Source organism: Pogona vitticeps, chromosome 2 (genome assembly GCF_051106095.1).
Source record: "Pogona vitticeps strain Pit_001003342236 chromosome 2, PviZW2.1, whole genome shotgun sequence".
NCBI classification, from domain to species: domain Eukaryota; kingdom Metazoa; phylum Chordata; class Lepidosauria; order Squamata; family Agamidae; genus Pogona; species Pogona vitticeps.
This window is the reverse complement of record NC_135784.1, coordinates 310,854,732-310,989,478: the sequence shown is the minus strand read 5'-3', so window position 1 is coordinate 310,989,478 and position 134,747 is coordinate 310,854,732. Positions and strand designations below refer to the sequence as shown.

The 134,747-nt window shown below is 49.8% G+C and overlaps 1 protein-coding gene across 1 annotated transcript; it reads right to left on the bottom strand.

The window, feature by feature from the left end:
- Window positions 1–30,238: 30,238 nt before the first annotated feature.
- On the bottom strand, window positions 30,239–134,536 carry ARID3C (AT-rich interaction domain 3C). The gene is made up of 8 exons (XM_072993027.2): window positions 134,353–134,536; window positions 133,293–133,964; window positions 56,094–56,166; window positions 38,666–38,849; window positions 37,375–37,619; window positions 34,486–34,758; window positions 33,749–33,838; window positions 30,239–31,715 (listed from the first exon to the last, which is right to left on the bottom strand). The coding sequence occupies exons 1-8, from the start codon at window positions 134,389–134,391 to the stop codon at window positions 31,579–31,581; spliced, it is 1,713 nt and encodes a 570-aa protein (XP_072849128.2). The 5' UTR covers window positions 134,392–134,536; the 3' UTR covers window positions 30,239–31,578.
- Window positions 134,537–134,747: the final 211 nt, after the last annotated feature.

Sequence of the window (134,747 nt, the reverse complement as noted above, 5' to 3'; positions counted from 1 at the left end):
TAAGGGAAATCCTGCGTGAAGAGAAAGGTCTTTACCTGCTTGTGGAAGGACGGCAGGCAAAGTGGGAGGGAGATTTCCAGAGGCTGGGAGCAGCCCCAAGGAAGGCCCTCTCCTGCGTCCCCACCAGACACACCTGGGAGGGTGGAGGGACTGAGAGAGATCCCCCCCCCTCCTCATGATCCTAAAGCCCAGGCAGGCTCATAGAGGGAGATGCGGTCTTTGAGATAGAAAGCTCGGACCCAAGCCGTTTCAGGCTTTAAAGGTTAAAACCAGCACTTTGAATTGTGCCCAGAAACAGATCAGCAGCCAGGGGAGCGGCTGTAATGGTGGTGTTACACGATTCCCAGTCACCAGCCCCAGTTAGCAAATCTGGCTGCGGCATTTGGGACCCTCTGAAGTTTCCGAACACTTTCCAAAGGCAGGCCCATGTAGCGTGTGTTACAGTAATCTAGCAGAGATGTAACTAAGGCATAGGTCACCATGGCTGAATCAAACCTATCAAGAAGCTGGTGCACTAGTTTTAACTGTGCAAAGGCACTCCTGGCCACCGGTGAAACCTGGTCATCCAGGCTTAGAGATGAATCCAGGAGCACACCGAAGCTTTCTTGGCACCTGTGACTTCAGAGGGAGCGTCACCCCATCCAGCACAGGCTGCAACCCTGTTCCTTGATCTGCCTTTCGACTGACCAGGAACACCTTTGTCTTGTCTGGATTACATTTCAGTTTATTTGCCCTCCTCCAGTACATTACTAACACTAGACTCTGCTCTAGAGCTGAAACAGCTTTCTCTGTTTTAGAGAGGTAGAGTTGGGTGTCGTCCGCATACAGGTGACACCGAACCCCAGAACTCTGGACAACCTCTCCCAGCCGTTTCATATAGATGTTGAATACTGTAGGAGACCAAACAGAAGCCTGAGGGGACTCCATAGGCCAGCAGCTAGGGTGTTAAAAAGGAATCCCCTAGCATTGCCTTCTGAGTTCTCTCCTGCAGAAAGGACTAGAGCCAGCGTAAGACCATGCCCCCAAGTCCCATCCCAAAGAGACAGGCCAGAAGGAGACCGTGGCGGATAGTACTGAAGGCAGCTGAGCAGAGCCAACAGGGACGCTCTTCCCCCCCTCCAGTTCCTGGTGTAGGTGGTCCACCAAAGTGACCAAAGCAATCTCCATCCTATCACCCTGCCTGAAGCCAGATTCAAATAGATCACGACCATCTGTCTCAACCAGGAACCCCCAGAGCTAAGAAGCCACCACCCTTTGCCCAAGAATGGGACGTTAGAATTGGACCACAAAGAGCAATCTTTGATGGTGAATGTGGAGGGTATCAAAGGGGTCGGGGAGTAGAGGCGTTCCCTCCAGCTCCCTTGGAGGTGTTTCAAATGCCTGTCTCCTCTCCCCTCCGTTATCAAGGTGAAACTGACTTATAGCATCCCTAATAGGGTTTTCAAGGGACGTGGTGGCACTGCGGGCTAAACCGCAGAAGCCTGTGCTGCAAGGTCAGAAGACCAAGCAGTCGTAAGATCGAATCCACATGACGGAGTGAGCACCCGTCGCTTTATCCCAGCTCCTGCCAACCTAGCGGTTCGAAAGCATGCAAATGCAAGTAGATAAATAGGGACCACCTCGGTGGGAAGGTAACAGCGTTCCGTGTCTAAGTCGTACTGGCCATGTGACCCTGGAAGATTGTCTTCAGACAAAACGCTGGCTCTATGGCTTGGAAACGGGGATGAGCACCGCCCCCTAGAGTCGAACACGACTGGACAAAAATTGTCAAGGAGAACCTTTACCTTTTTTTAATAGGGTTTTCAAGGTTTTACCAGTTCTTCCCACCCACCCCCAGTGAGTTTCCGTGACAGAGTGAAGATTCGAATCCTGGATCCTAGTCTGTAACTCCTTCCACTACACCATACTGTGTGAAATATAACCCTCTCCTTATCTTTACACTCCAGCCTGACACCTCGTATTCTTGTGACGCTTGAAATGTGTTGACCTGCCATTGCTGAAGGACGGACCCTTTCTGGATGGCATACTCGCCAACTCCAGGTGATGCAGCGTCCCCCCCATCTTCCTGATACCTAAAGAAGACATTGCCGGGGTGCCACAACGCACCCAGGGCAAGGGAGCCTAGCCGGAGTTGGCCCTTCCCCCTTTCCCATTCTCAGGGCGAGACGCAAAAAGCCCCTCTCAAAGTGAAATTCTCAAAAGTTAAAGCAAATCAATGGTGATTTGCATTCCTGGGCAGACGCTTTCGCCCTGCCCGATAGATCGATAGGTTCTTCATTCCTTCAGCAAAGAGTTGCTCAAACATAGTTTAAAACAAAATAGATATAGCGATTGCCAGTAACTGGAAGCCGGAGCTTTTGAAATCTTATCACCGAGCCCGCTGGGAGCAACTCCCGAGGCCCCCGCAGGAGCCCCGATCTATCCTATTGATTGTAATAGGTGACACTAATTAATAAACGGAGAAGCTAATGAATGTGACAGCATTCACCAGCGCTTCCGACCAGTATCTCATAATTACAAAGTTTCTTTAGGTTAAGAAGACCTGGCTGGATTAATTTGAAACACTTTCGAAAAAGGCTTCTGAAACATTGAGGCCTTGGGCTTCCCCTAAAAGAGAGCAGAGCTCATTTCTCAAAAACACACTCAGCATTTCTGGGGTGAATGAGAAAGGGCCCATCGTGGCCAATCCACCTTCAGGCCTGGCTACAGGACTGAGACGGCTCGGGTCGCCTTGGTGGATGACCTGTGCCTGGAACCGGACAGGGGGAATTGCGTCCCTGTTGGTTCCACTGGACCTCTCCGTGGCTTCTGTAGAGCCATCGACCCTGGTATCCTTCTGGGTGGTCTCTCTGGGATGGGATTTGTTTTAGAGTGGCCTGGGTCCTTCCTGGAGGGGAGAATTCAGAAGGGTTGAGTCCAGGAGCACACCCAAGCTACAGACCTGTCACCTGTGTTGTTGGGTTTGTTTTTTGTTTTTTTGGTGGCGCAGTGTAACCCCATGTAGTACAGGCTGAACCCCTGTCCCTATTTGCCTTGTGATTGGTCAGGAGCCCTTCTGTTTTGCCTGGATTAAGTTTCAGTTTGTTAGCCTGCATCCAGTCCATCATTGACACCGGTCTAAGCTCAGAACAGCTTCCTTGGCATCCGAAGGGGAGGAGAGATTGAGTTGGGCATCATCAGCATACTCGTGGCACTGGATCCCCAAACTCCAAACAGCCTCTCCCAGCAGTTTCATGTATGCAGGGTAAAGGTTCCCCTTGACATTTAGGCCAGTCATGTCCGACTCTAGGGCGCGGTGGTCAGGCCCATTTCCAAGCTGTAGAGCCAGCATTTGTCCGTTTCCGTGGTCACGTGGCCAGCACGACTAGACACGGAACGCCGTGACCTTCCCACCAAGGTGGTACCTATTTATCCAGTTGCGTTTTTACATGCTTTCGAACTGCTAGGTTGGCAGGAGCTGGGACAAGCGATGGGTGCTCACTCCATCGTGTGGATTCGATCTTACGACTGCTGGTCTTCTGACCTTGTAGCCCAGAGGCTTCTGCGGTTTAACCCGCAGCGCCACCACGTCTTCATGTATGCAGATGTTGAATAAAATGGTCACCATTCCCTGCTGCTCAAAAAGTCCTGGGCCTTTGGCCCTCCCTTTGAGAAGGAAGCTGTGCCAGAACACCTAAAACCAGTGGGTAGTAGACATGAGATCATGATGGGTTGCTCTTCTGGAGGGGAAGGCGTCATGCATCTCCCTGGTGTTCTTGGCCCACAACTCCCAGCCACCCGAGGTGGCACAGCTAGTGTGGGAAGTCATGGAAGGTGCAGACCCAAACCATCTGGAAGGCCACAGCTGCTGACTCACCCACCTCTGGCACAACAGAGCATAGGAGAAGAAGAGGCAGGCCTGAACCGTTTGGCTCAGTCCATAGTTATGAATTCCTTCACAAAGCCTGGTGCATCCAAGGGATGGAAGGAAGCATGGCCCCTCCCAGACTCATAATTTACAAGGGGGGCGAAAGGGGAAGATCCACCAAGGCCCTTGCTAAGAGGGGTGAACGGGAAGGCTTTTGCCCACTTTATCAGCATGGCAGACCATGCCTCTTCCTTGGGTGAGGGAAGGGCACACTCAAAGAGCATGAATGAAGCAGGAGGCCAACCTTACCTTTAAAAAACAAACAAACTGAATTCTGCTCTCTTGGGAGGGAATTATTAATGATTTTCTGGATGCAATGGAATATTAGCTTGGATAGTGTTCGCAGCAGAATTTGTTCTACTCATGAGACAGAGACCCGTTAGCAGCTAACAGTTGTGATGGAACTCCATTGTTCGGATGTAGTGGGTCATGTATTAAGTAGGCATCCTTCAGTCTCGAGAGATTATGGTAACATGCTCTGTATGGAGGTCTTGGAACAGCATCTAGTGTGGCTGAGAAAGCCAATTCGAGAGTGACCATCCCTTCCACACTCAAGACAAATACAATCTATCCCCTGTCCAGTTCCCCGATCTTGCTGGTTTCAGGACTGCCTCTTTGCCTCGGCCTGCTGGACAACGATCTCTTCAAATTGGGAGAGGCCGTGATGCACCGCCTGCCTCCAGGCTGAATGCTCAGAGGTCAGTGTTTCCCATCTGGATTGGGAAACTTTGAGTTATGTAAATCAACCCAGAGTGCTCATGGGTAGGACAGATCCTGAAGCTGAGGCTCCAATACATTGGCCATCTCATGAGAAGAGAAAACTCCCTGGACAAGACCCTGATGTTGAGAAAGAGCGAAGGCAAGAGGAGAAGGGGACAACAGAGGACGAGATGGTTGGACAGGGTCACCAAGGCTACCAACATGAATTTGACCCAACTCAGGGAAGCAGAGGAAGACAGGAGGGCTTGGTGTGCTATGGTCCATGGGGTCACGAAGAGTCAGACACGACTAAATGACTAAGCAACAACAACAATCATCATCTTATTTTCTTGGTGATTCTGGTGACACCATTGCTTGATCTTTGGGGGGGGCAACACGAAATACCCCATATGTTTCATTCCTCTCCTTTCCTTGAGTTTCCACCCCTGTTCCCCTAGTACCCGGCCTGACCAGGACCATAGCCCAATGGCAGCTAGAGCCTTGTCCACCAAGTCCAGAAAGGAAAAGCCTTCCAAGTACTCTGGAGTCCGGAGCAGTGGGGAAAAAAAATTCTCTGCTGTAATTAGTGGGAAAGTTTCCATCCCCTTTGAGAGGGGAGGTGGGGGGGAAGTCTCCGATAGAGAAAGAGATAAAGGCCCATCGGGCGCGCAACGCCTTTGTTCCAGCCCAGTCGATAGTTTTATTGAAAGAGACGCCATCACAAAAAAAGGAAGGATAAATAAAACCTTTGTTCAACAAAGAGTGACAATTAAAAATGGCAAGGCCAGCAAAAGGAGAGGTGATATAAAGAGGGAATAACCTTGTGAGAATCAATGGCCACCGCTACGGAGCACCATAAAATGCAGCGCTGGCAGACCGGGTCCCCAGTGTAATATATTGGGTGCCAGAGTTGGTGCGTGTCGGTCTCTCAATGGGCAAGGGTGCTGTGTGGCACAATCTGGACCCCGGAGAGGGGAGGGTGGTGGTGCAATCAGGGAAGCAGCATCGTAGGGACAGAAGAAGGGGCCTTATTCCACACCCAGACCATTGGCCCATGGGGACCACCCCCCACTGCCCACTAGGACTGACACCTGCCTTCATGTCGGGGGGTTCTTCTCCTACCTCTCTCTGGAGAGCCTTGGTATTTGGTGGTAATTGCTCCCTTTGAAGTGCTAACTGGGCCCAACCCTACTTTGATTTCAAAATCAGGCAAACTCAGGGGCGTTCAGGTTCAGGACTCATCGCTTGGCCCACTTCCTAACACCCTGCACCCTTCCTTGGTTCTTTAAAAGCTAGGTTACATGCATGTGATCTCACATGAAGAATCACTCCCCCAACTCTTACAACCCATGTTGACAATAAGGAAAGCAAGTCAGCGGATGAATTCATCACACAGACAGATAAGAAATTGTGAAGTTTAAGATGGTGTCTAAGCTGGCACAACAGGCAGACTGGGGTTTGCTTCCCAGTCTCTCCGTGAACAGCAAAGATGTATTGGTCCATTGTATTCCATCGGTCTAAGAACAGGAGAGCTTTTCCTCCTATGTTGTATCACTGCTGAAGAAATCAGAAGTAGAGTTTTGTGCAAAAGGCCATAATGAGCTCAGTTCTGGTGCTGATGATAAATTTCTGGATTCTGTCTGTCTCTGGGGCCATGGATCGGAGGGTCCCAGTAAATCACGAAACAGAAACCGGAAATTTGCCTGCCTGCTCCCCGGAGAAAATAGTTCATGCTTTGTGTGGCAGAAGGCCTCCACCTCATTTTCAGACATTGTCCTCTTGAAAAGCCCAGAAAGGACCTCCATGTAATCCCACAGAAAACTTCTGCCATCCTAGAATAACAGAGTCGGAAGGGGCCTCTAAAGCCATCGAGCCCAACCCCATGCTCAAGGCAGGAATCCAAATCAAAGAGATAAACCGTCTCAGACTCTCCTGCACCGAATCCTCTCCTCAGGACTGTTTCAATGCTCACCAGCCCAGTGCCAGGCTCTTCACACTGCCGGCCCTGTTTGGTTCAGGATTTGGACATTTACCCTGCTGCAGCCAGCAAAAGTGAAGCTGAGCTGGCCACTGAAGTATCGACGCTCAAGAAGAAAAGAGCCAGGCCTTGGGGGATTAACTTGGGGGGCTGGGACCTCCAAAGCCTTGAGAGGAAGATTTAATGAGCAAAGAGAATCAATGGCACTTAATCTGTGCCTAATCAGTAGAGATGGTGGGCTGTGTGGGTTGCGGAGGGCTGGGAGGTGGGAAAGCTCTGTAGATGTGGAGCCACAGATAGACCCATGGAGGGGGAGAGCGCTGTGCCAGTGCTCACCCCCCCCCCCAGAGTAGACCATCATGCCATAATAGGGTCAGCTAAGGCGCCATGCAGTCAGCTCTGGAAAGCAGGAAGAGCCCTCCAGAACTGTGTCAGAGACAGCAGCGTTGAGTCCAGGGGGAACAGCTGAAAAGCACACGCACACACACACACACACACACACAAATGGATCCCTTCTTCTGGTGGAGACGTGACAGACGCCACCAGCAGGGACCCAGGTGGGTGCCGTCTCGCATGGGGCTTGTGGCAGAACGCACGGCAGCGAGAGGCGAAGTCAAATGTTGGTGGCAGCTGAAGAATGAGCAGGGGTTTGTGGTTATCCCTACAAAGGATGGCTGCTGGAACACCGTCAAATTTTGTGAATAAAATCCTTTTTAAAAGCGCATTAGCCTTGTTGGGAAAACCCAAGGGTGTCAACCAGTAGCACTGGCGCCACGCTGCAGAAACTGCTTTTCATTCAGAGTCCGCCAAGGGGTTTATAATCAGACCAGAGAAAAGCACGACAGAACATGACAGACAGCCGTCCCCTGGGAGAAATACCCTCGAGCTCAGAAGCCATAATGAAAGAAGCGGAGCCACCTCAGCAACCCCGGGGGACGTCCTCTCAAAGGGGCAAAATTTAAGCATGAGGGAAAACATCAAGAAGTCTAAGGCAGGAGGACTGGAGCAGGAGGACCGGACACAGTTTTCTTGAAGGCACCGCGCTCCGTCTTCACTGGTCTTACTTCTGGGAAGGAGAAACTCCCGCCTTCTAGGGAGAAAAGTTGCCTGGCCAGAGAGAGCCTGTTTTTCTGCACTGGGGCGAAGTCCAGGTCCGATGTTTTTATCTCAGACGGCAGAATTGACATGGAAGCCTCCCTACCGGTCCCAAACAGATCTGGGTTTTCCCAGCCATCCGTGTTGAGGCCCTTGTCTTATTAACCCTTCAGTCCCCCAGGAATAACTGAGAGCCCTTGGGAATTATTTGTTTATTAAAAATATTTTTTATCCCACTTCACTCCTTAAAAGAGAACCCGAAGGACCCGTTTTGAAACGCCGTTCCCAGAAATTAACCCAAATTTGTGTCTGGGAGGGTGGGAGGATCCTGGAGATGCCGTCTTTTAAAAAAGGAAATCTTTTTGACCTCTGGTCGATTTCCAAATGGACCCCCAGCTTATACAAAGCCCACCGTCGCTGGAGGGAAACACAAGCTGCCATGTTCACCTCAATGCACACAACAGCGGTTCGAGGACGTTCATGATAGGTAAAAGCAAAATAGAAATTTTAAAAACTTAAAAGTTTAAAGACAAAAACACGGTGACACCTTAAGGACTAACTTTTATAATTTTTTTTAAAATGTGAGATTTCATGGACAAGTCCACTTCGTCAGACATGACAAAAAGGCCGCGGTTCCTCCCCGTGAGGAGGTTATTATGTACGAGATCCCCATAAAACCAGAAATCCTTCTGCATCCATGAGAAATGGCTGATCACGGAGAGGCCTGTGTCCCCAGGTGGGCTCGACGGAGTGGCGATTCGGAAGCAACCCTGCTTCGTCGGGGGCGGTGGGACAACTCCAGGTATTCCTCCTTCAAGCTTGGTGGTTGACTCCAGCTGGCAGTGGCTCTCCTACACCCCAAGGAAGGAGACGTGTTCCTCCTCCTCCTCCTCTTCTTGGCCCTTGTCACTGGGGAGGCTGGCTGGCCGCTCTGGAGCCCTCAGGAAACCCTGGAAGCGGCATCCCCGGCTCACGCTCAGCCAGAACGATCAGGGAGATGTCACTGGATCTGTTTGACCAGCCATGAGCTGAGCCCCCTGCTCTCGTGCCCTGGGGGTGCCATCAGGAGGTGCCCCCATAACCTCAGCACTGCTGCCTAATGCGGTGAAAAAGGCTGGTTCCCATGGAGAAGTGGAGGGCCAATTAAGAGCCAGGCCAAGGAGGCAGGGGGTGGCGGATGGTATCGATCCCTGCGGGAGGCCAAGGCTGACCCAGAGGAAGCTCAAGGGGAAGAGCCTTGCGTGGCATAAAGACTGGTTCTGCAAACAGATGCCAGGAAACTCTAGCAGTTGCTTCTTTCGCTGAGTTCTCCCCCATGTGCCTGTGTGAGCACATCTGCGGGCAAGCGTCTTCCAGCCCTTTGACCCCAAGGATTCATTGCTAGTGCAATATCCAGATGTGGATAACACTGCTGTTGGTGGGATCACATTATCATCTTAGCAGTGCAGAGCTGGAAGGGACCCTCTGGATCATCGTGTCCAGCCCCCGCCGAAAAGGCCTGCTGGGGTATCGAACTCCCCACCTCTCTGGCTCCACAGCCAGAGACCTCAAGCACCCAGTGGTTCAACTCACACACCCCTACCTCTCTCCGTATCACTTTCCTTGTTGCCCTGCAGTGTTGTGGCAAGGGCGTCAGTCAACGTGCCCATTTTGCAGCTGGAAAAGTGAGACCGGGGGGGCCCATCTGTCCTGCACTGAAATATGGACTCCTGGCTAGGTCCAGATCTCCTGCCCACCGAGCCACACAGCATCTCGAGGAGTCAGTTCTGAAACAAAGACCAAAAGGGGAAAGAGATCGGCTGTCCTTCCCGGGGGGTGGGGGAGTAAAGGAGGGTGATCTCTTGAGCCCCCAAGGACTTTCCTTGCATCCGCTGCAGGTTCGGCCCACCCAGGAGAAAGTGACTGACTCCCAAGCACCCACCCACCCGCATTCGCTGCCTGCCACCCTCACACAGCTGACAATTACAACCTCGGCTGGGGACCCATAGATCAGCTTTGACGACTGCTCAGGAGCCAGCGGGGGGGCCCTCCCCATCCTGCCTCAATCCCCCCAGGGGGCCTGCCTGCCCCCAGCCTTCTAATGAATGCTCCGGAGGCTGAGTCTCACACGCACCCATGTGATGCTTCCCGGCTTTGCCTCCAGCCCTCGCTCACCAGTTCCCCCGCTGGGAGGTGATTGGCAGTCCGAGGCCCAGGTGAGACCCCAATTATCCCCCGGATCGATGCCGCTTCCTTCGCCCTCCTGCCGGTTGCTGGGCTGCCAGCGCCAGACATCACCGCTTGTTAGGCTGCCTTCGCGCCCAGTACTGGGGGGGTGGGGGTGGCTGAGGGAGAGAGGCGCTCTCGGTACCCCAAGAAGCGGAGGCCCAGAACCTTAGCATAAGGGGGCCGTTGCTTATTAAGCGGTTATTGATCCGAAGGTTTCCAGCGTGTGGCTCTCAGAGAGAAGGCCCAGGCGCTGCTAAAGGAGGCAGAGACATCTGGTTTTGGTTCACTGATGCTGGAGAGACCCATCTCCTGGGTTCACTGGGGCCTGAAGGACCCCTATTCTGTTAATATTTTGTACCCCAAGACAGAAGGACTGCCGTGTCATCAACATCTAACAGAGAGATCCAAAAATAAAAGAAGTGAAGTTGGAGTTAGGTAAAGGTAAAGGTTCCCCTTGACATTTAGTCCAGTCATGTCCGACTCTAGGGCACGGTGCTCATCCCCATTTCCAAGCCGTAGAGCCAGTGTTTGTCGTTGGACAGTTTCCATGGTCACGTGGCCAGCGCGACTAGACATGGAATGCCGTTTTGCCTTCCCACGGAGGTGGTACCTATTTATCTACTTGCATTTTGGCAGGAGCTGGGACAAACGACGGGAGCTCACTCCATCATGTGGATTCAATCTTACGACAGCTTGACTGCTGACTTTGCAGCACAGAGGCTTCTGCGGTTTAATCTGCAGTGCCACCATGTCCCTTAAAATGAGATTATTGGGGGTTTAATATTGTTTTTCCTGTATTTTGTAATAGAAGTGCTGGGAATAAATAAGAGATGTTTATAACAAAGTATGTGGCTCACCATCAGTGCTGTGGAGTGACTGTGGAGGACAAGAAGCTTCTGGTCCAAGCAGAAAGATGCCTTCTCTCGACACGTAATTTGGTCAGTTTTTGTCTTTGGGTTCTCCAGCAAGACAGGAGAAAGTACCTGATTAGCTCCCTCCATCGTGTGGATTTGATCTTGCGACGGCTGGTCTTCTGACCTTGCAGGACAGAGGCTTCTGCGGTTTAACCCACAGCGCCACCATGTCCCTCAGTGGTAACTCCAACACCAAGTTGGAGTTACCATGAGTTAAATGACTGGGTTGGCTAGGCTCCAGTTTTCCAGAAATTGGGAACATCTAGACTCTAGAGGATGTTTCAGCTTTTCCAGGGAGAGGGAATGAAACTTATAGGGAGCACATTTTGGTTCGACCCTGAATGATTCTGAAATGCTAAGGGAAGGAAAAACAGAGAGAAAAATTCTCATTATGTGCTGGAATATGATGAATCCGATGCAGGCTCCCTGGCCTTCTTGTCTGTATTTGAGCCAACAGTGTGATGTCACTGCAAAAAAAGGCCAATGCAGTTTTAAGATGCATTAACGGAAGTATAGTCTCCAAATCCTGCGAGGTGCTAGTCCCCCTCTATTCAGCACAGGTGAGGCTTCATCTTGAGTATTCTGGACACCCTACTTCAAGAAGGATACTGGCAAATTAGAACAAGTTCGGAGGAGAGCAGCAAGGATGATTAAGGGGCCGGAAACCAAGCTCTAGCTAGGAGGAAAGATTGGAAGAACTGGGCATCTTTTAGCCTTAAGAAAATAAGAATGCGTGAAGATATAATAACATCTTCAAATACTTAAAAGGTAGCCCTACAGAGGAGGGGCAGGATCTGTTCATGATCATCCCAGGGTGCAAAACACACAACAGGCTCAAGTTACAGGAAGCTAGATTTCAGTTGGCTATCAGGAAAAACGTCTTAACTGTTAGAACAGTACGACAGAGGAACCAGTGACCTCTGGAGGTGATGAGTTCTCCAGAGCAGGAGGCATTCAAGACAAAATTGGACTACCATCTGTCAGATCTGCTTTGATCTGGATTCCTGCCTTGAGCAGGGGTTTGCACTCAATAGCCTTACAAGCCCCTGCCAACTCCATGATTCTCTTATTCTATATTTGCACTGCATCTCCCCCTTAGCCTAGAGGAAACCAAGGTCATCTGCACCAAAAACAAACCAGCAGCTGCCTGCCATTTGCCCCCTGCACAGTCGGTCTCAGTCCTTCCATGTTCTTGTCCTTCAGCAGGCTTTGTGGGAGATGGGGTGACACTGGGACATGAGGTCTGGAGCACATCCTGCCTGAAGTCTCTGGTATTTCCACTCATGAGTCCATCTCTCAGCAATCGCCCCCTCCCCGCCCCCCTGAAAGCAAAGGCAGCAGAGAGCAAAGGGTGGTTTTCCTAATATTTCTGGACCACAGCTCCTGGTTTCCTCATCATGGGCACTGCTGGGCTGGCCAGATGGGAGTTACAGTCCAGCCACATCTGAGGGCTTGCCCTTGGAGAACCCCTGGTTGAAGAAGGGAAGGGCAGTGCGGTGCAGCAGCTACAGCAGAGCTTCCCCGTTGGGGAGTAATGCTTCCCATAGAGCCATTCTCATGGGAGGCAGGCGTCATTTGAAAAAGAAATTCAATGCAATTCTTTCTTTTTTTAAAACCCTCTTCTTTTGAATGTGGGATTATACTGCTTCTGAACCCATGATTCAAAAAGCCAGAACATGGCCCAAAAGTTTTGCACTACATCATGGAGTTATCCTGGAGTAACCTGTGGATGGTGCCACAAGGAAAATGCCTTGCAGTTTCACCGTTCCCCTATGGACTTAAAAAAAAAAAAACCCACAATTTTTCTAGTAGGCGTCTCAGGGAACCATGGGGACAGCAAACCATTTCTCCTTTTGCCTTTCCCAGTCCAAAACAAACGCTTGCCTCCCAAAGCAGCCTTGTAAAAACTGTATTTTCATTTATCAAAAGGGGGCATATAGTGTTTTTTTAAAAAATGTTGCCAAACACTTGCTTAAGGTGTCAGAGTGGAACTGGGGATGCCCTACCCTAAAATCCTCATCCACCCACAAAATTCACCAAGGGACCGTGTGCTGAATTCCCACAGCCTTTCCCATCCTCTGCCTGACCTACCTCACAGAATGAAGACTTGGATGAAACTGAATTGCATAAATACAAGGGCAAATAAGACGCTTTGGTCTAACCTACCAGAGGACTCTTACAGAGTGTTCCTTGTTTCCTGTCCTGTCAGTTTCCAAAATATGCATCAGCACGGTGAGAAATCATAACAAACAACTGGGTCCTAGATGAAATCAAGCCTGTACTATCTCTGGAGGCAAAAATATTAAAACTGAGACTGTCCTACTTTGGGCCCATCATGAGAAGGTGGAATTCTCTGGAAAAGACCATCATGCTGGGAAAGTTTTGAGGCAGTAGGAAAAGAGGAGGATCAGATACGAGATAGGCTGACTCCCTAAAGGAAGACACAGGCTTGAGTCTGCAAGAGAGTCAGAGGTGACCTGAAGGCACCAGCACAGCAGCTGCAGAAACTGGAGAAAGGCAACACATCGCTTAGTTGCCGTTTCAGCACTCTGGACAGCTCCCACGCAAGTGATAAGGGAGCCCCACATTCTGCTTTGATTCATGGAACAAGAGAAATCCCTCTGAGGGCATTTTTCCTTCCTGTTGTAAAGGAAAGGCCGAATAGTCCAAAACGTGTTTGGTGGTGGCAGGAGAGGTGGGCAAACTCCTCAGTGGGTGACTGCAGAATCTTAAAACGGAGCGGGTAAACCATTCAAACATCCCTGGTCTTATAAGATTTCCGCCTTCATGCGTGCGTGCAAGAACTTAATGCCATTTGTAGAATGCATACCTATAAATGTGAAAAGGCAGCCAGCTCCACCAACAGCATGCAGATTTTGGAATAACTGCTACCGTTCGTGGTTAGTGGTCATATAATTGTCCACCCCTCAAACAGCACTCACAGGCCTCAAGATTGCCTAGAGAAAACCATCCCCCCCCATGTACTGTTTGAGGGTTTGTAGGGATATCTGGTTCAGTGAGTCCTGGACCCTTCGTGCACGGCAGAAGAGGAAGCTGAACACCTTCCATAGGCGTTGCCTCCGACGCATTTTTGGTATCACCTGGCAGGACAAAGTTCCAAACAGAGTAGTCCTAGAACGAGCTGGAATATTCAGCATGTATACATTACTGAAACAGCGACGTCTACGTTGGCTCAGGCATGTCATGAGAATGTCTGACAGTCAGATTCCAAAAGATCTCCTGTATGAAGAATGAGTGCAGGGAAATCACCCCAGAGGGAGACCGCAGCTGCGATACATCTGCAAGTGGAATCTGAAGGCCTCAGGAATGGACCTCAACCAATGGGAAACCTTGACCTCTGAACGTTCAGCCTGGAGACAGGCATTGCATCACGGCCCCTCCCAATCTGAAGAGACCCTTGCCCAGCAGGCCAAGGCAAAGAGGCAGTCCAGAAACCAGCCAAATCAGGGAGCTGGACAGGGTTTGTATTCCATGTGGAAGGGATGGTCACTCTCGAATTGGCCTTCTCAGCCGCACCAGATGCTGTTCCAATGTAGACCTCCATACAGAACACATGACCATAGTCTCTTGAGACATAGGGAAGTCTGCTGATTCAGTCCTGTGGAGAATAAGGAAATAGGTCTGATCTAGCTTCAGGGTTTTTCTTACATTCTTTTTGTTCTGTTCTTTTAATTAATATAACAAAATATAACAACAAATAAATGGCAAATAAAATTACAAATCAAATATACAGCGTCACCCACCACCATTGAGAATATAAATGTATATATTCTCATCAATATATTTCATCTTAATTTCTATCATGTGCCCCATCTCTTTCCAAAAATATAATGATTCTTGTGTTGGGGTATCTTTATAAAGGTTCCAACACCCATTAAAACAATTTTCCTTCAATAATCTTTTCTTACATTCTCAATGTGCCTTTTTGCCCCTGGTTCAACTGCAGTCCTTTTCCTGAATTCCAGGTTTGATAAAGAAAAGTGGCAGAGTTGAATCCCACTGCAGATGAAGTCAGAGAACCAGCCATTTAGGAAATCTTAAGTCCCATGCCTCTACAAAATGATGCTGGCAATGGGTCATGACGCTTTGGCTTTCCACTTACAAGTGTACGAAAACCTCAGATCCTGCTCGGAGTAGGGCTTCAGGTGTCATTGGCAAAACCAATGAGGTCTGAACACTGTCTGGATGCCCCCCGATGACTATTTTGCTCTGGTCTTTGTCTGACACAAAAATTACAGCGTCAACACATTGTGGCAATTCTCTTGCATAACGAGAGTCCATAAAGGTCCTAATGAAAATGTGAGCTTGTGTGTGTATGGGTGTTCATGCAAACTGCTCGTTCAGAAATCAATAGCTCTGCTAATTTTCATCGCTTGATCTTCATTCCATGGTGGGAAAGTATGCTATCCAGACAGAGCAAAGCAAGCACAGTGCAGAGATCCAGAGATGAAGCCAGGGTTCCACGCTGTTACACCCAGACCACTGCGAGATCTGGTCTGATCCAGTAGGACAGGACTTAGCACGAGGCTTGGCCTCTGAACCTCAGCATCAGCATCTCAGCCTGTCAGGTTAAAAATCATGCATGCTGACTCCAGAGTCTCATTGCCAGCAGAGCCAGGGTTCAGATGGCTGCGTCCTGGCCAATATTACAGTCCCTGGTTCTCATAATGCTGCCACAGTCATGGGGAAGCCATCACTGCTCATCGGTTCTGCCTTTGTTTCCCCTTCGGACCACCTTCCTGTAGGAATAGTATCGGGATGAACCCTTGCCTAAGTAGGTCATCCGTTCAGTTCGACAGACCTGCGGTTCCCCTTGCCGAAGTGAACCCCACTCCTGTAAGATGTAACGGCCCAGCCTTATAGGAAGTGAATCTGGCTGGACAGCTCAGTGGGTGAGGTCTCTGGCCGGAAAAGGGCTGCCATATATCAGAACTGACTTGATGGCATCTGGTTCTTATTATATCCTAGGAAATGAAGACTGAGAGTTCACTCCGAGCTCGCAGTTTTCCTCTGGTCTGATGCCGTTCTGCTCCCCACATGCTTTCCAGGTGCCCAGAGAGCCACTATCGGTCACAGCCAGAAGTAAGGAGCTAGGCGGACCTTTGACCGAATGCCACGTAAGGCAGCTCCTCGTGTTTTAATTTAAACTATCAATTTGTTCAGATCCATGAGGACTAGAAACTTATCTGACTTTTAAGGTACTGAGGGGAGGAGCCTCTGCTTTGGAGAATCCCTCTCTGAACCTCTGGTGGTCTGCTGCTGACCAGCGTCAGTGGATGATGGACAGGCTTCCTAACTCAGGGGAAGGCTTTATCCTTTGAGTGGCTCTTGAATCTGATGCAACTTTCAAGCGTCAGTTTCAAAAGCAAAGGAAACCATAGCTTCTTGTGGAAAAGTTCATTATTTCTGTTTCGGCACCCATTCCATGCTTCTTGGGCTAAGCTCAGTCTGGGAACCTTTGTGCATCCCAGAAACTGGACTTGATAAGCCAGAAGTAGAGAAAGAAGCTGCTTGTAAGAGGAGAAGCCAGGCTGCTCGTTGGCTGTTGCCATGGAGCATTTAGAAAATCTTACTTCCTAGGGGAAAGAAGATCTGTGTTTAGCTATCTTCTCTGATGCTTTTCGGTTATATCGTTTCGTTTAGTCGTGTCCGACTCTTCGTGACCCCATGGACCAGAGCACGCCAGGCCCTCCTATCTTCTACTGCCTCCCGGAGTTGTGTTAAATTCATGTTGGTTGCTTCGCAGACACTGTCCAGCCATCTCATCCTTGGTCGTCCCCTTCTCCTCTTGCCATCACACTTTCCCAACATCAGGGTCTTTTCCAGGGAGTCTTTTCTTCTCATTAGATGGCCAAAGTACTGGAGCCTCAGCTTCAGGATCTGTCCTTCCAGTGAGCACTCAGGGTTGATTTCCTTTAGAATTGATAGGCTTGTTCTCCTTGCAGTCCAGGGGACTCTCAAGAGTCTCCTCCAGCACCACAATTCAAAGGCATCAATTCGTCGGCAGTCTGCTTTCTTTATGGTCCAGCTCTCACTTCCGTACATCACGACAGGAAAAACCATAGCTTTGACTATTCAGACTTTTGTTGGCAAGGTGATGTCTCTGCTTTTTAACATGCTGTCAAGATTTGTCATCGCTTTCCTCCCAAGAAGCAGGTGTCTTTTAATTTCGTGGCTGCTGTCTCCATCTGCAGTGATCATGGAGCCCAGGAGAATATATATATTTGGCCATATTCCCTAGGATTCTCTTCCTGGCCACTGAGTTTGGGAATCTGTATTTTTCTGTTACTCCTCCCAGATGAGGATTGTTCCAGATCTGAAAGGCAGACAGGAATGGGGGGGGGGGAATTCAGAGGCAAATGGCCTCTCTCTGTACTCCGAGTCCTCGCACCCAGACTAGGCAACAGCAATGCAGAAACTCCCGTTGGTATAATGGCAAGAAGCAACATCTGCAGGAGCAATGGTCTGGAGCCTGGGAGGTCAGATTTTGAGAAACGGTGGCTTCCCAATGTATTTTTTAGCCAACGTCGGTAGATGTTTTAGAAATGTTTTGTGAGCACTGATTTATTGTATGTCTTTAAGCCTGATCCTTAGGATGGACATCGGAAGCCCTGCCCTTTGGTTTGCCCATTCGTCAGAAATCCATGACAGGGTATTTTTTTGTGTTGGCACCATAGTTATGGATTTCTCTGTCGTTGGAGCTCTGGCAAGCTCCCTTCTTCCTCTCTCTCTCTCTCTCCCTCCCCCCCCCCTCTCGTTTTTTGAAGACTGAAAGTTTCGTTTTATTCCAGGAGACATTTTGCAACTATTTGTGCAGTTTTATAACGTGTTTGCAACAAGTTCAGTGTGGACAATGAAGAAATTGAAATCGAGATTTTGTGTGCCTTGGTCCCATCATCGATCCAAATGGAGACTCCAGTGAAGAAGCCAAGAGAAGACGGAGGCTTGCAAGAGAAGCCATGAAGGAATTAGAAAAGATCCTCAAGTGCCAGGATGTGTCACTAGAGACCAGGATCGTCCACGTTCTTGCATTTCTGATCACCACGTGTGGCTGCAAAAGCTGGACAGTGAAGAAAGCGGACGGGGGGGGGGGGAGAAAGATTTGTTTGAGCTTCATGGATACCTGGGAGTTCCAGAAAGATGAGCAAGTGGGTCCTAGATCAGATCAGTTCCTAAACTCTCTCTCTCTCTCTCTCTCTCTCTCTCTGGAGGCAAAAAAATGTTGAAACTGAGGCCATCCTACTTTGGGCACACCATGAGAAGGCAGGATTCTCTGGAAAAGACCCTAATGCTGGGAAAGCCATCTTTCAGCAGGAAAAGAGGATGACCAAATAATGTGAGATAGATTGACTCATTACAGGAAGCCACAGGCGTGAGTCTGCAAGATCTGAGCAGGGCAGTGGAGGACAGGAGATTTTGGAGATTTCCCATTCATGGGGTCGCCCAAAGCCAGAGGTTGACTTGACAGCACAGAATAACAACAAATAGTGTGCCTGTTTGTTTACTCTTTTCATCTTGTATTTGTTCATTTAAAAAAAAGAATCACTGTCCTATTGTAGTCTGGGCTGCAGCATTGAGAGCCGATGCCCGGGGCTGGAGGTCCCTGGCCATTTTCTCTTAAAAGGTAACTTCTCCAAGCTCTGGCACGTTGTCAGCCCACTGCAGAGGCGACAGGGTTTCTTTTGTGGCTGGCGCAGCCGTACGTGTCCCCAGTCTTACTCCAGCCAGCTTTCACTGTCTGAGGCGGTGAGGTGTAAAAATCATTGTCCCAGCAAGAAGCTCGGTTCCCTTTCCCAACACCAACACCCCCGTCCGGACTGGCCCATCTCAAGGGTGTTTATCCATCAGAAGCCGACAGGCCTGCGCCAAGACAAAATGGTGGCTGCTAATTCGTTTGTGTTTATTCTGGGCGTTAATGAGTCTTCTCCTCCAACCCAATAATAAGTCCATTAGCTGCAAATTGTGGCAGGAGAGCCCCCTCCCGCATTTATCGCCAAGACTACAAATCTCTGTTAGTCCTAATTAAAACAACTGCTCAGCCTTTAATTAAGTCATCTTTTTTCCTTCCTCCTTCCCTCAAACAAAATCATTGAGCATGAGGCGCAATCAGCAGAGTTTCCCCCCCCCCCCCGGCGTCGGCCAGCACCCATCCCTGGGGCGTCTTCCGAAAGAGAAGAGCTTCGGCCCTCGGAAAGCGGGAGCTGCGGTAAACTTGAGCCTCTTTCTGTGCCCGAGTGCTTTGCTTGCCCACCGCAAGGGGCCCCTTGCAAGCAGAGGGAGTCAAACATGCAGGTCTGATGGGGGGGGTATTTCTCTAAGGCCATGGGGGACTCACCCACCTCTGCCCCAGGTCCACCGTCTGTGCCCTCAAATGAGCAAATGGCCATGCGTCACCCCTTGACCCCCATCCTGCCAACCTAGACATTCGAAAGCATGTAAAAATGCGAGTAGATAAATAGGTACCACCTCAGTGGGAAGGTCACGGCGTTCCGTGTCTAGTGGTGCTGGCCATGTGACCACGGAAACTGTCTACGGACAAACGCTGACTTGGAAACGGGGATGAGCACTACACCCTAGAGTCAGACATGACTGGACTAAACGTCAAAAGGGAACCTTTAACCCCTTGACCAACATGACTTTGACTCAACTCGGGGGAGGCAGTGGAAGATAGGAGGGCCTGGCATGCTCTCTGGTCCATGGGGTCACCAAGAGTCGGACACGACTTAACGGCTAAACAACAGTGATCAAGCCCTTGACTCATGCGTGGGGACTCAAGACAAGGGGGCCCATGGGGAGCCTGAGGTGTATGGACATGTGAACACCAGAATTTCGGAAATTTGCCCTTTTTTTGGAACACAGTGGCCCGGCCACTTCAGTCCAGAAAAGTAATTTTTCCAGACGGACTTTAACTGAGGGACGTTAGCTATGGAACTTAGGCTATGAAAGTCACTTGTATTATGAAATAATAATAAAAAACTGACTCTGGATTAACAGATTGAGTTGCTACAGAAGTGAAGAGACACACAGATTCCTGGAGGACTGCAAAGCTCAGCCTTCAGCCCTGCTCCTGGGAAGGGCAGCCTCTCAGGGATATGACCCCAAGAAAAGCCGGGACTAGGCCATCATCCCACCCACCCCTTTAGGTCTCCCTGCTTCCACTGAGCTTATCGGCATTCCTCACCAAAGCTGGGGGGAAATGGGTTTTCCCAGGAAGTGTATTGCTACAAACTATCCCCACTGCAGGGCAAAGTATTTGAAGGTTGCATGCCTTGGAATGGGCAATCAAGAGCCATTGACTTTACAAAAGCCCTGTTTCTCATTTTAAAAAAAAGATATGGAACAGTGTAACAAGTGACAACTTGCATTTTGAGCTCACCTTACGGTCTTGGGATGGTGTGGAGGCTCTCATGGCAAGAGCCTGCATTTCCCAATTGAGAGCGACACCCCCGCCCCACCCAGAAGGTCATGTGACTCCTTCTGACTCTGCGTCTTGAGATGGATGAGGAACCATTTGGGATCATGGAGGCTCCACACACCATGTGTTCCAGGGTTTAAATTTAGAAGGGGAGCCCTGCCTGGATCATGACTAAGACTTGCAGGGTGTTGGCAAACACAGAGAGGAGTCTCCGCTGAAGCCTTGTTCCTGTGGCTCAGAAGAGAGAAGAAGTAAAATGCTCTTTTTCTAATGCTTGCTGGCTCTGTTCATTTAACCACGCTGTCCAGCTGAGAAGTACAGGAGTGAAGGCCACCTCTGTCTTTCCATCTTCTTTGCCCGTTTTTTTTAAACTCACAACAGACTTTTTAAAAAAAACCCTCATGATGAAGTGAAAGAACCTGTGTGTGATTTTCAGATGGTTATTGGATTTGTAGTACTATTTGTTTTCCATTTTTGGGTTTTCCATTTCTCAAAGTGACATTTGTTTTGTTTTCCCCCTTTTTAAAAAAATTTGCATACTTAACTGTTCTCAGCTTAAAAGGCAGTATTAAACAATGTCAGATGCCTTTTTCTACTCATTGTGATCAGCTTCAAATATTGTCTTTCCGTGTCGTAAGCTGCCTTGCGGCTCATACGCATTCGGCTTTTGGTGTCCCCGGTCTCCCAGTGGCTGCCACATTGGCCGTGTGGCCGGTTGCATGATCAATCTCACAACAGGGGCCTCCCGGGGGGGGGGGGACACAGGCCTGAAAGCCCTGAGGGTCCACATAGGACCCTGGCACCACTGGTTTGCAATCCTCATGACTTAGACTCCACCGTTAGTGCTGTCCCCCTGTCCAGGGTGAGGCTGCTGAGGACCGAAGACCGAAGACAAGGTTTGGCCCAAGCAGTTGGACGTCTGACCCTTGCCCTCAATAGTGTGGCTCTTCCAGGAGGAAAGGGGTGGTCTTACTGGCTCCAGGAGGTTGCAAATTCCTTCCTGGCCAAAGGGTGGCTGTCCTGGCCTCTTTAAAGAAGGTGACAACTTTCCACTCCTGCAGAAGAAGCCTCGCTTGCAACCAGGGAATCGCAACCGTTCTTCTCTTGTTTCCAACACCCCCCTCCTGAGGACAGGGCGCAACGGATTGCTAGCCAGCTTGTGGCTGAAATTGTATGAATCCCTATGAATCAAGGGTCTGGTTCATCTGTGGGAGACCAACTAGCCCCATAAGATGGTCTTTGCTGAGAGAAGGAACACGGGGAGCGGCCATGGCTCCCATCAGCCCCATGGTGTGTCTTTCAGCCAATACTTTCAGCTCTGGCTAGAACTCAAACCTGCCCACCCGCCCTGGTGGTCCTTGGTGTCTCCCGTTCAACTGACCCCGTGTGGCCTCCAAGGTCAAGCATCAGAGATGTGTTTGGAGTGCTAGATCGGGGGTGGGGGGTCCAGGGTGGGTTGGAGGGTCATTTGGTCTTTCTGAGGGACAGAAGATCCCTCTTCATTCTCTTGACCCTCTCAGACGCTTGCAGGGCCACCCGCCAGGTGGTCTTTCTAGGGCTTCTTGCAGGACTCGATGTTGGAGGCCGTATCTCCGGATGGGTCTGCCTCCCGTTGGAAAGGTGACTCCCGAAGACGGTGCAGCAGGATCGCTCGCTCTGGATTCCACAAGCCATCTTCCGCACCGTTCAGCCTCGGCAGGAAATGCTTGAAAAGGGTCGTCCAGAGAAGGGTCAACTGCTTGAGAATCTGCAGTAATTTACCTGAAGAAGGCTCAGCAGGCTAGGAAGCAGGACGCCGGGCTAGGTATGCATTGGGATCAGAGATGGGCATGAGCCGAATCACGAACTAGAAAAACCCACAAAGGGAGCACATTTGTGATTCGGCTTGTGACCCGGCTTCCCTTTGGCACTTTGCTTTGTTTCGCTTTGGCAAAACCAGATGGCCGGCTCTCCCCCTTCCCACTGGCCTCTCGTCGCCTCCCTTCCTGCTCCTCAGAGGTGGCGGGCCCAAGGGCTTCCCTGCAAGGAGGCAGGCCTTCCAGTCGGTGTGCATGCACTCGCCTCTCGGCTGGGCAGTGGCTGTGGCAAAGGAGGAGGCCACGGCGGTGGCAGGAACAGGTAGAGAGATTAAACGGGCCAGCGGGCATGACAATAGAAATGGGAGCAGCCAAGGAGGGGGCAAGAAATGGTAACCTCTCCCCCGAATGAAACCAGAAAAACAAACCGTGAACCACTTCATTTTTATGGGGTTTCACTGCTAGCCACACACCATCACAAACCACTGATTTCCCAGTTTGCATCCATCTCTAATCAGGAGAAACCACTCTAGGTGCTTCTACTGAGATGAAAGCAAAATGCTTGCATTGGTCCATCCAAGAAATCTGTCCGGGATCAACCTGACCCTAGACTCGGAAGCCTGGAGGCTTGGTTTCTTTCTGTGCCAGCGGGACGAAAGATGCAGCTCTAGAGGCACTCCCTCCCGTGATTTCCGGAAGGGCACCACAGAGACATCGTCACAGGGAGGTGATCCGCCGGAGGGAGACGCGGGGATTAAAACTTGGGAGAAGCTGGAGGTATCACGTTGGCAGCTGGGTGGCCCACCTAAGGGGTGTTCAGCCTGTCTTGCAACTTCTGGTGTGAGGGGTGCCGGCATGCTTTGAACCTAATGAGGGGCAGCACCCCAACCACCACCGGCTCGTCAAGGGGCTGCGGCAGCTCCAGCAGCAAGGAAGGCCTTTGCCGTTGACACGTCAGGCTTCACTTGGTTACCAGAGTCGTGGTGAGGCTTCTGGGAGGTTCTCGGCCGTCGTGTGCAAGGCACCGAGGGAGCCTGGCCTTTCTTTGCCTTTAAACAAAACCGCTAGTTTAGGGTCACTCCAACCATGGCAGCAAATCCACCACTGAGATCACAAGGGGACGCCAGGCTGGGGTGGGGCGGGGCAGGGCAGGGAGTGGCTTCCACCCCCAGGTTGATGACTCGGAGGACCTCTTGGACTCAGGATTATCTCTACAGGCTCAGGTGCCAAAAAGGCACATTTTAATCCTTGTAGGGGGTAGATCAGGATAGATCATCTGGAGACACCTGGTTGAGATCCAGTGACCCTTGCTCTGGTTATCCCTTGTTCAGCGTATTTAATTTGGGGCTGCCTTAAGACAGTCCAGGGGACGTGGTGACGTTGTAGATTAAACCGCAGAAGCCTTTGTGCTGCAAGGTCATAAGACCAAGCAGTCGTAAGATCGAATCCATGCGACGGAGTGAGCTCCCGTCGCTTGTCCCAGCTCCCGCCAACCTAGCGGTTCGAAAGCATACAAATGCAAGTAGATAAATAAGGGACCACCTCGGTGGGAAGGTAACGGTGTTCCGTGTCTAAGTCGCACTGGCCATGTGACCACGGAAGATTGTCTTCGGACAAAAAAACGCTGGCTCTATGGCTTGAAGAGCGGGATGAGCGCCGCCCCCTAGAGTCGGACACGACTGGACAAAAATTGTCAAGGGGAACCTTTACCTTAAGACCGTCCAGACATGTCACATTGTCCAAAGCAAGGTCATGAAAATGCTTAACGAGGTTTGGCCTATACAGTGATGTGACCCAGTTCGGCTTGTGAGGTGTGATTCTGGTATTGGCATTTTCCCCATATATATATATGGGGAGTGTGTGTGTGTGTGTGTGTTTAAATATTTATATTTAAACAGAGCCACACGACTGTTGTTTCCCATCTCTGGTTGTCCTATCAGAGGCAGTTCCCCATTGTGCGTTGTGGGCTTCCTCTCAGACCGCCTGGATCTTCTTTCCTCCACTTCCCGGTTTCACCTAATCAGGCTGGAAACCGATTCAGCAAAGGCTCTCCCCCCCCCCCCAAGGCTGCTCCCATCTCCCACAGGTCAATAGGCCAATTTACTAGCCCAAGCCGTTCTATTGACCAAGGCTGGGCTCGGCTCAATAAATCAGGAGGCTGGCAGCCCAGGAAGGAAGGGTTTTCTTGTAGGAATGGCCCTTTTTGCCTTTGGCAGGAAAGCAGTCCGTCACTCTTCCCTTCGGGGTTAGAGGAGCGTTCGTTCGGTGGAGGGGGCTGCTTCCTTTCGCCTTCCTTGGCCTTATTATCCGAGAAAGCAAGGATTTTGCCAAGCGGGCTTCGCTCTAAGCCAAAGCCCAGCTCACCTGGGAGGTCTCTCTTTGAGTGGACTGAAAGCGTTATCCATTGCTGCCTCCTCTGGAAACAAACAGCCTGTAGCTGCCAGGAAGGTTGGCCATGAAACAAGGTGGGTGGGGGGGTAGTAGGGAGGCGTCTGGGAGGTACGGAGAAGAAAGTGTTGAGGTAGGTTCGACTCTGGCTAGACAGCTCAGTGGTTTAGGCCTCTGGCTGTGGTGGAGCCAGAGGGTCGGTGGTTTGATTCCCCACGATGCATCTCCAGAGAGAAGAGCCAGCCTGGGTGGCCTTGGGCCAGCTGCACACAATCCCAGGGCAACCTCAGAAGAAGGGAATGAGTATGGTAAAACATCTCTGAGTATTCTCTACCTGGAAAACCCTGGTGGGTTTTAAACCCATGATGATGATGATGATGATGATGATGATGATGATGATGATGATGATGATGATGATGATGATGAAGAAGAAGAAGAAGAAGAAGAAGAAGAAGAAGAAGAAGAAGAAGAAGAAGAAGTTCCAGTGTGTGCTTGAGGTAGGGAGTCGCTGACCCTCCTTCTTCATCTCTGTGTCTGGATGAGGTGATGGATGGAGTCATCCTGAGACAATTTAGGACCAGCTGTATGCCTCTGGCAGTGGGTTTTACTTTTTTTGCCAGCCCAGATCTTGCAGCTGTGTTAGCTTTGGCCAGAGGTGGGCTTGGAACAATGGGGGCCAGCAGAACTAGATCATAGGCAGGCAAGACCTTGGTGATGGCTTCCAGCTTTATGAGTTGCCAGGCTGGTCAGTCCTGACGGTGCCAGATCTGAGTCTCAGAGCATCGCTACGCTTAGCCACATCTCCAAGCCGAGAGAGAGCTCAGAGGGCAAGCAGGACTAGATGAAGAGAAAGTCTGATGGTATAAGCGTGTGATGCTTTTAATAATCAGAACTGGATCCCTGGGGATCCCTCTCTCTCCCAACCACTCTCAATTGGCACCAAGAGAGGATGTTTGTGTTGATATCTGGGTCGCCCATGTAACATTTATTTAAGAGGCAGTTCAAGAAGTCCACATTGGTTGCTCACATCACAAAAGACGATTCTTTTTATTACATTTTCACCCTGAAACCCCAGGGAATGGGAAGCTGCTGAGCTGACAACCTGCTTGGTGATGGGGCGGAGAAGAAACTGCAGTCGCCGTCTTATTGCAGAAGTGCAGAATGGAAGGGGAAGCACATAAGCGCGAACACACAGCCTCCTAGCAGGCTTTTCGTGGGCCAAGCGGTCTTGCAACTAGGGTGAGAACAGGCCTGTGGCAAGGTGCCTGCCGGGAGGCACAGACATGATTTTCACCCCAGGCCACTGCAACATTTTTGCAGTTTCTGAGGAAGGGGCTGAAGTTCACCAACGATTGTGCTGAATAAAACTTAATAGACTTGAATGTGATTTTGAGACAGAATCCAATTGATAATTGACATGTATGTATGGGAAATCAGGGGACCCAGTGTGATGTAGTGGAGAGAGTGACAGAGTAGGACTCTGGAGGCAAGGGTTCGAATCCCCGCTCAGCCATGGAAGGTCCCTGGCGGGAGTGGAACTGGTAAAACCACTCCTTAAATATCTTACTTACCTTGAAAGCCGTTAGGGTCGCTTCTAAGTCCATTCCGACTTGACAGCACATAGCTATGCGAAATCACATTCTGTTGCTGAGGTGTTTGGCTGCTAATTCGTGAAGTGTTGGTTGCATTCCTGATCGCTCAGCCAGTCACAAAATGGGCGCACAACCAGGAACACTACTGGCATCTCGTGCTTTAGCAGTATTTCACATGCCTTCTTATACAAGCGAAAGCTAGCAGTAGGATTCTCACCAGGAGAAAGATGGTTTAAATACGCAATAAATAAAACATCTTGTTTCCAGCCCAACGGATTAACACGGCTGCCACTGCCTTTAAGAAGGCTGGAAGAGTTGTTAGCGGATAGGGGACAAGTAATGCCAGGGGCGAGAGCACAGGAGATTTCAGCCATAAGCTGCCAACCAGCATTTGCAGCTAACTGTGGAGGGTCTCTCACCATCTTGTCTCTCCGAAATAAAATCTGATTGGCCTTTTCTGTGGAATAGCCTTGTTCTGTGTGAGGCTTTATTTACTCTGTTTGGCATTTAGCTGCTGCATGAGGCTATTTACTCAATTTATACTTTATTCAAGACTGTACAGATCAATTATTAAAAAATCATGTATCTGCCTGCTGAGCGCCATACGCATAAACAGAGGGAGTATGTTGACGTGATGTATTAGGACTGACCTCTTCTTTGAACCCCCACATTGAGAGATATTTCACTTCAGAGGAAAAGTTGAGGCCCGTGGGGAAGAAGACAAGGACTCTTAGCCTGCTGGGGTCTTCCCAGAAGCACCCCCTTGGGAGGTAGGATGATGACCTAGACAAACTTCTGGTCCTGCCATCCCCAAGGCCACATGTGGTCCACAGACACCAGCCTTTGTTATCTCAAGAGGACAATGTCCATCCTGCAGTGGAAAGGGAGAGATTTCAACAGCTCTCTTTGGCTGCCTCCATGGGGCTCCCCTTGAAGACTGTCTGCATAACCTGGAAACGGGGTTGTCATTCTACGTCTAGCAACTGGTGCATAGAGTGGCTGGCCAGAAGTGCAGACATAGGTGAGCTCTCTTAGTTGCATTCCCAATGGATCTATCCTAGCCGAAAAACAATGTTTCAATCAAAGTGTGATCCATTTGCCCCCATCCCTTCCCCATGCTTGAATGGCCAGAGGCCCCTTTAGCTGTATGATAGTCAAGTGCTCCAAATATGTGGTTGGGTGGGGAAATTGTCTGTGGGATACAGGCAAGTCCTGGAAGTGCCATCTTGATCACTGACCCTCAACCCCTGACCTGCCTCTATTCTATTATTATTATTATTATTATTATTATTATTATTATTATTATTATTATTATTATTATTATTATTATTATTATTATTATTATTATTATTATTATTATTATTATCATCATCATCATCATTATTATCATTATTGTTGTTTGTTTGTTTGTTTGTTTGTTTGTTTGTTTGTTTGTTTGATATCCCCCGCCTATCTGGTCGGGTGAGGACCACTCTAGAGATGGGAAGTATTTTGCATTTAGTTTTTGCTGTTCCCAGTTGTAGGTAATGAACCTCTTTAAAATACTTTCTGCTACCGATGTCTCAGAGTGAATGATTGAGACTGCCAATGGGAGAAGGGGCGGGGGGACTAGCTAAGCAACCTGTTCTCCTCTGTATTGGTGCTTCTGCAGTTGTCAAAAGGAGGATTTTAACCAAAAATTTTAAAACTCTACAACAGGAAGAGGGATGGAGGGGGGGGAGTCAGTCTCCCCCAGCTTGAAGCAAACGATGCCCATCTCCAATCTCCTGCAGGATGAGAGGGACTGAACTAATCTCCTGCTCTTTTTCAAAGGCCCGCTGGTCCTTCTTCTTTGAGTCCTGATCCTCCCGGCCAAAAGCAAAACCAAGAAACGCTGCATTTCTATTGCAACTCCCTCCATTCTTCAGGCAGCCTACCCACGGGCACGGCCCCCCATTCACCATGGCCACGGCACTTCGTATCATGCCCGATCATTTTGGCACCCAGGGCAGTAGACCTCACAAGCTGCCCAATCCTGGCCGAAGCACGACAGTGAACCAGTTGCCAATCTTTTGAGACCTCTTTGACCCTTCTGTCCTCGGGCAGCCGCCTCGTTGGCGCCTGGCAGTAAAAGCTGCCCTTGGGCAAGGCGAGGCATCGACCACCCTAACGGTGTGCTAACCTTACTAGGACAGGAGTTTGAGCAAACTCCTTACAGAAGGAAGCTACACAAGAATCCTAAGATGGAGGGAATGGGTTGGGTTGGGTTGGGCAGCCACTGCACAACTTCCTACCCAGGAACACTGGGCTTCAGAGAAGATGCGAGACTAGTTTCAAAGCTGCTACTCTGGCTCCCGGTTGGCTTCTGGACCCAGACGTCAAATGACTGTTTGTACTCCTGAATTTCCCAATCCTGGAAGCTGCTCAAAGGGCTGTTCTGCCCGTCCCCCCTCAACATACACCGACTGCCTCATCCGGTGGGAACTGCTCCAAAGATTTTGCTTTTTGCTCCCACATCATTTGAAGGTGCAACAAGAGGTTGCTGGGATCGGGGCCTTTCCCACAGTGGCCCCAAGGCTTTCAAAACCCCTTCAAGGAAGCACAAATTTGTCTCCTAGCTTTTTTTAAAAAGGGGGGCTTTAGTAGTTTTAACACTGTATTTTTCTGCCAGGGGCAGTTCCTGTTTTTGTGTGTTTTGAAGTTCTGCCCCCATTGTTGTCCACCTCTATACCGTTCTTGACAGGCTCTGGAACAGGATCACAAGGCCTAGTGGTCAGATAGAAGTAGCTCAACAGACAATATTCTTTGATTCGTTATTGGCCAGGATCCTGCTGAGTGAAAATGTGTACATCGCTGTGATGTACACCCAGCCATGTGCCTCTTGCTCCTTCTGAGTCAGCAGCAATTCACAGCAGCGAAGAGTGCAATTTAACCGATGTGAAGCATCATCCGACCACCCGTTTCTGGCCATTGTGTAGAATTTCAACAGAAAATTCTAGAGCGACCTCACACCCAGGGAAGGTGTTTGGTTGACACAGAAGTTAAAGCCAGCCCCAAATCAGTCAGGTGTGGCCGAAAAGCACAAAACATCCCAACTCTGTCAGAAAGAGCTAAAAGCGGAAAACCGAACGGAGGAAGGGGACCTGATCCATGAATGTTCACGTTATAGCCTTTAGTCTTTAAGATGCCAGAGTTTGTCTTCTTCATTATTTTTTTTAATTTTTGCTTTGTTTTGGCCACTGACAGGAAAGGAAAAAGTCTCCCTCGTTCAATTCATCTTTTAAAATTATGTCCACTTTTATTGTTTTTATCTCATTGATCCTTGCATTCATTCCCCTGAGCGCCACAATCCAGCTCCCGCTCAGTGCACTGGATTGACTCCAAAACATACAAGAAAGGCGGAGAGAGAGAGAAAAAAAACAAACCAAGCAGGAACAAAAGCAGTTGGAAAAGGGATCATCTCTAGACAAGGTGAAAAGGAAAATTAAAAACAAAACCTAGCATTATCAGACCGGCACAGTAAAAGCAGCAGCAGGACAGAAAGAGAGAACGAGAAACAGAGAGACAGAAAATGAGATCGTCGACCGCTTCCTTTTTTTCCCTTCTTTGGGTCCTCTTTCTTCTTCCTCCGACGTGAAATCCAAGCGCCCGCTGGGTTTAATCTTTGGTACAAGATCTCCCTGGTTCTGCCCATGGGAGGACAGGAGGTTGCCTCGAAGACCCTCTTCCAGAAGGCATCTCTGCCCAAGGGGGGGGGGTCTCCTGCAGTCAGAGGTCCCGGTGATGACCTGGCCACCGTCCCCCGTCCTTAGCACCTGGGGTCACGTCACCCACCTCCCACTAGGTCACAAACTCTTAATACTCCGTGGCTCAGGGGTGGGGGAAGGAAGAGCATTTCTTTGGTCAAGCCCACGCGTGCCTGGAACTGCGAGGGAAGGAGAACCGAGGCAGGGCCGGAGAACCCTGCCCGCTGGATGCTCATCCATCCACCAGCACAGCGGCCCTGCCGCGCAGAGTGGAAAGCAGCAAAACCAGTCGGCACCCAACGATGTCCGGTGGCCAGCGGACCCTTCTCCTTGGTTCCATTTCTCACAGGCCCCCTCCCGTTGGCACATCTTCACACGAGGTAGATGAAATCATGTCCTTTGTTTGGTACATTTATCATTTTGCACTAGCACAAAATAGACCCCAACCACCCACCCACCCCATCGGTCCACCCACCCCCTCTCCCTCCCACCCACCCCAAATCCAGTGATTCCAAAAGAGACACCACTTTCCTGTGGCCCTTCTAGCCATGGAGAGCAGCGGGGCCCTCGTCCACCCCATCCCATTCCCCCAGAAGAGGCAGGGTGGGGAGGGTGCTGCGGCCTTGGGGGTGTGTGAGTGTGTGTGCTTCTTCCCTGACGAAGGTCCCCCCTTTCCGTCGTAAGGGTGAGGTATCTGGGTATAAAGAGGTGTCTGTGTTGTAAAGGGAGAAGGCAATGCAAGGAAGGGGAACAAAGAGGTGCGACCGCCGTGAGGGTCCCTCGGCTCCACGGCCATGAGGCGAGTGGGAACCCGCGTTTTGGTTAAGTGCAATCCCTCTCTCGTGCCTCAGCCCCCCGCTCTGCCTTTTCTGCCGATTCGCACCCCTGTGGCTCCCTAAATCCTGCCCATCTTTCCCTTTCCTCCAGATGGATCCCACCCAACCAACTTTGTGAGGCAGGCCCTGCCTTTCCCTCTCTCATCATCCTCCTTCGATGTTTCTCTCACGGTGATGCTGGAAGCCAGGCCGGGCTGGTGCTGGGTTTGGACCTAAATGGGAGATGGACAGCGAAGAGCAGAGACCTCCAGGTCGGGTGAGGAAACCGCCCTGCCCAGAACCCAGGACCAGCCCTCGGTGCAGCCAAGCCAGAGTCGACCCAGCTGGTCAAGGAGAGAAGCCAAGGGACGGAGGACTCTGTGGAAGGCGGCTTACCACGGTAGGCGCGAGTCGAGATTTTCTCGGCGGTCCAGTCCATGGCACGGCTGTGTGTCCTTGCAGGGGAGGAGGGGTGGGGAGCCAAGAGGGGCTGCGCGAGGGAGAGGGAGAAAGGAGGACAGGGTGGGGTGGAGAAGGCGATGCGGGTTAAGAGCATGCAGTTGTGTCTGGGTGTCAACGGGTGTGGGGTAACAGAGGAGAGGACCAGGAAGGAGGGGGGGCGTGCACGGCCCTTCGCACCCTCCTGTGCCCTGTTTTCTCAGGCACCCAAGCGGAGTCCAGAGACCAAATCGACGCAGGCCCGTCCGAAAGGCAGCCGGAGATGGGATGGTGTCCCAAGACCGCCCGTGGTTTCCCTCACCAACAGGTTCCCTCCAAAGTCTCATCTCCAGTGTGCTCGTCCATCCAGTTCTCTGCCCGGCCCAGAGGTCCCCCCCTTGTGAGCTGACCTATGGGGCTGTGGCCCCTGCCCACCATGAGCCAACCCCCCCAGGGGCCATTCTGTTGAGCGCTGGCACAGGTGTACGGGAGTGCCGCCGCCCTCTTCTTCCAAGGCAGCCGGCGCCAGGTCAGGGTTAGTTAGGGTGGACGTCGGGACCGGCAGGCTCCGGGGAGCTCCTCCCTCCTCATGGTGAAGTGCTGGCTGGAGTGTGGCCACGCGACACCGTGGACGAGAGCTGGTTCTGCGACGTCACCGGGCCGGCGTGGCTGTGGGAGCCTGCCGCGCCGCCTGTGATGCCGGATCGTCGGGCAAACAGCACACCTGCCCAGGAAAGAGAGAACTAAGGGTGAGACGCTGGCGCCTAGTTAGGGATGTGTGGAAACTTCCTTCCGTTCACCTCTGAAAGAGAACTTCTCTGAAATCTGCACCACCTGACCCAAACGCTCAGCCCGCGACACAGTTAGAGACCGCTGTGTATGTTTACGACGTGTCCGACACAAAAATAAATAAATAAGAATACAAAAGCACATGTAGCAGTATCTCTTCATTTGCAAAATAAAATTTAATATCTCTAACTTTAGGAAAACTATGTACAAACATGCATCTGGAAATAAATGTGTTTGGTGTCTTGAAACATGATTTTTCATGCAGCCTTTAGCGGAGAATTACAAACGGAGGCAGGCATGGGATTTAACAGCAGAAAAATGAGGAGAGAACTGAACCACACCGATCTCCATCGCATGAGGTCCAAGTGAACTCTGCCAGGCAACCCAGGAGCCATTTCTTGCCGCTGACCCCTTCCAAACTTGGCTCAGAAATGACGGGGGACCCTCCTCACCTCCCCCAGACACACCCTGTCCCCTCGCCCAAGGATAGCTCAAGGATGTTGTGCGGCCCTGCAGGAAAGGCGACACGCACACCCGTGGCCCAGTTCACATCCAGAAGCTGACCGGCCGGAGTGGCTGGACGTTCGCTCCACACTGGGAAAGGGGCAAGGCATGAGCCTCTTCGTAAGGGTAGCAGAGGCTAGTTTAAAGGGTGCAGGGAAAGCTGACCACCAAGAAAAGGGGAATTCAGGAGGAACAGTGGTGGGTCTATTCCCCCGACCCCAAGTCTTTGCTGCCTGAGACAGACACTTCCCTCTTAACAGTGGTTTTGGCCGTAGTGTCCTTCTCTGTGGGCTCTCTTTACCCTCAACGTGCTGGCTTTTCCAGTTCAGCTCTTGGGACGCCTATGGCAGGACACCCCATAGACGGCGGTGATGATGTCTCTCCGTACTTAGGAAGTCATGCTAAGACCCTCTCCTTCCCTCCCTGCCTGCTGTGCACGTAAAGGGGAATCAGCCAGGCTTGCAATTCGTCCTGGGCGGATTCTGTCTGGGACACACAGAAATACGCTCTTCTCGTCACTCCCCTCCAGACTCCCTTCCCTCGACAGAGGGAATCCAGCACAGAGGGCGGAGGAAGGCAGGCGGGCTTGCCTGGAAATGTTTAGGGTTAGCGGGAGACGACTCTTCAGGGCCTCGCAGCAATAGGATTCTGTCACCATGGGGAAACAAAGAGGGGTGTGTGCGTGTGGGAACCGTCGGGGAGATGGCAACCCACTGCCCATTTCCCTGCCTAGCTGTATTCTGTCATTCTGTCCTCACCTGCAGCTTCAGATTGGTCTTTGTGAGTCCTAAGGGCTAGCAGCCTGCCTTTCATTTCATTTTCCGAAAGGGAGGGTTCGCAACACAAGTTTCGGCATTGAAGGCAAAATTGCACGAACACGCAGGGGAGAGCACCGGCTGCGCGCAGAGCAGAAGGAGCTAGGAAGAGGCCAAGGCATGACAGATGCAAAGGATACCTAGGGGTAGGACCTCTCCTTCCGCAAAGCAAAGCATGCTGCTCATATACCACCCAATACTGGCACTTAAAGCACTTTCTGGGCAGTTTACAATTTAATTCTGCAGGCTATACACTGCCTGCCACCCCACCACCCCCAAGGAGCTGCGTACTCATTTTACCAACTGCACAAGGATGGAAGTCTGAGTCAACCTCAAACCGGCTACCTGGGATGGAGCCTGGGTCATGAACAGAGTTTTGGCTGCAGTACTGCAGTTTAGCCGCTGTGCCACGAGGCTCCAAAGCCCTTCCACCACCACATGTAGGGGCTGATCATACCCCAAACGCCCCCCTCCTTCAGCCCCAGTAGGGACTCCTTGGACATGACAGCGCCACCTCCCCCCCCCCCACATGTCACTGGGATGGATTTTATAGCACAGACATCGTCCAGGACGAACCGGCCGGCAGCGGCTGAAACGTATTGGATTTCCCGCCCGCAATTACCGACGGCAAGTGGCCCCTTCTATTTACCTGTGTAGACAACTCCATTTATTTCTATTGACATGTTGATGCTGCTAATGCCGTTGGTGGACAGATTCAATGCCGCTTCCTGTCCGTCATCTGGAAGGGGAGAAGAAAAAGGAGAAAGAAGACACGCCAAGAGAGGCATTAGGAAAGCAGCCGTTCCGGCGAAAGGAACAAACGTCAAGCCCCACCTTCACCCACATCTGGGGGCCCTGAGCCTCACAAGCCCCTCGTTTGGATGGGAAATGCTCAACCCAACCAAGAATGGCCCCCTAACTCAAAGGATGGGTTCCCTGAAGCCAAGCCAAGCTAAGCCAGTCCTGGGTTCTTCGGCAAATCAGTTGGAAGTGTGTGTAGCAGTGGCAGCCATAGCGCACACAGTTACAGGACAGCCAGCCTGCTCCACTGCCCGAGAATCCAATAAGCCCTACAAGGATTCTATATAAACATGCACAGGTTGCTCTCAGGATCCCGGAAGCAGAAATCTGGTGAGGTGCTAAGAGCCTCCCGCACAGAACTACTTTTCCCAGAGTTTCCCAGTGATGGGAAACGGAAACGGCAGGTCTGGAGGTCATTCCAGGAGCCAGCCTCCAGCCTTCTGCAAATCCAAGCCGTCCTCCCAACATCGGGAGGGCTCCCTTTGGCCCCCTCCCTCCCTCCTTCCCTCCTGCCTGCCACCTCTTAGCCTTTGGCACTAAGGGATTCCCTGTGGGTCAGAGACCCCCCCCAAAGAATCGACTCGCCTCCGCGGTTATTGATCTTGATGTTGACCGGGAACTGCGAGGCCATGGCCAGGAGGTTCTGCTGGAGGGCTTGCTGGACCAGGCGCTGCTGCTGCTCCTCGGCCACCAGGGCCATCTTCTTCTCCGGAGGCTCCCCCGTCTCCAACCTCTCTCGCAACTGCTCCAGGGCGGCCGCTTGAGACGCGGCTGCCTGGGCGGCCACCAGGTGATGCCCGGCTAAACTGACCGGGATGGTGAGGCGGCCGGGCATCGTCGACGAAAGAAGACCGTCCTCTGCACAGCACAGGGGAAGAACGGAGATGGTGGGGATTCTGGCATGGTTCAAACTCCTCCCCCCCCCTCTCTCTCTGGCACACACATATACAAATTCACTCCCTATTAAGGAAATAATGGGTTATTTGTTCTACTCAAGCACAGGGGCTGCGCCTGCACCGACTGAAAGCAACGAAATCATCCAGGATCGGATCCTCTGGAAAAGAAACCAACCCTGAATTCCTTCTTCAAAGCTCTTCTGAGACAGGTGTGAAATCTGAACCTACGTGACAGAAGCCCCCAAAGGTGACCTTTCGGGCCCCGAATCCAGCTTTTGGCAGCAACCAGACCAGACTTGCCGAACCACGGAGAGGTGGGTCATGCTAGGCTTGGACTGATTCAATGAGTCACCTCTAAAGCGGGAATAAGAAAGGGAGCCGGCAGGCTGGAGAGCCGTTCTGGAGGAGACACAGGGCTGGCTTGGTGAAGAACAGACAGTGGGCTGAAGGAATGGGAAAGAAATCAAGAAAAGGGGCAGCTTTCTCATGAAAGACCACAGGGCAGATTCCTGCATCAACTTGGCTACCCTTCTACTTCTTCTCCCCCTGCCCACTTACCTGTTCAGGTTACCTGTCGCAGGTAAATTGATGCTAAGCTTCCAACACCTTCTCTCCCCCCCCCAATCACTACCTTGAGCCAGGTGAAGCCCTCTATGTTTTTCCTGACATGATTTTTCTCTGCTGCTTCCTCCTACGGCCAGAGCCGCTCTGCGCAGAAATTCTGTGACCATGCAAACCGCTTCTGTTCTGAACAGATGACACTCACACCTACAGACTTCCCCCAGAGAAGGAGCACACGGCTACGGCTTCCCATCGTAGGCACACCAGCTCGGCAGAAAGACGGACACCCTGTTGCAAGAGCCATGCATAACGAGACAGAACAGATGGCTTCCTTTTGCCTACCCAGCGGTGAGGATGTACTTTGCAAGATTCGCGTCACGGAAGCTTATGCCCTTAAAAAAATTGTCTTCAGTCCATCGCAAGTCCCTTTATCCTTGCTGCCGTGGACACACGCGGGTGCAACTCTGACTTTACTCTTTTGGTATCAGGCTGAAGTGCAACACATTCACACCCATCTTGCCAGTGGGGCAGCGTCTCATGCGTTGGGCTCATTGTGACACTCTGTTCACCACCCCTCTACATAAAAGTCCAAAAAAAAATATGTAGGCAACTAAATTGGTCTGCATCCAGAACCATGGAGAAGGTCTGCTGTAAAGTTAATGGCTCTTAACTGCCCAGGCTAAATGGTTCTTAAATAACCTGGCCGTACAACAGGGGCAGCTTGCAACAATACAGTAGGACCCCCCCCTCCCCAAATCTACAGGAGCAGTATCTGCAGTTTCATTTATCTGCAGTCAGAAAATATTAAAAAACAAACCATATAGGAGCCTCGTGGTGCAGTGGTTAAACCCTGTTGTACTGCAGCCAAAACTGTGCTCACGACCTGGGGTTCAAATCCCAGGTAGCCGGCTCAAGGTTGACTCAGCCTTCCATCCTTCCGAGGTCGGTAAAATGAATAACCAGCTTGCTGGGGGGGCAATGTGTAGCCTGTATAATTAAAAAATTGTAAACCGCCTGGAGAGTGCTTGTAGCGCTATGGGGCGGTATATAAGTCCAATAAATAAATAAATAAATAAATAAATAAATAAATAAAGAAAGAAAGAAAGAAAGAAAGAAAGAAGTATATATTCTCCTGATGTAACTACCAGAACTGGCCACTGGAAGAAGCAAAAGACCGTGCTCTATCTATATATAGGGTTTGCTGTTATCCACAGGTTTCGGCATCCATGGAGGTGGGCTGGGACCACTCTCCCATTTTTACAGGTGGTCCTACTATATACTGTGCTTGGAAAAATCAAAGCCTGTCATTCAGAAGGCAAAGAGAAGATGGGGAAACCAGGAGACCTGGGGACAAAGGGGAGGTGCAGGCACACTGGTGTCAGGCATGGATTCTGAACTAACATGGTCTTACAGGCTCCTCCCATCAGGGCTTAATGGGTTTATGAGGATCCCCCTCTTTCCAGGCTGATATGTATTAATCTGCTTCCTTTTTTCACACAAACAGCTCTGCTGGAGGATCATCAGAGGCTGCCTTACACAGAGCAAGACTGTTGCTGGCTCTACCTAGCCCTGCCAGCTCTGGCCGGCAGCCACGTCTGCAACATCTCCACCCAATTCATGGCCTTAAAGGGGCTTCATGGGATTTATCTCAAAATCCACGGGCGTTTCTCTCTCTCTCTCTCTCTCTCTCTCTCTCTCTCTCTCTCTCACACACACACACACACACACACACACACACACACACACACACACAGAGCCAACGGGGCCACTGGTGAGGGATGATGGAAGCTGTCGTCCTGCAACCCCTGGAGTGATCCGTTCCTGTTTCCCGACCCCTGTTCCACCCCCCAGCGAGAATCAGGAGGGCCAGAGCAGAACCATGCCGGCTAGAGAGGCTTCTGGTCGCTGCTTGGTCCAAAAACAGAGCTTTCCACCCGTTTCCCGCAGGTGCCCAGCAGAAGTCTTTGGCCCCACCTGGCACGGGCTATGCCCTCCTGTCTACCTTGGCCCCTCTCACCTTTCTTGATGGCGTGGACTTGGCTGATTGGGTTGCAGTTGTGGGTCGAGATGGCAAGGGCCGGCATGGGGATCTTGGGGGAGGACAGGACCCCCGGGGTGCCCACCGGGGAATAGTTGAAGAGGGCCGTCCCGAAGGTCTGCCGCCGCCCCTCCCGGCGGTTGCTGTCGATGGCCGCCTGCAGCTCGCCGGGAGAGCTGAGCCCCCGCTTGTCGCACTCGTACGGGTAGAGGTATTTCATGTACCTGCAACGTGGAGAGACAGACAAACGGCCGTTGCAAGAGGAACCGCCGCCTCAGAATGGGACAGGCCTTTCTCTCTCTCTCTCTCTCTCTCTCTCTCGGAGGAACCCCTATTTCCTGAACCTATGGAGGGTGGGCCGACATCCAACAGGTGCTGCTCCCTCCTCTCTGGGTCAGGGAAGCTTCGCCTACTGAACCCCTGCCTGCTGTGCCACTGGTTCAAGTCACCAGGCCCCTCTTAGCAGAATCATGCCAACGCTATTGCAAAAGGGAGCCAAAAGGGTGGTCTTCGCACACAGGACATTCCTCCTCCAAGCGACAATGCTCCACTATCTCCTCTTTTCCCAATAAAGGGGGGGGAGGGCACCTGGGACATGCCCCAGTTCCTGTCCCTCCCCACCTAGGGCAGCCACATGTCCTCTTTTATACAGAACTGGCTGGAGAGCTCAGAGGTTGAGGTCTCTGGCTGCAGAGGGTTCGGGGTTCGACTCCTCCACTGTGCCTCCTAAGAGAAAAGCCAGCCTGGGTGGCCTTGGGCAAGCTGCACAGTCCCAATGTTGCCCCCTAGAGGAATGGAAGGGTAATACACCTCTGAGGACTCTCTACCTAGAAAACCCCGGAAAGGGTCACCCTAAGTCAGAATTAACTCAATGGCACATTAATATTTTTATTCTCCCTTTGAAGGTGGAGTCTTCGGTCTGAAGGTCTACCCAATTCAAAGGTGATCCAAAGATCAAAAACCCTGCCGGGACCTAGATCATCGCCCATCATCCACAAAAAAGAAGCACCCAGCAGACGACTAACCAGCAGGCACCCCAAGTGAGTTGCCCACCGCCTTTCTCCCTCAGGGGAGAGGCCTTGTCTTGCCATTCTTTTACCCTATGAAAATCCTTTCTAGCTTCGCACGTGTACAACATTTGTTTTGTATACGAAATGTGCTGCAAAATCTCTGGCTCGTTTTGTCTCCTTTTTGGGTGATGCGTAGGGGGGGGCGCTTCGGTGCTCCCCAGGCCAAAAGCCCGGGCCAGCCAAGACGAGCAGCCACTCACTGGGTGCGGAGGGTGAAGGCGGCGCTGGTGATGGAGGTGGGCAGGTTGAGCCCCTTGGTGATCTCCCGCCAGATCTTCTTGTTGATGACCTCCACCAGGCCCCCCTTCTCCGTGACCAGCCGGTAGAGGGTGTACAAGTCCAGCACCTGCTTGGCCATGATGGGGATCCGGTTGACCGGGGTCCCTACGGAGAGAAGACCAGAGGGGGGAAAATGGAAGTAACGTCAAAGTCCAAGGCTGGCCAAAGTCACCTTTTCGGACCAGAATCCAACGGTCAAGATGTCATAGGGATCATTCTCGAAATGGCAGTCCAAAAAGTAACTTCACTAAGCCATAGCCACCATTCCCTAGTATGCCTCCTAATCACCCCACCCCACAACACCACATGCAGTTTTTTTCCGATTCACCTACAAACGGACAGCTAGAAATTCAGCTGTGGGTCGTGATCGGTGTGGCCCTCGAAGACATTTAATCCTTGTTGAATCAAAATCGGCATGTCTTTATATAGCGACAGTTATATTTTACCTTTCTGCAAGACAACTAGGGCAGCTTAAAGCAACAACAGAACGGCATGATTGTGCTTTTTTTAATCAATAGGAGCAGAAACAACCTTTCTTTAGGGGAAAAACACTCAAAAGACAGAAACAGGATAGAACTGCCTAAGGATTTGGCATCCGGTGTCATAAGCTTGTTGAACTAAAACACTTCTGAGGCCAGTGTGGAAAAGACAAACAAAAGGATCGAGTGGATTTTGAACGGCAGTTTGTTCCTAATCTCAGGGGCTGAGACTGAAAATACCCCATCCTTCTGGGCCCCGTTTTGCTGGTTAGGGAGACCCAAAGCAGAATCTCTCAAGACAACCACATTTCCTGGAGGGGAAAAAAAACTCACAAGAAAGAAACTGAGTTTGCAAAGTTATTTTTGTATATATATATATATTTTAAATGGTAGAATTCCCAGCCAGCCAGCAGCCATAATGGTTGGAGGTGCTTTCCAAAAAAGCACATTTCTTGATGTCCAGGAAGGCTGTGGTTCCTGGATTGTTTTCATATCAAGTTATTTAAGGGGCTTAATGGTCAGGCCCAGCAAGGAAACTGGCATGTGATAAAGCTGGTGCAAACATCACTGGAACAACCCTTTCCATTAATGACTTCAACAGCATTGTGAAGCAACGGAGGCTTCCACGCTGTCTTCCAGAGGGGCTGCAAGCTGCAGTCACAGATGCCCAACGACACCCAGAAAGCCACAGGTTCAAATCCCCACACAGGACCATACTCCTTTTGTGACCCAGGGGTGATACGCAGTATCCCTACATCAGCCTCTTATCTGTGAATATTCAGGGTCATCTCTGCAGGACCAATCTGGTGTCTGTGGCCGAGTGGAAGCTTGGTTGTGATCTCTCAGTAAGCTGAAACGGAGAGGCAGGAAAGGAGCGTGCCGCTCTTCCCCAAGACTAAAGGGCAGGATGCTGTACCGGGGGCAGGATTCATCCAGTTTTGGTTTCTTTCTCTTTCTGTTCTAAACGAGGAGACAATCTCTAGCCCTCCTCTCTGAAAACACCTCCTCCAATGCACAGAGGCAAATGCAAGCCAACGTCAGCCCCTGAGGAGCAGCTGAAGAAGGCGTGCAGGGAGGAGACACGCAACCCCCCCTCCACTCTTCTAACGGGCAAAACCAGAGCAAAGGATGCGCCCCACGAAAGACCCAAAACCTTTTGAGATCCAAAACTGTTGGAGAGCTTCCATGGTTGAGCTTCTCTGGCTGCAGAGCCAGAGAGTTTGGGAGTTCGATTCCCCCACTGGGCCTTCCTTGACAGGGGATGGACCAGATGATCCTTAGGGGTCCCTTCCAGCTTGGCAGTTCTAAGTTGATGGTGGTGAGGATGATTAAAAGATCATGCAACTGTCCTTCACTGGTGCATGAGGCACATACTGTATATGACAGAATCTATCTTTTCTTGGGACCTCTTCTTGGCTACCGTGCGGCCCAAGCGTGCATAAAATCAGTCCATATAGTCTACTATACAACATTTATGAGCACCGTTCCTTTGGCAGGAAGGAGCGATTTCATGATGAAGGTTCAGTCCCTCCAGCAGAGGGAGACAAAATCGAAGGGAATGACCAAGGGGACAGGGCGGAATGAATCAGCACAGATTAAATTACTATATATTAAAATAAACAGGAAAGTTAAAACATGGATGATTAACTTTTGAAATCAACTGGCATATGGAACGGGGCAGTTCCTTCTAAACAGCACTGAAAGCTAAACAGAAATCTATCAAATCGTAAAGACCAGAGGGGAATTGTATCAAGGCATAAACAGCCACCGTTGGCCCATCTCTGACCAGATGTTTGCCTCACCCTTCCAGGAAAATACCCTCAAATCTCAAGTTCTGTTTGGGCAATTCCAGCCTCACTTTTCTAGACATCTTTTGTGGACCTAAGCATGCACAAGCACACACATGCGCATGCACACACACACACACACACACACACACACACACACACACACACACACACGTACGTGTGCGTGCACCCACCTATACCTCAGAACAGATTGCTACAGCAGTAAGACACAAGCAACTCATTTAAGGCTTCTGCCTTTATGACAAAGCAACCATTATTGTATTTTTTTCAATACCACAAAATTGAACAAAAAGCACAACGAACGCTCGTAAAAATGCACAAATTTCTCTACAAAACTAAAGCCCACCACTGCACAGACAAAAAAAAATCCATGATCTCCCAACAGCACAATCTGAGAAGCAACACATTTCAGTTGCCTTGTTTACTACAGGAGAATTTATACCCTCAGGACTAACGAAGCCACGTCTCTTCTCTTTACCTCCCACTGTGCCTGCCACCCATTTATTTAATTAATTTATTTATTTATTCTATTTATATCCCGCCTATCTGGTCAATATGGCCACTCTAGCCTTTCAGGAGAGATGCCACAGTGCTCTAGCACACTGGTTCTTAACCTTGGGTTACTCAAGAGTTTTGGACTGCAACTCCCAGAAGCCTTCGCAACCAGCTGTCCTGACTGGGGTTTCTGGGAGTTGCAGTTCAAAAACATCCGAGTAACAAAGGTTAAGAACCACTGCTCTAGCATTCACACTCCAGATCATTTAATGTTCCCCACTCGGTTGGATTCTGCTTTTAAGTACAGTGGGGTCTTGACTTAAGAACGGCTTGAGTTAAGAACATTTTGACTTAAGAACCGCTCTCATAGGAAAATATTGACTTGACTTAAGTACTTAGATTTGAGTTAAGAACTGAAAAAAACCCACGTGGGAGGCAGGGAAAGTGCAAAATGTGAACTTTCAGTTAACTGTTGGCCAGTGAAAAGGATGCCTGTCTGCTTCCTCACGCCTCCCAGCGTTTAGAGAGTGGACTGGGAGTCTTCAGACTGCCTGGTACTGCCTGGACTGTCTTTTCCCTGCCTTCCCTGAACCTTTCTTGACCTAAGAAAAAAAGAAACAAAATATCCCCCTCTAGTGGTCGAGGGCAGAATAGCAGCTTCCCATTAGTTTCTATGGACGGAAAAGAGCAGATACGGATCAAATGGTTCTCAATGCATTCCTATGGGAAATGCAGATTTGACCTGAGAACTTTTTGACTTGAGAACCGCCTTCCAATACAGATTAAGTTCTCAAGTCAAGACCCCACTGTATGCCCTGCTGTTAATAAGAAGCAGGTCAAGCCACTGATCTCTCCTTCCTGGGCTAACGGGCTCCACTTACAGGCAGCCAGATTTGGGTTGAATATCAGGAAAAACTTCCTAAGTGTAAGAGTAGTACGGCCGTGGAACCTGTGACCTCAGGAGTTGGCGAGTGCTGGAAGCATCCGAAAAAAACTTAGACAACCCCCTTTCAGATCTGCTTTGATTGGGATTCGTGCCTTGAGCAGGGGGTTGGACTTGATGGCCTCGTAGGCCCTCTTCCCACTTCACTTTTCTATGATTCTATGACCGCCCCTGCTGGGAATGCTCCCCTGTTGTCCCCCTAAAGGTAAAGGTAAAGGTTCCCCTTGACCATTTTTGTCCAGTCGTGTTCAACTCTAGGGGGCGGTGCTCATCCCCGTTTCCAAGCCATAGAGCCAGCGTTTTGTCTGAAGACAATCTTCCGTGGCCACATGGCCAGTGCGACTTAGGCACAGAACGCTGTTACCTTCCCACCGAGGTGGTCCCTATTTATCTACTTGCATTTGCATGCTTTCGAACCGCTAGGTTGGCGGGAGCTGGGACAAGCAACGGGCGCTCACTCCGTCGCGTGGATTCAATCTTACGACTGCTGGTATTCTGACCCTGTAGCACAGGCTCCTGCGGTTTAGCCCGCAGCGCCACCACGTCCCACTACAAGGAATTAACTGGCTGAGCCTTTGTGATGAAACATCTGGGGCTTCGGAGGGCAAAGATGACAAAAACTGGGGGCTTTTCAGCCCGAACCTAAGCAATCGCACAAGATGACGGGTTGGTCCCATGGCTGGGCTGGTGGGCCGAAGCTCCACTGCCGTGCCAGGCACAGACTTTGGGACGGTGGCTCCCTATTAAATGACAAGCCTAAATGACAGCACTTTCCTCCAGCCCAGTCCATCTTGCCTGCACAGTTTGGAAATGGCGCGCTACAAGGAACACAGCGCGCCCCTTCTTAACCAAGAGGCAAGCAGGCAACACTCCAACAGCAATGCAGTGAGAGAAGTGGATAAAAATTCCTTTATTGGTGCAGCAAGGAACACATGCTGGCTACTACGTATGTTCAGTTACTTTTTAAAAAAACTCATTTTAAGATTTTGTGCGACCTTCTGAATGGATTCCCGCCCGCCCCAAAACATTTAAAGCATACTTTTATTCGTTCTAAGGCTGCAAAAGAGAAAATAATGACAAGCAGTGGCTCCAATCCAGGAGTAAGTCACCACTAAAGGAGGCCCATTGAATCAGTGGACATTTGGTGACTCAATGCTTCTATAAATTCTGCTGCTGCAGTGGGCCTACTCTAAGGGTGACTTACTCCTGGATTTCAGCCATGGTTATAATAAAAGGGAAATAAGCACTGCAACAATTGGTTTGGAGACACTATACTGTATAAAACCAGAAATGATACAAACTGCTTTTTAAAAAAGCAACTTTGCCAGCTTGGGTGATCTTTCTGGTGTGACAGTAGCGTATTTTTCTGGGGGATCTCTCTCTCTCTCTCTCTCTCTCTCTCTCTCTCTCTCTCTCTCTCTCACACACACACACACACACACACACACACACACACACACACACACACACACCTCAAACTCCAAGCCTCCTCCAGCCCCCCAGTCCCCCTTCTTGAGGGTGAGCCGTGCGCGAGTGCATACCCAGCATGCTCCTTGCCCGAGCGCCTGGCTCAACATCTAAACTGAAATCAATTCCAATAACCTGGCAACATCGACGACCCTTCGCAGCACGTCCGGGGCTAATTAACAGCCTCTCGGGTCGCCGGGAGAAGGCGCCCGCCACGCTGTGGCACCTGCTCCAGCCACCTGCTGCTTTGCTGCAAGAAGCCGAGGCTTGGGCGTGGGGTAAAGAGGGGGTGTCCCCATTGAGCCCCACAGAGCCGGGTACACCTAGAGCAAACGCAGAGAGCCCCCCCCACCCCTGCCTCGTGCAAAGGGAGCACAGCCCGACCCCTTAGCCGAGGGGCACCATCGCCACCGAGAAGAGTCCAGGCCACCGCCTCTTCTCCACGTGACCCATCCAGAGTAACTTTCCCCTGCATTGAAGGCTGAGAGATGAGGCTGCATGCACGACTCTCCTGCGGTGCGGGGCTGGAGATATGGGAAATGCCAGACCCACCCATGCACAAAACAGTTTTGCAAATATAAGAGCATAGATTTTTCCCCCTTCTCTCTTGTAATCCGGAACCTACATCATTTAATCATGGAGATTCATTTCTCTAACTAATGAATCAACAAGCCCCTTCTTTTCACCGGGCCAAACGACCCCTCTCCTGTTGCTTCACCGAATCAGCATCCTTTATGACTCTTTGAGTTAAGTTTAGTGTTGTTTTTACCAGGATCCATAAGAGCATGGGTGCTTGTTGAGCATCTCCATAAATGGATTTTACTTTTTGCTTCTTTTATATTTTTCTGCCTTCTAGTGACCTCTGATGCTCAGTGAAGTCTACAGAAAGCAGTGAGCAAACCTCTATCATTCCTTTTACCTTAAAACTGTGTCTAAGTGGTTACGGTGCTGGTGAACCAGAGAACCACAGAATCACAGAGCTGGAAGGGGCCTCTGTGGCCACTGAGCCCAACCCCACTTTCAAGGCAGGAATCGAAATCCAAGCAGATAAGACAGAGGGTGATCTAATTTTCTCTTGAAGGCCTCCAGCACTGCAGCGCTCGCCACCTCTGGAGGTCATGGGTTCCATTGTCATACCACTCTAACAGTTAAGAGGTTTTTCCTGATATTCAACTGAAATCTGGCTTCCTGTACCTTGAGCCCATTCTTGCATGTCCTGCACTCTGGGAGGATCGAGAACAGATCCTGCCCCTCCTCTGTAGGACCCCTTTCAAGGATTTGGAGCGTGCTCTTCTCTCTCCCCTCCGTCATCTTTTCTGGAGGCTAAACTGTGCGGCTGACTTGGAAGACTTACTTCTCACCCTAACTCTTAGATCACTGCCCTTCCCTACTCAGATGTCTGAAGATCCAAAGCTTCCAACAGCCTAGAGGGAGGGGGAGCAAGAGGCAAAGAGAGAAGACTCAGGGGCAGATCTGCACATGCAGAGAATCACAGATTTGTAGAGCTGGAAGGGAACCCCAAGGATCATCCAGTCCAACCCTCAGCCACTGGAGGCAATCCCAGCTAAAAGCATACAGGACAGGTGGCCTTCCAACCAGTTTCAACACCTCCAAAGAAGGGGAGCCCAACACAGGAAAAAATGTGAAGTGACCCACTGTGAATTCGCACCAAGGAAATCAGGTTTCCTTGGCTGGCTTTGCTTTAGCAGATCACATACGAGCGAGCAGAGAGAGGGGAGGAAATGAGCAAAATGCACTTATTTGCACTCTACCTCAGCCATAAAGATATGTAGGAGGTATAGCTACAGCAGAACTGCCTTAAAGAGCTGCAAACAAGAGCTGGCTGCCAATTTCCTCCTCTCTGGCAATTCCTCACTTTTTTCCCTTTTCTATGTGCTGTATTACACCAGCGCTGGCACCAACCCTGTTTAAAAAAATGATGATGCTCAGTTGAGAGGAACTGACACTCAACACCTCAAGATGGGAGAGCCAGCTTCTGGATACCCATTGCATTGGCTTAAGAGATCACACTGCCTGAACCTATGTGAACACATCTGATTTGGGGGAAAGGAGAAACCCCAGTGGTAGAGGGGAAAAGTACAGATGAGGAAGGGACAGTGTAGGCATCTTTCAGTCTTGAGAGATTATGGTAACGTGCTCTGTATGGAGGACTTGGAACAGCGTGTAGCGTGGCTGAGAAGGCCAATTTGAGTGTGACAATCCCTTCCACACTGAAGACAAACACAATCTGTCCCCTGTCCAGCTCCCTGGTTTGGCTGGTTTCGGGATGGCCTCTTTGCCTTGGCCTGCTGGACAAGGGTCTCTTCAAATTGGGAGAGGCCGTGATGTAACGCCTGCCTCCAGGCTGAACGCTCAGAGATCAGGGTTTCCCATCTGTTGAGGTCCATTCCTAAGGCCTTCAGATCCTGCTTGAAGATGTCCTTGTGTCGCAACTGGGGTCTCCCTCTGGGGCAAATTCCCTGCACTAATTCTCCATACAGGAGATCTTTTTGGAAGGGGACAACTCTGAGCTGATTCACACTGACTTCTATATTGTGTAGTCAATGGAAAATAATGTTCATTAGATCACCCCAATCCTCGAGCATTTCCCACATTAGTTGTCAATGTAGTTGACCCCTTACTCATACGAGACACAATTAACCAATGGAACTCACCGTCGCATGATATAGCAAGGGCTTTCAAAGGTGGACCCAAAAATAGCTTTGGAAATGAATTAGATAAATAATTTGTAGGCTTCCTCTCTCCCAAACAGCACATGATAAGCAGCAAGGGAGGGGTAACGGGTGGCCTCTGTGCTCCCCCCTCCCTCGCCATGGCACCATTGCACTCCCCCAACCCCACCTTTGGCCATATTGTGATGGGATTCACGGGAGGGGGCTGCTCCCACTGACAGGCCGAGAAAAGCTCTTTATTTATCCCCTTCCTTTCTTCTCGGTGGCCCTGAATGGGAAAGGGGGGAGGGAGCCCGAGAGCTATCGGAAAGCCATCAGTTTTCAGCCGGCAGGCCGTCCAGGATGGGGCGCTGGAGCTCCAATGGGGCTGTCACTCAGCACCGCTTCCTCGCGTCTCTAATTTATGGCTCTGGTATTGGTTCGGCCGCTTCTCATAAGCCTGAGAAATGGCTTGCTTTATTCTCCGCGCGAGTATATATTCCACTTGTTTTGTCTCTATTTGTAAAAGAGTGTGTATACGTGCCCACACACCGTGGGAGGGTGGGCTGGAGGGGGGGTCCTTCTTCTTTTGTTTCCTGTCCATCCACAACTCAGGGGTCTCCACACGGAGGATCCAGAACCTTCCGCTGCCACCCCGTCGTTATAAGAGGCCGCGGAAGACACTTCTCTTCCGGGAGGCTTTCTAAGGCAGCCTCTGGTGAAATGTTCTGATCCTGTTCCGATCCCACTCTGATTTTTGCTCCATCTCAGCTTATCCCACTTCCAGGTGTCCATGGTATGCTATATTTGACGTTTTAAAGAATGGCTCTTTTTGCGTGAGCCACCCGCAACAGGGCAGCGCACTAATGGGGTGGTATGACTAACAGGGCGATCGGTAAGTAACACAATAAAATAAAACAAATTCCTCTATCAGGCAGGGAACACAACGGGAACAGGCTGACGGATTCTGGAGACCCTAAACCCAAACGAATCCCCTGCCCCGGTCATCATCTGCACACATCTGCCCAGTTCAGACACTGAATCAGCCCTCATCCATAATCACGGAGCCCACTTGGAGAAGATTTCCCAGGTAGAATGTGAGGACAGGATCTGGGAAAAGGGGGTCCCGGAGGGTTCTTCCTCCCCTGCACAGGTCTTGGCCAATTCACCTGCTTTGCATAAATATTAAGGACCATTTTAAAAAAAACAGAATGTTAAAAGGAAATAACTTAGCCATATGAGTGGGATTGAAAAATCTCGGGGGACACCTTTACTGGGCCAGCAAAATGTAGGGAAAAAACCACAAGGTTTCAAACCCCTCGGAAGTCCCCTCTCTTCGGAATTCTACTATAGAACATCCTGTCCGTGACCCATCCGTGTCCCTCCATCGGTGATATTTCGAGGAAAGCTGCCTCGGAGGCGGTCTGACTCCCTAAAGAAGGCTCTGGGTCCCACGTTCAGTCCCTCGTCCAGGCATGGGACGGACAGCCAAAGACCGAGGGCCGTGTGGGAGAGAGAGGGCCTCGAACCGTCACATCGGACATGAGGATTCTGGCTGCTGTGCTGGTGGCAGAATCTGCAAATCCTCTTGGGACTCTGCAGTGGAAGAAAAACAGGAGGGCAGACCTCTAGGCAACATACGCACTGTGGAGAGGTGGTGAGCCAGTGCCCCCCTTTTTCCCACCTGGCAATCAGGGCGGAAGAAAGACCCTGAGGAACCGCTTGGCCAAGATGCCCCAGTTCTGGGTCCAAGATGAAGGGGGCAGAACAGAAGATGACCAGAGAGCATTGAGCAAGGTGGGGCGGGGAGCGTCTGGGCATCTCTCACAAAGCCAGACTCTTCCACTCATCCTGTCTGGGCTTTTGCAGGACAATCTCTGCAGGAAAGGGAGATTGCACCGGTCCTCACCAAACTGAGAACAGGCGGACCGAGAGCCTTCCTGCCTCACAAGGCATGCCTGGGGACCGGAGTGGCCTCCTTCCCAAACCCGGACGTCCAGTGTCTCTTTGTGTCCCTCTCCGCTCTGCGCTTGCTGCGGACAAGGGCCCGTTCAGAGGCTCGCATGGAAAGCTTGTCCTGGTCCGCTCAGGGCCTCTAAAGCAGAAACGTGCACAGGCATGCACGCCTCATTTCATGCTCCTCCAGCCTGTGATGTGGCGGGCACTCTGGATGGAGAGCAAATCAGCAAGAGCAAGATTCACTGGAAATGTCCCGTCTTGGGCAAATGTGGCGAAAAGGCGAGAGAAACCAAACGGGCCACTCTCTCCATCCTCCATGGAAAGGATCGAGCAACGTCAGGCAGCCAGAGAGGCAGGGAGGGGGTGCGAGCTGGACGGCTTGGGGTCAGGTATGGAAAGCGGTCTGTGGAGCCAAGCCAGAGTCCCAGAACATCCACAACACCACAGTCCAAAAGAGAGAAGGCAACTTTCTAGCCCTCATTGTGGTCCAAGAGATTGAATCTGCAGAATCTTTGGGAATTAGCAGCTAGGGGGAAAAAACCCCACAGTAGGGCTTTCAGCGGTGGCAGCTGGCAGCTTTGTACGTCTTTCACCATTCCCTGTGCCCTCCTCGCGCGCAACTGCTGATTTCCCAAAATGAGAGCTGTGGAGACTCAGCCTGCCCGGCAGTCCCTCTCACAACCAGCGGCCTGGGAACTCTGCCCCTAAATAACCTCAGCAGGAGCACAGATGACCGGAGTGGGCTCTTACTGACCCTTCCTGGCCTCTGGCTACACTTTCACAGGATGCTACCCTCCCGCCCGCTGACTGTTTCTTCAAAAGCAGAACGATTTGCCCTCCAAGGGGTTCGTGGATCTCTTGAGGCCCAAGTTCCAGGCCCGCGTGCCACTCACAAGCCACATGTGGCTGACCCACCCACCCCCAGGATACAGAGGCTGTCGCCTTGCGACCGGTCACTGCCACACGGCCTCTGCTCTCCCTGCTTAACAGGAAAAGGACCCCGAGCAAGGATGGTCCTGCCTCCAGAGAAAGAGGACATTCTTACGAAGTTTCTTCCTGCAATGGCCAAACCCGCTCCCTCTGGCTTCCCTAACCGCACACCCGCCAGTTATTTCGGACTGGAGCAGTCTTGGATCACCGCTCCCAGACGTGTCTGAAGAAGGATGGGAAGTGTAGTCCACAATTTCTGGAGGATGCCATGCTGGAGAAAAGGGCACCGCAGGTACACCGAGGAATGTGCTGCTGTGCAGGATGTGGACGGTTGGTGCTCCTGCGAGGAGAGAGGGATTCATGGGAGGCACTGCTGCCTCTTCCTCGCGGTCTTGAGTTCAGGTCTTAACCTCTGCCACCAGTTTGCTTGGAGATGTTTGGTGAGCCTCTATCCATCCTCTCCAATGGCAATTGAGGTGTGAGAATACGAGACTACTTTCCAAGGTAGATAGTTGTAAAACGTATCTCAATCAGAGCTTTAAAAGGGTGTGTGTGTGTTTTGCGGGAGAGGGAGGGCACGTGATTAAACTTGGCCTGAGGAATCCTGGGGGTTGGATACAAAAGGAGTCATTTTTCCCATCTGTAACTGAGGGAATGGGTCTGCAATTCTGTAATGAATGACTGAAATGTTGCATGCCTCATTCAGCACCAGCGCCATCATCTGTATCATCAACACCAGCAAGACTCTCAAGTTTGACCTGGCATAAGCTTTTCATGGGCTAGAGAGTATCTAAACTTAGATAGAGAGACTGGTCGGTTGGTTGATCGATAGATACGAAGGAAAGGGGATGAGAGAGAGAGAGAGAGAGAGAGGTCGGACGGACGGACTGACGGACGGACGGACTAGATAGATAGATAGATAGATAGATAGATAGATAGATAGATAGATAGATAGATAGAGAGAGAGAGAGAGAGAGAGAGAGACAGACAGACAGACAGACAGACAGACAGACGATAGATAGATAGATAGATAGATAGATAGATAGATAGATAGATAGATAGATAGATAGATAGATAGATAGATAGATAGATAGATAGATAGATAGATAGATAGATAGATAGATAGATAGATAGATAGATAGATAGATAGATAGATAGATAGACCTGCCTCTCCTGTAAGGAAGCAAGAGAACTTCACCCATATTTTTCACATGGGGGAATCCCAGGCTGGAGAATGTGACTGGCCCTGGTCCTTACTTCAAGTCGGTGGCAGAGGTGGAAATGGCATCTAGTTCCTGATCTGATCTGAGGCAGGCTGTCTAAATGAACACCCTCTTCTAGGCACGCCTGATGGACGGCAACTCTCTTTTCAGGGCTTTGACTTAACCAGCAATCCCAGGCTGGGGCTTTTTCTTCTTCCGATGATTTGCTAAACCTGCGAACCCCCAGTGGGTTCCAGCATTCCTTGAGGGTGCCCCAAATCCATGGTGCCCCCAAAATCAAGAGCCAAGGTGGGAGGGCTACTCCACCCCCCCTTTCATGGCTCAGCCCTCCAAGCATCAGACTTGCCCCCAAAGGAGGCCTTTGGCACCTGCGAGTCAGGGCAGAAGGCCACAAGGGTCGGGGTATTTATCCCTCCCTGGCTACCAGGCAGAGAGGGGCCCCCCGGAGATCAAGCTGGCTCTTATCTCCCCGCCATGGTGGATTTATAGCCATCGATCGGCCCCTCCCTGGGGAATCAGCCCCCCACCCCTGGGATTCGATCCCTTAGCTCCCGATGGCAGGCGCGGCTCACAAAGGCTCCGCGCTCCGATATAGATGTACAGCCAGGGAGAATGGCTGTTAATTAGCACCCTTATCTCTACTCGGAGAGAGCCAGTTAATTAGCTCGGCTAGAATAATGAGGCCCCCACTCGGAGGAGGCGCCATGAATCTTGTGTCAGGTGGAAGAGGTTCAGGGAGGCGGCTTTGTCTCGGGCGGCCGAGCCGGCGACCCCGTCCCCTCCTTGCTGAAATCAGAAGAGCCCTCCTTGATTTTGGCGAGAGGGGGGTTGAAGGGTTAGGACTCATGCCATCCAGAGGAAGACTGGGAAGGAGCCCCTCTCCAGGACGGGGGCATCAAGAAACCTTCACAGGGGCCATTTCCACAATTACTGGGTTGGTGTAGATTTTAGCATGCTATTCCCTTCCGGCACGCAGCTTGGCTCATTTATTTGAGTCATCTGCGCAGAACACAGCCTAAAACCCCCTCGAGGGGCCCTGCCAGGCAGCCTGCGTCAAGGAGATCTCAGCAGGGTGGACGGGGTGGAGGCTGCTCCCTTTGGACCAAAGGGTTTAGACTGGGATTTCCACCGACCCCGCAAGACGGTGAGCACGCTGGAGGGAAAGCCACGGGCTGGGCTACACAGCAACCGGGCGCACGTGGGTCCTGGTGGCTCCCGTGGCTTTTGGTGGCACAAAGAGCGTGGCCTCTCACGATGAGATGGGGAGGTATTTTGTTCCCAGCTCTCGACAAGAAAAAAAAGGGAACAACGGTTTGCTCACCTTCAACAAAACGGCACAAGTGACATAAAATGAACATCTCTCTCAGTCTCTGTGTGTGTTGTGTTGTGTGTAATTTCGAGGTGCCTGTGCGGCTTGAAGACAAGTCTTGCAGAATTAAGACCACTTCAATCGACAAGAATATGAGAATTTAGAATCATAGAAGACTGGAGTTCAAAAGGGGCATCGAAGGCCATCCAGTCCAACCCCCTGCTCAGTGCAGGAATTGAAATCCAAGCAGATCTGACAGAAGGTGGGTCCAGTTTTGCTCTTGAAGGCCCTCCAGTGCTGGAGCACTTCTCGAGATCAGAGGTTCCATTGTCGTACTGCTTTAACAGTTAGGAAGTTTTTTCCTGATGTTCAGCCGAAATCTGGCTTCCTGTCACTTGAGCCCACGGTTGGATGTCCTGCACTCTGGGATGATTGAGAACAGATCCTGCCCTTCCTCTGTAGGACAGCCTTTCAAGTCTTTGCAAAGTCTTTGTCTCGTCTCCCCTCAGCCTTTCTTTTCTCAAGGCTAAACACGCCCAGTTCTTTCCGCCTTTCCTCTTCAACGGGCTTGGATTCTAGCCCCCCTCCTTCCGTTCTCTGAACTTACTCCAGTTTCCCGGCATCCTTCTTCCAAGTGTGGTGTCCGGCGTTCAGCCAGCACTCCTTGCACCCCGACCTAAACAATCCTCATCCCTCACCAGTCCAAAGGGCACAAACCTTTTCCAGCTGCGGTTGCCCACCAGCGAGACAATCCATAGCCTCTGCTCCATTTCATCCAGTGCCTTGAGCCCTAAGGGAGCACCGGTGGCTCAGAGTGAAGAGACCTGTACTCTACACATGCCCAGAGGTCCTCCTGCCATTTATTTCACCTGTTTTTGTAAGCCAAACCCTGGTGGGGAATGCAGGGTCAACTTCTTCCATTCTGCAGCGGTCTTTCGTGTGCAAAGTAGGGCTCTTCTGTTTGTTTGTTTGTTTGTTTGTTTGTTGTGTGTGTGTGTGTGTGTGTGTGTGTGTGTGTGTGTGTGTGTGTGTGTACAGCGCGCACCAAACCCGGGAATGGCAGGCGGGTTCCGGTGGCCCTTGATGGACAGCAGTTCTGGCATCGGAAATCAGTGTCCGGTTTTGTTATCAGGGCCGGGTGGGATAAATAGCAAGCTCCAGCCATTGAGGGTATTCAATAAATACTTTAACCCCTGACCTCTGCTCCCGACCCCCCATTGAGCTGTTTTCAAAAGCCCCACGCACGCACACAAGGGCAGCTCACCCCGTGCGGTCGGAGGCTCCCATCAATTAAGGTCCTTTGCCAGCCTCTGGATTAATGAACATGCCGCTCGATAGGAAATAAAACCCCAGGCAGAGGTTAATGTTGCACTAATTAACTGGGGGGGGGGGGGGAGAGGCCAAACGGCAAATTGGGGGGGGGGGGGTTGGCACATACAAGTCAGGAATTGTTTAAAGAAACAAGCTCTAGGAGGAAGATGATGCGGGTGGAAGGGGGGCAGCATGAGCAGGGAGCTGGTCGGCCACCTCTCAGCAACCAGCTCAGAAAAGGCAGTGATGGTCCAATCTTAAGGAAACGGATTTTGGGAATTGGGGGGGGGGGGAGAGAGAGAGAGAAAGAAAAAGCAGGGAGGGAGGTGGTGCGAAGCAGGGGAGATAACTTACAGGCTAGAACTCCAAAGACCCAGGTTCAAATCCCTGTTTGTCCATGGGAACTCACCGGGCAGGTGGTGGCCATGCCAAACCAGCCCTTCGACATCTCACACACCATGAGAAACCCGACTAGGGCTGCCACAAGCCAGCAGTGACGTGATGGCACATAAATACGACGGGACCATGATATCCATGGGGGGTCCGTTCCAAGCCCCCTCCCCTGCAAATGCCAGAAAATGTGGAAATATGGGATGCTGTGCACTGGGTGGTCTCTGGCTCTCTCTAGTGGCCCATTCTGGTAAATACACTCTGGAAATACATATACAGTGGTGCCTCGCTTTACGATTGCCCCTTTAACGATGAAACCGCATTACGATAAACTTTTTGTGATCGCTTTTGCGATCGCAAAATGATGTTTCCTATGGGGGAATTTCGCTTTGCAATAATCGGTTCCCTGCTTTGGGAACCGATTCTTCAAAAATGACAATTTTCCAACAGCTGATCGGCGGTTTCAAAACAGCCGCCGGATAACAAAATGCCCCCCGCTGTTTTCTGAGACGGATTCCTCGCTGCACAGGCAGCGAAAATGGCCGCCCTATGGAGATTCTTCGCTGGACTGTGAGTTTACAGCCCTTTGGAACGCATTAAACAGGTTTTAATGTGTTTCAATGGGTTTTTTCTTTTCTCATTACGTTTTCGTTCTACAGCGATTTCGCTGGAACGAATTAACGTTGTAATGCGAGGCACCACTGCAAATATATACAGTACTGTATTTCCAGGAAGGGGGGCATTATTTAGCATTTTCAGGCAGGAGATAAGTGAATCAGTGGATACTGATCCCGTGGATAGGAGGGACGTACTGTATGTATACACAGGATATGTTTTCTCAGAGTCTCAGCAGTCACTGCCTTTTTTTAAACTCGGAGAAAGGGGGAAGGAGAGAAGAGAGACAGATGGACGCAGAATGGCAATTCTGTGAGATGGGGAGCAGAATTTCATTCTGACACCACTGGCAGAGTTTGCAAAAGTCCTATTTTGGAGCCTCTCCCAGCGTACCCCGGACATTGTCATCAAAACTCATGGATCTATTTTAAAAAAGGGGAACCAGCCAACGTGATGTTTCTCTCCATTAAAGGCCCTGTAAAGAAGCCACAGCTATCCTAGTGTAGCCGCCCAAGTTGGTGCAAAAAGCCATTCTGGCAACAGCAGAAATGGATCCAACAACCACAAAAAATTTCTCACCCTCTTGAAAGTAAGGGGGGGAAATAATATTTTTTAAATGGCTTCGTGTTCTTTGATACGAAAACAAGATGAGTGAAGGTTCATATCCATACATCTGGACGTACCAAAGAACCGTCCAATCTGCTGAGATGGCGCAGGGCTGTCTACCTGGCCAAACCACCACCCAAACACAATTTCTCAGCAGCCTTCTGGAAGACGGAGAAAGAGCAGTCGGGGTAGGAAATTTGGGGCCTCAAGGCAAATATCCCAACACCAACACCATTCTGCCCCCATTCTCCTCTTTCTTCCCCACTTGGCGTCAAAGGGTAAAGAGCAAAATGTGTTGCTTATAGACCACCCCACAGAGCTTAAATCTCTCTCTGCGTGCTTTACGATTGAATTAGGCATCCTAAACGCTGTGCACCCTTTTCCAAGCGAGCTGGGTACTCGGATTTACTGTATTTGCCGGCGTACAAGACAACTGGGCGTATAAGACGACCCCCCCCAACATTTCTACTCAAAATATATATATGGATGGCTCTGCTGCGGTGCCGGCAGTGGCTGCCCGGGGCTCTGCCCGGGCCTGCCCTGGAAGTTCATGGCCAGCGGGGAGGAGGGCGAGGAGGGGAAGTGGCCGGGCGGCCGGCAGTGGAGGACGAGGGGAAGGGGAAGCATCTCTCCGGTGGCGCGCGGGTGAGCGGGCGGCTGACTCAGCTGTGAGGAGGGCGAGAAGGAGGGGAAGTGGCCAGGCAGGCGAGGAGGCAGCTGGCTCAGCGGCGTGGGGCGGCGGGCAGCCCAGCGGCAGGCTCTGGCCACTCAGGCATGGCCAGCTCTGCTTCCCTCCCTTCGTCCAGACCGACCGCCTGCCTGCCCACCTGCCTTCCTCCCCTGCCAGCGCAGCCGTGCATCACTCAACTGCAGTGGCTCCTTCCTGGCCCAACTGAAGTGCATCCACCGTATAACACGCGCCCCCCCCCTTGGAGACATGTTTTTGGGGCCAAAAAAGTCATCTTATACGCCAGCAAATACGGTACTGACCTCGGAAAGATGGAATGCCAACTAAACCTCAAGCCAACTACCTTAGCCTATTGGGACTGAACTCAGGTTGTGAGCAGAATCTTCACTGCAGTTACTGCAGTTTAACTGCCGCACCCCAAGGGTGCAGGAGCCAGGAGACCCTCCAAACTCACCTCTCTTCTGCATGAAGCCAAACAAATCGTCCAGGAACTCTTTGCGCTTCGGGTCGCTGTCCAGTTCATAGAGCTGCAAGGAGGAGAGAGAACAAGGCAGGATATTATCGTAGGTGGAGACGGCTCCGTTAACACACACCCCTACCCCCTTCGCAAGGATTGTTACCGGTCCCAGGAGGTCAATAAGGTGGCTGTCTTTATAGGGAAACAGATGATGAATCCTAATATCCTTGGAAAGGTCAGGGGGCTTTGCCCCACTGGATCCTCTTAAATCTGTCCCCGATAGATACTCAGGACACAAGCCCTGAGGAAGAGTTGTATCCCATGCTAAGCTTACGTCCTGAGGGCATGAAAGCACAGGGAAAGGCAGAGAGGGTGCTATTACAGAGGCAGAATCCAGCCAGCCCCAACTTTCACTGGTAAAAGAAAAGACATGTCAAGAAATCTAGCCGTCCTAGCCATGAAGACGGAGGTGAAAGAGAGCCATCAATGAACGGCAGAAATCTGAACAAGTTGATGGAACCCGCTTTCTAAGATATCTCATACTCTGGTAAGGTGTGTCTGTGTGGGGTTGTCTCCCAACTAGTCTAGCTGGAAAACACAGGAATAAGCAGGGAACAAGACAGGCCAGCACGAACCGTACAAATCAAACTCAGCTTTTCCTGTCAAGGAAAAGAAAAAAGGAGAAAGAATCGTTGCGAAATGCAGAGCGTCCTAACTTCTAATCCATCATAACCAGACACAAAGTACTTTCATTCCTCTTAATTCCCCCAGGCTCTCGTTAGCTTCAAAGTTCACCCTTCCTCTCCATGCCAACCTACGCCTTTGCTCATCCCATCGGTTTAGGGGCCATCACCGGGAAAGCCCCGACAGCAGGTGCTACTAGCAAGCTGCCACCACCACCCCCCGAAGCCCTGCCCCTGATAAAGACCTTCTTTATCATCTTGATTTACTGTTTTTCTGTTATGGCTTGGCTCTTTTCATCTGTTAACCACCAGGAATAGTGCATCACACTCATGCGGTGGTAACCAACCAACCAACCAACCAACCAACCAACCAACCAACCAACCAACCAACCAACCAACCAACCAACCAACCAACCAACCAACCAACTAGCCTGGGAAAGCTGGCTAATGCTGAGTCAAGTCTTTCATCTGTTTACACCAGTACTGTCAATACTGCCTGGCGCAGATGGCTTTGCAGGATTTTGGACCTTGGAAACATTACTTTTTGGGAATACAAAAGTCACGGAGAGATTCTGGGAGTGATCATCCAAGAACGTAACCTCTGCAGGATCTCAGCAGGCCTCTTTCCTAGCCTTGGGTGGAGATGGTGCAGAAGAACCTGCCACCTTTGGCATGTGAAGCCGGTGCCCTCCCATTGGCCCTGTGCCAACAATCACCTGCCGGCTGATCCTCCCAACCCAGAATCATCAGCATCAACTCATTGTACGAAGTCTATCCCTGGTCAAAGGGCAAGTGGCGTGACTGGCATATGACCAGGAATGGGAACAGCAATCGGTTAATTAGTGGCAATTCACAGCCATGATTTGTGTGATTACGCTGCTGAGATAAATTCCCAGAAGGATTCTGGTCAATCGCTATTTGCCAATTGGGGCTGGGTCGATTTCTGCTCTGGAGGCACAAAAATCCTGCTCAATTGGTTGCACCTCAAGACAGTCTGTTGAGCTGTCCTGAATCCTAGCCAGAGACTTTTCACCCCCAAGATGTCAACCACGCAACCGATGCTTCCAGCATTTAAAAGTCCACCTAACAAGGAAATGCAACGAGGTCAACAGAGTGACCCAGAAGGTCCGCCTTCTTCCTTGCAAATTCCCGAACCCTCCGGGAGCCATAGCTGTTCCTTCCAGTCCACCACAACCTTTCACCTCCGCAGGGGTGGAAGAGATAAATATTTGATGGCACTCCATGCTCTCTGTTGAGCCTTGGTTGACACCTGTAGGGATGGCGTGCATCTCTCCCTTCACCTCCCTTATCCCTATATCAGGGCAATTAGCAAGTTTGGGGCAGACCCCTGCTGACCTCTGACCTCTGGCAGAGGGGAATGGACAAAGAGGGAGGGCCAAGAAGGAGGGGCTCTCTCTGCTTCGTTTCATCCTCCACCTTCCCAGCCCTTGGCCCTCAGGCAGGAGCCTTCGGATCTGAGACTGCAGCTCAGCAGCTAAAATGCGTGGCCTGGAAGGGAATCACTGGGCCCCCCCCCCACACACACACACACACATAAGGCACCTTTCCTCAAAGAACATCAGCATCGAGATAGATCCCCACTGGCCTTGCAAGGAGCAGACACAACAAGAGTTGGGGGCGTCTTCCAAAGAAGTTCCTTCTCCAACCTTTACCACTGGGCAGCCGGCACGAGAGGCATAATTCAGCCCCGAGACGGCCCTCATTTCCCCTTTTACCCACCTCAAGTTTCTGGTCCTCAAGACTATGAAGGGACCCTGGAAAATGCACGGGCTGGGCTGAAGGGGTCCTGAAAAGGCCCAGGCCCGGTTTCCCATTTTGGCAAAAATCTTCCGAGTTCCTCTCTTACGACAAGCACCGGAAGGAAAAGGGAACCTGGACTACAAAGGTGCACGTTTTCTGGACTTCCCTAACATGTGCCATAACAGCCGGCTTCCGTTTTCAGGGGCACAAACCTTAAGCCCCTTCTTCCTTCCCTTCCAACGAGAGGCAGCGTTCCGGATAGACAGCCACGGATCCCTCCACACCCAGCATGCCCGTTACCAACCGCAGGGGCTTGGCCGGTTAAGCGAAGGGTCGCCCAGGTTTCTGAACACCCATGTGCCTCTCGTGTCCCCTTGCTCACAAAAGAGGTAAAGAGGGCCAGGGCTTGGAAAAGTTACTTCTTTGAAACTGCAGCTGCCCCAATCCTCTCTAGCCAACATGTGGGGGAACGCTGGCTGGCGTAGTGGCCAAAAATAATATTTCTCAAGCCTTAGGAAGGAGTTCCAGGACCACATGCATGGCATCCCCTTTTTTGTAACAGAGTCTCTTCTGGATTCTCCCCCAGCTCCCACTGGGAAAGGCGGCCCCTCGGCTGTTCCCTGATTTTTCTGTCTCTAGGGCCCTCACCATTGCTGGCCCTGATCCTTTTCCCTTGCAACCACAGTCAGAGCCCATCTCTCCTGCTCAGGAAACCGGCCAGCCGGCCAGGTCTCGCTCGCTTCCATCCAGCAGAGATTGATCCATCTGGCGTAGGCATTACCATCAGGCAAACAGAAGTACTCTCAAAACAGGGCAATCTTTCACTGATCAAGGTGGGCCTTGCAGGAACAACGGCATTAAACCTTATTATTTTGGTTTTAAACTGTTCATGAGTCTATGATTTCCATCTGCTTCTATTTACACCCAGTAATACTACACTCAGTAAGGGACATGGTGGCGCTGCGGGTTAAACTACAGAAGCCTCTGTGCTGCAAGGTTAGAAGTCCAGCCATTGTAAGATCGAATCCACGCGGCGGAGGGAGCTCCCGTCGCTTGTCCCAGCTCCCGCCAACCTAGCAGTTCAAAAGAATGTAAAAATGCAAGTCGATAAATCTTGGTGGGAAGGTCACGGCATTCTGTGTCTAGTCGTGCTGGCCACATGACCACGGAAGATTGTTGACGGACAAACGCTGGCTCTACGGCTTGGAGACGGGGATGAGCACCGCCCCCTAGAGTCGGACACGACTGGATTCAATGTCAAGGGGAACCTTTACCTAATACGTCAGCAATATGGACATCCTTTGAAACACATCATAAATGAAAATGTTCAACGACAGAAAGGCTGTAAACTTTGCAGTGACCTTATGAGAAGCGGGGAGGATCGTTTCTGCCATGGGTGGGGGGGGGACACGGGTTCCAAGACCCGAAACAGCCACCGCTGTACAGCCCTTGGCAGGGAAACCATTTGCTGAAGGCAGCAAAAACCTCAGCATCAGCTGCTGGGAGCAGCAAGGGACGTCCGCAAAGAGATTTCACTCCAGAGAAGGGGAAACCCCTTCGGTGTTTGGCTAGGAATAGCGACCGTCTGCCCTCCGCAGCCATCCACGCCAAGACCTGCCAGGCATGAATGACTCTCTCTCTCTCTCTCTCTCTCTCCTTCCTTTGCGGCTTGGCACAATTCACAAGGGAGAGGGCAGAGCGCCAACTGGGGCACAGCCAGCCAGGCAGATTGTGGGTGTTGTCATCATCCGCCCTTTGGCCGGCGGTCCCACCGAGGCAGCCTCTCCTCCCGTGACTAAGGGCCTCCGGAAAGGCTGGACTACAGCCCTCCTGGTGAACGGGGGTGCCCCCCCCCCCGAGAGCATGCAGGGCAGAGCAGGGCTGCCCAACAGCCACTTCTCCAAAAGCGGAATGCGAGTCATCTCCACAAGCCCCCAGATCCCATCATCCTCTGTTAACACAGCCCATCATCCAGTGATTTGCTGTGACTGAGCTTTCCTAGCTCAAGAAGCCGGCCCTTCCTCTGTGCACCCGACCGGGCCGTTTGTGTATTCTGCCAGGCGGATTCCTGTGTACATGCAGGGCCCCAGAAAGTACGAAGGACAAGACCCTTCAAAGGCAGTCCCTCTCCCGGTTGCACACAAGGCAGAGGGAAGCCAGTTCAAGCCCCAGCCTCTCCCCGTGGCTGAAAAGCTGTTTAAAGACGAATAAATCGCTCGTAAAGGGATCTAAGAGATGGCTGGGGAAAACCCTTCCCTTGTGCGAGACTTTGGATTGCTGGCTGTCGGTCAAAACAGATTACACAGCAATGCAGGATGATGCCGCCTAGAGTGGTCCTGACCCGACCAGATAGGCAGGATATAAATAAAATAAAATAAATAAATAAATAAATAAATGCCACGCCGGCTTCGCAGCTCCCGACATTCATGGGGAACAGACAGCTTTCTTCGGCCTTTTCAGGCTCACCAGCCCAGAAACTTTAAGTATTTTAATTCCTGATTCGTCCCTCTTTAAGATCTACCCTGGTTCTGCCGCCGTCCCCTTTCGATGAGGGTTAGCAACAAAATGCTCAGCCCTGGCGTCTATACACATGAGGCTGCAGGTAGAACAGCCAGAGCTCAGGGCCTTGAGCACCCTGACTGTGGAGGCAGAGGGTTGGGAGTTCGATTCCCCCTCCCTGCACCTCCTTGACTGGGGCTGGGGATCCGTCGGTTTTCTTCCAGATCAGCCATTCTAAGATGATGATGATCCCTGGAAATGCCAGTCCCATCACCCCCTATATATTTATATATTGCCTGCTATGGGGGTGTTTCACGTTTGCTTTCCCCACTCTTCTTTCCATTTGATTTAAACCCAATCCAGCAGCAGAAGCTGAGACCTACCAGGGCTGATGATGCCGTCTGCTTAGGGCCATGTAAATTCCGCTCCTCGATTTCAGCCACCCTCTTTTAATATAGGATTAGAATCTATAATCCTTATTCTGTAACAAAATCTTTTTGAGTTGTAGGGCATTTTCAATGAAAACTAACCTTGCAAAAAGCCTTAGGAACATAAAAAGATTTTTGATCAACAAAATTTCTAAAAATTCCAATTGAAACTTTTAAAATCCAATTTTCATTTTTTTAAAAAAAAAATCATTGATTTTTATCCAGTTTAATTTAGAGACGGGCACGGGTCGGTTTGTTTCTCAGCCGAACTGGGTGTTTGCCTTTTCAAAGCCCCGCCTCCTCCCAGCGGGCGCCCACTCAGAGGCAGCCCTGCAGCTTCCTTGACCCGCCTCCTCCGGGCGCTGCCTCGGAGTGGTTGGTTCCCTGGGGGAGGAGGTGGGGCTTTTGACGCGCCAAACACCGGTTCAACTGAGAAACGAACCAGAACAAGCCGCGCCAAACCGTGGTTTGTGCCCGTAGCTACACTTGATTCACCTTGATTTCCCTAAAGTGAAGTTAAGAGCAAGATGGCAGGGACACCGCTCACAGGCATGGGGCCATCAGTCTGAGAGCATCGCAGATCGCCCCAATGGTCCACAACGCCTGGCCTTCCCCCTAACGCCAGGCACCAGCCCCTACGCCCTCCCCAAGCTGTGGCAACCTGCCCTGCTGAGGGGGCCCTTCCCGAGCTGTCTGGTGTGATGCAGTCCATGCTCTGTGAGCACAGGTCCTCGTTCGGCTTGCAGGACTGGCAGCAAACCCTCCTTCACGGGATGCACTGGAGACGACAGACGACAACACCCTTGTGAACCCACGGCCCCGTCCAGATAACGGCGGAACTGGCAGATTTCCCAGTGGGCCACTGGCTCAGAGCCCGGCTGGGTGCCACTGCGCTGATGCCAGGCGGCATCTCTGTAGTACAGTGAGCAAGAAGAACACAATCAAGACCCGGAGGCAGATCGGAATTATTCTCTGCGGGTCACACCCCTTACGAGAGAACTATCTTTGATTCCTGGGTGTTCCCCGTGTAGGGTCTTCGCCAAGGAACCCCAAGCAAGCCGTGCTTTTAGAGCCACTTCCTTGCTTGCTGCTTCTAAATAGATCCCCTCTGCTAAAGGAAGGTTATCCTGCCAATGACGAGTGATCGCCAAATGCAGATGCTTGGTGTCAAGACCTCCTCTGCTCACCTCTTGGACTCTGCTGCACGCAGGAGAAAGACACCAGAAGGTGCGGCTGTGCCAAGCAGCCTCCACCAAAAACTGGACATACGAGCACTCCGTTGTAACTGCTGCCCCTTCCTGTCAGCTCCTCAAAGAGTCCCAAGCCATGGACGTGGCCCATCAGTCAGCAGATGGAAGCACAATACGACTGAAATACACCCTTCCCCTTCCGGCCCTCCAAAATGGAAGGAAATGCAAGATGACTTCATAATCTCGTAAACAGAAGCAGCCAAGTTGCTCTCAACTTGGCTAAATTCTTCACTCTCCTCGGTTAGGAGCTCTCAACCTGAGGAGACGCCTTCAAGCCGAGGAACCTTCAAGCGCTGGGAGGTTGCTTGGCAAGCCTAAGATAAAGGACACTAATTATCCCACCACCACCACCCCGTTAAGATCTTTGTACAGTAATTTGTGGAAACTGCAAAATGAGCCTCATTTTCTGTTTGCAGAGCTGAAGCACACAAATGCCCAGAGGAAGCACAGAGGGGCAGGCCTGTTGCTCAGAAAAGATGCAAACGGCACCTCCAGATTTCTACGAATCTTGAAAGCACAAGCAACCCTGCAGAGGCCAGCATTGTTATGTCGAGTAGTACCATTTGCAAAAGCGTTCTACATCCTCTTGCAAAGACTGCCACGAAATACCTCACCCACTCACCGGGGAAGATAACAATTTGTTTTCATTTAAAAGCTGTGCCTCCGTAGAAGAAATAAGAAGTGTGTTACAACAGTAAACTCTGTTTAAATAGGAATGGCAGAAAAGGTATTCAGTTTGGGGGGGGGGGGATACATACAAACCATTCTGTTGAACGAGAAAGTTTATAAACCGGGAGAATGGTATAAATAACCATGCACATTTGCAGGAATTAATTAAAACACAGACGGACTTCCACTTGGGAAAAACCCCAAAGTCTTACAAACCAAAGAGAAAGGAGGAGAGGGGTGGAGGTGGAGGTGGGGGTGACACAGGCGGAATTTCGAGACAAGAATGAGTCGCTTTAGAAGATACATGGATCGAGACTTTTTTTAGAGAAGTCCTGAACCTCTAAAATACCACACACTGCAGAACTACGATGGGGGAGATGAGACCAGCACAGGAGCCCTATTGGGAGGGAATGTGGCAACCCTGTAGACGTCTGAATGCATGCAATGGCTACAAGGAGTTGACCACTCGACCTCCAGCCAGAGCAAGCTGGAAGCAACTGGATCAGGCTGGACACCAAAAGGAGGGAGGAGGGGAAGGGGGAAAGAGGGGGATTCTGCTTTTCAGCACAATATTTATTAAACTCCCTGGATACAGATTAACTTCCCAGTTCAGTATTACATTTATTGCTGCTTTGCACGACATTTATCAGCTGGAACAGGATGAAGATAAAATGGGGAGGGAGGGTCCTGGAGGACCAGACGCCCTCATAGCAGGCAGAACAACCATGGAAGAGAAACATCTCTTAGGCAAATAATTTAATTCTTCCTTTTATAGGAAAGAATTAAAGGTGACACACAAAAGAAAGAAACTGTAAAAAGAAGACAGATGGAAGGAATAGGGTTAGGGTATTTAATCAACAGTAAAGATCATTAAAGAGGGTGGGATAAAAAGAATGTTTGGAACCGGTAGCAGAACCGTGGCCGTAATTTAGCCAAAATTTTAAAAAAAATTTAAAAATGTTTGGATGCAAAGACAGGACTTAAGGGCCCCAATCCTGTTGCTTAGCATAGTACACAGCATTAGAGTTGGGCCACTGAATCATTGGGAATCTGGTCCATCAGCTCCTCCATAAGTCCCATTGATTCAAATGGGCCTACACCACCTATTACCTATTTAGCCTAGGTTGCGGCTTGAGTAGGACCGTTTGAATTGGTGGATCTTACCCTCTTAAAAAGAAACTTATGGAGGAGTTGATTCACGAAGTCCCATTGATTCCATGGGCCTGCTCTCGCGCCACTTACTACACTACCCACACCAATCCTTTTTTCTTTTCTCTTCCTCCTAGAACACAACTTTTTGAGTCAACCTTGGCCAAATCTATCCAAGGGAACCATCACACCGCAGTGGCTCTCTGACAGGGCTGTTGTCGAAGCACAGACTGGTGGAGAGGCTGGTGTACATTATCAGAGCCTCTAAATGTTTGCTTTTCCAGCATTAACTGCCCCCCCCCCTAGTTCAGAGGTTCCCTCCGATGTGGGAGACTGAGCTTGAAGCAAGTTAGGGTTTTGTTTTCTTTTGTTTTGTTTTTTTGGGGGGATGACTATGCTCGGGATTCCCCCATCGGGCACAGCCCTGAGAGACAGACAGACTGCCCCCCTCGTCCTGCACGAAGAGGCAAGAACACTATCCGGGGCTTCTATAAATTGCCAGAAGTGCATGCAATGAGGCAACAACTGCTGTCCCGCTGACCATCTCGATGCAAAAGTTCCTGCGGTCAAAGTGAGAATTCTCTCCGAGACCCACCAGGAAAGCCTTTCACACAGGCAGGGATAATGTCTGTGCTGTTTCTCATCCTCAAGTGCGAGGGGGAGACAAGCCAGGATTTACATCTTTGCTCACGTCCCCGGAGACCTTTAAATGTTCCAGAAGGCCAGAGGTCAGGGCCCCGTGCCTTGTCAGGGAAGCCTTCTCCTGCGAGAGGGCACGAGTAGAAGCCAAGAGGCGGTGACCTACGAGAAGACCTATTGATGATCTGATAAGCGTGGCTTGCTTCGGCTGTAATAATACGGAGAGGGTGAAGGGGGCACAAAGCTTTGCGGAGAGAGATCAGCTGGCGAGGGGTCGGGAAGGAACCCCAGAGGCCACCTGCAAAGACACCCCCCCCCGGGGCCAGAGGAACCACCAGGGGAGTGGCCAGGAGGCGGCGCCTGGACAACTCCACGTCGGACGCCAAAGGATCAGCTTCGAATCCTGATCCTAATAGCAAAATCAGGACAGCCGTGCTCTCCCTTACTGGACTGCTGTGAACCGGATCGCCGGGATCCAGGAGGAAGGTTGGAACAAAAAAGGCCTAAAGAGAAGAGGAAGATAACGCTGGGGAGAAACGAGGATTCTTCGTTCTTGTGCAGCCCAGTTTATGGAAGGCAAGCTCTTTCTGCTCACACCCAAAGTGAGGAGCTCCATCATCAGAACCTCCCAAACAGGCAGCATCCTCTTGCCCAACCGGTGCTGCAGGCAAGCAGATGCTGTCTGGAAACAGCAGCCTCTGGGGACCTCCGGGAGCATCTCCCCTCCGTGGCAAAACTGCCAACGGGATTCTGCTCTTGAGAAGTCACCAACTGGAGTGAATTCTTTTTTAAAAAATGCAAACCAACCGTCTGACAAAAACTGCAGGACGGCCAACGTTGAGGTTCTAGCACCTTCAGCACCCCTAGAGTCAAGGATTTCTGCCTCTTCTGCTGGCCCCCTTGTGCACAACTCCCACACTGTCCAACATGCAGGTGAGGATATATGACCTGCATAATTGGCCATTCCACCTCACTGCATGTTTGCCTCTGCTCAGGGCCCCCTTCACCCCAACGGGGGTCACAGGCAGCCAAAATTCAGCCCGTCTGAGCTGGCAACGGCCCCCCTCGGCGGCCAGATTCTTCCGGTTTACAGATCCGAGGCCCGTTTGCCACCAACTGATGCGCTGTTGAGTGTGACAAAGTGTAGGGCGGGAGATCGATGATCTAGCCATAAAAGTCCGGCCACATGAAGGAAAAATTAGTGCTAATCGAAAGGGCTACAGACACCAATTCCTCCCAGGAAACGCCGGGCGAGAATTTAAAGCCCACTGAAAAGAAACAAAAACTTGGCAATCCAGAATGGATTTCCAAAAGGGGCACAAAGCCAAGCAGGGTTATTAAGCAACTTTTGTACACGGAACAATGGACCGGCATCTCCTGAGAGTAGCAATATCCGCCGTCAACCCATGTATGTAATACATCAATACGTAGCGCGTCTACACGGGTTCTTTTCATTTCAAGGTCTGTGTCCAGGAACGGGCGTGTGTGTACAGGCGCACAGGCCGTGCAATGCTCAAAGCAAAAGGCAAGGCAAAGATGCACGTAGTCGTCTTGCAGGTTGGGGTGGGTGGCTGGAAATGAAAAGACTTCCAGCCTTCCACTTCCTCCAAGAGGGCAAGGAAAGTCCCAGGACGGAGGACTGTGGGAGTCGTTTCCACGGCCGGATTTTGGGGAGAGAAGTAGCAATTCCCGGCGCCCCAAAGTGGCAGAGATCCCATTGTTACCCCTGAATCTTTTCCTTACACCATCACCTTTGAGCTGTCAGCGGAAGGGAAAAAGAGCCAGACTGGGGAACGGGATTTTTTTCCCCCCATCCGGTCGGAATCTCCAAGCCACATCCGCGCTGGCTGTTGGATTCCATCACCGAACCGAACCAAAGCAACCTCCCCCAAAAAAGGGCCAGGAGAAGTTGCTTAAAGAGGAGAGTGGGTTTTCAGCTCACAGGATGACATATTTAACCTTTATGTCTATAAGACATCAGGGTCCATGCGTGGGGGGGGGGGAGAGGTTTTTAATTATAATTGCATACCTCTTCCACACCCCCATCCTGTTACACACATGGATCCTAATATTTTGTGCTTTCTTCCGACTCTATGCATTTTATTACTCCATGGTATGTTTGCACTGCACCATTTATCAAGAGCTGCTCAGCCTGCGGGGCGGGGGGAGAGGATCAAACTCTGGCTACCTGGACGGTACGGGGCGGGGTGGTGGTGGCAGAGCCTTTCCAGTGGTGCAGAACGACGACTGCAGCACACCTGGTGTGGCATGAGACACCTTTCCTCCATGGGAGAGCTGCCATCCATCCTGGCCCCATGATCGCTCCCTCCCTCTCTGTCATTCAAGCATCCAGACTCTCTCTCTGTCTCTCTCTGTCTGTCTCTCTCTCTCTTCTCCTCTCCAAGCCCCGGGGACATCTCCACCCAAGAGGATGGGGCAGAAAGCCAGGAATGTCCCCCCCCCCTCATCAGCAGGGCTGGGAGCGCAATAGTGGCCAATGCCTTGCCTCTTTGCCTGAGGTTTGCAGCCTGGAACTCAGAAAAAGCAGAAACAGGTGTGACCTCAAAGCTTTGGTATCTATTTTTCTACCATTTATTAACCTCTTACCTTTTATCGGGGGGGGGGGGCACGGCTTGGAGGGCCTGCAGAGGCATAATAAACATGTTTCATCAAACGGGGGCCAAAGGTCACCTTTTAAGCCAAGATGATGGCGCAGCAAATGACAGAGGGGGCGACGGTGGGGGGGGGAGCGTGGGGGGTGGCAGGAGGTCCCAGGCCTTCATTAAATGCATTGATCAGCAGGCTTCCCGAGCCTTTGATAATGTCATCCTGGCCTTTAATGGGGGGAAGTTAGCCCCCCCCATTTGGGGGGTGGGTGTTTGGGAGGGAGAGTTTCGCCCGCAAGCAGATGGGCAGGGCGGCTCGGCTTAACTCCTTCAGCCCCTTGGCTCCCGGAAAGGCAACCCGGGCAGGCAGCCAGCGGTCCGTCTGGTGCACCGCAGCCCCGCCACCCTCTGCAATGTCATGGGTGCGAGGGGGAGAGGAGGCAAGCTGAACACCTCTTGACCACCTCCTCCCATGCCCAGCACCATGTGGAATCTGGAAACTGGCACTGCTTTCTTCGTCTTTTTTCTTCCAAAGCTGACAGCTCGGCTTCATGGCCGGATGAACCATCACAGGCTGGGCACCCAAAAGATGCTCGGCGGGATCAGGATGGAAGCAGGTGGATCCCTCCACGCATCCTGAAGGGAGGGAGGGCATAAGGGCAACCGGCCTTCCTCAGGATCCCTCCGAGCCAGCAATGAGGATTCCATACCCCGCCGGTCCTGGACATAAAGGTTTCCTTTAGGGGCTTTTTGGAAAAGTTCTCTCCAGGGGACGCCATCCAGCTTTGCAGAGGGTTCTGGGATCCCAAGAAGGTTAATTTTCTGAGCTCTACCTTTAGCATCTTAACTAGGCATCTCCTCCACTGGGAATCTGTCCTGCGCTCTTTTAAAGAACTTCCAGGCCCACAGCCATCATCATAACTTGCAGCAGGAAGTTCCGCAGGCAAGTTCTGCGTTCCGTGTGCAGTGCTTTAAACTCATTTATTTCTAGCATGAGACACCCAGTGTAGTGTCGACAACAGAGCAACAGACTAGGACTCCGCAGACCTGGGTTTTGAATTGCTGATCGGCCATGGAAGCTCAATGGGAGCTCCTTGAAAGCCCCATCAGGGTCGCTATGTCAATTCGAACTTGATGGCTGCTAACAACAACAGCGGCGGCAACCACCACCACAAGATCTGGATCTAAGGCCATCCCATTTTATAATAAAAACGACAGACTGGTTGTGGGAAAGTCCCCCAAGAACAGCAACCCAAGGAGAGCTAACATTCTAAGAACTCGTTCACACATTGGCCTCATTGACTGGGAGGGTCAGTGGGGTCAGGATTTCATAACCTGCAAACAGAACCATTTCTGTTAAAAATGCCCGCCTCTGCGTGACGGATTTCAAGCTCATCCTCTGTCTAAAAAGTGATGGTTCTGAGGCTCAGGTCCTCCACAAACCAGGCTTCCTGTCTTGAGCATCGTACCCGGCTCAACCCGAGCTAAGCTTATCTTGCTTTCTCCTGCAGAACTGTTGACAACTTGAAAAGAATTTGGATTTGGAGAAGCAGTTCAGTTTCTTCAGTGGCTGAAGTTTCAATCTCACCCCCAGCTGCAGACAGCTGTGAAGCACTGCGGTTTAAGCATTGGACTGGCATACGGAACTCCCTGCTACAAACTTAGGTGGTGCCTTCTGGCTTTGAAGAGAACCACATCAAATTCATGGGGATGGGGGCAGAGATCCACATCAGAGATCCGTTCCTCCATTGGTCTAAGTTTCCCTTTGCCAGCACCAACTTGAAGACTTGCTAGGTTAACGAAGGAGGGAGAGAGGAACCCCTCCATTGCCAGCCAATTTCCCTTCCATGTTGGCTTCTCCTAAAACGACTCTTTGCTCAGTGTCCAACACAGGTCGGAGCGATTCAACTCAGGGAGGATGCATAGAATCAGAGAAAAGTGAATTTGGAAGGGGGCCTACAAGGCCATCAGGTCCAACCCCCTGCTCAACGCAGGAATCCCAATCAAAGCAGATCTGACAGGTGATTATCTAAACTTTTCTTGAATGTCTCCACTGATGGAGCATTCACCAACTCCCAAAGTCATGAGTTCCACTGTTGTACTGCTCTAACAGTTAGGAAGTTTTTCCTGATATTCAACCAAAATCTGCCTTCCTTTAACTTGAGCCCATTATTGTGTGTCCTGCACTCTGGGATGACGGAGAACAGATCCTCCCCCTCCTCTGTAGGACAGCCTTTCAGATATTTGAAAAGTGCTATCCTATCACCCCTCAGCCTTCTTTTCTCAAGGCTAAACATGCTCAGTTCTTTCAACCTTTTCTCTTCAGGCTTGGTTTCCAGCCCCCTGATCATCATCCTTGTCGCCCTCCTCTGAACTTGTTCCAATTTGTTCACATCCTTCTTGAAGTGTGGTGTCCAGAACTGGACACAAGACTCAAGGTGAGGCCTAAGCAGTGCTGAATAGAGAGGGGGACTAGCACCTTGTGGGATTTGGAAACTATACTTCTATTAATGCAGCCTAAAATAACATTGGCCTTTTTTGTAGCCACATCACACAGTTGGCTCATGTTTAACTTGTGATCAACGACAATTCCAAGATCCTTCTCGCACATAGTGAACTCTACAATTGGTTTCTTTTACCAAGGTGCAGGATTTTGCACTTATCCTTGTTGAATTTCATTCTGTTCACTTGATCTATCCAGCCCACACCTACGTAGTTAGCTTGCTAATCAGGAGATCATGGGGCACTTTGTCAAAAGCTTTGCTGAAATCAAGATATACGTCTACAGCATTCATGAGATCAAATTAGTTTGGCAGGATTTGTTCTTGACAAATCCGTGTCGGCTTCTAGTTATTACTGCCTTGTTTTCTAGGTGCTTGCACAAGGACCGCTTTACAATCTGTTCCAGAATTTTGCCTGGGATGGAGGTCAGGCTGACTGGCCTGTAATTCCCAGGTTCCTCTTTTTTGCCCTTTTTGAAGACAGGGACAACATTGGCCGTCCTCCAATCCTCTGACACCCCCCTTGTTTCCCATAATTTCAAGAAAATAACGGACAGCGGTTCTGAGAGTTCTTCGTCCAGTTCCTTCAGTACTCTCGGATGCAGTTCATCCGGCCCTGAAGATTTGAACTCGTTCAAGGCGGTAAGGTATTCCTTGACTATTTGTTTATCCATCTCCAGCTGCAATCCTGTCTCCCCCACTTGCACTTCTAATTTGTTTGGAAGTTCATAGGCTGTCTTATGGGTAAAGACTGAATTAAAATAGGAATGGAGCACCCCTGCCTTTTCTTTGTCCTCTGCTAACATTTTTCCATCTGCATTGCGGAGCTGTGCCATGATGTCTTTTGTTTGTCTTTTGCTCGTCACATACCTGAAGAATGTTTTTTTATTGCTTTTAGTGTCTCTAAGTAATCTCAGCTCATTCTCAGCTTTTGCCCTCCTAAGGCCACCCCTGCATTTCCTTGCTACTTGTCTGTACTCCTCCTTGGTGGCCTGGCCTTCTTTCTACTTTCTGTACGTCTTTTTTTTTTTTTGTTCTTTGGTTTTGCATTTGGTCAGAAGAGGCTGAAGGCCAGCGAAACGGCCAACAGCTCCCCTCCCGTAATGAAGCTTGTGAGCAAATGAAAGCCAGTGTGCAGTGATTATCAGCCCATCTCTTTCCAGTTAGATCTTCAGGCAAAAAACAAAGAAAAATAAAGAAGGCAGAAACAATGTGGCACTTTGAAGACTAACTGCTATATTTTAAGGTGAGCTTTCGTGGACAAAACTCTACGTCCTCAGACCTAAGAGTGGGACTACGTGGCAAATAGTCATACATTTATACTTGGCCCCAGAGAGCAGGGCAGTTAAGTCTTCAAGACGGCTCAAAATTTTGGTGTTTCTTATTTTCTATTTTTCTTGGGTTTTAGCCTAATAGGCTAGCAGAGCCTAACCCATCTACCTCTTCTAAAACCAGTTAGATGGAATCCTAGAATGATGAAGCCTCTAAGGCCATCCAATCCAACCCCCCTGCTCAAGGCATGAATCCAAATCAAAGCAGATCAGACAGAGGGTGGTCCAATTTTCTCTTGAAGGCCTCCAGCGCTGGAACGCTCAGCACCTCCCCCTGAGGCCATGAGATCCATTGCCATATTGCTTGTAAAGGCTCCAGAGTTGAGCCATGCTACTGCTTTGATTTCATAAAGTATTATAACCAGGTCCCCTGTCACCAGGCAAAGCTGGAAACAATCAGAACTTGAGACAAAAGTAGAGTCAATTCTGCAACGCACGATGACACGAGAGCAGCACTCCTCATCTCAACACATTTTTCTCGGAAACCAGTCCTTTTGATTTCCGCACCCCCTCTTTCCAGGGATGTGTACAATTTAGAACAAGCAGCTTGAATTCCCCCGCTTGCCACTTTTCAGACCCTGTCTGAATGAACATAGCCCAAGACCACCCTATGCCTTTCGGCAGAGCGAGGAAAACCCCCATCTGACGGAAAGGAGTAGAGGAAAAGGAATCTGGCCTCGGTTGGGTGGATGGGCAGGCAGGAGGTGGCCGAGTTGGGACCTGTCCCACAGACGGCAACCCGCAAGAGGTGACACAGATTCCAGACGAGAAAGGTTCAAGGCATGAAGGCCAAGGTCCGTGGGTGCAGAGGCAAATGGGAGATTAGCCTGCGACTGGTATTTACCCTGGAGAGGAGACTGATAAGGCTGGATGGAACCAGGCTTATAAAATAATGAGACAACACAACTCTCTGCAGCCCTAATGCCCTCCATCTCATACTTGGTGAACCAAGTAATGACTGCTCATGTGAGGGTCTGTTTACAGTGGGGTCTTGACTTAAGAACGGCTTGAGTTAAGAACATTTTGACTTAAGAACCGCTCTCATAGGAAAATATTGACTTGACTTACATACTTAGATTTGAGTTAAGAACTGAAAAAAACCCACATGGGAGGCAGGGAAAGTGCAAAATTTGAACTTTCAGTTAACTGTTGGCCAGTGAAAAGGGTGCCTGTCTGCTTCCTCACTCCTCCCAGCGTTTAGCGAGTGGATTGGGAGACAGTCTTCGGACTGCCTGGTACTGTACTGCCTGGACTGTATTTTCCCTGCCTTCCCTGAACCTTTTTCTTGACCTAAGAAAAAAAGAAACAAAATATCCCCCTCTAGTGGTCGAAGGCGGAATATCAGCTTCCCATTAGTTTCTATGGACGGAAAAGAGCAGATACGGATCAAATGGTTTTCAATGCATTCCTATGGGAAATGCAGATTTGACCTGAGAACTTTTTGACTTGAGAACCGCCTTCCAATACGGATTAAGTTCTCAAGTCAAGACCCCACTGTATTAGTGAAAGCCAGGGTGGAACAGCCGCTGGGCTATGAAGCCGACCTGCGGAGCTGAGGGCACTGTTTCTCAGAGAGTTGTAGCACTGAGATGCTAGAACGCCTTTTTCCCCTGGGGTTGAATGCATCAGTTCTCTCTGGCCTTGTTGAGAGTGAGCGGTCTGGCTGCAATGCATTTCTGTCCAGAACTTTTCGGCTCTAAAAACCTGTTTTGGAATTGATGGTACAGAAGGACTCCCTAGCTGCAGCGGATCGGTTCCAAGCCCTCCCTCCCCCGTGGATGCTGAAAAGCGTGGATTATATCAAACACTGTTAAAATCATGAACACAATACATAGCGTGTTCCCCAGCGCCCTCTAGGGCCTGGTTCTAGTAACTTTATTGTAAGAAATATATATTGGAAGGGATTTTTCTTTTAATATTTTTGATATTTTCCAGCCATAGATAAATGAAGCAGTATTTTCTGGGCCTTCTTTCCCATGTGAAAGGGCATACAGGGTGCAATGAGGAAACAAAATGGAGTTGGACAGAGGTGTGTCTAGCAGCAACTGTGAACTTCTGTGATGAGAGCTATAATAAAAGTCCCGTCCCCCCCCCCCATTGATCCCTGGTGAACGTAGAGGTCCGCCAATGAAGGGGAAGGAAGAACTGGGCCTGGCAAGCGATGGAGGATAGGATGTACCAATAAGTTGTTGATGCATCACAGAAAAGAAAAACGCCTCTCTTAAAATGTGAATAATGTTAAAAAGGGCACGTTTATGGTAGACCTGTTTTGAAAAACCCCACCAAAGTCAACAGGTTCATCTTCCGGCTGCCCTGATAGAATCAATTCTGGAGATCCTTGCAGCGAAGTGACCTTTCCCATCTCTGGAGAATCAAGATGCACAGAAAGACACTCTTATAACTGCAAAAACAGGCCGTATAAATTAATAGTTACGGAACAACACAACCTGAGAAACACCCCCTAGAATAGACATCTGCTCGGCTGCAAGCCAGAAATATCGGGCTGGGAAAGCACTCGCTTTCTAAAGGAGCCCACAGCAAATACTTGGCCATGGAAACCAACAGTCCCTTGGGCGGGGAGGTGGGGTTGGTGACTTTTTGTAATGAATTGCACTTCTCTCTCTCTCTCTCTCTCCCTCCCTCCCTCTCTCTCTCTCTCTCACACACACACAGAATAATTGTGCAATCATACTGTTGCTTTTCCTTAATAGCAACTTCCAAGCAAAAGAGTCCCTTTTTAATCATGTTTGTATTGATATAATTAGTAACTCATTTAACACCATCGATAGAGCTATATTCCTGTATAAACAGAGGAATTAAACTGTCAAGCCCCAAAATCGATTCCCCCACAGAAAACAGGGCTTGGCTGCTTTCCCTCGACAAACGGGAGCGAGCGAGCGAGCGAGGGGTGTCAATCTTCCCCTGCCCCAACGGAGGAGACAGGTCCGTTTTTGCACTTCCACCAGCATCGCAACCGAATCGGATGAACATTCGCTCTGAATAGACCAAGGCGGGATGACCAAGGTGGGAGTCTGGAGGTCAGCAGGAGATGCTCTGGCCCACCTCTCCAGGGGACCGCTCCTTGACTCGAAAACCTAGGCCAGGGCCCTCCTCGTAGTTGTCATTAGAAGCATTAAAAAATAGCCTGTAGGCCTGTAGCATCCTAGAATCAGGACTCCAAAGCATTACTCCTTGGAAAAGTTACTGTTTGGACTGCAATTCCCAGAATTCCCCAGCCAGCTTGGCCAAAGAAAGTTGTAGTCCAAAAAAAACAACAACACACACACGAATCCATGGGGTCCAAGGAGTGGTAACACAAAAGCCACTCATCCAAAATCTTGGAAGGCAATCGGTCCAAACAATCAGCCACCCCATACAAGACAGCTGTGTTTGTCCCTATCCGTCTTCCAAATGAAACAAGGCAAGCCAAATGGAAGCAGGTCACAAGGAGAAAGGAGGTCTTTCTGCCCGAAAATTAGATGAGAAGAACATTTATCTTCATCCACCCATGTAAGCAGATAGCATTCTGGCCACAAAATCCAAAATCTATGTTAGAGGGACCCGATTTCTATCATATACAGACGCCTTTCTCCAATCACACCTTCATTTTAAGGCTTGATGGATGGCAACAAGATAAGAGTTTGGATGTCTCTCTCCCCACAATCCATCATCAGCTCTAACGTGCTCTCCCAAAGGAAGGCCACAAGTGTGGGCTGGATAGATCAAGGGTCAGGTGGATACTAAATTGGCTACAGAATGGTACTTAGAGGGTGATGATTAATGGGTCCTTCTCTAACTGGGAGGAGATCACAATTAGGATACCCCCAAGGTTCAGTCCTGGGCCCGGTGCTCCTCCATATTTTTATTAATGACTTGGATGAGGGGGTGCAGGGAATGCTTGTCAAATTCGCAGAGGATATCAAATTGGGCGGAATAGCAAATACTCTAGAAGACAGAAACAAAATTCAAAATGATCTGGATAGGATGGAGCACGGGGCCGAAAGCAACAGAATGAAATTCCATTGGGAGAAGTGCAAAGTCCTGCACCTCAGAAAAAGAAACCAATTGCACAGTTCCAAGGTGGGGGATACCTGGCTCAGCAAAACCACGAGTGAGAAGGATCTTGGAATTGTCGTAGATCACAAGCTAAAAATGAGACAGCAGTGTGACGTGGCTACAAAAAGGCCAATGCTATTTTAGATTGCATTAATAGAAGGATAGTTTCCAAATCCCGTGAGGTGCTAGTCCCCCTCTCTATTCAGCACTGGTTAGACCTCACCTTGAGTCTTGTGTCCAGTTCTGGACGCTACACTTCAAGAAGGATGCGAACAAATTGGAACAAGTTCAGAGGAAGGCAACAAGGATGATCAGGGGCTGGAAACCAAGCCTTAGGAGGAAAGGTTGAAAGAACTGAGCGTGTTTAGCCTTGGGAAAAGAAGACAGGGGGTGATAGGATAGCACTTTTCAAATATCTGAAAGGCTGTCCTACAGAGGAGGGGCAGGATCTGTTCCCGATCATCCCAGAGTGCAGGACACGCAATAATGGGCTCAAGTTAAAGGAAGGCAGATTTTGGTTGAATATCAGGAAAAACTTCCTAAATATTAGCCAGTACGACCATGGAACCCATGACTTTGGGAGGCGGTAGACGCTCCAACCCTGGAGGCATTCAAGAAAAGCTTAGATAATCACCTGTCAGATGTGCTTTGATTGGGATTCCTGTCTTAAGCCAAGGGGGGTTGGACTTGATAGCCCTTCCAGCTCCATGATTCTATCACGAGCTCTTCTCCCACACCACTTTTCAAAGAAATCTGGGTTTTTCCCCCTGTAAAATTTCTTCCCTGTCCAGCTTTCACATCAATACATGGTGTTCAGAAATCCAAGAGTGTGGACGGTCTTGGTCGCTAGTGACACATCCTGATACTTGAGGGTCTTTTCTAATGCCTTCATGGCTGCCTTTCCGAGTCTTGGTCTTCCTCTGGTTTCTGGGCTGCACTGATGGCTGAACCAAAGGGATACAAAATCTTTGCCCATTTCAGCTTCTTCCTGGTCTACTCTCCATTGCCCTTCTTCATTTCTACTCCTCCTTTTCCTCTTTTTCGTAATTGTAAAGCTTGCGTAAAGTTGTGTCGTTGTGCCTAGGCAGCAACGGGGGCCTCCTCCCCTCCCCGCAACACATGTGCACTTCCTTGCATGTGGCTGAAAAGCTGTGAACCCCCTAAAAGGACTATCTAGACTCAGCACAGAAGGACAAGGTCAGGGAAATTAAATACACACAGAAACACAAAGTTATCACAAGAAAGGATCTTGCTGCATCTTCCCGACCAACGAGCTTCATTTTAGCCTCTACAGCAGAACTGCAGCAGAACTCACCAGATAACAAATATAATATTTAAATGAAAAAAAATGAATTGTTTCTCTTTTGGACTACAACTCCCAGAATGCTGACTCTGGAATTCTGGGAGCTATAATAATAATAATTTCAAAAACCCATCTCTGATGGTATTCTTTATCCTGGTTTTCTGCTACAACTGTTTGGTGACTAACGGGGAGGTGCTACCCTGCATTTGTAGGCACCAATATAAAAACCAACGTACGGCTCTCATGTCAGATCCAATTAATCCATGGGAGAATTCCGGGATCTGGTCTCTCTTTCTCTATTAGCGGGTGTGACTACACATAATAGGGGAAACATGGCTTTATCCCCTGTGTTTTGCATGTGTGGAAATTGGCTTTCGTTGCTGGGTTTAGCACTTGAATACGGTTCAGTTGTGTAGCTGGCCAGATTACAATTTGAAGGCGTCTTCAGAGGCAGAGGGAGAAAGTTTAGTGAGCATGGAGCAACAACAGCAGAAGCTGCCTTAAGGTGCTAAGAAGGAGCTAATAGGCAATTTCTCTCTCTCTCTCTCTCTCTCTCTCCTTTCCATTTTTCTCCCAAGTGCCCTTACGATAGCGTGCTCCAAGAAGAGAGAGAAATGATTTGGAGACAAGTTACACTCAGATGAAGCCAACGGGAACCTCCCAGTGTATTCGGATCAGGCAATCACACTGGGAAGAAAGCAGACAGAAGCAAGGTCAACCCAATTGGAACAAACTTAAACCACCCCTAGTGGCTGAACGAATGAACAAATAAACAAACAAACAAACCAAACGATTCCCCATTTTTTTTAAAAAAAATGTGCAAACTCCTAATTTTAACTTTCCCCTAAAGTTCTTCTGAAACTCAGATCCGGATATTAGATGAGGATCAGCCAGCTGTGTTCTGCCCATGCTTCTCCTCTACGCGGAACCTCTCCTGGGGCAAGGAAGGGTCTCCCCATGTGTGTGTGTGGGGGGGGGAACTCCAACCTCTGCAGAAACTCCTGGATCTTGCCCCCCCCCCGGTCTCCCGAGGCACCAAACCCAGCCTGGGTTAATTGACAGCTAGCTTGCAGGACCTTGCTGAGCACCAATGCAAGGCTATCTTTGGTCTCCCAGCCGCATGCCCAAATCCATCTCCCTCCCCCACCCCCATTAACATTTAATAGTCACAGGGCCAGACGAAGCCGTTAATAAGTTAATGTTTATAAAGCCGCTTGATTTTCATTAACACCTTATGAGATCAAAGTGGGGGAGGTTCCTCTGCAGACCCGTCTACTGACGCCATCACCATGAAGGGGGGGCTTCTCATATTTTGGGGGGGTGGCTTTGAAGCTGCTCGGAGCGCTTGGGTCCCCTCACAAGGCCACCGAGGAGCCTGGGTGGCAGGCTCTCGAGGAGGGGGTTCCCGACCTCGGGTCCCCCAGATGTTCTTGGACTACAAGTCCCAGAAGCCTTCACCCCTAGCTGGACTGGCCAGTATCTCTGGGAGTTGTAGTCCAAGAACATCTGGGTGACCCACCAAGGCTGGGAACCCCCTCCCTTAGAATCACAGACTGAAGCCATTAGAAATGGAGGCTCCGGGAGGCAGGGCAAAACGTCTTCAATTTGGATCGCCCGCAGGGGTGGGAAGCGGCTCCAGACACCCACTGGGACTAGCCACTTGCCCCAGGAAGCAAGGGAGGATTTTTTTCCCTTCAAAAATGTTATTTCCACATTGCAAAATACTGAAATATTAAGACAAATGCGATACTTAAGAGAAGTATTGTATTGCAATATGCTGTAATGGGGGCAATATATAACTGTAAGAAATAAACCAAAAAATTAATTAAGCATTCTGGTGCTGTAAAATTATAATACCAATATACTACTTTTTAAAATCCCCACCCCCCAACTTTGCTGTTTACTTCCAGGAGGCCCAGCAGCAGAGAGAAAAAGACCTTGTGTATGGCTGGAGTTTAGTTCTTTTGCAGTTAATATGAATGTGTTACATTTGTTCTTGAAGGGCCACAACACACTTTCTTTTAAGGAGTATCTCATGTTTCATTAAAAAAAAAAAACAGAAAAAAATTTCATCCATTGTTTATTCAATTGTATCCCGCTCTCAATCACTCTGGGCAGTTAAAACATGTATAAGAGCACAAAAATAAAGTTTAAAACATGAAAAGCAACAACAATAATCCTGAAAGGGTTGGGGGAGAGGGAAGTTCAGTGTGGAAAGCCTCTCTGGAAAGCATCTTTAATGGCTTCTTCAATATCAATCGGGAGGGGGCCAGACGGAGCTCCTCCAGAAGCTGGTTCCATAAAGTTGGAGCCACCACAAATAAGGCCCTGCCTCTTGTAGAGGATTTATGAGCCTCTCTTGGGGTGGCCACCCAGAGGACCCTCAACTGGGATGGTCTTGTGGGTCGGGCAGATGACATTAAGGAAAAAAATGATTTGGTTTTTAAAAAACTGTTCAGAAAAAGGATGCTCACCTCAGCAGAGATCAGGCAATGAATTGTTCTAGGGTCACCAACGAATCCAACCCTTTTGAAGAGGAACGAAGCTTGGGGCTTTCCCCATTTCTATTAACTTCTTAGAAGGAATGTCCACCATCTTTGGGGGCAGCAAATGGGGGGGGGCTCCAGAAGGTGGGCAACACCCCCAAAAACTAGACGCAAGGGTATACTTTCCATCTGCTTTTTGGTTTTGAAAGTCGTGACCTGCCTTCTCTTGAGCCAGTCCCTTGGGTCCATTTTCCAGAAATGGCTGTCCTTGGTTTCCAACAGAAGCCTTCCCATCTTTTCCACCTTCACCCCATCAGAGAAACCACGGAGCTGAGACAAGAGATCAGATCCTTCTATTGCTTGGGCTACAAATCCCATATATCTCCTCTCAGGGAGTGAAACCTGGCTGGCAGGCACGTTACAGACGCCTCACTGTGGCTCGCCTGGGAGAAAGGCCTCAACGGTCTGTCTTCCAGACTTAGCTAGGCCTAGCTTCCTGTTCAGAAAAAAAAGCTCTTAAGGAGCAGGAACAGGAAGCTTGGGTGGAACGAGACCTAGCTAGACCTGAAAGCATTCCATTTTAGGGCTTTCCTCCCAGGTGAGCAACATTGAGGTGTCTCTAAGACATCTGATAGGAAAAGGTTCCAGAATGGAGGATTATGAAGCCTGGATGTCCTTCCGCTCGCTTCATGCAACCCAACGGAGTGGTACCGTGTATATGGAGGAAGGGATCCCAGGGACACCGCAGGCAAAGGGACCGTGCTCAACTACACTTGGAAAAGTTACGCTTTTTCGATCCCAGCTCCCAAAATCCCCCTGGCCCTGATAGTACGGGACTGCCTGCACCAGCTGTGAGATTTTTAGTGTTGGAGAGACAATACTCGATTCCCCCACACGCTGGTGCAGAAATGCCCGTGAACACACTAAGGTTGCCGGGAAGGGCTTGCGGTTGTATTAAACCCCCCCTCCCCGATGTGCACGCTTCCACACACCCCACGCAGCCTACCCTTTGGGCCTTCACAGCCAGGGTCGTGGGTTCTTGTTCAGAGGTAGGAAATAGCCAGACAAGAACAGGGAGACGCAACCCTGATGCAAGTCAGTGCCTGGATCCCTTCCCCTCCCGAAGCAGCAAGACCTTGCTCAGATTTCCCCCCCTTTCTCCCCCCCCTCTGCCCTTTTGCATTTTCCCAAATGGAAGGTGCCCTCTTCCCCCTCCAGCCCCCCTCCGGCGTCTAAACAGAACCTTTAATCCGTGCTTAATATTTAACATCATTTTATAGAGCAGCATGTTTAATAAGCGCTGATAATGCAGCCAATCAGGCGGGTCATTAAACCCACAAAGAGGGGAGAGCAGATTGAGGCTCTGTGTGCAAATATTAACCCAGCTTTGGGAAAGAGCGATGGAAGGGGGGGGCAGTATTCTGACCTTGGAATCGACCCACGGCCGGCCGCTGCCACCGGCCCTTGCCTTTGCTCTCCCCCCTCCACCCTCTCTGGATGCTCAGTCAGCAAGATCCATCAAACCTACTGGCAGGACCGACTTTCTCTCTCCCCATCGCCGAGGTTCGGGACGGATCCTTTCCCCCATTAATTCTTGGGAGGGACTGAGGGCAAGCGTCATTAAAGGAAGGAGCCCCTCGCTTGGACCTTTAACCACCTGTGGCCTCCGGACAGAATCCAGGTCTATTAAAAAGGTCTCTGTAAGCTGGAACTCTCCTGCCCCTGATCCCGGAGGTTTCACTTGCTGGCCTATGGTGCTTCCTCCTCTGTGGATGATTGGATTCATTCTTCTAACAAGCCACTTGACCCTCTGTGGACACAGGAAACGTTTAGGGGTCTTGGAATATTAAACCCCTGAAACCAACAAGGAGAATGGCCACTAGCAAAGCTGGTTGTGGGACTCTGGAAATTATACTTTTATAAAAAAAACCAAAAATGTTTCTCATCTCTGAACCTATGGGGATCACCGCAGGGAATTCCTTACAAGAAACTTCTCTCTCTTTTTTAATAGCCCCTTTCCTAGTTAACGTAAGCGACCCAAAGGTGGGGCAAAATCTCTCTCTCCCACCCTAATGTTATGAACCCCTATGATGCCCCCCCCATTTAGTCATCCGGGTTTTGCTTTTTGTTTCAGGTTCTCTCCGACAGAAGCCATGCTATGGGGCTCAAATCTCGAGCGTCGCCGGACGCCAGGCAGCAAAAGGATCCACTGCAGAAATGCAGAGAGAGGGCAAGGAGGAAATCTGGGCATCCCAGACCCCTCAAAGCCACCCTATATCAGAACTGCTGGATAGCTCGGGGGGGGGGGGTTAGGTCTCTCAAATTTGGGGGTTTGATTTCCCCCCCCCCGGGGCCTCCTTGACGGGGGGGGCAGCACTCGATGATCCATAGAGCCCTTTCCAGCTCTGCCATTCTAAGATGGCGATATTTGTTTGTATGTTTGTTTTTCAGTTTGCTTTCTCACACCCATCTTTTCCCCCAAGAAGCTCCGAGCAGCCAGTCAGGAGATTGAGGTGGTTCCGCGAAGGGATGGCGATCTGCATGAGGCCACCCCAGTAAGAAGTTGAACCACGCGGTTCAGACCCGGCAAAAAGGAGCGGGGGGGGCTGCCCGGGGTTAGGTTTGTCCTAAGGCGAGAGACGCGCCATCACACTTGAGCAGAGAAGTCCATTTATGACTGGAGTTTGACTTGGGACGACTGCTTTCTATTTCTTAAGATTAAGAGGGAGGCGGGTGCTGGAGGCTCACTTCCAGGATTCGGAAACAAGCATCTGCAGAACTGGGACAGGTCATCTCTTCCTCTCCCCTTTCCTCCCTTTCCTTCCTTTTCTTGGGAAGAGCAATGCTTTCTGGGTGCTGGCTGGACAGCTGAGTGGTTTAGGTCTCTGACTGTGGACCCAAAGGTTGGAAGTTCGATTCCCCACTGGCGCCTCCTCCAGGGAGAAGGGCCAGCCTGGGGATCCTTGGCCAAGCTGCACCGGCCACAAAATACCCCACCCCCCCAAAAAAGGGACTGGGGAACCACTTCCAAGTATTCTCTACCACAAAACCCCTGGGGCAAGGGGCACCAAACGTTGGAACTGACTTAATGGGACGTGATTCTTATTTATTATTGTGCTCTCCAGGGGGAGTCAACACGCTAACTTCCTCAAAATCTGTTCCTTTGTCTCATCAGAGGAAGTGGATCTCCCATCACGACCAGCAGACTGCAGGTTACTCCTCCCCAGTTCACCCTTCGCCCCCCCCCTCTGAATTTGCCATTCGGAGCCTGGGCGGTGGGGGATGCTGGTCTAAATCCTCTCCCATCTGCCTCCAGCAGAAGCCTGGAGGACTTCCCTCTCCTCCCGTCAGCTTAAGCGCTTGCCCTTCTTCTGCCGAGCAAAGCGCTTCACTCCCACCTCAGCGAAGACAACTGGTTCCCCAGACTGGGAAATGGCCACAATCCGGTCCGGTCCTTCCCTTCTGGGGCTCGTTCTTCACAACAACAAGGGCTTTGGGCTGAGCGTACACTCCCAAGAATGCCACCGGCCGGCCGGCCTCTTGGATCGAGGCACATGGGCCACGAAACCTTCCCGAGCCCCTGTTCTGATGTGTTTATCCCCCCTTTTATACTGCAGCCCGTTTCCTCCAGAAAGAGAGAGAGAGCTTTCCTGCATCTTAAGGACTAACAGGCTTAAAGTGTATAAACCTTCCTGGATTAGAGTGTAATGTGCAAAATGCCCTTTCGTCCCAAGAGGAAAAAGCCACTTTTCTAAACCGCCTGCAAGCTGTCCTCCGACACCCGGGCCAGAGCCTGAGAACGTTTCCTTTTGGACTACAACGCCCAGAAGCCTCCAGCTAGCACTGACAAGCTACATGGGGGATTCTGAGTCCAAAAAAAAGCAACTTCTCCAAGCTTGAGCCAGAATAGGACAGGATGCCCAAGCAATCACTGGGGTCACAATATTTTCAGTCCCTCGAGCAGCCCTTAATTTGAGCGGGGCACCTTCGAGACCATGCAGTGTAGCCATACAGGGCGACACAAAATCTACTGGGGTCAGGACCCTTCTATGGAAGGACAGGATGGTCTTCCCCCTTCTCTCAATGAACAAAAACAGGACGGGGGGGGGGATGCAAAATACCGATCCGACCGTTCTCCCAGGTGTCTCTGGAAGAGACAGGCAGGCAGAGGGACCTGTGTTTACTGTCTCTATCCATTTTTTTTATTCCCCGGATTTTCATTTAGATGAGCTGATATACCACAGTGAGCGGAAGCGCCTGGCTGTGGAGCCAGGGTGCGAGTTCAAACCCCCACAGTGCCTCCCCAAAGAGGGGTAGTCGGGATCACCTTGCAGTGGAGTGCACGAGCCGATGGGGTTTCGAGCTTCTGCTGCCTTGAGTTAGCATCGTGGGGGGTCCCCCGGTGCCTCTGGAGAAAAGGTCTCATGAACCACCTCTGAGGACTTTACACCAAGAAACCCCTGAAGATGGTTGCTGGAGGTAAGAGTAGCCTTAACGCTACACAACAATGTACTGTACTGGCAAAACTGACAATATACCAAAGATAATAAATGATAGATAGAAAAAAGGAGGAAAATTTAGTCGTGTCTGACTCTTCGTGACCCCATGGATCAGAGCACGCCAAGGCCCTCCTGTCTTCCACTGCCTCCCGGAGTTGGGTCAAATTCATGTCTGTCGCTTCGATGACCCTGTCCATCCATCTCGTCCTCTGTCGCCCCCTTATCCTCCTGCCTTCACACTTTCCCAACATCAGGGTCTTTTCCAGGGAGTCTCCTCTTCTCATGAGATGGCCAAAGTATTGGAGCCTCAGTTTCAGCTTCTAATTCCCTTAGGTCCGATATAAAGCCGAGGAAGGTCAAAGAAGATGGTGGCCTCTCGGGATAGCGTTGCCGTGTGTTCAGATTCGTTTTTGCGTGCTTTTAAAATCTGCCTCGTGGACAAAGAGGAAGGAACTCTGCAAACCGGAATGCTGGTTCGGTTAAAAGTGCTACGGTTTCTGAAAAACTTAACTTTTCTGGACATCACTCCCAGAATCCCCCAGTTGGCACACTACCAGACGAGGCCTCAACCACAAAACTTTAAGCTGTAAAGAATTTGGATGGGAAAGCCGCACTTCAAATATGACCAGCGATCTCCTTTCTCCTTCCCCTGCCCTTTCTGTATCTCACCAACCATGGAGGTCTGCTCTGGGAGGTCACCCACTGCCCCGCACGCTCTTCAACACACAGGAGCCTGGCTCTTGTTATTAGCTCATGCCCAAATTCGACAGGAAGTCAATGGAGAGATTTGTTCAAGTTAACCTCCCTGACCCGCTCTCCCTCCTCTCAGTATTAGAAACCAAGTAAAGCCATGTCCCTGACTCAGTTTTCCTATTTAATTCCAACTTTTGTGCCTGCAAAACAGTAGGGCAAAAATTCCTGTTGATCAGCACCCATGATCCTCAGTAGTGCAACCAGCAGCTTCTACAAACATTACTGTAATGCATAACTCGGGGAGGAGGGGAAATATATTTTTCTTCCAAAGGAACACCAATGCTGCACATGTTGGCCTTGGGCTAAGCAGGTTGCATAGGTTTCTCAAACAATGCGAAAACCTACCAAACCTATTACAGCAAAAGTGAAAATGGGACAGGGGGGAAAATGGATGCATTCATGAGTCACAAGGAGTGACATTCGTCTCAAATCCACTTCCAGCTTTCTCTCAAGGTTCTTCTTTCTCCCTCTGCTTAGACTATGAAGCTCTAGCAAAGTTGCCTTCAAAAGTCTTTATAGCTTAAGAAATCTGGGGGGCGGGAACCAGATTGACAAAGAAGGAGAGGAAGACTCTGGGGTTAGGAAGGTCAGGTTCACATTATTTTCCACTGACTACAAGATGTACAAGTCAATGCGAATCAGTCCAGAGTTTTTCCCGAAGTCATGGTTTTCTCCTCTTCTCACCAGGACGAGCCAACTGTTTTGAATTCAAGTTGCATCCACATGATTTGTCTTCGTCAAATAAATATTTCACCCCCAGGAGCCAAATCTGGCAGAGTCTCTGAGCCACAGATTTCCGCTTGTGCAATGGGGATAAAAGTGTCCAAATGCAAAAACTCTAGCAAGGATAAGAAATACCACTGCTATGGAAGGAAATCACTGGGAAAATACGACACACAGCTGGGAGTTTCTGTTTGCAGGGCAGAGCATAAAAGGGCAGAAACTGTACACCGTTCGTAAGAACAGCCTCTTCGGGCCTCTCCCTCTCCGACACCGTGTCCCCAGCTTTTCATCTCTTATGCAACCAAAACAACCCAGCCCCGGTGGGGTTTCCAAATTCCTCCCCCATCTCATGCCCTGTTGGATGGATTCAAAGTTTCTGCTCTACTCCCCATCTCCTGTTTCCACGTGGGTAAGTCGGAAATATGAAGAGAGAGACCTCGGTGAGCTGTGGATCCGTGGACCACAGGGACGTGGGCTCAGCCACTCGTCCACCCAGAAGACAGCCCGTGAATCAGCGTCAGTTGGGAGAGCCCATCATCTTTGTTATCCATGAAAGGGGGGTCTGGGTGCCAGCCGAAGGAATGGCCAACAGGAAACTAGCTTCATGCATGAATTACGCTCTCAAGTGGAGAGACCGGCAGGGAGGGAGGGAGCCAAGCCCAGAGACGCAGAGATGGGTCAGAAGCCCCAAAGTGCCAAAGGAGAGAAGGGTTTTTTTTTATTTTTTGGAGGGGTAGTGTCTTTCAAATTGAACACCACCCTCTGAACAGTGCCCCTTGTCACCAGCCATGGAGACAAAAGAAGAACCGAGGGGAAAAATCTTTTTTAAAAAAAAATGAACAACTCTCAGAACACCTCAGGGTGGGTGTTGGGTTGGACATTTTTCCAGCTTCTGGGACAAAGGGCTTCTCCGTGGCTCAATCGTCGACGAGTCTAAACAAGTCAGCCCCTGCAATAAAGATGCCTTTGACTTGCAAAGCTTATTTATTTATCAATCTATGCAATTTTTTTAGAGTTCAGTACTCCTGGCTGGGCCCTCGGAGAGATTATTTCGGTCCAAAGTCACCTTATTCTTTGCCTGGGTCTAAATTTATATATTGAGCTGGCTGCTGATGAAATATTTGCTCTTAAGCAATTCTGACCTCGGTCCTACAAAGCTATTGTTAAAGGAAACTTTCTCCAACCAAATGCCCCCACCCAGGTAGGTTTGGAGTACAGCTCCCATTATCCTTTGGATGGTATGGGTGGTTTCCCGACATATCATAAAAGAGCCTCATGTCATAGCGGTGAAACTGAAGATTGGGTTTCCCCAACCCAGCTGCTACACTAAAGGGTACTTTCCTGGCAGGACCCACTTTGTGGGTACATAGCTTGGATGTTTGAAACCCAATATTCACCAAACATGGCGAGTTTGTAGAACAGAGTCAGTAGAACCATCTTTGAGATTTTGGTGTCTCTAGGTGCTTGGGGGGGATTTTCCTGGGGGGCCCTCTTTGTGGGTGCATAATCCAGACGTCCAAAATCCAAACTTCGCCAAAGTTCCAAGGCTTATAGAGGAGAGTCAGAGGAAACTTATTTGTGATTTTACTATTTCTAGACACTTGGGGGATCATTTTATAGGGTTTCAAAGTAAAAAAAAAACAAACTGACAAATTGATTTGTCGAATCATCAGAAAAAAAATAAATTCGTAGCTCATGATTCGTCAACCTTGATGAATCACGAATCAAAATGAATCACCATTTCTCTGATCCATGCCCATCTCTATTTGATAACAACAGATCTGACAGCGTGTTTGACTCAGCCTTCCATCCTTCCAAGGTTGATTAAATGAAAACCCAGTGTGTGTGTGTGTGTGTCTCTGTGTCTGTGTCTCTCTCTGTGTGTGTGCAATGTGTAGCTTGTATAATTTGCCCAGAGAGTGCTTTAAGCACTATTGGGTAATATATAAGCAGCATACTTTGCTTTTGCTCTTAGTATTTTAGGAAAGGCTGTCGTACTGTAATGAAAAATCCCCTGCCTTCCCTCACCCTGTGTTAGGTCTGCTCACTTAACCAAAGATAACTCAACAGTAATCGAAAGGTCGGTCGTAGCAAAAACGGAGCAAGCTTGTTTTCTACGAAGATCAGGACCCAGATTAATGGATTCGGTTTAGAAGAAGGGAAGACATCTCACGATTTGGGGTTCCACTACGATTCAAATGAACCAATCAGGGAGGTCAGGCTGGAAGAGAGAGACTGGTCCCAGAGAAGGTCCCATGTCAGCAGGGTCCTGAGCATGGACCCCTCAAACTCCCCATCCCACACGTGGCCCGCTGCCACTCAACAACCACCATCGCGTGGCCTCCTGGTTCCAAAATCCGCCTGGAAGGTATGTCTAAAGCATTGCCACAAAAGGCTGGATGAAAATCACAAACTTGGACGGGTTGAGAAAGGAATTAAGACACATTTGGGCAGAAGGAGGAAGAGGAAAAATCCATGAAGGAGCTACGAGCCACTGGAACATCTACGCTTAGGGTCCGCAGGCCCTTCAGAGATGGGCACTAGGATCAACAGCACAAGAAGGCCGAACTGATTTTCATCCCCTGGTTGTGGGACTCCCAGAAAGCCTCTGAGAAGCCTTCTCAGAAGTATTTGGGACAGACACTTGGCTGCCCTTACACACCTCCGAGACCCTCTTGAGTTACTTCACTTGACACACCAAGGGACACTGCTCTCCACCAGAACACAGCCTGGAAGGCTCCGCTCTTCCAGAACACAGGCTGACGTGTTCCTCCACCCACGTTCAGTCAAGCTGCCAAGCCATCTTCCATCTACAGCAGAGGCTGGATGGCAGCTCATGCTACTTCTGTGGTTATGCGCCATCCACTTGCATCCAACGCACGGTGACCTTAGAAATCAATGACCTCCAAAAGGTCCTATCAAAGTGTTGCAAACTCATGGTTGTGGCTTCCTTTATTGAGTCAGTCCATCTCCTGTTCAGTCCTCCTCTTTCCTGCTGCCTTCAACTTTTCTCAGTTTTATTGTGTTATCTAGAGACTTAGTGACTGGTTCTCCCTCTATGAAGCTGCCCAGGCATTAAGATCATCAGGGGAGACCTTTCTCTTGTCCCCCCCCCTCACAGGCACACTTGGTGGGAACACAGGAGAGGGCCTTCTCTGTGGCTGTTCCCAGACTTTGGAACTCCCTCCCACTAGAGGCCCCATCTTGGCTGTCCTTCTGCAAGCAAGCAAAGACCTTTCTCTTCAGGCTGGATTTCCTTTAGTGACGGGCTGCCTGAATAAGGGTTTTTTAATGGACTGCTGTGCTCTGTTAGCTTTTACATGTTTTTTTACTATCGCTTTTATTTTAATATAAAACATGCTTAATCCTTTTAAAATTATTTTTATACTTTTATATTTTTATACAGGAAGGAAGGAAGGAAGGAAGATCTTCTCATGACATGGCCAAATGTTGATCATCTCAATTTAGTCATTTCTTCCTTCTAGATGGAGCTGAACTTCCATCACATTGACCACCCACTTCTTGATCTTTCTGGCAGTCCACAGTATTGTTGGGAACACAGGGAGCAGGGACCTTTTCAAATTCTTTTTTGGAGTGCATAAGGATCTCTTCCACCCCAAACCACGGGGCTCCCTCCACTCAATCCGGAGGTAGCAGGGGAGCGAACCAAGAGGCCAGATGTGGCCAGCCCAGCCACGCAGGATCAAACGGCTTTCCAGCTCATTACCCTGCCAGATCCGCCCACCGCTGCCGCCTGCCTCCCGAGACAAGACATCAAGCTCCCCCCAAGCAGCGCCGAGGCCTCTGCCTCAACCCTAACAAGACTTTGGTTCAAGGAAAACAAGAGTGCATGGCTCCCCCCCCCCAGCTTCACAGATGGTTGCCTACTTATTGAAGCTCAATCTCATTTGCAACTTGGGAGCCTGTGGGTTTAAAGCGATCCCGTCGGATCCGCAAGAACTGGGTGCCTCCCTCAAACCTGGCTCAGCTGAACTGCTTTCTCTGTCCGGAATGGGGTGGGGGCCTCAGTTTGTTGGGCCACAATGGTCCTCCTCTTTGTCGATCCGGAGCTCAGAGCAGGAAGCATTGGGAGAAAAACCGCCTGCCGGGAGACACAAAGCTGGATTAACCCAAGTTTTCCTCTGCACGGGCAGAGCAGATGGGGAGCCCTGTTAGCCTTCCGCTGCCACCTGCCAGAGCAGGAGCAGCCGGACTTATACAGAGGATGGAGACAAAGCTGGGGACACCTCATTCCTGGGACCCAGGGCTGGCAGAAACTCCTCTCCTCCTCCCTTTTGCCTAGCATGAACTCTTGACTCATTGACTGAGAATCCCCAGCTAACATCATCACCCAAATCATGCCTCATTCTTTTTGAAAAGGCTTATCTGCAAGCCGTAGACTCTTCCCCCCAATGGCTTGTGATGAGACCCCCGGTGCTTAAAGACTTGTCAGAGGACCTTTCTGAGAAATGGCAAGGCTGATTATGCCTGGGGAAAGTTACTTTTTGACTGCATACCCTAGAACACGGATTCCCAACCTCAGGTCCCCGGACGTCCTTGCACAACAATTCCCCAAAGTCTTCACCACGAGCTGTGCTGGCCAGGTTTTGTGGGACTTGTAGGCCAAGAACATCTGGAGACCCAACGTTGGGAAGCGCTGCCCTAGAACACCCCTACCCAGGACAGAGGTCACAGCCCAGAAAACCTTTCAGACAATGAAAACTTGGCCACGTTCCTTTAGTTGTTCAGAGTGGATATTAAGGGAGCACCTGACACCGCTCTTAATTTGCTAGCACCATTTAAAGAGGGGGAGGGAAGAGAAAACCAAATACCTAGAGACTTCTTTCAGAAATCAAAATCCACTTCTTCAAAAAAAAAAATAGACGTGCAAATTATATATGTATTCATATACCCAGGATGACCAGTTAAGAATACAGATAAGGATCAAAGTGACGATTCTTCTTTAACACAGGAATGGGACTTTCCAGTGATTCATTCCATCATCATCATCTTACAACTGCAGAGCTGGAAGGGAATCTTATGGGATCATTGAGTCCATCCCAGTGGGGGAATCGAACTCCCAAACTCCAGATCTGTAGCCAAACACCGAAACCACTGGAGCACTTAACCTGCGGCCTGTTGTCTCCAGGCTTATAAGCCCCAACACCTTCTTGAACAAGTCCAGCTCCCCGTCCTTCTACCGCAGAGGTGCCCAAGCTTATATCCCCAGATGTTCTCGGACTACAACTCCCTTCAAATCCTGGCTAGCAAAGCTAAGAGTGAAAGGCTTTAGGGGGTAGTCCAAGAACACCTGGAGACCCAAAGTTGGGAACCACTGTTCTATTGTCACTCCTCGCCGGCAATAAACTATACCTCTTGGTCCTTCTGCTGTTCCCCACTCGTGCACCTCTCTGTTCCTCTACCCAATGGATGAAGGACAGCAATCAGACAGGGTATCCCCCATTCTTTAGGAAAGCGCTGGAGCGACATGGCCCCGCATGTCAACAGGCCATGCAGCCACTAATGCAATCTGTGCATGTGACACTGCACTACATGCAAGGCAGCAGGTCTCTGCCCCAGACAGCTTACAGTCTATATTGCATTAAATCTGCACTAAGATATGCAGACACTGAAAGCAGAACAAGGAAATAAGAGGCAGGGGGGTGGATGTGTCCAAAGTTTGGGAAACAGCTGAAACAGAAGCATACCCGTAGCCTTTCAGGTTTACCTTTTTGGTCTTTAGCTTCCACAGTGAGCCCAGCCCTCAGCCATTCCAGCCACAGAACTCTGGGAACTGTATTCCCACAAAAAGTAACTTTTTCAAGGGGTGGACATGCCTTCGCATTAATTAAGCGGTGAAAACTTCTGGACGACTTCCCTTAGGAATGAAAACTAGTAAGTTGCATTTTTGTGGGAGATTTTGAGGACAGATTTGCAAGGAAGAGCATAAACGGAAAGAAATCAGACGCAGCTTTTCCGGGAAACTGTTCTCAGCCAAGGGCTACATGCACCGGGGGTTATGGGGACGATAGTCCATCTCAGCTGGAGGATGGCAGGCTGGAGAAGACCATGCTTAGAAATACAGAGTGCTAGTCAAGGCCACCTGGTAAACAGGATCTTGAATTATTTGATACTGTGGGACGGCACATACCATATGGTTTGTGGTACATATATCCTCCAAAGACCTAAATCAACATTTACTTATTTATTTGCTTATTTGTTTCTTTGTTTTATTTATATGCCACCCTTCTCCCAATACAGCAATCCAAGACGGCTCATAATATTAAAAGGAATAGAGTTTAAAACATAGCAAGTTAAACATTAAAAAAACAATTAAACTATATGCTAATTAAAATACAATGGAATAATTAAAAGCAAAAGAACATTAAAAATTTTATGACTGATTGACTGGTTGACTGATTGATCGGTCAATTGATTGATTGATTGATTGATTGATTGATTGATTGATTGATTGATTGATTGATTGATTGATTGATTGATTGATTTCACAGCTGTACCACCCATCTGGCTGCCAAGGCCACTCTGGGCGGTTTACATATCAAACAAAGAGGACAGCAAGAACAATTCAAAACAATAAATACAATAGTTATAAAATCACAATAAACACACACACTCTCTAAGAAGGCATTCAGGGACTCAGTCATGATGGTTAAAAGCCTGCCTGAAGAGATGGGTCTTTAGCTTTCTTTCGGAAGGATAAAAGGGAAGGGGCCATCATCCTGGTCTCCCGAGGGAGAGCATCCCATAGCCTGGGAGCGGCCACCGAGAAGGCCCTTTCTCCTGTTTCCCCATCAGCCAGGCTTGCGCTGGCCATGGGACTGAGAGGAGGGCCTCCTCGGATGATCTTAATCACCGAGAAAGTGCCTATAGGGAGATAACAGTCCTTCAGTTAGCCTGGACCCAAGCTGTAGAGGGCTTTATACGTCATGATGACCAGCACTTTGAATTGTACTGGAAATGGACTGGCAGCTAGTGGAGTGGTTGCAACAGGGGGCATTGTATGGGCTCCCTATAACCGGCCCCAGTCAGTAGCCCGGCCGCTGCATTTTGCACCAGCTGAAGCTTCCGAACCGTCTTCAAAGGCAGCCCCACACAGGGTGTGTTACAGTAATCCAAGCGGGATGTAACTCAGGCATATATCCCTGTAGCCACATCATGCATCTCAAGGAACACATCATAAGTGGAGTGGAAGCTCTCTCCCTCTCTCTCTCTCTGGGCACGGTTGGCATTGGTCCCACGTTGGTTTCACATCTGCAAGTAGCGCCCTGCCAAGGCCGAGCCGGAGTGGAGCACAGGCCTCTCCAGGCACCATGCCCGTACGCCACCCGCCAATGCCCTTGTGGCCTCCTCGCATGGATGGCTCTGTTCCTAGACAGCACAGGTCACGCGCCGATCTCCCGGTGCCAGCTATCACCGTTCCCAGGCAGCTGGGTCTCTCTGCCAAGCCAAAAAGAGAGCAGCAGCAGCAGCTTCGCTTCCGGAAAGAAGGGACCGGCCTCCGGAGCCATCTGCAGCCACAACCCAGACCAGCAGCCCTTCAGGTGATGATGGCCGTCGGGTGTCCCTGTGCAACCTTCCTGCCTTCCCAGGAGAAGAGGCACATCCAATTTTTTTTTTTGGAAAAATGTACTGAAGCTGATGTTGCGGGTGAAGGAAAATGCAAACATTCACATCTCAAGAAATGCCCCCTGCATCTCTCTCTCTCTCATTCTCTCTGGGGGAAATGAAAAGCAGAGCAGCTTCGCTGGGAAATGGCCAAAGCAAACATCGTCCCCAGTAAGGCAAATACACTCTAACCTCTTCAACTAGGAAGGGGCCTTCGAAACGAAACCAAGCCGAACGACGAAAGGAGAAGCAACAGCAGCAGGGGGACCAGTCCAAGCGCTGAACAGCACCACTTCCGGATCAGACCAACACCAACACCGACACCCTGACCGGAAAACAGGACAGAGAGGACCCATTTCCTTTTCTTTTTGCCCCGCAGCCTCTGTGAACAGGTCAAGATCACCAGGAGGGGCCTTCCTCTCGGTCCCACCACCACCTTCACAGGTGCATTTATTTGGTGAGGATGCCAAGGACAGGGCCTTCTCTGGGGCTGCTCCTTTGGACTCTGGAACTCCCTCCCACTGGAGGCCAGCCTGGCCCCATCTTGGCTGTCCTTCCTCAAACAGGCAAAGACCTTCCTCTTCAAGGAAGCTCTCCTTTAGGGACGGGCTGCCTGAATAAGGGTCGTTTAATGGGCTGCCGTGCTCTGCTTGTTTTTAAATGTTTCTAGTATGCTTTTATTTTAACCTAAAACATGTTTAATCCTTCTGAAATTATTTTTATACTTTTAAATATTGCCTTTTTAAGGATGTAACCTGCCTTGGGTCCTTTTAAGGAGGGAGGGAGGGAGGGAGGGAGGGAGGGAGAGAGAGAGAGAGAGAGAGAGAGAGAGAGAGAGAGAGAGAGAGAGAGAGAGAGAAAGAAAGAAAGAAAGAAAGAAAGAAAGAAAGAAAGAACCAGCAACACAAAGGGGTGTGGGGAGGAAAGAGAGATGTTCAGTGGCTGATCTCATGCGGAGGAATCCTGCACCTTCTGCTGCACAGCCAGGAAGGAAGGAGTGAAAGCATGCCTTTTTCTCCCGCTGAATGCAGCTGAATGTGAGGCCAGGCTGTTTACAGAGCAAACCAGGCTGGTGGGAGGGAGCATTTCCCCCACCACCTCCGCCACAACTCCCAATGTAACACCTCCCTGACAGAGGCCTTTCGTCTCCCGGCGACCTAAGACCAAATACCCAAACTCCGCTTGGGGTTCAGGGCGGCCCTCCAAAGAGGGTCTGTCTTCTGCTTTTTCTCAGAGGCGCGGAATACCACCCTGACGTGCAAAACAACGAGGCATCGCAGAGAGATGCAAAGAAGCGGACAAGCAGAACTTGAAAACACAAGGATCTATCGTTGGAAAAAGCAACCGCTTTTACTTGGCCTTAGGTCCACCGCAACCTCCTTCATCAGACGGAGGGCAAGCAAGGAAAACATATGCGGCGGCTTTTAGGTTCCACCCAACTCTTTGTTATGTTTGCCACAAATGACCTCACGGCTATTCTACCCATCATGACGGACGAAGAGGTGGGAAAGAGAACGCTGAACCAGACATGCTTTTGGTGTGACCCAAGACAAGTGGCTCTTCAGTTCCCCATCTGCCACAATAATTGGGAACAGATCCCTCTTGTCCAGAAGCAGTCTACCTCTAAAAACCAGTTGCTGAGCAACTCGAACAGAGGGATGTAACTGACTCCCTATCCTGCTTGTGGGCTTCTCACAAGCATCCGGTCTGCCTTGGTTGAGCAGAACTGCTGGCCATGTGAAGTCTTTGGGCTGGTCCAACCCTGTCTCCACTTGCTTTCGCTGGGATTACCGAGGTCTATCTTTCCAGGGGCTCCTTCTTCTAAGCCTCCTGGGGGACAGAAGCACTGTTAGCTCGGCACCCAACACAAATAAAAGCATACAAGCACAACCTACCGTTAGCACGCCAACGGATGGCACCCTCTCCTACTAGCATTCAGTGCCCCCAACCAAGACCTGGGGCACAGGAAATAGCACCGCTGGGTTGATAACGTGTGCTTTTTAAATATATATATTTTAGTCTGAAATTCCCAGGATCCACCCAGAAATCTGGGAATTGCATCCACAAACTAAAATCTATGAACAGAGATGGGCTTTTGTTGTTTGCCTGCACCAATAAGCTTTCCTGGCCTTTCCTTCCTGTTGTTGATTAGTTTCAAAAAAAGGAAGCTTAGGATGATGGGTCAGAAACGCTCATACATAAAGAACTTCACGTCAGCATCCATGCTGAAATGGCGAGGAATCCCTGAGGTGTTTGCACACACACCTTACTCGAACAGCCCTACCGTTGCTGGCTGACTGGACAGCCTCGGCGCAAAGAGTGGCACAAAATCCCAGCGGCTTCCCCCCCCCGACCCTCCTGCAAACTTTGCCAGAAGCTGAACCTGAGCTATTAAGCTGGGTACGGCTAATGGCTAATGTTCGTAGGACTGGATTTATTTAAACTCCAGGCTACAGCCTCCATGCAGCCGCGGAAGCGCTTTGTTGCAGGTTTTAGTTTCGCTATCCGCTCCTGGGGAAGAAAAGCCCTGGCCACAGATGAATCGAGGTGGGTCCCTATATAAACCACAGTTTGAGAGGGTTGACCTTGAGCCTGAGGTCCGCTAGCATGGAAAGAGTGAAACGAGTGTCTCTTTGAGCGCTTTGGTACAAGTTCGATACAATGAGCTGATTGATGATTTATGGGGAAACGGTTATGCCGTGAAGGCAGAGATGTGCAGAGACTGGTGCGAGGCACTTCGTGAAGGTCCGCGGAGCAGTGGAGAGGCAGAATGGAAGAGAATAAAACTGGTAGGTGGTGCCCTCAAAACAGAAGCGGAAGTCCCTTTGGTGACGTAGATGGATGGGAATGTTTAAATATATGTGTCGTGAAGGTCTATCATCATGAACCAGTCTCCCTGGGAAAGGAGAGGAAGGACAACTTCGAGTGTGACCATCCTGAGGCATTTGAGCTGGATGTATGCGCTGAGGTGTCTGAGATTGAGGATGTGTTGGAGGCCTCCGTCTCGCTTGGGAACTGTGAAGTAGAGGGAATAGAAACCAGTGTGGAGATTGTGGTTTGGAACTTTAAGGATGGCTTACTTTTGGAGGAGGTAGTTAGCTTGCATAATGAAGGATGTTAACAAATAGAAACAACATCCCAGAACATCTAGCTTCCTGCCGTCTCTATTAGTTGGAGCTACCGATGATTTATTACGAGCTCGGATGTATCTGAACCATGAGTTTTATAATGGTTCCCCACTCGTCTGGATATTGAAGGGAGGGCGGTGGCTTATTCCAAGACTCCTTTATCAAGTCAAGCATGGAAAGTATGAAGGCTAGGCTGAGCGGTGGGGTTTTATCTTGGTTGATGTCATCGAACAGGAGATCTTGTTTTGGAAGCAGTTGTTCGACCTCGACCTCAAGGGATTTTGCCACGCGGAGCACTAATTAAGAGTAGGAAGTAAAGTCTTCAGAAGGTGAAGGAGGGTGATTATCTGCCACCTCAGAATTGGGAGTGGACAAGTTAGAAGGCGATTCCTGAGAGATTTCTGAAGGGGGTTCGTGAGTGTCAGAAGCTACCGAATCAGAAGAAGGTGACCGGTGTCGAGATCTGGATACGGAGGTCCAGGTTGTAGTAAGTGGAAGAGTCGACAATCCCCTGTCGGTGTCAGGGGGAGGAGGGGGAGGTCCCTTGTAGAGATGAAGCATGCACCTGAGAAAGAGAAGTAGAAGCCGGCACAGAAGATGTGTGGGAGCGTTTGGAAACAGGTTGCTCAGTTGAACTGGAAGAAGTGCGTTTGGGAGCTGATTTGGAACGCAGTGGAACTGTCAGTATGGGTTGAGGCTTGGATGTATCAGCCCGATGCCAATGTCGGGGTGGTGATGGTGAAATAATACGGATCTTGATACTCTGACGGGAGGTGATATCGAGAAGGCTCCTGGAAGTAGTAGAACTCCCGATGTGGAGGATCCTGGAAGTCAGGTGAAAGATGATGTCTCTTTGACGCATGCTTGTGAGGAGGAGACCGGTGCGGACAAGACTCTGAGTCGGAAAACTGAACCATCGTTGCAGATGCAGGGCTAGAATGGGCTGAGGCCGGGCTGGAGGGAACATCAGCCACTGAAGGGCCAAGACTAGGTGAAAGACTCACCACAGAAACCGGAGCCGACCCAGAAGATAGCGGGAATGGATCTTCCACCTCCAACAAGGAGTCGGGAACGTCTCCGGAAGATTCTTCCAGAATCGGCAAAGGGAGGTCTAGTTGAGGTTTAATAAGCTGTGTAGGCTTGGATGATTTCTTAGCCTTTTTCAATCCATCCTTGTCCTTTTTCCTTTTAGGTGACTGGCCCTGAGATCGCGTCGAACAAGACTTTGATGCCGATGCCAGACTTCGACCTCGAGGAGGATTTAGGCTGCTCCTTTGTCTTATGAGATGGCGTGGTCGGCTCAACACAGCACGAGGCAACTCCTGCCTAGCGACAGGAGTTGAGGTAGGCTCCATCGAGGTGGTGGTGGGGAGTTTGAGGGATTTTTCCCACAAAAAAGAGCAGAGACGGAGACGGACTGTGAGAGCAGGTTTGGTGAGTTTTTTTTACACTCCGGGCAGGAATGGATTTGGTGTTGCTCCCCCATGCAAAAAAAGACAGCGATCGTGGCCATCTGAAATCAGGATCTTATTCACACACTGCTTAAACGGACCCGGGGGGAGATTAAAAGGGGGGATAAGAAAGGGGGGAAATGGATGGGCTAGGGCAATACGAAAGTAAAGAAAACAATGGGGAGAAATGCAAAAACCGAAGAGAACTCACAGGGAAACATCAAAGTATAAAGTCTAAAAGGCACCAAGAGAAAATACCTACCGTGATCAAAAGTTGCTCTAGTCGTTGAGATAGGTCTGACCTAAGCAGCGGCTAAAAGGAACTGAGGAGACTTCAGGCGGGTGGAGCATGCAGTCCACGGGGGAAAGGTCCCACTATTAAACATGTCTTTAAGCTCTAGAAAGTTCTGAGAGGTCTTGCGCAGGCGCAGATTAACCCATTCGTGTGCATTCACAGAGACCACGAAGAAGAAACATAAAAATACAACTGCAGCCCATCTTGAACTCCCAAGCTGATGGCACCCTCTCAAATTCAGTGCAACTGTTGGAAATGCTACTTTGCAGGACCACTGAAGTCATAAACTTCGGTCCCAAAGGAACCGCCCAGCTGCCTGCCAAGAATGCAAGCACCTACCGGTGGCCATAACCAGAGTGCACCTTCCACAGCCACATGCTAAAGCTGCAGATGGCTGCCAAAAATCCACATTTTGACAGGAAGGTCACTTAGGGGAGGGGGGATCCCCTAGAGACCACAAGACAAGCCCGTGGGCCAGAAGAAACCTCTTTTGATGCCACAAAGTGTCTCCTGGACCCCGTGTTTTCCTTTCCTGATTCAGGGGCTGCAGAAATCCCAGACTGCAGTGGAGAAACTGGTGCCCCGGACAGCCCCAAAGGGCCTCCTCTGTCAATGACACACCTTTGGTGAGGTCAACCGATAAATTTCTCCCGCTGGTCCCGTCCTGTCCATTCACAGCTCATATCACCCTCCCTCCCTGCTTCCGGGCCCATAAAGCTAAAGGAACGTTCAATGTGAGCCATTCAGACAGCGGACTCAATACCTTGCATACAGGGCTGTTCCAGCAATGCACAGCAAAGCCCTACAACCGGATTACTAAACTAAGCAAAAGCCCAACAGTGACCCCAACACAGAAGCAGAAATACAAATGATCCAGAAAGGAGTCAAGTGATTACTTGGGGGTGGGGGGGTTTATGGTAAAAAAAAGTCAACGTTATCCCCTTATGCAGTCCTGGCACCTAGCAAGCCCTGCATTTCACAAGGCCCCTTACAAAGGCTAGGATCCTGCTGGCAGTTTACATATATGTGAGTGAAACCATGCCTGTCAAAGCGACACACGGCAGCTAATGAATTAGGTGCCACCCTCTTTCCTGGTGCTCATCACACCACCGTACCTACGACCAAGAACGGAACCATTCTTGCACCTACGGGTGGCCTTTCGCTACTGAAAACGATGTTCTTTCTTTGCCCCAGCGGGCAAGAGGGTGTCACTTGAGCTGATCCGAGACTTTCCGCAGGTGCGATGGATTTGAAGATGCATTTTAACCACAGCAGATCAACATGGAATAAGATCCATGGAATAAAAGAAATCAAGGGAAAACCAATGAATTTCAAACACAGTACGATGCAGCGACGAAATGAAAAATGTCATGCAGAACGAGCGGGATTAAAATACTATCAGATGAAACGACAGGGATGCAAAATCAGTGAGAGTGCGCCCTTGATAACACGCCGCCTTCCACGGCTAACCCTCCTTCCACCAGTCCTTTTACCTGAAACCCACCCTGTTCCCAGATTTTAACCTTGGGCCGAAAGGCTGCAAAAGGCTGACCCCGAGCTGCCATCATTTACTCAGTTTCACATGCACAGGTTTCAGCGAAGGATGCTGACAAGGCGGATTGAGCCGTCCAGCCCTGGCTGGGGCTCTGGAGTGACCATTGCCCCACCACAGCCAGCAACCGGAGGTGGGGGGGGAGAGGAAACGCCACTCCCCGGAGTCTCTTTGAGAAGGAATCTCCGCATTGCTCACAGAGCCATAAATCCAGGGGCCAAACCACTGCTTTCCTGGCAACAAACTTCTAGGGTTTCCTTCCTGTGCGAGAGCAGGTTCTGTTACCTCCCTCTCCCCCAGAATGCCAGACGGGCCAAATCAAGCCTCCCAAACAACGCGAAGGGCATGTTTCATCGAGCGCAACCGGCTGCTTGTTGTTTCAACATCTTGAGCCCATCTCACAGCTCTCCATGCGATGCAAGGTGGAAAAGGGGTCCCTTCACAGGCAGCAGCCAGAAGTTCAGGATAAAAACAAAGAACTTCTTGTCCCAAACATCATGTGGCAAGATCACAGCAGTCTTCCATGGGAAAGAGCACTCTGCACATGCCCAGACACATCCTTCGTGATCACTTGGGGAGACAAGATGTAATTCAAAAGGGTGGCTGGCTGGAGTGGGAGGGAGGAACTGGCATAGGACAATCTTGACCCGAGGATCTGATTTATCATTCCGCTTCTAGCATCGGGTCCCCCCTCAACCATCTCAACCCCGAAGGAGCAAGGAGACCTCCCCCATCCCTCTGGCCATAAGGAGGAGAAAAGCGGCCTTTCCTGATTAAACCAATTATTGGATTAGTCCAGCCTCAGCCCTGGGGGTGGGCGAAGGGTCAGGAATCTCCCTCCCCTCATTCTTGTGACACATTCAATTAACGGGGTGGCAGCTGGAGAAGGACGGAGAGTGAGGAGGCAGCGAGACCACTCTCCTTTTCGAGACACCCCCCTCTTCACACTCGACTGTCCTGCTTTGTGGGGGAAGGCGAAGGGGGGGGAGAGTGGCTGAGGTCTCGGACTTTGCAACAGGGGAGGGGGAGGCCCGGGTTCGGTCAGTGGATGCGATGCATCTAAAATCCAGCTCGCCCGCGCCAGCCTCTCCTTCCACCCTGCTCGCTGTCTAGCCATCCATAACAGGGGAAGAATGCAACCACCCCTGTCAAAACCCTAAGGAAGGACCGACGGTCCAGTTCTCACCGAGAGCAGCCGGCAGCCTCCCCCCCCCCCCGGCAGGAGAGCACCGCTTGGAGCGAGCGCCTAGCCAAAACCACAGGATTGGATTTTTGGGGGGGGGCAAAGCAAATCTGCCCCTAAGCAGTAAAAAGGTTCTGAAGCACCCTAAGGACAAGGAGGTTTGACTGGACATCTGCTCTGATGGGTGGATTGGTTTGTTGGTTGGTTGATAACCCGCCTTTCTTCTTAAAAAGGACCCAAGACAGCTGACAACACTGCAAAACAATAGTTAAAGCTAAGAACAATGAGTATCAAGAGGCAGCTGACATCATTAAAAGGCAATATGAAAGCTAAGAGCAGTCAGTATTTATTTATTTATATTTTATTTTATTTTATTCATTCATTCATTCATTCATTCATTCATTCATTCATTCATTCATTCATTCATTCATTTATACCCCGCCTATCTGGTCAATATGACCACTCTATGCAGCAATGAAAGGGGGGAGGGAACAAATGCCACTCTGAGAAATGGAAAACACAATGCATAACAATCCATCTAAAAATCCTATGCAGGTAAGCTAGTCACGGAGGGAAAGCTTGCCTGAAGAGAAAGGGTCTCTTTGTCTCCTTGCAGAAGGACAGCCAAGATGGGGACCAGCCTGGCCTCCAGTGGGAGAGAGTTCCAGAGTCTCTGGTAGCAGCCAGAGAGAAGACCCTCTCCTGGGTTCCCCCATCAGATATACCTGTGACCGTGATGGGAAGGGGAGGAAGGCCCCCCCGATGATCTTAACACCCAAGCTGTCCCTGAGACAGCCTGCACCCAAGCTGTTTAGGGCTTTATAGGTGAGAACCTCCACTTTGAATTGTGCCAGGAAACAGATCCCTAGCCGGGGGAGCTGCTGTCACAGGGGGGTTATGTGATCCCTGTGACCAGCCCCAGTCAGCAAACTACCCTGTTTCCCCTAAAATAAGACCTAACCTGAAAATAAGCACTAGTAGGATTTTTCAGGATGCTCGTCACAGAAGCCCTACCCCCAAAATAAGCCCAAGTTAAGTGAAACCCCGCTCTCCACCCTTGTGCAGCAACCAGAAGAAGGTGACATGACTGTATGTGAATAAATGTAGATGGTTGTCCATGAAAAAAAAAATCCCCTGAAAATAAGCCCTAACGCATCTTTTGGAGCAAAAAATTAAAATGAGGCCCTGTCTTATTTTCAGGGAAACACGGTAGCTGCTACATTTTGGACCCACTGAAGTTTCCTGACACTTTCCATCAGCAGCCCCACATAGAGTGCATTATAGTAATCCTGCCGTAACGAAGCCATGTGTCGCCATGACCAGATCAGATCTCTCCAGAAAGACACAGCTGATGCACTTTCTGCCATGGGTGAGAAAGAAGCCCACTTCAGAGAGAACGAGTTGGACTCTCTCTCTCTCTCTCTCTTTGGATTCTGGTCCCTGAAATGTACCATCATCCAGGCTGGGGGGAAAATGTCTGGCCATGAGATCGCATCCTGGCCTGTCGGGGCCAATTCTCAAAAAATCCTTGTTTCTAATAGGAGTGAGGTTATAATGGAATTGTCCTTTAAAAAAAAACACCATGTGTCTAAATAATCTTGCACGGGTTCTGATCCGTTGCAACCCAAAGGCTGCGCCCCAGCAGCAAAAAGGTCTTGACAAAATCTGTGCCGCGCACCGCATATCCACAGGTTCGCCTGTGGCAGAAAAACATCTTCCTTCCATCCTGGATCAGCAGCATGAGAGCCATTCAACACCGGGCTGTTTGACTTTAAAAAGATGCACTTACTGAAACTGGAAGATTAGTCTGCTTTGATTCCAACTCCCAGAAGCCTGGCTCCTGGGATTCTGGGAGCTGGAATGCAAGCAGTCGGGGGAACCCAGGCTGTGCAGTCATTCAAAGGTTCAGCCTAAGACTTGGGAGACCCAAGGTTCAAATCCCCATTTGGCCATGAAGCTCACTGGGGGACACTGGGCTAGCCACTCTCTCTCTCTCTCTCTCTTACCCGGACCTAACTTGCAGGACTCTTAACAGGGTATAGAGTGGGCAGGAGCTAAGCAACGTACACCCCCTCAAGGAAAAAACGGTGTGCGAAAAACATCCAATAAACAAAGAAGCAGTGGGTCTGTTTATTCGACAGGGACATCTGGGGGACGCCAAAGAGGCCGAGGTGACCCCCACTGCAGGAGCTGGCAGGGGTGTCCATTCTGCCTCCTAGCTCTCCTCTCCTTCTGCAGACAGCTTCTTCCCCCCCCCTTCCTTTTTTTTTTCTACCAGTGGCATCTCCATCACAACCTCCCTGGAAAAATCGGCATTATACTCTGGAGTCCTGTCCGCTGGATCAGTAGGTCAAGCAGCAACAACAAAAAATATACAGAGTGGGGTTTTCTCCATAAAGAAAATGGGACAGGTTGGGATCGGGTGGAATCCTTTCACCTGCACCTCCGGCTGCACATGACCCCTCCTGTATGGGGGTTTTGGCCCCACCGGCTGTGGTCCAGCTGCCCAGCTGTCCTGGACATTGCTCACTGTATCCGAGAGAGAGAGAGAGAGAGAGAGAGAGAGAGAGAGAGAGAGAGAAGCCCAGTGGTCTCCCACACAAAGCCCCCCCCCCTCCGGCCCCGCTTGAGTCTTCACACCCTTGATTGCTTTTTACACTTCCTTCCCCCCCCCCCCAAGGTGCCACTTCCTCTGCCCCAGCCCCCTTTCAAAGGATGGATTTATTGTGCCTCGGAAGCAGGCTGGCAGAAATCTCTCCGGATCCACCTCCTCCGGAGGGGGGGGGGGGAGAGAGATTGTGGGGCCGCACCACAAGAAACCTAGAGATGTCTTTGGGTGTTTTGTAAATAAAGAGATAAGCCCAGTGATTGCTGTGATTGATTGACAGATTGATTGACATGAATATTTATGAACCTCTCTTCGGGCACACACACGGGCTGCCCTGAAGCATCTTTCCAGCACAAGGAAACAATACCGGGGCAAAGATTAAAATCTGTTAGAAAGCGGATCGCCCACAAGATTTAAGCACAGGGGCAGAACTATCCCTGGCTCATTTACACGGGCATCCATCATCACCACCACCGCCAGGACACAGCTGAACAGAACCTTCTGGGGGGGGGACGGAGTTCACCAAAATCTCCCAAAGGGTGGGAGTTCCAGATCTTTGGTGCTGCCACCACCACCATGAAGAAGGTCCGGTCTAAAAACTAAAAAACGGACAAGTGATTTGAGGGGGTCACAATCAGAACTTCCCCCAAACATCTTCATGGCAAGAATCCGATAAAAATAGATAGGTCTTTAAATGCTTCATCACAGAGGATTTTACAGCCCCCCCATAACCATGGGGATTGTGTGTGACAGTGGCATGTATGCGCACATATGCAGATAAACACAGGCGCACACACACACACACACACACACACACACACACACACACACACACACACACACACACACACACACACACACACACACACACACACACACACACACACAGAGAGAGAGAGAGAGAGAGAGAGAGAGAGAGAGAGAGAGAGAGAGACCTGAGGCTCATAAATTATATTCCATGCATCTGAGAAAATGAATTACCACCAATGAATGTCCCAAGGCTAAATAAAATTAAGACTAACAGATTTATTTAGCCTGGACGTTCACGGAGCCCCCTTCTTCCCCCCATTTCTTTTTCCTGTTTACTTCACCCGATGGGATTTCCTTACCCTCCTTAGAGGCGTCAGAATCAACAAAAGGCGTTCTTGCGCCTCAAAATTTAACTCCGTCCCCATGGCGTTGTTCAGTTTGCAGCAAAAAGAGGCTAAACCCCACCAAGACAAACAAAAATGTGCCAGACAGCAGAGTGACACACCACTGCATTTCCTTCATGCCATCCTCTTTTAGGGTTGGACCGATGGCAGCTGCCTGTATTTCAAGTCTTGAGGAAAAATTTTCTCTCCTCCAGCTGACATGGCCAGGATGATTCAATTCATTCCCCAGCCTACAAAGACAAAAAATGCGGCTTGACCTGCTTTCTTGAGCACCGCAGAATCTCTGTGCCTAGGCTTTCTCCGACCGCGTCACAATTCTACAGAGGAAGCTCAGAAGGGGGGGGGGGGGGAAGCCCAAGGCCAACTCAAAAGGTCTCTCCGGACATGGACCGAACGCCTCTAGCAAAGCAGGTTAGCAGGAAGTGAGCAACAGGCAGGAGGAAAGAACAACACACGGAAAGGCTTGTGGAACTCTCTGCCACCAGACTGCACAAGAGCCGCTAGCACAGGCTTTTAAAAGAATAGTGGCTGAGCTCAGAACACCAGCTGCTTTGTTCTATTCCCCGCTTCCCCTTTCTGAACAGGACCAGATCTCTCTTGGCCGGAGGAAATCCGGCCCTGTTTGAGAATGTTGTGGTTTTCTTCCTCCACCTTTGGAAAAATACTTCGGCCAATCTTGGGTCCCACAAATCTAACCAGACCCTTCTCTGATCCCTGGATTGTCTCGTTTTGGGTCCTTCAGTGAAGGCACCCACTTCTCGGCACCAGAAACCGAGGGAATGATTCATAGATTAATCCCTGGCTACTCCCTGTGACGACAACTCAGCAGAACCTCCATATTCAGACGCAGCCTACCCACCGCCGCCCATCCCGTGAAGGAGGTGGGCAACGGGGGGGGGCTGACCACTCCTAACGACAACCCCGTTTTACACCTACAGCCGCTCTCCAGCGAGCAGCTGAGCACCACATTTCGCTGGAGGAGATTTTATGACCCTCCCCTCCCGAGAAGCAACATTCTTGGCATTTCACCGGCCAAAGCTTCACGGACAGGACTGGTAGCCAAGAGGAAGACATGCAGGCTCGGGAAGTTGCCCAGCCCCGGCCGCCGAGCACACCAGAGCATGGATTGGCTGACCTTTAGCCCTCACCTCCCGGACCAGTTTGAGCCAGGGAGGGAAGGCAGGCAGCACACACACACACGGGTTCAACAGGGAGCTCTCTGCCGGCTTGGCCAGACTTCTAGCTGAGAGACCTGTTTAACTCGAAAGCCTCCAGAGCATGCTTCAAGACCTTTGAGCAATTGGGGGGGGGGGGGGGCGAAGGAAGCCATCACACCAGGGGCGGCCGCCTCTTCCTCCCCCTCTACGACATCTCCGGCATCCAAGTGACCACTTTGAGTCCCCTTATCGGGCGAAAGACAGCATATAAATCAAACAAACAAATACATCACAGAACCCGAGACCGGAAAAGGCGGACGGGTGGACTTCTTTCCAAGCCCTCCTGTAAAATGAGATCCACCCACCCACCCATATTCGTTCTGCTCACTCACAAACCCTCGATAATCTAGCAGTAAGCAACTGTCAGTAGAGACGGGCGCGAATTGGAGAAACGACGAATCGGGGGGGGGGGGAACGTGGTTACCCGCAACCCATCCCCGGACCTCAGAAGAACAAACCGGTTTGTGGTTCTTTTTTTTCTGGTTGTTGCTTAGGGGAGGGGAACCTAACACCTCCACCGCCTCCCTTGCCTCCCCCTAGCCCTGTTGTCCCCGTGGTCCTGCGGCCTCTTCCTCTTCCACCGCCATCATCTTCAGAGGCTGCGGTCCAGCTTCCCTTCCAGAGAGCCTGGCCAGCTGTCTCTGCGCAGGTGTCAGCCTATGAGCCTGCACAGAGAGAGACAGGAAGCCTCCCCTCCTGTAAGGGACCCCCCCCCAGCCTACTGTCACCCCACTCCTGCCTCATGGCATTCTAAGATAGAGTGCTCCTCAGCCTGGATGACCCAGCAAACCATTTGGAGCGAGTGGAATAGTCACCGGCTTCTTATCCATATTCAGCTCCCTAATTCAGCCTTCCTGAAAATGGCACCCTTCCAGGGCATCGGTTGACACTGCCAACCGTCCCCAGTCTGTACGGGCATTAGCCGTGGTGACTGATGGGCACTATAGTCCCAACACATTTGCATGCTGGGTTGATGGGGGCTGCTCTGACCTTTTCCAGTCTCCTGATACAAAGGAGAACCCTCCCATTTATGACTGGGAGAGGCCCTTGCAAGAAGCCAACGGATTATGTAGCCATTCATATGGGGCCCAAAGACAACTGCTCATCTTAACCAGAGGAGACCCACCGAATCAGCTGCTAGGGGTCAACACTCTGCAAATCCTCCTGTTTCAGTGGGTCTAAACAGCGATTACCTACCAGATTCAGACCTTTGAATGGGACACAGGATACTCTGGGTCTAGTCCCCAATGAGCAATGAAACACACTGGATAATCCATGGACTATTATTATTATTATTTATTTATTTGATTTATATACTGCCCATCTGGCAGCCAGGGCCACTCTTAGCCTGACCCACCTCACAAGGTTCTCGTGAGGATAAAGGGTAGACGGGAACAACCAAAGGTGCTGCTTTAACTTCACTGAAGATATAAATGTCCAAATATGAATGGGGTTAACAAACGCCCGCCTCTGCAGCTTACAGCGCTTGCCCTCGCCCACAATAATGGCAGATGGCTTGCAACATTGAGGTCCCCCAATCACAGCCAAGGTCCTCAGCCTGGTCTTCTCCAGGGCGGTGGTCTCACAGCCACTCCATTTACGACCCTCCCAGAATTTGGGAAAGTTAGCCAAGAACTCTCAGGCGCTCCAGCCAGGATGTACAGCTGTGACCCACCTGGCTCAGGACTCTGGAAGCCGGCAGAGCAGAGAAGTAACTTTTTCTGAGCTCTACCTTCCTTGGGAAAAACCTGGGGCCCAGGTCCCCACCGGAGTCTCTCCCTTCCACCTTGTGAGGCTGCTGGTCAGCTGGTGGCCCTTCCTCTTCCTCCTCCTCCTCCTCCTCCCTGCCCTTCCCAAGCCTGGAATGCAGCCGAAGCCTTTCATTATTAAAAGGGGCAGAGGCGGGCCAGCCCAGCACACACCTGGATTAAAGGTGAAAGGTGGGGTGGAGGGAGGGAGGGAGGGAGGGAGGGAGGGCACCACAGAGTAAGGGGGGAAGGCAAGAGTACATGGATGGACATTTGCATTGAACTGGCAGAAAGATGGGGGCAAGGGACCGAACAACTTCACACATCACGCCGGCTAAGCGGCTGGGATGGGGGGCAGCAGCTCCTTTTTCACAAAAACGTGGCATTCCCACTTTCACTCGAGGTGACACTATGTTAATTCAAGGAAAGGAGCCAACTGACACAGAGCCCAAAATTCTACTATTTGCACCTGCTGGCAAATAGAATGTATAACCGGCAGAGACGCTCAACAAGGATGGATCGAGGGGCTGAAAAGCTAACCCTATGAGAAAAGACTGGAAAAACAGGGCCTGTTTAGCCTGGAGGAAAGAAGACCGAGAGGAGATAACACTCTTCAAAGACTTGAAAGGCAGTCCTGCCAAGGAAGGGCAGGATCGGCTCTCGGCCATCCCAGAGTGCAGGGCACGCCGCAATGGGTTCAAGCGACAGGAAGCCAGATTTAGGCAGAATAGCTGGAAAAACTTATTAACTGTTAGAGCAGTGCGACAATGGAACCGACGGCATCACATCAAGAGGCAGTGAGTGCCCCAGGGCTGGAGGCATTCAGGGGAAATTTCGACCACCCCCTGTCCAACCTGCTTGGATCTGGATTCCTGCCTTGAGCAGGGAGATGCGCTCGATGGCCTTAAGAGGCCCCTTCTGACTCCCTGATGCTATGACTCTAGATCTCCAGCTTCAGAGGTTAGCGTAGGCATTCACTGTTGCATGCCAGGTCACGCAGCTTGGCATGCCACAGCAAAAGCATCTGCTAGTCTTCCAGCAGATGCGTTTGCATCTCCACTTGCAGCCGTCCCCCAACAAGATCGACCCCCAACGGCATTCTGGCCGCGTAACACTCTAGAGGATTTTGGCCCATCTTTCTGGAGCCAGGAAAGGGGCCTCCAGCAGAAAAGTTCCTCGTCAGCCATCTGAAGCCGCCAACAGCTTCTGGGAAGGGCAAGAAGCATGCCAAGAAGAGCTTCGAAAGAGAAGATGTGTGCCAAAGGTGCTGCAGGCAACTTGTTACCTGTGTCCATTTCATTATGGGGACCCTGGCACACACATTCTTGGTGTTCACTAGCTCTTCCCATAATTCGGAAGAACTATTTCTGTGAGGCCCAGAGAAAGCCAGGCAGGCCCGTGTGGGATCAGAGGTCCCTTCATGGCCCATGGCAGTAGAAGCAAAACAGCCTATTTTAGGAAGAGGCTACCGTTGCCTGAGTGCTCACTGGAAGGACAGATCCTGAAGGTGAGGCTCCAATACTTTGGCCACTTCATGAGAAGAGAAGACTCCTTGGAAAAGACCTGATGTCGGGAAAGTGTGAAGGCAAGAGGAGAAGGGGACGAGGGAGGATGAGATGGCTGGACAGTGTCACCGAAGCGACCAACATGAATTTGGCCCAACTCTGGGAGGCAGTGGAAGATAGGAGGGCCTGGCGTGCTCTGGTCCATGGGGGTCACGAAGAGTCGGACACGACTTAACGACTAAGCAACAACAACAACCATTGCCACGCTTTGTGGTCAGGCCTCTGAGCTCACACGGACACCATCAAGAACAAACATAGAGGTAGACATTAGAGGAGATTCCTGACAAGGTAAACTGACACTCTGGGGGAAAGCTCTCCACCTGTCGTCCGTCCCCCCCCCCCTCATTCTGCCTTAGGCAAAGACTCTGAACTGGCAGAAGATACTCGATAAGAAGGGGGGAAGCACTAGGAAGGGTCTGAGGTTGCGTGGAAAGGGGGGGCACTGTGCAGAGTGTGCTTGTTTGTCCCACATGCATCTCCCTCTTCTTCCGAACAGCTCATACAACTTGCGTGCAAAGCCCGCTTTGGGCAGAGAGACGGGATCTTGCCCAAGGTCACAACACTGAGACTCAAAAAAACATCCACTTCCCCCCCAATGAGCCATTTGCTTGGGCCGGCTCCTCTTATGTTTATTTCTGCAGATTCCATTGGCATTCGGCAATTCAGAACAGGAACTGCTGGTATGGGGGTTGGGGGGGGGAAGGCCCTGTGTGGAAAAAAAAGGAGCTAAACCATCACAACAGAGAAAGCCCACAAAGAGCCGGGCGGAGCATGGCCGCTGAAAGCAGCATTCTGGACGTCTCCGGTTCAGATCTGCCTTCTGCAATGGATTCAGACACACACACACATACACACGCCCCAGGGAAAGGTCCTTGGCCTGAGCAGTGCAGGAATAACAGAAGTGACCTACCTGACAGGGCTGTTGTGTGGCTTGCATACAATTTGGGTGTGGGAGGGTTTTAAAAATGGTTGGCCTCAAGCATCATTCCTGCTTTCGTTTCCCTCTCTCCTCACCCGTAAGAGGAGAATCAGGAGACGAACCCCTTCCTCCTCAAAGGAGCTCACCTGGACGTTGACTCAACACCAGGTACCGCTGTCCCACCTCTGTCCCATCCAGAGGGTTCCCGGCACAGCAAATCCAGAGGCGGCCGGAGAGATTCACAGTCAGAATCTCATACTTGGAACAACCGTCCAAAAAAACTAGCTTTCCCAAGCGTTTACTTTAGACGGAGTGATGGGTGTCACACAGTGGAATGCCCCTTGATGTGGGGGGGACGGATGGATGGGACACCCCTAACAAAAAAAAAAACCCGCACGCAGAAAGCCATCCTATCAGGGAATTTGTGTAGTACTGTTTTTGCTGACATCCTCCTTTTCCTAATGCAGGGATATGCTGTTGTTGCACAGAAGATTTGGTCGTGCAAGTCCTCTCCCGGCCCACAACCTCAGGTGAGACTGCCCAGGTGTGCACCTCTTCCATCGTCTCCAGGTAGGCCTGACTCTTTCAATCTGGACGTCAGGTGATCAAAGGGGGGGCAGCTGAGTTGGAGGAAGACACAGAGCTGACCAAGGGAAGGCTCCAGGAAAGAGCACTTCCCAAGGTCTGGCAGGCAACCCCCCCCTTCTTCAAGGTCAGGCCGAGGGAAACAGAGAGGTGCCTGCATATGTTCTGTGCCAGTCAAGTCAGAACCGACTGACAGCGACTCTAACAGGGGTTTTCAAGGTAAGTGAGATATTTAAGGCGTGGCGGTTTGACCAGTTCCACCAGCACCACCCACCTACGTTTCCATGACTGAGCGCGGATTCGAACCCTGTTCTCCAGAGACCTCGTCCGTCACTCGATCCAGCGCACCACACTTGGATGTGTAGGCTAGGAAGGGAGAGTGGCCAGATGCACGCTGGCAGGAGAGGGAAAAGAGGGACACTGTGCTAAGAGCTCTCCATGTTTGAAAGGAGGGCAGAAAAAGAAGAAGGAATTGTCCATCTTTGTAACAATTGTGCTGTTAGCCTATGTTCTCAGAGAGACGGGACACTAATCATCAATGTCTCAGTTTTCTTCCCACCATGCTTTAAATATCCTGCTAGATCATTTACTGGGGGACTACACAGCCCATTTACCCTGCCATGGATGCCAGACTGAGCACTGAGGACTTCAAATGACTACCCAACATAAAGCTGAATGCAGGGAATCGTTTTTATTCGGGTGAGGAATTGTCCTTCCCCCCACACACACACACAGCTGCCAGAGTGGTTTACATTTGTTCCAAACAGTTTGACATCACTTTAGCCCATGTTTCGCCAATGGGGTCGCCTGATCGGACACAAAGCAGAGTTTACATGGGTATCGGTTTCCCATAACCAAGTCTCCAAACTGTTTTTTTTCCCCCTTCTCCTTTGCTTTTTTAAAAGGATTCACCTCAGTGCTGGAAGAAGAGACAGACACAGAGAGAGAGAGAGAGGTGGAAATTGCCAAGCAGCACTTGTTAGCACCTTGTTCAGGCAGCTTCTGCAAATCTAGATGTCTACAACCAATTCACCTGGGGAAACCTGATTTGCACAGGTGCAAATCACAGTGTCTCAGCCCATATTTTCCCCACTGTGTTGCTGCAGCCTTAGACTGCTCAGTTATTCTCCAAACTGTGTTTGTAGGGCAGGCTACCAGAAAGATTCGCAGAGCTTAATTTGTGATTAACTGTCATTAAAAAGACAATCAGGAACTCATATGAAACATAATACCAAAAGCCCTAATGATGAAAAACCACAAGTTTTAAAATTCATCGTGGAAAAGTAATACTTTGAAGAAAGGAGAGGGGTTGTTTGTTTGTTTGTTTGTTTTTTGCACCAGATGAAAACATTTTTCAGCAAGAGGAAAATGCAGGCTGAAATCCTGTGGGTTTAACTTATCATGTGTAGAGCTGATTATGTCATCACAAGGGGTGATTTCTCAGAAATAAAACATTTCCAACGTCTGTTTTGAAGTTCCCAAGACTCCTGAGCAATTTCTTCCCTTGTGAGGAAGCCTTGGGGACCACAGGACAAGAGGGGGAAGTCCTTAATCTTCAAAAATGGGCTGCCAGTGGTAAAGTCAAAAGCAAAAAAACCAAAGCATGCTGTTTATGTATCACCCTATAGCGCTTAAAGCACTCACTGGGAAGTTTACAAATTAATAATGCAGGTTACACATTGCTCCCCTCCAATGAGCTGGGTATTCATTTTACCAACCTTGGAAGGATAGAAGGCTGAGTCAACCTTGAGCTGGCTACCTGGTATTGAACCCTGGGTTGTGAGCACAGTTTTTGGCTGTAGTACAGCAGCTGAACCACTGCGCCACAAGGCCTCCTGGCAAGGGCCATTTTCAGAAAATAAAGACTTCCTTCTTCTGTCCCACTGTTTCTACAGCTTCCCAAGGATGACCAGAATTACAAAGTAGCCTCAGAAGAGAATTTGGAAGTGTTTAATTGCTGCTGCCAATGACATTGTCAGCCTTATGCATCATAATTCACACCAACAGGATGTTCTCATGTGCTGACTGGGGGATGCTGGGAGTTGTAGTCCAGAGAAGTAAATTTTTTCCAGACTCTGGGGGAAAGTCACCATGCATGCAACGGCTGCCTTACAACTTCATGTGTGTCTTCAGAACTGCAGATTCAGATGATCTGAAAGGCTGGGCCAACAATTAAAGAGGGTCACCCATCCTCATGAGCCTTCCCCTGTCAGCAGGTGCCTGATGCATGCTGGGCTTTTCTACAAACATCTCAGGGTGCAGCCACAGGTTGCCAGAGGTCACACACCATTCCACCTCCCCACTCAACTTTGGTTTTTCCATTTTGATTCTCCAATAGTCAACCGGCATTTGGTGGCTCAGAACACAACAGGTTAATTTATGGTCAACCAACCACGTTAAGCATTTTCTTCTGAAGATTTTGAACTTTGCTTTGTTATGTTTGTAAATCTTAGGATTCTCCCAAACCTGTTTTTCACCATCCACCCAATCACATATTGTAGAGCAGCCTTTAAATGGGGGGATGGAGTGAGGAAACCCTGGCAGAAATACTTTTAATAACAGTTTGATATTTACATTTTTCGCTCCATAAGACCCACCTTTCCATAAGACGCACCAATTTTTTAGGAGAAGAAAACAGGAAAATATAATCTGTTTTCTTCGCTCCATAAGACGCACAGACTTTCCACACACACCCCTGTTTTGTGGGGGGAAAGTGCGTCTTATGGTGCGAAAAATACGGTATATTTCAGGAACCAAGAAACAGAAGAAGCAAAAGACTGGACTGAACGGCATTCTTTACTGGATCCCTCCAAGGTTTTATTCCAAATGTTATAACGTCTGGAGAACTAGAAAATGTACCTTGTTCCTAACTTCTTCTTTTTTTAATCCAACAGAGGTACTACGGCAAGGAAGTTGTCCGCAGACAGACAAAAACACAACTCCAGCTTCACTCAATAAATATCAGCCTTCTCCAGGCAAGACCACCTCTTTGCGTGCTCTATAAATGATCATTATCTCCTGAGGTAATCCAGATCTTGTTCAGCCAGTTCTCACACCCAAAACTTCGGCAAATGAGCAAATCTCCATGCCATCCACCCCCTCCCACCTGGAAACAAGGAGGTCAGCGAAAGACGCCGCACTTCAAACCCCCCACACACACACACAACTCAAGGCACTCTGACGCGAATATTTGGATGTAAAACAAGACTTTGGAGACGGTGGACGCCGCACCTTCTAAGTCCCCTTCTAAACCGATAAAGCTCCCTTGCCGTCAGTAACACCCCCAGTTCTTAAAATTTTCTGCCCTTCTGAGCTTTACTGGATATGTGGCCGCTGCCTGACTGTAGTGCAGTTCCATGTGCACTTGACACAACAACACGCCTTCAGTAAAGCTCCCTCCCAAGATTGCAGTCCCAGTCTCCAGTCTGGAAGACAGAAGGGGCACACACGGTCCGCTCACCTGTCCCAGGCGAGGGGCCAAACCGAACCACCTCGGCTGCAAACACCCCCACCCACCCACCCTCCAAAAAAGTGTTGCCGGTCATTTGGGCAAAAGCCACACCTCCTAGCTCAGAGCCAGATGGCCTTCCCTGCAGGACCGCTCAGAAATGCCAGACCCAGGAGGCCGGGATTAACCTCACATAGCAGGGAAGGGGCTGAGCATCAGGGCCCCCCCCGAGGACACACACACACACACGCACACACACACACACACACACACACACACACACAAGGCTTCCCCATCAAGGCTTCCCCAAGCTGGTCCCTTCCAGCTGTGTTGGTCCAGGTGGGTTGGAAGTGGGAGGGCAACACACAGCAGCTGGCCATGGTGTTAATTCCAGGCGTCTCCATTCCCCTGCGTCTGGCCCAAGTGCTTTCCCTGAGCGCGCCGGTCTCGAACAGTGTGCATGAGGAGGAGTGGCAGTTTGCCCCACTGATTCTGTCCACAGGGTGCATGCATTGATCAGGTTATGTGCCCAAAGACCATTGGAAAACTGCTTTCCTCACTGATGGCTGGTGCGCGCGCGCGCGCACGCACACACACACACACACACACACACACACACAAGCAGAGGCAGTCCACACATGGCAACAAGCCCAGTTCTGCTCCCCTGCCTTATTATGTTCTGCACCGGTGTATGGAAACATTACTTTTTTGGACTACAACTTCCAGGATTCTGAGAACTGCAGTCCACCAAAAGAAAGAAAGAAAGAAAAACCACACATTCACGCTCTGGTTCGCCAAAGAAACACGAATCCTACTTCAAAGCCCCAAAACCCGAGCATCCCCTACGGGCAAGCCAAAGCTGGGGACAAACTGTAGCTTGGGAAGGACGTCATACTCAGCAGTTCTGGCTTCTCATCTCCGACGATCCCCCAAGCCAAGTGTGGGGCCAGAGCAAAGGGGGAAGGAAAGGCCAGTCCCTCCGGGACCTCCTGGGAACCCACAGGCGCTCGCCCAGATCAAGATTCCAAGTGTTCCTGCCTTGCTGAGATCTGGACCCCTGACCACTGGAGGGGGGGGGGGGGAGAGAGAGTTGATTTATGTCCAGAGGTCGTAAGGTTAAAAGGTCAGGGAGAGAAAGAGGGAGAGGGACCCATTGGAAAAACCACTTCCTCCTTATTAAATATTTACCCACCGAGGAGGGTCCGTCCTGCATTGAGGTCGGAGCCTCTAACAAGAGAGAAAGGAGACGGGGGGGGAGGAGAGATCCCCGGGGGCTACTCCATAGATTACAACCCCAGACCTGATATAAACATGGAGCACTGGACAGCCCAGCGCAGGAGGCTAAATTTAAGAGCTGCAGCTGTACTATGCCCCACACACAGCAATCGGGAAACACGGGGGGGGGAGAAAACAGAATTTTCCCCCCGAACTTTCAGGCCAGTTCCAAGAAGAGAAAAGCAAAGGGCAGCTGTAGTATTCTCCTTCCATGCCCACCTTAAGTGACGAGAGGCCTTTTGGCTTGGTCTCCATCCCACCAACTTGCCTGGCACCCAAAGATCCCAGCAGGGCCAGCCCTAGCTTTAGGCTCCCTCAGGCGGCTTGTGTTGTGGGGCGGCCGCAGAAACCTCACCCCTGTCCTCCCTCGGCCTCCCAGATGTCCACCTCTCTGGCCAGACAGAGAAGGAAAAGTTCTGAAGAAGTTCTTTCGAGTTCTTCCGACAGCCGGTTCGGAACAACTTCAGCGCACAAAACAGAAGGGCCACCGTCTCATCCTTTGCTTCTGACCGCAAAATGTCTAGGACCGCCGGTTCCACACGGCCTCGGGTTCCAGGGTTTTCAACTGCCAGCATTTCTCCTCCATTTCTCATCCCAGCCGATCTTCCCAATCTCCAGAGGACAAATTCAAAATATATGTCAACAGAGCCAGAGGCTTGAGAAGCCAGAATCAGCCAGGAGAGACCAAACAGGTAAATCCAGAGATCTAAGGACCAAATGGCAAGGACCGGGGGGGGGGGGCTACCCTTTCTGTGCCTGAGCAAAATAAACATGCTTCTGCAGCATCGCAGGGCAGAAAAGCAACAGGTAGGGGAAAAATGGTTCCAAGCAAAACTCTCCCGCCACAATTATCTTTCTTTTAGAGAGAGGGAAACAACCTGTTCTATTCCCAGAGTGTTTTCTAAGACAAAACTTGAGCCTCCAGGATTTCTTTCACAACACTGTGGGCCATGTACTATTTGGTACCAAACATACATCTGGAGCCAAGACATTGCATTCTGTAACAGCGCAATGCCTTCACTGTGGTTACACTTCTTCTTTTTTTAGAAGGCCTGCAAGAATATAACGGATTGAAAAAAGAAATGCACAGAAAGATCATGAAAGTTGTGTCTGTATGAATATGTATTACCTGCACATACCGTATTTTTCCATGATTAAGACTGCTTTTGTCTAAAATCTTGAGACTAAAAATTGAGGGTCGTCTTATACATGGAAGTAAGCGGAGGAGAGAACAAAAACAAGTGGAGGGGAAAGCAGGGATCAAAGCGATCCTGCAGCGCTTTCATCCCTTTCCCCCTACACTTGCTAAGCCCCCACTTAGATTTCTTAATTTTGGATTAGAAAAGTGGGGGGGGGGGCGTCTTATACATGGGGACGTCTTATACACGGAAAAATACGGGACATACACATGCACGCGTGGTCCTGTGCATGTGCACACACGCATGTAGATACCTGAATAGCAGCACCTCACTTTACCTGTGTCTATTTCTAACAGCAAACCTTAACTTTTCAAAATGGCAAAGATCCATCACACGGCTGCTGTTAGTCATCACTCTTTTTTTCCTCTTTCATTCTCTGAAGACTGAAATGTTCAGAATCTCAACAAACAACACGGCGGTGGCCTATGGTGCAATCCTTTCCCCCATGGAGTTCAAAGCGGGAGGTGCTCCATTATGAATCACAAACTCTGTGCTCAGCGGCCGCCGCTGCATCCAGACCCAAAAGAATGAGGAACGCGTTGCATCCAAGGAGACTACGCTACGCCCTTTAGATGGGAAAGAATCAGCCGGTCCTTCGGCGGAACTGGAGAGGCAAAGGAACGCCTGCCAAGGATGGCACACCAAAGCTGCTCCCTGGGTTTTCTGCAATACAGACTGAAGCCTAGCCTGCCTTCCAGAGATCTGCAACCAAAGACAGAAAATCTTTCCTAACAGAGCCACACCATCAATTGGTTAATAAGACTCGGGCCTTTTTTTTTTCCAGGGGTTTCCGTGGGGGGGGGGAATGGAAATGGGGGGGAACTAAAATATAAGGCGACAGGCTACTGCTTCAGCAATGTAAAATCCTTCTTTCATAACTTTGGTTGGCACATAAAAAGGTGCTATCCTGAATACTCGTGAAATTTCAGAATGTAAAAAATTGTGGATATGCCCTGCACTAAAGGGACAGCTGCAAATTGCTGTATACTGTTTTGTTTTTTAAAGGTTTTCTTAAAGAAAAACAACAACGACATTAACATAACATGTGTGTACATACAATGCAACTAGACTTCCCCACCGGTGCCACCGTCACCCCCGGGAATAGGTAACCAGAAGTATCATTTTAATCCCGTTTCACCCCATTCCACTCCAAAAATACATTTCTTCTGCTGGCTTATGACCTGTCGCTTTCACTAAGACGTACTCCAAATATAACTTCCACTGTTTTACCGAAGCACATGCATCTTAAGTTCTTCCATCGGAGAAGAAGGGGGAGAATTAAAACAAAAAACCGCACATTAAGTGGATTTAATTTTTGTTTCTTGACAGAAGGGCAGCCTGGCTTCTGCTGTGACTCATCTTCACTAACCAGAACAAATGCCACCAATAGAGATGGGCACGAACACGAGTTTGGCGGTTCGTCCCACTTTGTTTTTTTGGCCAAACAGTATTTGGTGGTTTCCAGCTCTGCCTCCTTCAGCAGGCGCCCACCCAACTTTCCAGCTCTACCCGCTCTGGGCTCTGGGTGGGTGCCTGCCAGAGGAAATGGGGCTGGGAATGGCCAAAAACCTGTTCGGTTAAGAGACGAAACAGGACGAACCAGCAAACTGGCAGTGCGTGCCCATCTCTAGTCACCAGATCAAGGCAGGCAGCAATTTAACAGCAATGAAGCCCCACCTTATTTATTTTATTTTATTTTATTTATACCCCGCCCATCTGGTCTAAAAGACCACCTCTTGAGCTTCTCTCACCGATACAGCAAAACCCACCGAGATGACAGAAATAAAGCAAGCGAAGAGTTTATCGCTCTATAATTCTGCAGATTCTCTCCCACATTAATCCCTGTGCTACACAACTCCTGGCATTTATAGTGAATAATACCTTGGCTTTAAAAGCATTCCACACATTTTGCATGGGAAAATATTTGACTGGCATTTTTTTCAACATTTCCCAAAATTTCTCATTTTCCCACTAGGAAAGCTGAAAATCTGCCCTTGGGTGAAAAAAAATGGGGAATTGAACTACTTGTGTTTTTTTTCTGTATGTTTTCTGTTTGGGCAGGAACCAGGGTGTATTTGGTTTAATTTTTTTTTAAAATGAAAATTAACATTTAAAAAGTCAATTTTAAAATTATTTAAATCATTATTTAAATCAATCTGATTTTTGAAACTCTTTGATTTTTATCTACCCTGGCAAAGATTTCACATACGAAGGTTGATCAGAGCAATGAAATCCACTCCTATCCATCCATTCCCTCCCTCTTTCACTTGTATGCAGTCCACGTTTCACCTACGGACGTGGCAAGTACAGGTTGCGAAAAGGGTAACCCAAGCGATCCATGAGCCTCAGGAGCAGTCAATATGGTGGACTATTCCTTCCACAAGCTATAAATCAAGGGGTACCTCAGACCCTAAACTGTGGTCAACAGCCTTCCAGTGAATGTATGACACAGGTGTTTGTGTGGCTAAGATGCCACGTGGGCTTCCTGGTAGCCCTACATGCACCCCAAAGGGAGAGACGAGTCCAGATCACAGGTAGAAATAACAAGGCAGCAGAAAACAAGATAACGGGAGCCACGTGCTAGCCTTGGCCAATGACCCAGCTCTCTCTGACTCACATTAAGAGCACTTTCAGGGAAATGCTGCTGACGTCTTCTGTGACTCTTCAAAAGAGCACCTTGGAAAACTGTTTTGTGGGATTGCATCATCCGAAAGACGGCCGCTTGAGATTTCGCCTGTGATTTTGCCCGAACACGTTGACTCTTCTGAGTTCTGCTTGGGATGCTCACGAGACCCGGCCACGTGACTGCGGCCACAACCTTTGGCCACGAACGCGAGACTCAAGTACCCACCCCAGTCCACCCGTCTCTCTCTCTCTCTCTCTCTGTGCTTCCAAGCAAGCAGCCCTTCTAAGCTTGCTGGACAGATGGCAATCCAGAACCTTGGCAAGAGACCCAAAGGGAGGGCGTTCACAAAGGAGAGATACTTCGAGCTACAGGTGCTTCCCTCTCTCCAGCCAAGCCCACCACCACCACCACCAGAGGGGAGGGATTTGCAGTTCTTCCCTGCAAATCCCTCCCCTCTGCACACCCTTGCAGGCTCTTCTCCGAGTCAGGCGGCTTTCCAATCCATCGGAGCTGCACACCCACCCACCCATCCAACCAACCACCCAACCACCCAACCACCCAACCAACCAATGGCATAATCCAACCTAACCCTTGCAAGGCGCTGGGGGTTCCTCAAACAAGGCAGCTGGGCTGGAGGGGGGGGTCTGTTCCTGAGGCTGATGCTGCTTCCTGGGGGAAAGGCGGCATCTGCAGATCCATTATTCCCTTATCAGTTCTCTCCATCTCCTTATCTCTCTCGAGCATGTCAAACAGCTTGGGCTTCTCTCTCCTTTGAATAAACAAGAGAGAGAGAGAGACCCACCATCTCCACTTCTTCATTCCACAGCACACAACCCTTACCCAGAATTTTAGAGGAAGGCCTAAAGAAGAGGCTGGCCTTTTATCACTTTTTTTTTTTTTTTTTTTTTGGCCTACCGAGGTCATCTGCCTCCCAGGTGCCCAGTGGCCTTGATTCATGAGCTTACCTGCCACGCCGTGGTCCTTTTCCAAGGGAACTCATTCCTTTATCTACCTCTATCCCACTTTCCCACCAGCATGGCCCAAAGCAGCTCACAACAAACCAAGTAAGGATACAGTGCCGTTAATAAATGAGTTCTGCCAAGCGGATTCCAACTTGTCCGAGCCTCCTAGGGTTTTCTGGGTCTACGCACTCGGAGACTAGTTTCCCAGTCATCCGTGCAACTTGACCGAAGCCACGCAAGAACCAGCTGCCAGGGGTCCCCTTTTTTTAAGGAGAAAGGCGGGATGAAAATATTTTAAATCCACCCATAAGCCCATCAGCCACAAAGGCTCCAGGTGACCCCTCCCGGAAGCACAGCAGAGATCTGAACGCCCATTCAGTGGTTCCTCATCAGAACGGAGGAGGTGGAGGAGAGAATGACGTGTGTCCTGCTGCGACTGGGTGGTTGTACAATGAGCTGGAGGAGAGCTGACTGGGGAGTGGGGGAGCTGGCTGGCTGGCGGAGGGGGGGTGCGTTTGGCACCTGTGGTGCTGAGCTATCGAAATGGCACGAACCTCCAAACCAAGGTTCCTGCTCCTCTCTAATGGTGACCCTGTGATCTCCAACATGCCCCGTCCTCAATAGCCCTGCACAGCTCTTCCAAACTTAAGCTGGTGGCTTCCTTCAGGGACTCAGTCCATCTTCTATTTGGTCTTCCTCTTTTCCTGCTGCCTTCCACTTTTTCCAGCATGATAGTCTTTTCCAGAGAACCCTGCCTTCTCAGGATGGGCCCCAAACAGAACAGCCTTAATTTCAACATTTTGGCCTCCAGGGAACGTTCAGGCTTGATTTGATCAAGGACCCAACTTGTTTTGTCTTTCTGGCAGTCCACTCGTACCCACAAAGCTCTCCTCCAGCAACACATTTCAAACATATCATTTTTATCCCCCCCCCCCTGTCAGCTTTCACACCCATACATGGTTTGAAATGATGATCTTGCTCTTGGTCACCAATAAACACACCCTGACACGAGATGATCTTTTCTAATTCCTTCATGGCTGCCGTTCTGAGTCTCAGTCTCTTCCCCCTGATTTCTTGGCTGTCGTCTCCATTTGGGTTGATGACTGAACCAAGGTAGACGAAATCTCTGACTATTTCAATTTCCTCATGGTCAATGTTAAAGCTGTGTAGTTCTTCTGTAGCCATGATTTTTTCTCTCCTTCACCTTCAACTGCAGTCCTGCTTCAGCACTTTCTTCTTTCACTTTCCCAAACAGTCATTTCAAGTCATTGCTGTTTTCAATCGATGAGATGGTGTCATCCGCATATCTTAAATGATTGATGTTTCCTCCACCACTTTCCAAACCTCCTTCTTCCGAATCTAGTCTTGTCTTTCCATACGATATGTTCTGCCTACAAAGTGAACAGAGACGGGAACCAAAGGCGCCCTTGTTTGATACCTTTGCCTCCAGGAAACTATTTTGTCTCTCCATATTCTGTTTTTTAACAGCAGCTTCTGGTCCACAATGCTGCTTGCGGATCAGGGCCATCAAAAGGCTGAGGCTCGCCCATTTCTTTCAAAAAAACCTCATAATTTCTCATGATCTAGACCGTCAAAGGCTTTCCTGCAGTCCGGGATCACTGAATGATACCAGATCAATAATAAGCAAAACAGTTCTTTTTATAAATTAATAAGCAGAATGATTCAGAAAAAAAGAGAAGAAACAATCACAAAGAACAATTACACCAATGCACAATGGGATAGCCAAATATCAATCAAGACGAACACACTTCACTTAACTTTAGGCAACCACCTAAACTAGGACATTGCTGCTGGAAAGGGAAGTGTTAAAGCATTAACTCTCCCATTCCCATCTCCCTGCGGCAACAGTCCTCACACACACACAGACACACACACACCCCTCCAAGAAATGCCGGCAACATGCATAACAGTTATACCAGGAAAAGTGGGGGTGGGGTGGGAGGAATGTTGCATCTAAGGAAAGGAAACTCTCACCTCCATGTATAGGATGCTCCCCCATGGACCGCACTTAGCCCCCACCAGCACCTCCATGAAGTTTGGGGGAATAACTTTCCCTAGGGAGCCAGCAAAGCTCATTTGCGTGGGGAGGGGGCACCTGTCCTTCAAAGGGACAACCAAGGAAAGCAAGATGCTAGGAGAAGGGGCAGAGAGGGATGAACGGAGGAAGAAAGAGAGAAAAGATTTATATTGCCGTCCTAAAAGGTTCAACAATCTAGGCAGGCGGTCCCTTGTGCAGATACAGGAACAGTTTGATGGCTGCTCCAAAACCCACACGGTCCTGTCTCCCTTTCCTTTCCTTCTGCTCACCCCTCCCGCTTAGACTAGAGGACTCAGCTTTACTCAAACAGAAAAATAAATCCCACAGAATTTATGCCACTTGATTTCATTTTGTATTGTACTTATGGAAATAACAGCGATTGGTGAACATGATAATTAACGGAAAAGAAACGGTTTATATCTGGAAACCCAATTTGGGTAAGCAATAGAAAATTAACTGGTAGAGACCCTGTTTTCAACCAGCTTTCCATTCTATTCCTAAAATTTAGATGCACTGCAAATGCCCACGTTTTTAGGTGAGATGTGAAAGGACATAACAAGGGGAGCTAACATCTTCTTTTTCTTCTTCTTCTTTTTTTGTATTTTTTCTCACATCACTGGAAACTGTGATTCACCTTTAACTGAAAAGAAGCTACTGGTTTAATCGGGAAGATATCAATGAAGGTAAACCAATGACTGCCAAAAATATATATATTAAAGAATGGCTTTCATGAAAAGTGATCTGGATTTCTAAAAAAGTCATTGCTCTGGCTTGACTTTGTTTGAACTTTAAAGGAATCCTAATAATTAATGCTAAGTTTACACACATCCACCAGACAGGCAAAATCAAAATAGCCATGACACCCGTCATTCCCCTAAGACCCTGAGCTGTGAATCTTTTATGTGCCTGCAACAGTGGGATCATGTCCACACAATAGAAGTCAGAACAAAATGTGCTTTGCACAGCATCCTTAAGATTGTTGTAATATGACACAAAACATCCAGTTCACTTTGAGAACAGACTTTGCATGGTGCTATATAGTTTCCATCCAACTGTACAGGATGGAATTAGGATGTTTCACACAGACTACCACAAGAAAAGAGACAATGTAAATTAATCACAGGATAAAATCTGAATTTTTCGACTTCAGAGGGTGACCCATAAAGAAGCTGAAAAATTAAAGGAGAAAGTGAATCATTAAAAAACTGAACACCCAGGACGGTGTTGTGTTCAGTTTCTGTTCAATGCCACGGCTTCATCGCTCAAGTCCTCCGTGGTCCCACTCCCAGGCCCGAGCCCACCCATTGCTTCAAAGTGGGTTTCTGTTTCGGGAAAGAGTTTGTGAATCTCCTGTTGTGTGAGCGCCAGGAACAGAGGAATTGCCCGCCAAACCTAATTCTTCACCAGTATGATACTGACCGAAGAGGCAAGCAGCTAAAATAGTTTGCCTGCAAAATGAGAGGCGCAAAGCACAAATGGTTACAGCTGATGATTCAATGCGAAATAAATAGGAAACAAAGGGAAGGAAGGGAAATAACTTAGCAGTTAAGGAACCCTGGAAACTGGCTGGGAAGCCGCACGACATCCCTGCTTAGAGCTACCCTAGTCAAAGCCCGAATAGCCCCAGTAACGTCCAACTTTCAGCAGAAGAGAATTAAGATGTTCTTACGCACTGGCTGGCCAATGGCTGTTGACTCTACTGTCGGCAGCTTCTAGGTTTTCAGGCAAACCTCGAGACGGAACGGGGGGGGCACATGATCAGTATCTGCCCATAAAAGCGCGAACATTTCCCCCCAAGCCCCTTGAAAGGAAGGCAGGGCTTTGTAAAGACTTTACACCCTAATGTCTCCTGAGGTTCCCACCCAGGTGCCACACCCCAGGGGTGGAAGCACAGGTGAAACACTGCAATGGGATTGCCATAGTCAACAAGAGAGCTTTCACTGGATTTGACTCCACCACTGGCACCGAACGGCTAAAGAATTTTGGGGCCCAGTGTTATCCGCTCGCAGGAGGCTGATCCAACAACTACCAACATCCTGGGGTCCTGGAAAGAATGGCAACATGCCCCCCCCGCAACATTTGCCACACTACAAATAAGCCCCCGTTCATTTTCTTGGCAAAGTTAAAGAGACGCACGAATCACCGAATCGTAGAAAAAAGGAGCTGCAAGGGGCCATTAAGGCCATCGAGTCCACCCCCCTGCGAAATGAAGGAATCCAAATCAAAGTACTGTATGTACCGAGACAGATGGCTGTCTCTATTTTCTCCTGAATGCCTCCAGTGATGGAGCACTGAGGTCACGTGCACCATCATTGTACTGCTCGTAAGAAGTTTTTCCTGGTATTCAGCCTAAATCTGGCTTCCAGTCGCTGGAGCCCATTGTTGCATGTCCTGCACTCTGAAATGACTAAGAACAACAGGTCCTGCCCCACCTCTTCACGAAAAGTGCTACCCTATCTCCCCCCCCCCCCTCAGCCTTCTTTTCTCACAAACAGCAGCAAACCACTTCTTTAGATGTATGGAAACCCCACGCCCCACACAAGATGCGCCAGGCATTTCGTGAAGCTATGACATGCAACGCCTTTTTGTCTTCCAAAAACCTTGGCGATAAAATATTTCACCCAGGGCCGATCAAATACTCTTTGACTCCTCAGAGCTACTCAGAACATGGTCAACTGTGCACATAAAGTGGAAGAAACCACTGAAGTGGTCCAAGTACACTTGCTGTGTATGCCCAAGGATGCTGCGCTCAACCGCAGCTTGCCAACCAATAATATGTGATTAACCTGCAAACCGTTTTTTTGCAGTTTCTCCAACACACAAATGTATTCCAAGTTAAGAAACTCGTTAAGCTTAGGTGGTTCCAAATGGGTTCCTTGCATCTTTGTAGGAAAACCGTCTACTTCACTAAAGACCTGAAGCAGGCGAGGAAACCAGACAGCATTTACAATTTATTCAGCCAAAGCCTTTCTCTGCACAACATGTTCCTTCTAGGGCCACAGATGCCCACCCAAAGTGTCAGAGATGACACAGGAGCAGCTGGAAATCCACGTCCAATAATTATACAGGGTCCCTGCAACCTTTTTAAAAAGGTGAATCACAGCTCCTGGAAGCCTCTAGAAGCGGCAACATCCCCTTTTATTTTGTTGCTGAAATTGTTTTTGGCACAGGAGTGGCACAGGGACTCACAATCCTGGGGGGGGGGGTTACAACCGTGGGCTTTGTACTGTAACATTAAACCAGTACAGAGCAAACAAAAAAAGCAATTTTAAAATGTATCATTTTTTTAAAAAAATGCACAGCACCAAACTGTAGGCAATCAACCACCCCAAGGCTGCCAGAATTTAAAAAAAAAATACTGTATTTGCCCGTGTGAAAAAGGGCAAGCCGACAGGAGTTTGCCTAGCCTTCCTGACAAGGAGTTCCAAAGCCCGGGAAGAACCACCAAGCAAAGGTGTTTTTCAGAGGGTGAAGGACTAAGAGCAAGGGCTCCCCCTCAAACTCCCACTACCCAGGCGGGTCTTCTGGGGAAGCCTGGACCCGAATCGTATCGGCTTCTATGCGTCGTAACTGGCACTTTGTGGGGAAAGACCTTCAGCCCGCCAGGCGGTGTTCCTGCCTCTTCCTTTCTCTGCAAACAACCCAGCGGGACCTGGCGTAAACAAGGAAACACAGCCAACAGCAAGAAGGCCGGGTTCTCCAGGAAAACGTTGTTTCTTTCAAAAGAAAAAGCCTGGAGTCGCCACGGAGGCAAGACAAGGAGAAGCAAGCAGGCATGAGCCTCTGAGGGACATTGACAGGTCCGTTCTGTCCCCGAGCATCTTGCCCAGATCTTGCCCTTGGGGGTAAAGAATTGCTAGGATGAGGATCCACAGCAGATGAGCCACAACACAGACCAAGGTCTTGCTGGAGGTTGGGAAGGAGAAGAAGAAGAAGAACATCACAGCATACCGAAGGCAGGCAGGATGCAGGAGGGCAATCCGTCCCCTGATCTGAAAAAGCCCAAATACTAGGGTTTGGGGGGACTGGGAGAAACACACATATACACACACCAGCAACTCTTCAAATCCTCAGGTGAGGTACATCCCGTTTGGCCTTTCTAATATCTAGAGGCCATGAATGAAAGAAGACTTATGAAACCCTTTGCACAGAAGTTGCATGAGAATGGTGTTTTATTTTCCTGGGGTTATCCAGCCAATATTTTAATTTTTAAAGATGGAAAACTCTTGAAAGCTAGCAACCCAGCAGAGGCGGAGAAGTTACTATACAGACTTAACATACAACGTACTACTCAGCAGGCCGAAGAAGAGAAGGAGGGAGGAGAAGAAGAAGAAGAAGAAGATTGAGGGAATTTATATGTGACTGTAAATATGAATAAGCTTCCTTCAGGAATGTAAAATTTATACCACGTGAAAATAGTTTTTTTTGTTTTTGGTTAGTGTTGGTTGAAAAGAATGAAATTTTTTTTGGGGGGGGAGTATGTGGGTAGACAGATCTCCACGTATAGAGACGAAAATGGGGGGATATAGTATCCTTACCCAACTCCTTGGGAAGGGGTTATTTTTGGGCTATGGGGGAGGGAAAGACCATCAAAAAATAGTAAATAATAGGGGCACACCAGGGGGAGTTGAGATAGACAAAAAATGGGGAGGATAATTAAAGTACTCTCCTTAAATGTGAATGGTTTGGCCTCAGATCTGAAACGTTATAGATTAAATAAGATGATAAAGGATCAAGGGGTTGATATTCTGTGTTTGCAGGAAACGCATAAGAGTAAGAGAGACGTAAGACCTTTGATGAAGTCTTCTGACTGGAGTTTGCAGATAGAGTCAAGGGGAACAAACAAAGCAAGGGGTGTGGCTATTCTCTTGCACTCTAGAATGAATATAGATGTTTTGGAACAATGTAAAGATAGAGATGGAAGATTTATTTTTGTGAAATTCAGGATGAATGGAAAGAAGTATACTTTGGCATGTATTTATGCACCTAACAAAGGACAAACCCTATTTTTGAACCGAACCTTTCAAAGATTGCAGTCATTTTATGAAGGAGACTTGTTAATTGCAGGGGATTTGAATAATGATATTAGGGAAAATAAGAAATTAAACTTAAAAAAATGGAAACTTAAAGAGGTATTTAGTCTCCTGCAGGATGAAAAGCATCCTACCTTTTACTCAAAAAGGTATAAAAAGTTTTCCTGTATTGATCATATCTTAGTGAAAGAAACTAACGATATGGAAGTTAATAGTGTGGAAACAGGAGCTATATGGATTTCAGATCACGCACCATTACTTGTTGAGATTGGTTTGGAGGAGGAACAGAAAGTTAGAAGGTGGAGGTTTAACTCTAGGATATTTTTGCAACAAAAGGATAGAGAGGATTTAATAAGAGGGATACAAAAATATTTTAAAGAAAATAAAGGATCTGCGGAGGAAGATATAATTTGGGATGCTGCAAAGGCAGTAATCAGGGGAATATGTATTTCTAAAGAAATTCATTTTAGAAGAAAGGTGAATTTTAAAAGGGAACAAAAATTAAAGGAGATAGTTGAATTACAAAGAAGATTACAGGTGAAGTTTGAAAGACAAATACAGGAACAGTTGAATAGGGTGAAAGAGGAGCTGCAAGAGTTAGATAATTTGTTTTTGTGGAAAAAAGATTTATTGGTGAGGAATGAGTATCAGAGAATAAATATAAACTCGATGAAAAGATTGGCAAACTATTTGAAGAAAAGAAAGGAAAAACAAAAGATAGGGTGCATGAAAAATGAAACGGGAAGTAAGGTGTTTAAAGACAAACAAATAAGGGAGATCTTTGAAGATTTTTATAGTAAGTTATTTAAAGTAAATGAAGAGAAACAATTTGAAGAAGCTATTGTGAACAAAATTAAGAAACAAGATTTAGCAATTTTAAATGAAGATATCACACAACAAGAAATCTTGACAGTTATTAAAAATTTAAAAAGTAGGAAATCACCAGGCTTAGATGGTTTTACATCAGAATTTTATAAAATGGTGGGGCCTTTAATAGTTCCAGAAATGCAGAGTTTGTTTAACAAGATAATGAAGGGAGGGAGAGCCCCTGAATCATGGAGGAAAACAGAAATTATGATAATCTTGAAACAATCGAGAGACCCGACGGACCCCAACTCTTATAGGCCTATTAGTTTAACAAACCAGGATTATAAAATTTTTGCAAAAATTTTAGCAAATAGATTAGAGAAAACACTCCCAAGATTAATAGGAGAGGATCAATATGGTTTTGTTAAAGGGAGATATATTGGACACCCTATAAGGAATGTGATTAATACTCTACATCACGGAAACAGTGAAGGAAGATTTGCCCTTTTAAAATTAGATGTATATAAGGCATTTGACACTCTAAGTCATGGGTATTTATTTCAAGTACTAAGTAAATTTGGATTTGACGGTCCCTTTTTGATAGCATTAAAAGAAATTTATAGAGAAGGGAAGGCAATGATTAAAGTTAATGATAATTATACAAAAGAAATTTTGCTCCAGAGAGGAGTGAAGCAGGGATGTCCCTTATCCCCAATGCTGTTTGTGTTATCTATGGAACCCTTAGCCGAAAAAATTAGAAGTAGTAGTAAAATAAGAGGATATACAGTAGGGAAAGAGGTAATTAAATTAAATCTGTATGCGGATGATATAATATTGGTGTTACAAAATCCTCTTGATGCAATAAGAGAACTACTGATAATTTTAGAAGAGTTTAAAGAATATTCAGGTTTAGGAGTAAATATTTCGAAATCAGAAATAATGTTTAAAAGGATAGATTTAAAGGAACAAAAAGAAATAGCAAAGCTGACAGGTATGAAATTAGGAATTAGGAGATTAAAGTATTTAGGTATAACAATAACAAAAAGTATTAAAAATTTGATGGGAACTAATTATAAAATAACTTGGAGAAGGATACAGGAAAAACTAAACGAATGGGATAATAGATATATAAGTATTTTAGGGAAAATAAGGGCAATAAAAATGTTTATAATACCAAAGATGTTATATCTATTTCAGGTACTCCCGGAGTACATCCCAAAAAAACAATTAGCTGTATGGGATCAAGAATTAAAAAATTGGGTTTTTGGGAAGAAGAAAGCTAGAATAGTAAAGAGGGTAATATATTCACCACAGGAAGATTTAGGGTGGGGTCTCCCACATTTGGAAAGCTATTACGAAGCTTTTCAAATAAAAATGCTATTGGAATTAGATGGGAAAAGTGTGGAGAAATGGGTAAGATGGGAGGATATAATAAATAAAGGAGTAGGTAAATTTGGAATATTTACACAGAAGGTTAAAAACGACATTAAAAATACAATAGGCCCAAGACAGACAGCACTAACAATATGGGGGGAAAGGCAACTTAATTGGATGCCAAGTCTTTCCAAATGGACCCCACTAGAATCTCTAGGTGAGGATTTGAAAATTGAGAAAACTTTTTGGAAGAAACTAAAAGAAACTGGCTATTATAGAGTGAAGGATTTATATAACCCTCAGGGGACACAGATTCCGGCACAAAATGTAGTAGGACAAGTTGGAAGACAATACTGGCTACAGACTATGGCTTTATATAATATTTTGAAACAGAGAAGGTATTCTGGAATACTAAATAAAGAGGATACCCCGCTAGAAAAACTATATAATAATAAAGAGGATAATAAGAAGGGTATTGCAAGGAAGTTGTACAACTTGATAAATACAGATAAAGATTATATGATTGGGACAATACAAACGAAGTGGGAAAGAGAAATGACATTGTCAGCATACGAAATAGATGGGTTAATGGAAGGCATATTGGAAATCAAAATGGATAAATTTAGAGAATTGGAGATGAAATTAATATTGAAATGGTATAGGACACCCCCTCAGTTGTCTTATATGATAAAAGGTTTGAATTCAAGTTGCTGGCATTGTAAGAGGAGTAAGGGATATTATGCACATCTTTGGTGCGAATGCCCTAAGGTTATTGAATTTTGGCAGCTGATTTTAGAAAAGGTGAACGCCGTGTGTAATATTAAATTGCAGCTGACTGGGAAAATCTTGTTTATGGGAGTTCTGGGGAATAATAAAGTAAAAAAACCTAAACAGAATTTATTTAAAGCTATGATTATAGCAGCACATGCAGTAATAGCTTATGGGTGGAAGGATGCATCAAAATGGACTTTGGAAAGATGGAATTGGTATTTATATGAATGGATTCAATCAGACATACTGTCGATTTTGACACAGGATAAGGTATGGGAAGAAAAAACATTAGAGATAAGAAAGAAATGGTCGGGATATGTAAGATGGGTAAGAGAAGGGGGGGCCAATAATGTTATATTGGTTAAACTCCAAAAGGTGTGCTCATGGTTGCAGATTTAAAATTAAATGGTCTTTTTTTTTGGGGGGGTGGGATAAGGGGGTAGAAATAAATAGGAAAATGATGACTATGTAAAGATAAGAGAAATGGTTATGTATGGATATGTTAATTAAAAAATTAAAAAAAAAAAAAAAATATCTAGAGGCCAACACCACATTCTGAAAGCTAATAATATGATATCAGAGTCGGATGAGATTTTTATCAAATTGTTCTAAAATATTCCCATTGTCTCAGGGCGCTTCGACAAAAGCTGTCCTGGGGGTGGGGGGGGGGAATACCTAATAAATAGTTTGAAGGGAGGGAAAGCATCAAAAGTCCAAGACAAGTTTAGCATCTCCTTTCCAAGCTATTTATAAGTCTGCCTGCTCTTCCTGCCCCCCCCAAAAAAATACGCAGGGATTCAGCAGCAACCCTATTCGGGCTCAAGCCCAGGGATCTTTGGCATTTCATTCATAGGCAGCATGCAAATATAATGAAGGAGAGGAGAGGAATCACAGCCCACGGGAGAAGCAGGGCGAGGGGAGACCAGAATGGAGAAACACACACACAGAGATTACAGCAAACGTTAAAGTTGTCTGGATGACTTTCAGAAGCGTACAAGAGACCGCTGTACACCCTGGTGTCTACTACAAAGAGGCCGAGAGGCTTTGGTTTGAAACTGACACGAAGACAACCTAAGAAGAGGAATGGCAAAGACTAATGACTTTAAAGAGTTATGGACCTTATATTTGGAATATGCCTTTCTGAAAGGGAAAGGTTAGAGGCCAGCAGAAGAATCCATGGGCTTTTGGAATGGAACGGGGTAAAAAGTTGCAAAATGATATTGCACAGTGGCAGAGAAAAAGGCAATTCAAGGGGTGATCAAGACGGCCCAAAACATCATTGGCTGTTCACTCCTCTCTTTGGAAGAATTGTATAAGAACAGATGTAAGAGGAAGGTATCTAATATACTGAAAGACTCCTCTCATCCGGGACATCAGCTCTTTGAACTATTGCCATCGAGAAGGAGATTCAGGGTATTGAAAGCAAGGACAAGCAGATTCAAGAACAGCTTCTACCCAAGTGCAGTATTGAGTTTAAATGCGGGGTCATAAGTTTTTGGTGGAATTTTAATTGCTGGGAGAAACGGGGTATCTATATTTGTATGGTGAGTGTTGTGTATATTTTTAACTTTTTTTGTAGTGGTGTTGTCCAGTTTTACCTTGGGGAAGAGCACCTCATTTCGTTGCACCCACTTGTGAGTGCAATGACAAATAAATTTCTTATCTTATCTTATCTTATCTTATCTTATCTTATCTTATCTTATCTTATCTCATCTTATCTTATCTTATCTTATCTTATCTTATCTTATCTTACTAGTCACCCAGTCCTAAGGGTGGCACCGGTGGGGAAGGCTTGATTTTTAATTTGTACAGGTATTGTGTATTTTGTAAATATGTATCCAAAGTTAGTTTGTTATTTGTTATTTTCTTTTAATAAAATAAATGTATATATTAAAAAAGAGGAAGACAACATAAAATATGCAGTGTTTTTTTTCCTCCAAAACTTTTTAAAGCAATGCAACCTTAACCAAAGGCAATTAGAGAGATTCAGAGGCGTGGCCGCCTTTAAGGTATCCAGGAATAGACCATGCAGGTCAGGTAACAACCAGGGGGAGGGAATGAGCCTGTGTCTCCAGGTTAGGGGTCACCCTCTCTGATATGGAGTCTGGAAAACTGGCAATTTAAGGAGGCAAGGCAAGATCTCCAGACTTAATATGCAGGGAGATGCCCGAGAAAGAACATTGGATTTAGGTGGGATACATACAGTTCTGCTGAGTGACAAAGTTAGTATTTGAAGAGCTCATATAGAAAAGTAAAAAAATACCAGAATTAACAAGACAAAAGGGAAAGGTGAGAAAAATCCTTCGTTGGGTGTTTTGTGCCAACAAAATTGCTCTGACTTAAGAGTGTCCCTGTTAAGAGCGACCAAACCATAATTTGAACCCGGATCTCCAGTCTTCTATCCGCTCCACCGCAGCGGCTCTGGAGGCCTTTTCCAAAGGATCGACTACAAAGTCACAAACCGTGGAAATCTTTGAGAACCCTTCGTCGGTCCAGCTGGAATTTTTTGCAACACTCACACCCCTTTGGGGGAATTAACGAGAGCAAAGAAGCGAGGCTGCTGCAAAAGCTTCCCTTGCCTGAATCCGTACAGAGCGGAGAGCGCAAAGACCCAAGAATGTCTATATTTTCAAGCAAACTACAAGACGGGCAGTTTCATGCTGCTAGACACCTACCCAGTCCTTGGAGACAAGAGGGGAAAGTTCAATTCCCATCCGATCTTGACCCTCTAAAATCATACTGGGAGCGTTTTAAAATTGAGCATGAGCACCAAGAGGTGAGAAATATTTTCCACTCCCTAAATCTCCGAACAATAATCAGACCCGAGAGGGCGATGGTTGGGTCCCTTGTCCAAGGAAAAGCCGGCCGGTCTACTTGGCCACCTGAAAACAGCCTCTTCCCCCCCCCCTTCCGGCTCCCTGGTGGATCAGAGCGCCCCAGGCGGGAAGCCCGTCCGATGGGCAAGGCAGGAACCCCAACCAGCCTGGGGGGGGGGTCAGAAAAGGGACCGACAGAGTTTGTGGGGAGGGTCGAAGAACAGCTGGGGGGGGGGGAAGCGAGGGGTCGGCGGGGCTGAAAAACCAGCGGAGTCCCGCCCGGCTTCCCTCTTTCGCGGGCCGGGCGAGAAACCTTCCCCGCAGCAGCTCCGGGCAAGGGGGAGCGTCGGGAAAAAGGGGGCCGGAGGGGAAGGATGGGGGGGCACACGCACAGACCCCCACCCCCCACCCCGTCCATCAGTCCGTCTTTCGAGCCGCCGCGCGGGGGCGCCCTCCTACCTGCTTGAACTGCTCCTCGTAGGTCCACTCGTGGGGCGGCGGGGGCGGCGGCGGCTCCTGCCCGACGGGCGGCGGGGGCGGCCCGGGTGAGGCGAGGCCGGCGGGGCGCAGCAGCAGCAGCGAGGGCCGCGGCTCCGAGGGGACGGCCCGGGCGGTGGCGGCGGGGTAGCCTTCGGTCGCCCGCTGGCCCCGCCGAGGCTCCCCGTCGCCTTCCTCCTCCGCCTCCTCTTCCTCCTCTTCCTCCTCCTCCTCGTCGTCCTCGTCCTCCTCTTCGAGGTCCTCCTCGCCTTCCCGGAGGGCGGACGGGGCGTCGGGCCGGGCGGGCGGAGGCAGCCTGGGGGGCGGCGGCGGGGGCGGCACGGGCGGCGGCAGCGGGGCGCGGGCCGAAGGCAGCCCCCCGCGCCCTCCGCCCGCCAGCCCGGCCGGGAAGGGGCGCGGCGTGCCCGCCAGGCCGGGGGCCGTCGGGGCGCCTCCGCCCGGGGGCCGGTGGTGGGGCGCGGGGCGGGGGCGGCTCTCTCCTGCCCCGCCGGCTCCGGGCGCCCGGCGCAGCTTCTCCTCTAGGCGCGCCGCCTGCGCCCGCTGCAGGTTCTCCATCACCGCCTCCAGACGGAGCCCCCCGCGGCCCGGCGAGCACGGCGACGGCGAGGACGAGGCGGCCGCGAAGGCGGCGGCCTGGAAGGGAGAGGACCGGGGGGGTGGGGTGGGGGTGGGGAGAGGAGGAAGACAGAGAGAGGGGGGCGCCGGTCAGCGGGACGGGGGGCCAAAAGGAGGAGCCGAGGCCGACGCCGCGGACGGAGGGGTGAAGGCGGCGGCGGCCGAGCCGAGGGCAAGAGCCGCGCCGCGAAAAGTTGGCCCGAAAACTTGGGCGACCGACGGGGCGGGCGATTCCCGGCGGGGGCAGGAGGAGGAGGAGGAGGAGGCGCCCCTCCCCCGCCCGCCCTCCCTCCCTCCCGGGCAAACGTGGGGAGACTCACGGTCGGGGGGGACGGGAAGGTTCGGGGGTTGGGGGCGCCCGGGCGGGCGGGGGTCGGGGGGGGCGACGCGACGGGCGGGGGCTTACCAAGGCCGGTTTGGTGACCACGCCGGGGTTCTCCACCATCGTGCTGCTCCCGCTGCTGCCGCCGCTCTGGCTGTGCCGCCTCTGGAGCCGCGCTCGGCCGCCCGCCCGTCCGCCCGCCCGCAAGCTCAGCCCCGGGGGCGGGGGCGCCGCAGCCGCGTGCCGCCCCGGACCGCCGCCGGCTCTGGATGCCCGGGCAGGCAGGCGGGCGGGTGGCCGCGGCGGCGATCGGGGGCTGGGCTGGGCTGGGCCGGGGGGGCTTGTTTGGGTCCCTCCCCTCCCCCCTCAGCCCCCGCCTGCCCGACCCCTCCCCCAGGCATGTGCCAGGCCAGCTCCGAGCCCTCCCGAGGCTTTTTCTCCCGCGTGGCAGCTGCGGGGGGGGAGGGGGAGGCGGAGGG

Coding starts and splice junctions, on each gene's coding strand:
- ARID3C (XM_072993027.2), bottom strand. CDS start 134,391: ATGGTGGAGAACCCCGGCGTGGTCACCAAACCGGCCTTG. Junction 133,965..134,352: donor TGGTCACCAAACCGGCCTTG/GTAAGCCCCCGC, acceptor TCTCCCTTCCAG/GCCGCCGCCTTCGCGGCCGC. Junction 31,716..33,748: donor AAATGGAGTTGTCTACACAG/GTAAATAGAAGG, acceptor TTTCCTGGGCAG/GTGTGCTGTTTGCCCGACGA.